Raw genomic sequence first — 130,094 nt, 5'->3', positions numbered from 1 at the left:
TGGGGGCAAAAGGTCCGTTTTGGGGAAAAACAACTGAGGAACGGGGACAGCGTGGTGGAGCAGCTCCTGCTTCTGGTGGCCGTGGGTCCAGCCGGTGTGGGACCAGCACCAGGAGCCCAAGCCGGCATCACCCCTGTCCCCGCACCCTGCTGAGCATCTCGACAGAGGGGTGGGAGCGAGCCTTGGGGTGGGACCTGGGGCGAGCCCCCAGCCCCACAGATGATGACTGGCAGCGTGCAGACACCGCAACTGCCTGGGCAGCTTCTGAGAGCCGGCGGACGCCCTGCATGCTGCGCTCCCGACCATCCCATCCCGGGCATCAATTCAGAAATAAAGCAGACGCGGCCAAGGCCCATAAAATTAATTAGCTCTCACTTGAAATTAAGCATCTCCAATGGCTGTTTCATGGAGATTTAATTAAAAGTCTGAAAGTTGTGCTGTAAGCAGGAGCTGCAGCTGAGCCGGAGGGGATGGGGCGGAGGCACAGGGCTGGAAGCCGGCACCACGTCCCCAGCCGTGGCTGCGTGTGCCACTGCGTAATGGGAGGGCACGAGCTGCTGTCTCCTGTCCCCGACTGCGTGGCCCTGGCCACCCTCTCTCAGCTCCAGAGGATGTGAGCTGGCGGCTCCCCCAGCTCACAGGAGGCTCCTTCTGCCCCCTGGGATTTGCCCCTGAGACAAAACCCAGCAAAGGGATGTGGGTTGGGGGCAGAAATCCCCTTGAAGTCTGCTTGGGGGCTCCAGGCAAAGCCCAAACCACTGCCAGGCTCCCCCTGTATGACACAGGCTTGATGCTGAAGCCATCGCTCCTAACAGTCCTCCCAGGAGAGTGCCCATGCTGGCGTCTTGTTTTTCCCTGACACACTAATTTCTGGAGAAGGACAAGGAGCTCGAATCTGAATAAGGAGGCTTTGATGGAAAAGCATCCAGCCTCGCTTGCTGCCTCCTGATGCTCCAGCCTGCTCCACGGGCGAGCTCCCCGTTGCTCCCCACCTTTCTACACCCCTCTGTGCTGCCTCTGCGGTCCCATCCCGGCTGCACGCATCGGACAGACCCAATGGGTGTCGTTAAGTGTGAGTTACATAATGGCTAATTTATCTTAATTATATAAAGCCTATATCCACTATATCCACGCAGTATTTTATCTCATTCATAAACAATTTATGCCACTTTTTTTTTTTCCTTTTTTTTTTTTTTTCTTTTTCCCTGCCATGCCCCGGCCTTGTGAACCCTCTCCATGCCCCCCCCTCCCCGCAGCATGGCCCCAGCTTATTTTTGCAAGGGAAAAAAATAATTAGCATCGTGCTAGTGACACGCTGGTGTCCCTGCTTCTCCATCAGCGTTTCAGGGGCGATCGTCAATCTGGGGGGACGGGGGGGTGCGAAACGCCCGGCATGGGGCCAAGGCGCTTTGCTGTCCCCCCGCGCAAAGGCACGGAAGCCGTTTTGCTGCGGATCCCTACAAATTCACCAGGTTTTCGGTGCAGGGGCTTGGTGGGAGGGGGGTGACACCGCTGTCTCAGCGCTGGGGACTTGCTGCCACCCGGTGGCTGCCGCGGGCAGAGCTGGAGCCCGGCACCGGGGCCCCCGCGCGTGGGCGAGCGGGTGGGCGACCACGGGGACGCGTGTGCACGAGGGTCCTCCCGTGTCCCCCGTGTCCCCTCATCACTTCGAGGTGTCATCTGGAGCCACACGTCCCCGCTGGGTGCTCTGCGTGCCTTAGCCCACTCCCGGGGTGCCCACAGTTTGGGCAGCCTCCGTCTCCATCCTCTGACCACGAGCAAGCTCGGCAAGAAGGAGGCTTTGTCAGGTTTTTGGTAAATTAAAGTATCTCCCATAAATCAGCAAGGGGAGGGAAGAAGCTGTCCCGTAACTGTGGGAGCTTCCCGGGGAAGGGAAGCACTTTGCAGGGATTTAATCACTCGAGGGTTCTCAGGGGGCTGGGTGTGGGGTGGGTCTTCCCCAGGACCCGTGGCCCAAGGGTCTGGTGCTGGGATGGCCCAGGCAGGGTGGGCAGGACCTCACCTGGACCCCCCACAAGCGGCCTCCACCCAGCCCAGGCTCAGAGCAGCAGGAAAGGCAGGTGTAAGACACAAGAAGGTACCTGGGTAGGGTGGAACACCCAAAAGCCATCCAGGTGAGGCTCAGAAAATGAGGACCTGCTTGGGACCCTGCCAGGTTTAAACGGGACAGCCCCAGGGTGCATGTGGGCCACCCCAGGGATAACGCCTCCGTGGCCCTCCATGCTCCCACCTCGTGATGTGCAAGAGACAAGCCAGCAGCACCAGGGTTGTGGTGGCACCAGCAAGGGGACTCGTTTGGAGCTGGCACCTCCTGGGGTGGCACCTGGCTCACAGGGCACCGGGCGTGACAGCCTCCAGCCCTGGAGGGCCTGGGGTGATTTCCCCGTGCAGAGGAGCACATCCTGCCCCGAGGAGCCAAGGTGAGGGCAAGTGGCTGCTGCACCAGGTTCCCCTGGTGGCCCCAAGAGATCCACCAGCAGCCACAGGGGTGTCCGGACCCACACCTTGCCTGCATCGTTCATGTCAGGGCTGTGCAATCCCTGTTGGGGTGCTGGGACTGCAAACGAGGGGGTGCTTGCAGGGCAAGGGTGTGCAACGAAGAGTCTTGCACCATCTCCTGCTTTGCATCGAGATGTTGGGTTATGCTACGAGAGAGGATGGGCCTTGGTCGTCCTCCAGCAGCAGATATGAGGAAAAGCGACAGCGTTTTGGGGGCCATCCCTTAGGTCATTGCAGAGCCATACGTTACAAACCCACTTCGGTCCTTCTATCTAGACGGGATCTTTCCCTCTGAAAGGGCTGGAAAGACGGATTTCCAGCCAAAAGCATCGCTCACGATTCAAAATGCTCAAAGCTGGAGCTTATTGCCATGGGGAAGCAGCCTGCGGATCCCCGAGGAGAGGAGTGAATGTCTTGGTGACTGCGCGTACGCTCTCCCAAATGCCACCAGGAATAAGACGTCCTGCTACCTGCCGCCAGTGCCAAAACCGACCGCAGAGCTGAGGAGCCCTGCAGAGAGGAGGGGACGAGGAGGGGAAGCGCTCGCCCACGTGCAAGGGAGCAGGGTGGGCGCCCACGTTCCCCTCCCACCCCACAGCACGTGTGACGAGGCATCGCCCGCACCCCATGCCCTGCTCCCCACCGCCTCCCTGCTGCCCCACGTCCCCTTCCTTCCGCCAGCCAGCTGGAGAGGCTTCCAGAGCCGGCAGCTCAGTGTGCCACCTTGGGTTCGTGCAGTCTGGAGCAGGCGGAGAGGGGGACGCGGTGACACTCCTGACGCACGGGGACATCAGCAGGAGGCAGGGTGGGGGTGGCCTGCCCCCCCGTGCACGGCGCGAGGCAAGAGGCACGGGCTGGAAATTAAGGCAGAGGAGCTAATGAGCGAGAAGAGGGGAGCACGGCAGAGGGGGGCATCTCCTGCAGGGTGGCTTGTCGCCTCCGCTCCTTCTCGGTGGCACCCCGGGAAGTGTTTAGCACTGCAGCATAATGCCTCTAATCGCAGCCACGGCACTCACACCCCCGGCACAGGTGTTTCTTCCTCATCAGAGCAACGTGAAGCCCATTCTGTGCATCAAAACCACCTGAAAACCCCTCAAAACCTGGCCAGCGTGGCTCCATCCCTGCTCAGCCTGCACCTGGAGAGCTGAATGTCAGCGTGCGTCGGAGCCGAACGCGTGCAGCGAGGGGGCCGATGGCCTCCTGAGCCACGAACGCCCTCCTTGAGGGCATCGGAGCGGGACGGATGGCGCGTGGAGACCCACGTGCGCCGAGGAGCTGCTGGGCCGGGGCCTGTCAGGGCATTTTAGGTGGTTTGCTGGAGCGTTACACGCGGAGGAAAACATCCGCGGCTGGCGGCGGGCTGCGTGACTCACCGCCGCCCGGTTATGCAAGCAGAGCAGCTGCGGGGCGAGCGGGTGCCCCGGAAAAAAGCCACCCGGTTTTGGGGCAGCACACAGGGCCTTGGGGGGAGCACAGATTCCCTCTGCCTTGGGGGGGGGGGGGGGGCAGGGGAGGTGAGCCGGGCTGGGAACGGCTGAGAAAGCTCCCCAAAAGCTTGGCAAAGGGGAAGGTTTTGTAGGGGTGGGGGAGGAGTGTTCTCTTTTTCTCCTTCCCCTGGGAAGCCCCGGTGCCTGCTGCCTTCAGGGGAACTCCACAGGAGCCCCCAGGCCAGCGGGGGACACCCACAGCCCCTCTCCTCTCCCAGCAGCGAGAGCTCCCCACGGCCCCGTGCGAGGGGAAAGGGCCGAGCTGGCTTGGAGAGCACCGGGGGGGCGCACGGAGCCACCTCCCCTCCGTGCCCGGTGCTCGGTGCCAACCCCTCCGTGTCTCTCTCCCGTGCCCGGAGCCCCGCCGCCGGGCGATGCCCTTCTCCCTGCGCCCACGGGATGGCAGCAGCCGCCCGCGGCTCCTGCTGGGCACCCACGGCCACGCGTGGGGCTTCCCCGAGCCTTTTTTTCGGAGCCGGGGGCGTGGGGAGAAGAAAGCCGGGGCCTCGGCGGCCGCTCGCAGGGCTGCGTAGCCGCGGTAGCCGCGCGCCTTCCCCGCTTACGGATGGGCTGGGAAGTGCTTCACCCTCATGTGATGCGAGCGCGTCTTCCTCCTCGCCAAATAGGGAACAGAAATGTTTATCCAACACTTCTGCCTCCCTCCCCTCCAGCCGCAGCAGCGGCCCCGTTAGCATCCCGTGCTCTGCCGCCGGGGCCGCCGCTTGCCCCGCTGCTGCTCCGGGTGCTGGTGCCCCGCCGGCCGGATTTTGACCTGCGCTATCTCGCCTTATCGCTCCCGTGCACTTCAGCCCCTCTGCTTGTTCCCTCGATCGATCCCGTCGCAATGCCTACGTGCGGGCATCCTCCCCGCTGCCCTCCCTTCCCCTCCTGCCTGCTGCGGGCTCCTTGGCCCAAAGCTGCTCCAGCAGCGCCCGGAGCCCTCTCCGGATGCGTGCGGGGAGGGTGACAGCAGCCAGCCCTGGGCGTGTGATCCCCAACTGGGACCTCAGTGCCCCCCCTACCCCTCCCAGCATCCCAGGGCAGCCGTCCCCACATCTCCACCGGTCTTGTCCCCTGTCCCATCACCATCAGGACAGCATGCCATGCTCCAGCCTGCAGCTCGCCGTGGGAGATGCTCCCACCGGGGTGCCAGAGCACCAGGGAAGTCACTTCTCCTCCCCTCTGCTGAAATTTCCTTTTCCCATTGCCTGCCCCTGGTGCCCCACAGGCAAACGAACCCTTCTGCCCACCTCCCTCGCGCACTGTCCTCCCGTGCCTCTTTCTGCCTCTGGAGCCGAGGGTTTCCAGCTGCAGCAGTGCTGCTGGGTCACTCCAGGCTTTCCTGTCACCCGGGGGCTTTCCTTCTCCATTTTCTTCTCCAGAGCCACATGGGGCTTTGCCCAAAGCCTCGGGGGCTGATGGCCACACTGGCCGCACTCCACCCCATGAGACGCAGAGCGGGGGTGGCAGGGCCATGGGTGCCTGTGGGGTGGTGCCCCAGGGGGTGACAGGGCGGTGGGTGCCCGGGGGGGGCAGCGGGCTGCGTCCTGAGGGTGGGGGGCCAGTGGGCAAGCAGGTGCCGGGGGGTGCCAGCAGGGTGGTGCCCCACGGGGCGCAGCAGCAGCGGGTCCCCGCGCCATATCACGTCCCCAGTGAGTCAGCGGGTGCCAGTGGGGTGGCGTCCCGTGGGGTGGAGTGGCACGGGGCGGGGGGGGGGGGGGACGACACCGGCTTCCTAGTGCCACCGCGGGTCCCCAGCGGGTCACCCAGTGGGTGCCGGCGGGGAGGTGCCCCACGGGGCGCAGCGGCAGCGGGGTGCCAGCGGCTCCGGGTGTCACCGCGTGTCCCCAGCGCCTACCGGCGGGGCTCCCCCCCCCAGGGGAGGGCTGGCAGCGGCCTCGGGCGGGGCGGTGCCGGGGCTGGCAGCGGCGGGTGCCGGCGGGGCGGGCTCCCGCGGGGCGGCCCGGGGTGGGGCGGCGGCGGCGGCGGCGGCGGCTGCGGGGCGGGGAGCGGAGGCGGCGGCGGCCGGGCGCTCGGGGCCGCCGTTACCAATCAGCACCGGGAGGAGCGGAGCGGGACCGGGAGCCGGGAGCCGGGAGCCGGGAGCGGGGCCGGGGCCGTGGCCGGGGCCGGGCGGGCGGCTGGCTGTGCGCGGCGCTCGGTACCGGGCGCGTCCTGCCGCCGCTCGCCCTCCGCGCGGCCCCGGGAGCGGCCCGGTGGCGGCGGCGTTGGAGGCGGCGTTGGAGGCGCGCAGGGGCGCGGGATGTCCTCGTCGCCCGGCGAGGAGTGCCGGTCGCCCGTGGGGCTGGACTGCTGCAGCTGCTGCCTGGACTTGGCCAACCGGAGCGGGCCGGAGGAGGGGGCCGGGGGCGAGAACAACAACCCGGGCAGCCCCACCGTCAGCAGCTTCCGGCAGCTGCAGGAGCAGCTGGTCCGCAAGAACCTCAACACCGACAAGCTGAGCTCCATCATGCGCCAGGACTCGCTGGAGCCCGTGGTGCGGGACCCCTGCTACCTCTTCAACCAGGGCATCTGCAACAGGAACATCGACCAGACCCTGCTCTCCATCCTGCTGCTCTTCCACAGGTGGGTGCCGCCGGCGGGGACGCGTTGGGGTGGCAGGGTGCAGGTGTGTCCCGCGGCTGGTGGTGCCCGGCGTGTGGCCCCTGGCTGCGTGCCTCGGTCCCCAGCCCTGTGGTCGTCCCCCTGGCTCCGTCATTCCCGTGCAGACGCTGCCAGCAGGGCCGTGGGCAGCCCTCCTGCGAGGACAGGGGCAGCTGCTGCTCAGAGGCTGTGCCACCTCCGGAGCCACCTCTGGAGTTAGTGAGAAGATGTTTGGGGGGGAGCCCAGGAGCCCCGCTGCCAGGTCCTGCTCCTTCAGCAGCTTCCCTCGCAGTAAACACAGCGGGGACAGGTTTGGCCTGGATGGCATTTCCCATCGCCCAAGCCGTGGGGCTGGTGCCATCCCCGTGGGCTGGGGATTTACACCCCCAAAGGCTGGGCAAGGGGCACCCAGAGCTACTTCAGGCATCTCCCCAAAATGCTGGTGGCCCCCTGCGTCTGGTGCTGCACCCGTGGCACCTGTGTGACCAGCGGGGCACACGCACTGCCTCACCCCACGTAGGGTCCCTGCTCCTTCTGAGCCACCCTCGGCTCCTCTGGCACTTGCATAACACGGGGCCCATGCTCAGGTGGGAAAGGAGGGGCTGGGCTGCCCGCCAAAGCACCCGGCTGCACAGCGAAGCAGCCTGGGCGGGAGGGAAATTGGGGCGAGAAGCAGAGATTTCCCTCGGCGGCGTGATGCTGCAGCCAGCTGGCACCACGGGCAGGGGAGGGAGGCGAGACCATCCCCAGCGCACGCTGCGAGGGCTGGGGATCGGAGCCAAGCGGCCGGGTGCTCCCCCGGGGAAGGCAGAGGCAGTGCCCGTGGGCACGGTCTGCCCGCTTTGGGGCCGGTCCCTGCTGGGGCAGGACCCTGGTGAGCACCAGTTTGCTCTGCCGAGGTGGAGAGCGAGTGCAGGTGCTTGGGGAGCAGGGTTCCTCCCCACTGGTGTACATCGGTGCCCCACACTGCCTGACCCCGTCCCCTGGTGCCATGTCCCGGGGGCTGCGCTTGGTGCCGTTCGCAGGCAGTTGTGTGCCCACACCTCCGCTCGCTGCTGTTTTGCTCCAGCCTGAACTTTCTCCTCCTGGGGAATGCGCCAAGATACCCAAGAGGTGATAGCACACGGGGCGGGGGATTGTGGGTGCCGGAGGAACACCCCGATAACATGCCCGATAAGGGCACCCTCGCTGCTGGCACCAGGGAACTCGAACAGGTTGGTGGCCCTTGTTGTGACCGATGTGCTCCTGCGCTGGCACGGGAGGAGGAGGAGGAGGTCGCGTGGGTGCTCGCGCTCACGTGGGGCCAAAGCCCGTGCTGGAGTCAAAACCATGCTGGGGGTTTGGCCAACCTGCATTCAGCATTCCCAGCCTGTTTTGGGGGTTTTCCCCCAGGTTGCGTGGTCCTTGCGGGGCTCTCCGTGCTCTTTGCTCACCGCCGGGATGCAGGAGGCAGGGATGCTCCAGCCCTCTGCTCCCGCACGCAGAGGCTCCTGCAAGAACCCCGGAGGGCACACGTTCAGAAAGGGCTTCCCCGTCCCGTGCCACCTTCCCCTGGTCCCGGGCAAGAAAATCAGAAAGAGCCAGGGCCGGGCAGGCGGCAGAGACTCAGGCAGGAACCTCTCAGCCCCCGCTTTCCAAGCACGGGGTCAGGCTGGCGAGCAGGAGGCGCGCGGGGTGGCATCTGCGGCACGGCACCGCTTGTTCCCGTCCGTCTGGCGTCCCTTGGCAGCAGCGATGCCACGGCCCAAAGGGCAGCCCCGGGGAGCGCATTCCTGCCCGGCGAGTGGGTTGGAGCAACAAGGAGGCATTGAGGCAGCGGGAGCGGGCACGGGCGTGAGAGAGGGGTGGGCGTGGGACGGCGCTGCCCGGAGAGGTGGCCACGGGAGCATCCCCAGCCCACCAGGACAAAGCTGCCTGCGCCTTTCCTACGAGGCTGTGGCCGAAGGGGGTCACCGGGGTCTCAGCATCACAGCCTCACACGAGTGGGAAGCAAATAGACCCCGTCTGCGGTGCCCCGCTGGTTTTGGGGTGCACGACCAGGTGCACGTGGGCGAGGGCCACGGAGGCGTGGAGGCTGCAGCCAGCCCCGAAGCCATGCTCCGCCGATGAGCACCGAGTTATATTTATCCGGGCACTGCACATCGCTGGCTTCGGGACAGGAGTTTGTCACCCTCCGTCTGCGTTTATATCTGTCAGGAGGGGGGGCTGCAGAATGGCTCTGGGGGCAGGTGGGGAGCACAGGGTCCTGAAGATCAAGTCCAGCCTGGCGGCTCCTGTGGGGATGGCAGCGCTATGGGACAGGTTGGGATTAGGGTTGGGGTTGGGTTAGGGTTGGGTTTAGGGTCAGGGTCAGGGTTAGGAATGGGTTTAAGGTTTGGGTGAGGGTTAGGGTTAGGATTGGGGTTAGCACTGGGGTTAAGGTTTGTTTTAGGGTGTGTGTTACGGTTGTTGTTGGGGTTGGGATTAAGGGTGGGGTTGGATTTAGGGTTGGGTTTAAGAGCTAGGGTTAGGATTGGGTTTGCGGCTAGGGTTAGGGTGTAGGGCTAGGGTTAGGTTTAGGTTTAGGATTAAGGTTAGGATTAGGATTAAGGTTAGGATTAGGGTTACGGTCAGGATTAGGGTTAAGGTTAGGGTTAAGGTTAAGGGTTAGGGTTAATGTTAGGGTTAGGTTTAAAGTGAGTGTTAGGACGAGGGTTAGGGTTGGGGTTAGGGCTGGAGCTGGGTTTACGATTGGGTTTAGGGTTAGGGTCAGGGTATGGCCTCGGGCTGTCCCCAGGTGGTGGCACGTGCCCGCGCACAGCTGGTGGCCAAGGCTGGGCCCGTGGGGGACGGCAGCAGTCGCAGCTACAGGTCCTGCTCGTGGCCCCTTTGCGTTCGCCCTGTTATTGTTTGGAAATGTCAGCGAGGGCAGGGTTTCAGCGACGCGGCCTGGCTCCGAAATGCCCGGGATGCTTCGCAAAGGCCAGGCGGGGTATTAATAACAGGCTCTGCCGAAGCTGCGCAGCTCCAGCACCCGTCCTTGCCTGACCTCCTCGGGGGCGGCTGGTGGCGCTCGGCTCCTCTCCTGCTCCCGACCCCACCACCCGCCGTCTGTCCGGGCTTCTCGCGTCCGTCTGTCCTGCTCTGGGGGCTGCCAAAGCTCCCCCAGCGCCCAGCGTCCCCCACAGCGAGCGCCAAGCCCGGGTGGCACCCCTGAGAGGAGAAGCTGAAGGACTCCGGGGTTTCCTTGGGCGCTGGGAAGAGGTTGCCCCGGGTGCTGCTGTGCGGCTTCCCAGCTCCCGTCCGCTCATTATTATAATGAGCTGCCTCCCAATTAGCAAGCTGGGCACTCCTCTAACGGGCCCTGCAGCCTCACGGCCACGTCCTCTCCGTCCCTGCTTCCCCCAAACCGGACGGGATGCTACCGGGGTGCGCTGGGGGGGTGGGCTCCGGGAGGAAGAAAGGGGGCCCGGTGACAAAGTTGGAGAAAGAAAGGAAAATTGCAGCTCTCAGCAGGCCGGCGCTGGGGTGTGCGCTCGCACGCCAGCGCGCAGAGAACTGGGAGTACGGCCAAGTACCTTTATCAGAGGAAGCAGGCCGCCCAACAGCTGGACGGGGGAGCCTGCCAGGGCCCCCCCCGCGCCCTCCCCAGCCTCCCCCAGCCCCACGGGTCCGGGGAGACCCCCCAGTGCCACCGTCCTCATAGGGTGGTGGGCGGGAGAGGTTCTCCTCCAGCCGTCCACACCACAAACCTTCGCCTGGTGTTTGTAAGGACTGCGATCGCCGTCCCACGGCTCCAGGGTGCCGTGGGTTGGGGTCTAGCAAAGCCCCCAGCAGCACCTCAGAGCTTGCACGCCTACAGGTGCACCCCGGGGGGGTTGTTCTCTGCTCTGTGGCCACTCCTGCCCTGCCTGGGGACATCTGTGAGCCCTCCGAGGTCCTCAGGATGAGGAAACCAGAGGTGGCCGACTGGCTCAGCACGACACTGGGGATTTGGGGCTGTGAAAGGCAGGGTTTTCTTCGCTGCGTGTTTGCAAGCAGTGGCTTTTCCTCTCCCCCCTGCCCCCCCCTTCTCCGCTCTGACCCTTTGAGCCGGAGGTCTGGCTGTGCTGGGCAGCTCTGGCTCGGTGCCTTTCCCATATTGCTGCTCTCCAGCCTCTCCGAGGCCCGGCTATAAACATTTCCCACGCCTCAGCCCCTCGGAAGGGCCTTCCTCCCATTGAACCGAGTCCTTGGAAGAGGGCAAGCCAGCCAGGAGCGCTGCCACGGAGCAGCGGGAAGGGCCTGGGGGCCGGGGGAGAGCGCAGGCTGAGGCCGGAGGGCTGCTGCGAGCAGCACTCGCCGTGCAACGTGCCTGCAGGACGGGGTAGCGTGCGCGCAGCAGGGGCGTGCTCGCGGGGCATGCGCGCACAAGCGTGTGCATGCATGTGCGTGCGTGCAACTCTGTGCAAGGTGCACGCACGTGGGCTGCCAAGCGCACACGTGTGCGTGCCACAGATGCATGTGCTAGGCTTGCGTGCGTGTGCGTGTGTGTGTACACGGCACGCAGGTGTGTGGGGGGGGACGCGTGGGCTGCAAGCTGTGCCTGTGCCCGTGTGCGTGTTGCGTCCTTCCCAGATGGGAGCCATCCGGAGCGATCCGTGGGGGCTTCCCTCGGCGCTGCGGTGCTGGGGGCAGCCCAGATTTTCCCGATTCACCTGGGAGGGGTGCCTCAAAGCAGCCAAGCACCCACGGCACCGGGGCTGGGTGGGCACCCACCACGGGAGGGCCCCGGCACGGTGCCACCAAGCGCGTCCTGCCCCGCGCAGCAGCGTCCCCGGGGCTGTCACACAGAGCGCCTTTCACCCGCCCGCTCCCCAGCTCGGGGTGGCACGCTGCCCCTGAAAGGGACAATTGAGCACGGCTGAGGTCACCCCCACCCCCCCCAGCGTCTGTACCCCGTGCCCGCGTCCCCTCCCCGCAGCCTGAGGACGCTGCCAGCATCCCTCGGACATCGCTGCCAGCGCCGGGGCGCAGAGGGGCCGGAGAGGGGCATGGCCATCCCCCCGCCGTACTCCCCCAGCCTCTTCAGGAGGAGGGACCGGTGAGTGGGGTGCTGGGGGGGGGTGCACAGTGCCTTCCTGGGGGCTTTGCGTGGGTCAGGGTGCTGCCGTCACGGGGCAGTGCGTGTCACCTCCCTGGAGAGACATGGGGGGGGCCTGCGTGTGTCCCCTCCTGCGTGTGTCCCCTCCATCAGGCCGGGGCACGGTTTGCGTCCGTCCTTGGGGCACCGACCCCAGATGCGGGTTTTTGGGGTCCTCCACAGCATCAAGACTCAGCTCCGGGAGGGGGGGGTCTCTTGCAGCAGGGGGAACGCGGTGGGAACGGGGCTTGCACACGCGTGTGCGCACGCAGGATGCTGCCGGCTGCATCCACACACGCACCCCGAGGACCCCCCCAACCTCCCCTCTAGGACGCAGCTCCGGGGGTCCCGCAGCCCGGGACACGGGGGGGGCACCGATACGGGGCCAGGGCCGGCTCCGGCCCCGCTGCAGCCCCGGTCCCGGCCGCGGGGGGGCGGCTCCCCCCCCCCCCAGGCGCGGCCCCGCCGTGCCGGGTTATGCAAGGCCGGGGCGGGGCCGCTGCTGGCCCCGGGCTTGTTTTGCGCCCCGGGGTTTGTTTTGCACTCGGGGGTTGTTTTGCACTCCCGTTTCTGTTGTGTTTGTGGTGGTGGATTCATTTTTTTTTTTTTTAATGGTGTTTTGATTTTTTTTTTTCTCCCCAGTCCGGTTTTGTTTTGCTCGCCGTTTTTGTTTGGGGTTTGCCCTCCCGTTTTGGGTTTGCCCTCCCGTTTTGGGTTTGCTCTCCATTTAGCTTTGCCCCCTTTCCCCCTGCGCGCCCCCTTTCCCTCTGCGCACCCCCTTTCCTCTTTGCGCACCCCCTTTCCTCTTTGCGCCCCCCTTTTTCTCTTGGCGCACCCATCGCAGCCCCTTTTTCTTCCGCACCACGACCCCCCCCGTGCCCTGACCCCCCAATAAGGGTCGCTCCCCCCCCTCACCCCTCCACCCACCCCCCCCGCAGGTCGCGGGGTGCAGCACCGGGTGGGGAGGGGACGCGGTGTACCGGGGGGGGGGACGCGTTGTACCGGGGCAGCCCCGCGCGTTACCGGGCGTTACCGGGAGCGGCGCTGCGGGGCTGGGGGCGGCCCCCCCCGCCGACCCCGCCCGCCGCCCATATAACCGGGGGGGCGGCGGCAGGAGCCCGCAGTGCGCCCCGGCCCCTCGGTTCGTTGCGTTCGCTCCTCGCCGCCGCCGTTCCCCGCAGCCATGAGCACCGGCGTGTACCAGTCCCCCATGGAGGTGGCTGTGTACCAGCTCCACAACTTCTCCATCTCCTTCTTCTCCTCTCTGCTGGGGGGGGACGTGGTCTCCGTGAAGCTGGACAACAGGTAGGGGCAGGCCTGGGGAACGGGAATGGGAATGGGAACGGGGGTGGGGGGGGGGGAGCCCGTGCGTTGCCCCCCTCCGCCCCCTTCCATCCTCAAGCGTTGCCCCTCCGGTGAAGGGGGAGCCTGGGGCACTGCCCCCCGTGAAATGTGGGGGCTCTGATGGATGCCCAGTGAAGGGGGGGTGCACCCTGGTGTTTGGATCCGTGGGGGCTCGCTGCTAACGCCCTCCCTCTCCGCTCTCTTCCAGCGCCTCCGGAGCCAGCGTGGTGGCCATCGACAACAAGATTGAGCAGGCAATGGTGAGCCGCAGCCCCCTGTCACCACCGGGAGGGGTGCAGGGGGGGGGTCCCCGTTCTGTGGGTGGGTGTCTCCCCCTGGAGCTGGGGGTCCCCCCCGCTCCCCAGCCTGTTGCTGGGCAGAGCAGCTCCTTTGTCTGCCTGCTGCAGCTGGCAGAGCTCATTGGCTCCGGCTGCGCCGCAGTGCGCAGGGAAAAAAGGGGGGGGGGGGGGATGGATGGGGGACATGGGAAGGACCCTCCGGGGGTGTGTGGGGGACAAGCCGCGTCCCCCGGCTGCTGGGGACTTGCAGCCTGCCGGCCTCCCCCTGGGGAGGGGGGTGATGGGTGCGGGTGCCTCTGGAGGTGGGGACATGGGGACCCTGGGCTGGGGGGCACCGGGGTGCAGGGGATGAGGTGGGGGGGATGTGGGGTGGGGAAAAGTCCTGGGAAGCCACCCCCCTCCCCAGGGCACGGCCGTGACGGGTCCCGCTCCTTCCCCCTTGCAGGACCTTGTGAAAAACCATCTGATGTATGCGGTGCGGGAGGAGGTGGAGGTGCTGAAGGAGCAAATCAAGGAACTGTTGGAGAAAAACTCCCAGCTGGAGCGCGAGAACAGCCTCCTGAAGACCCTGGCCAGCCCCGAGCAGCTGGAGAAGTTCCAGTCGCGGCTCCCCGCCGAGGTGCTGTGCCCGCAGGAGCAGAGCCCTGGGGCGGCCCCCCCGGCCCCGCAGGCGGGGGGCTCTGCGGTGTAAGGTGGCTCTGTCCTCGGGGTGGGCAGAGCCACGGAACTCTTTCTACTTCCATCTCCTGCAAAAAAAAACCAAACAAACAACCAAGAACCTAAAAACCACAAAGCCGTTTTTCCGCCTCGCGCGGAGGACTGCCGGAGCCCGGCGCTGAGCCGTGCCCCCTGGGCAGAGCCAGCGGCCGCCTCCCCCGTGAGGATGCTCGACCGCCGGGGAGGTGCTGGCAGCAGCTGACCTCGCCGAAATCTGGGTGCCCCGCGGCCCCAGGGTGGGACCCCGCCGTTGGAAGGAGCGCGCCCCGAGCCCCGTGCCTTTGCTGCGCTGATTTTGTTTTTCTTTTGTTGTTGTTGTTTTTTTGGGGGGTTTTGGGGAGGGAGGCAGCCGAAACCTGACTCTCGAGCAGCACGGGCAGTTGTGGTTGCACGCACGTCGGCGTGGGGATTACGAGGAAAAAAGGAGGAGAAAGAAGAAGAAGAAAAAAGCTTGTTTTACTAGTTCAGAGTCTTCTGTAGCCGTATCTATGTGCAAACATGAGCAGCACCCGCGATGCTGCGGGTGCTCGGGGCCAGCCGTGCCCTTCTCTGTACAGCTGGGGGATGTGAGTGGAGACTGGAACGACAAGCGGCTGTAACTGGGTGAACTGGGCGGCCCAAAGGAGGGAACGGCAGCGATGGGGGGGCTGCGCTCCTGCCTGCGCCCCCCGGGGCTCGCCGGCTTCCCAGGTGACGGGACGTCCCTGCGGATGTCAGACAGTTGGAGCGGTGACACGGTTGTGTAAATTTTATTAGAAAAGGCAATAAACTCTACTTTTTTACAGAAATGCCTCCCCCACCTCTGTGTATGTAGCTGGGGAGGGGGGTGCTGGGTGGGATGGGGCTGGAGTTCCCTGGGTGCTGCCAACCTGCTGGGCTTTGTGGTGCTGCTCCTCTGCTGGGGAGCCAGCAAGAACCGGGTCTTGTTCCCTTCATTTGGGGTCTTGTTGCCTTCATTTGGGGATCAGCCTCCCTGGCTGGGCTGAAACGGGATTTTGGAGAGGAGAGCATCCTATGGAAAGGGAAGGCCTGATCCTGTGGGTCTTGCCTGGGCTGTGTGCAGGGTGGGGGCAGGCAGAGCGCTGTGCTCTCCCTCCCCAGCTTTTCCCATGGCTTCTTGCAGCCCCAATGCAATTTTTTAGCCATCCCGAAGCACCTTATGAGGGTTGGAGCAGGGCTGGGTGCGTGCGGTGATCCTGGAGTCGGGCTTTTGGCTGGGGCCAGACGCAGCTCCATGATGGGTTTTGCACCCTGGGCCAGCAAAGGGACTGCAGCGGTGCCCTTGGGGAGCCCACATCCTGCAGCCTCCCCTGCTGAGGGTGGCGTGAGGCAGGGCAGGGCAGTGCCGGGGCGCTGGGTGCCCTGGAAACGCCGCGCAAACACCAAAACAGCAGCCCACGCAGCCGCCGGGGTGCCCGGCCCCATAGCCCGGGGCTGGGACTCCCCCCCCGCCGCAACCCTTTCGGGCACCCCCGGGGACATCGTGCGGCTTGCACACGCGTGTGCAAACGCGCTCCCCCCGCCGGGTGCGCGCACGGTTGCACGCGCGCTGCAGCGAGCTTGGAAAGGGCCGGGGGGGGTGCGCGCGTATGGGGCGATCCCTTAACACACACACACCCCAAAACCGCTCTCTCCAGCTACTCCTTCCCCCCCCCCCGGGGGTGGGCAGAGCCCTCTGCAGCGTGGTGTGACACGGGGACAGCCAATGGCACCGCCAGCGCGGCCGCAAACCCCTCCCTGCGGCTGGCACCGGCCCCCCCGCGCCCCCTCCCTGCGCCCCCCCCCCCAGCTCCTTAGGGCTGCGGTGTCCCCTCTATGGGACGGGGGCTGTGTGTCCCGCACCCCACACCCCTCAGCGGGGTCAGGCGTGGCTGCGGCAGCCCGGGCAGCAGAGGGTTAACGCGCCGCCTCAGGGAGTTTCCAAGAAACGGGCGATTTGTTAAAAATGTTTAAAATAACCAGAAGCGGCCGCCCCGGGCCAAACGGGGCTTTCCCGGTGGGATGGGATGCGGGGCGCACGGCTCCGGGTCCCCCTGCTCCTGAGGATGCTCTAGCCCCAAATGGGGAGCGGGACCCCCGCCTGGGTGTGGGGTGGGATGGGGATGGGAGGAGGTAGGGAATGGGCCAGAAACTTCCCCAGGAGATAGAGATTGGGATGGGATGGGATGGGATGGGATGGGATGGGATGGGATGGGATGGGATGGGATGGGATGGGATGGGATGGGATTCTGGCTCAATATGAGGGGGCACTTCTTTACTGGGAGGGTGCCAGAGCACTACAAGAGGTTGCCCAGCGAGGATGTGTGGTCTCCTCCAGAGATATTCATGACCCTGTCTGGACGCCGCCCGATGATCTCCAGAGGTCCTCTTTCTGTGACTCTGTGGGATGTGATGGGGGAAAAGGGGCTCGCAGCCTCGCCAGCAGCTGCTCCAGCCACCTCCACCTCCCGGAAGCCGCTGCCTGCCTCGGGAAGTATTTTCCTGCATTTAAACAAAAAAATCTCCCCGTTTCCTCAGGTGCCCCCCTGCTTCCAGCAGCACGGCCCCATGCAGGCAGAGGAAGCGGAGCCTTGCCACGGAAAGCCAGCCCGGGGAAGCCCAGCAGTGGGGAAATGAAGCCAAAGGGGATCCAGCGGGAGCTAAGGGAGGTGCGGAGGGGCCCGAGGGCGACCTGAGTGCCCGAGCAACCCGAGCTTCTTCTGCCTGGCTGTGCCAGAGCCAGCGTGACTGCTCCGCGGGGTTAATGGGCCCTATTAGAGGAGATAAGGAGTCTGCCCAGCAGTAAAACCTTCTGAGGAACGCCAGCTTCCTCATTCCTCACCAGAAAGGGAGATGTGTTTAGAGGAAAACAGCAGCAGAACAAATCAATTGGTGACAAACAGGGCCGGGCAAGCACCTCGGGGGACCCGCAGGGCTTCGGTGTGGGCTGGGAGCAAACGCTTCCACCCCGGGGAGCGCAGTGTAATGAATGAGCGACGCGAGTGCCAGGGATTAGCCGGGATTTAGGGGCCTGGGGGACCTGGCCAATTTGGTTTAATTGATCGTTAGAAGCAGCATTAATCCCCAGGAAAATCAGTGTGGGAAAGCCGGGCACCGGGGAGGACTTTGCTGGGGTTTGCAGGCAGGCAGAAGGCAGCTCCTGCCCTGGTTCCCCCCGCCACCCCCCCAAACATTTTGCTGACACAGCTGGCGGCCTGGTGCCACCCCCTCCGCCGCCACCCAAAATCAGGAGACACCCCCGGCTCCCTGCCCGTGAGGAGCTGAAACCTGATTGCAGCTCCGGGGCTCGCCGGCACCCGGTTATTCATTCTCCCGGAGGGAGACCTTTGGACCATGCAAAGCACGGGGAGAGTCCAGGCTGGCATCCTGCCCTCCGGCAGCCCGCTTGGGGCTTTTTGGGATGGCAGGACGCGAGCCAAGGGTTCTGCCCCAGGAGGATCCACGCTGCGGTGCCTTCTGCTTGTGCCGTGGTCCCTAGTGTCCTCCAGCAGCTCGCTGAGACCTCGCCATGCGTGTCCCCGGAGCATCTCCACCTCTATCCCCACGCTGACCCCGCACCGGTGCCGCCGGAGCAGCGTGGAGGAGCGGCCGGCGCGCCGGCTCCCAGCTTCCTCCCAATTAAACTGATTTCTCGGACGGCTCCAGCCATGCAGCAGCTTTGTAGCTGCCACCGCCGGGGTCTCCCTGCCCTCCCCGTCCACCTGCTCGCTTGTGTAATGCGTGGCCCCCAGCCCCGCCGCGGGGACATGGCCCGGCAGGGGACCGTCCCGCCCGGCCGGCCGAGAACAAGGCAGCGCCGTGCTGGGCTGCGAGCAGCGGGCGCCTCTGAAGCTGCCGCCCCGGGGCCAGCCGGTGCCAGCCCGCTGTGCCCAGGAGCCGTGGCGGCGAGCGAAGTGGCACATCAAAGCCCTCCCAGCTCAGCTCCCTGCGGCCCCCAACCAGGCGCACGGAGAGGATTTGGCCGGGGAGGGCGGCGGGTCTGGGGACAGGGCTCGGGGGCCGTGCCAGCATCCTCCTGCTCCAAGCGTCCTGGCTGCAGGCTGGGTGCCCCCCTCGCACCTCCGAGCCGTGTGGCATCGGCAGGTGACAGGGCGAGGCTCGCTGATGCAGGGGCACGAGGAGCAGCACCCCAGGGCACGGGAGCTGTGCTCTGCTACACCCTGGATGCACAGGCAGCGTGGCTGCACGGACCTGTGCTAATAGGAGGAGGTGCCGAGATCCCAGAGCAGCAAAACCCCCTGCTCAGCACCCCCAGGCAGTCCCGTGCCAAAGGTTTCAGAGGTGCGAGAGATGTGAAGCAAGGGTGCAGATCAGGCAGCGTTTGGGGGTTTTGGAGAGGCAGCACTGGGCACGGGCTAGAAAGTTGTCTCTGATGCTGCTATCGCAGGATGGAGGAAGGAGGGGTCAGGACGCACGAACAGCCTGGATGGCAAAACACCAAGCCACCAGCTCTGGGAGATGAGGTAATTATTGTTATTGTTGTTCGTGCAGTCACAATAACAGCCGCTGCTTGTTGCAACTGCATCGCCACCAGCAAGCAGCGCCAGCGCCGCGGAGCCGTGCCGGTGACACCTTGCTTCTGTGTCCCCAGCACCCTCCTGATGGTGGTCTCCTCCGGGGAAGTGTCCAGAGATGCGTGCCCAGCCCTTCATCCTATCTGGATGTTTGGCTGGGGGGCGTTTGGGACGAGGGGAAGGTGATGCTGGGGCAGCAGAGGCTGGGTGAAGCACCAGCCGTGCTCAGCTGCCCACCCCCGGGCTCTCAGTAGGACTCCAAGGCCCTGGGGGTGTCCTTAGACCCCAACCCCTGCTGTCGGGCAGCTCCACGGGGTGGCACGGCGCATCTCCCCGAGCCTGGCAGCCCACGCGGCCCCACAGCCGTGCCCTCAGCGTCTCCACAGCTTCCCCTCCCCACGCCGTGCCACCTCCCCGCACAGGGGCTTTCCAGCCCAAACCACGTCCAAGGGGAAGCAGCTCCCAGGCACATCCAAAACCGGAACGCTTTCTTCCTGCTTCTGCCTTTTATTTATTTATTTGTTTATTTATTTATTTATTTATTTATTTATCTATTTGTGTACTTGTTCGTTTGTTTATTTATTTAAAGAAGCCATCAGCCCGGAGAGCTGAAGTCCACACGTCTGGCTCAGGTGGCCTCGTGGCACCCGACAAAGCGCCGCCACGCCGCTGCTGCGCAAAGCCACGGCGGAACGACATTTGTTTTTGTTTTTGCTTTAAGCTAGGGCTGGTCTCGTCGGGTCTTGCAGATAACGCTCCCCACGTGCCATGCGCCCTGTCCTGGAGGAGGAGCGTTTCTGGAAGCTGCCGCTCGCCTCGCCAGGAGGGGCTGGTGCCTCCCCCCCGCCGCAAAGCCCCAGCTGCGCACCGAGCCCCGGCTGCAGCCGCTCCCAGCCCCGCCGGAGCTGCCGCTTGCCCCGCTACCATCTTTGGGTGTTTTTGGAGCCAGATGATGACTCAGGCAGCCGTTCCTGGGCAGTGTTTACACAGCCGTGACGGGAGCAGGGCTGGAAGCCGTGCCATGCCCATCCTGGCCGGTTGTGCCCGGCTCCTGCGCTCGTGCCGGTGACAGCGCCAAAGTGGGTCATTTGGGACCGCTTCACCCCCTCCCGGCAGGATCTGCCCGGCAACTTTGCTTCCTTACCCAATGCCCGTGCTATGCAGGCCCTCACCCTGTGCTGTGCCCGTGGCAGGGCTACGTCCCCGTCATGCTGCAGGCATCCGCGGCCCCTGCTGGAGCTCATGCCATCGGGGTTTCTTGGAAACTTCTTGGCCAGCACAGTCAGCAGAAAAAGCATCCCAGTCCCACGGGGAGCCAAGGGCAGTGTGACCCACCTGGGGCTCTTCGCAGCCACAGGCATAGATAGATTTGGAGGTTTGGGGCGAAAGCAGCTGGGATGGAGCCCCTGGGAGTGAAAATCCTCCAAGCAGGCTTTCCACCTCTTTCTTTCCTTCCTGTGCGATGGGAAGCCCGGCCCTCGTGATCCCCATCCTGCATCCAGCCCTGCTGCGACAGCAGAACTGAAGCCCTTCCCTGCCCTGCCCACAGAGCCTCGTAGCCACTGCCCAAAATAGCTGGAAAAGCCCTAAAATAACCCAGCTCTGCCCACTCACTCCACTCCATGCCCCGAGGAAGGCGGAGGAGTGCGTGTAAAGCCCGGGGGAGCACCAGCCTCGAAATAGACCCCTGTGGGTGCTGCTGCCACGGCTCCTAAACCGCAGGGTGCAGCAGCCGCCGGTGGGTGCCGGGGGGCCCCTTGCCACGCTCCGTGCGGCCGCACAACCCTCCGTCTGCTGACGCACGGCCTCCCCGTGGCGTGCTCGGGCTGTTTGTGTGCCCGCTGCCCCGGCTACCAGCCGCTGAGTCACCGCGCATCCTCCCCGCGTGGGAAGCACCCGGCCTCGTCTTTGCCACAGGCGCCCCACGCCTTTCGGGGTGGGGGGAGATGTCGGCGTGGGGCAGGCAGGGGGACAGCCTGGGGACCAGGGCTGCCTGGCAGTGCGGGGAGCATCCGAGGGTGTCGGGGAGCAGGGATGCTGGGGTGGGGGCTGCTGATGGCGTGCGCACGAGGGTGGCTGCGGGTTTGCTCCATCAGCTGCCACCTCACTCCTGCGCCACCCCGTGCCCCACGCGGGGGTCCCGCCAGCCCCGTCACTTCCCGGAGCGCAGCCTTTTGGGGAAGTGAGCGTGGATGCCAGTGAGATGAGGCAGAGCTTGGGCAACGGGGGGGGGTGGGCAGAGCCCGTCCCTTCGTCACTTCGCGCCTCCAGCCTTACGCCAGCCCCGCTGTGGGGAAGGCAGGAGGGGTGAGGTGCCCGGCAGCGTGCCCACCCTGCTCCCCAAACCCCAGCAGGGGCAGAGCAGGAGCTGCGGTGCCAGCCCCAGCCCAGGGCCTCTCCATCCCCGGGGTGATTTGGGGGCGCAAAATGAAGCCAGAGCCCCAGCCCCGCGGCCGCGAGCCACCCCGAGGTGCCAGCAGCATGCCCAGGGGACCAGCCCAGGGGACCCCGCTCCCTCGGGGTGGGATGTGGGGACAGCCCCCCCTGCACCAGGGCAGGGGGGTGAGCGGGTTGGGCACCAGCAGACTTCCTGCAGGCGTCACCGTCACCGCCAGCCCTTCCTCTCCCCCAGACGGACGGACGGACGGACGGATGGACGTGGGACAGGCAGCATCCTCCACGCAAGCAGGTGCCGGCGCTGTGACCGCTCCCCGGCACCCCCAGCCCCACCGCCCAGCCCTGCCCCACGGCCCCCCAGCGCGGTGCAGGCTCCAGCATCTGGAAGGGATCAGCGGGGAAAGGGGAGGGCTATAAATAGCAGCCAGTTCCCAAATCAGAGATTAAAAACAACAACAACAAATCAAGACCAGAGCACGAAGTGCTGGCGCTGCTGCCCGCCGTGTTTATACACATATATAGTTTTTTCTTTTTTTTTTTTTTCCCGGTTCCTCGCTTGTTTTCCATCTTCCCTCCTCGCTGTGATGTTCCGGGGCTGTCCTCTCGCCCACTGGGCAGGCTCCCAGGGACGCATTTCTTGGAAGGTTGCAACCTCCTCCGTAGCTTGAAAACAAAGTGCGGGCAGGAACATCCCTGGACCCTTTTTCTGCTGGTTTAAGCCCAAGCATGGGATTGTTCCGCGGAGCCAGGCTGAGGGATAGGGAGGTGGCCCCACGTCCCACCGAGGTCATGGAGGGGAGGTGGAAACATGGGTGAGAGGAGAAACAACCCCGTGGCCCCGGAGCCGGTGTGGCGGTGTTTATCCTTGTTTTATTGCCCTTTGAAGCCATTTCAGTGGAAGGGCTGAGGTTTGGCAACGCCGCGATACAGCCTGGGCCAGGCCGGCGTGACACACGCCGCCTTCGTTGGAGAAATAACCTCGTAAATCTGCTTAATGCGGGCACTGAATCATTCCCGCTCCTCTCCCATTGAGCTGAGCCTTCCCTGCTTTAAAAAAAATAAAAACAAGGATGGTGAAAACAAGGAGCAGGGAGGATCCCTGGAGAAACAGCCTGGCTGGGGGCAGGGTCCCTGCCCGTGGCAGGAGGTGGCACTGGGGGACCTTCGAGGTCTCTTCCAACCCAAACCATCCCGTGGCTCTAACGCCTGGCCCTGGAGGCACCGAGCAGCGTGGGGCTCGTGCTGCCCCGTGGTTTCTGGTTCAACATCACGTCTCCAAGAGCGGCCAGCAGCAGGGTGGCACATCCCTCCCCGTCCTGGTGGCCCCCAGGGACTCCCCCCGTCGATGCCCTTCTGCAGGGCTGCGAAGTGCCCCCAGCCCCACGGGCAGCGCAAATCCTCCGGAGAACGATCTCACCCAGCACGGACCATGGGCCTTCAGGGCTTTCTTCAAGGCTTCAGGACCACACGGCCGCCCCAGTTTTCCTTTTAGAGGCAGCGACGCAGAAACTGCGAGTTTCCTGCGTTCCCAAGCGGGGTGGGGAAAAAAAAAAAAAAGAAAAAAGAAAACAAAACAACAAAACTTGGAAACTTTTCTAAATATACGCTATGAACGTCCGCAAAGGAAGCGTCGCTAGAAAATACGTGACTTAAAAGGACAAAAAGGAAAAAAAAAACCATGACGTCCTCGGGATTACGCACGGTGCCTGCGTGGTGCATCTCAGCCCCTCTACGTGCCCGGCTCGCAGCATCCCGAGGCTCTCGCAGCCGAGGCAAGGAAAGCCCGGGCTGCGCCCTGGCTCTGCTGACACAGCACGAAGCGGGGAGAGCTGCGCTGGGCTGAGTTCAAGGTCGAGGGCTGTAAATTCCTGGTTATTTTTAGCTGCGGGACAGCAGCTGGCAGAAAACAAGAGGAAGAACAGCTGGGATGCAGGGAGGGAGAGGGGGGTGCGAGGAAGGTGGCTGGTTTGTCGCCTGAGATGAGGGTGAGACCTTCGGGGATGGAGGGGAGAGATGCTGGGGGCGGTGGCCGGGGGCTCCCACCTACCGTGCAGACGCAGGTGTGAGGGCACCGTGGTGGGGCAGGAGGACCAGGGAGCATCCTCGGCCAGCATCCCACAGCAGCGGTGTCCCCTGCGCCCAGCCAAGGCTGGCTGCGGAGCTGGGAGGCACCCGGGCTGCCCAGAGCATGACCGTGCCACGGGACGTGTCCCCGAGCACCACGGCCCCGTCACGGGCTGGGGACACGGGTGTCCCTCCCCGCCTAGCGGTGCCAGCCCTGGCAGCAGGATGCAGGCACGTGAGCAGCTCCTCTGTGCCCTGGCTGCCTCCAGTGCGAAAAATGCAGCGCGAGACCCCGTGTCGGGAGCCAGCCACCGCCGGCGGCGCACAAAGAGCCCCTTCACCGGCCCAGGAATGAGAAAACTGGGACGAAAACTGGGACGGGGGACAGCCGGGGTGCCGCAGACAGAAAGGCCTTTGTGCAACGGCCACCACCCAGCAGCATCGCCACGGCCCCCACGGCCACGCCACCTCAGCTCCCCCTCCGCGATGAGGTCTGCAGCTGCTGCGGCACCCTTGGGGGTGAGGCTGCGGGGTGCTGGGGTGGCTGGCACCCGCTGAGAGCTGGGATGCTGGAGGAGAAAACCTCCAGAGGCTCGCCCTCACCACCGCGGGAAGGCGTTGCCTGACCTTCCCTGAAGAAGACTGGAAACCGTGTTGGCATCTGCGAGGTCTCCACAAGTGAGACGCTCCCAAAGGGCCTCGTGGCACCCCCAAAGGGTTTGGAAGCTGCTCCATGCCCCGAGGGCACTGCAGGGTGGACGTGCTCTCCTGCCAGCAGCCAGCGCTGTTGTTGCAAACCCCTTGTTTTCGATTTTATGTAAGCAGGGAACCCAACCCTGCTCCGGGACATGGTGAAATTGCAGCCGTACGGAAACAATTAGAAAGGGGAGGGATAAGGAAGAAGCTCGGCTTTATTGGCACACAGAAGAAAACAGAGCCCGTCAACCAGCCCAGATCCGTCTGTGCTGGGAGAAAGTAGCCCACGAGTGCGAGAAGGACGCGGGGATGGGACTCACACCCAGGGGGGCTGGGGCTGAGGGCTTTGCTCGGGGCAGGTCCTGCTGCACTGGCAGGAGAAGGCTCTCGAGGAGATGCTGCCTCACTGAGGATGCCTCCCTCGCCAAGCTGGAGACCTTAAGAAAGGCCGAGGCAATGGCACGCCGACCCCAAAAGACCTGCTGGGATCTCCTCCACCGAGCTCACCTATGGGTCCCCGCTCTGTCCCATCATCTGCCCTGGGGAGCGTGTCCTCTCCGTGGGATGGAGGACAGGGCCAGCGCCTTGTGCCTGGGGTCATCACCCCTCCAGCAGCTCTGGGTACCAGCAAACACCCCTCCAGGCACGGTCCTGGCTCGGGACCAGCCTCGCAGCTCAGCCTGGCACCCAGCAGAGCAGCCTCGCCAAGCTGCAGGGCTCGTTGACAGGGGAAGCTCGCCACCAAAACTGCTGGAGAAAGGCACCCCGTGGGCATGGCGCGCTCCGAAGGCAAAGTGATTTTATCCCCCGTCCCCGTGGCGAGTCAGCTTTTACAACACCGCATCGGGAGAGCTTCACCCTCTCCTTTTAGGACAGGGGGGACGCCGGAGACAGCTGGGAGCTTCGCAGCAGGGTGCTGGCCGTGCTGCTCAGCCGGGGAAAGTCTGATGCAAGCACGCAGGGAACTTGCTCCGCTGGCAACTTCCACCACGTCTTTCATCAGCAGCCCTCTGGGGCGGGAGTCCCACGGAGTAAATACCTGGGATGTGCTGGGGAACAGCTAATCCTGGGTTTGCCCTGCCCGGCAGGGGAGGAGGAGCAGGGCAGGTGAGATGGGGCTCGGGGCGCTGGCTGCTTCCCTGCGCGCCTGCTCGGGCTGAAACCCCTGCCAGATTAAAAAAAAAAAGCCAGCTCTTGAGGCCAGGAAACTGCAGGGCTTGGAAAAATCCAACGCCAGGGTGGCCAGAGCCCACTCGAAGCTCCAGCACGAAGCATTGCCTCCTACCCCAAGGTGTGCCCGTGCCAGACCCAGCTCACATCCCCATGGCCAGCACCATGCTGGAGACGCAGCCCGGCACCTCCTACACCCACCGCTGCCGACCCTGTGCCCAGGTCTTCAACAGCTCTGGCCTGGCTGCTTGCTCCAGAGTGCCCTAAAATACCCCAAAACATCCCCCTGGGGTCAGCAGACCGGCCCGTGGGCCTCATGGGGTGACCAGACCGACCTCCCGGCCCAACCACCCCTTTGGCTTATCCAGGTGGCTGTTTCCATTCCCTATCCCCTCCCCTGTCCTTGGGTTTAGGGTCGGAAATGATGGATGCTTTCCTTAGTTCCAAATCTGAACATTGTTTTCTTTTGCGCCTCTTTTGGTTTTGTTTCCTTTTTTGTGGAAAATTCCCAGCGCTCGCCTGTCTTGGGGGCCAGGCAGGGAAGTGAAAGCGAACGCTGCGCTCAGCTGAGCCCGGGGAGGCTGGAGGAGCTGGAAATTTGAAGCACAGGCTGACCCCGAGCGCTTTCCACATCCTACAGCCAACCCCTGGCTGAGCCTTTTGCAGCAGCCAGGTGTCTTTGTACCATCTCCCAGTTCCTCCTTCCCAGCTCGCTGTTTCCTACGAGCTGCAGGAGTCCTAGAGCGACCTGACCCGGCACAGCTGGGTGCCTCAGGGAACCACTTTGTCCTTTGAAACACCCAACACTCCGGGCCCCCTCAGTGCGATGGGGAAAGCATCCTGCAAGAAAGTCCGGGAGGAGCTGGGGTGGGCACAGCTGGTGGCATGAAGCCACGGGTTGGGTTGTTTGGGGCGTTGGGGCACCCTGTCCCCCACGGTGTCCCCAACATCGGCCCCTCTGTGGCCAGCCAGAAGTCACCTCCTGCTTTCGCTCTGGCTGCCCGAGGGGCTCGTGCTCTTGCCCCCAAGGTCTGGAGAGGAATCACTCCCAATCCAGCTCGTGAGGGGGCACGGGGACGTTTGGTGCTCCCCACCCTTGGGGGCCATCTTCCGCGTGCCCTCTCCGGGCTCCCCGCAGCCCCGTTACTGCTGTTGCGGAGGCAGCGGGCTGGGGCCATGCCCAGGAGCTCGGGCTGGCTGCTCCCCAGATAATTATAGCTCGGCTGTTTATATACCCCGTCCCGCGGCCGCAGGAAGGAAGGCTGCAGGGCTACGTAACCGGGCTCCCCACCCCTTTCCCACTTCCCCCTCCCACCCGCACCCCCGCGTGTGAACCCGGCACTTGTGACGCCGCGGCGCAGCCCGGTGCTTCCGAGCCCCGTTTCCCCTTTCTCCTAAGGCTCCCCGTGGCACCGTGCACCGGGACGTCTCCAGGCTGTATGGGTCGTGGTGGGGCACGGGCAGGTGCAGCCCCACCAGGCTCCTGCATCCCCCAAGCTGGGAGCTCCTCAGCTCATTTGGGGACGCCAAACCTTGTCCCGGTCCCCGTGGCTCAGCCTCGTGGGTGCTCCCCGCGCTGCAGGCGCTGTGCTGGTTCTCCACAATGATGCCAGTCCTTGGCGAGCCCAAACAGGAGGGCTCGAGGCCACGCTCAGCCCACCAGCACCCCAGGGGCTGTGTCCCACCACCACAGGGTGCTGCAGGCTGCCCACAGCATCTCCATGCAGGTCCCTCCACCCTCCATCCCCAAATGTAGGATCAGCTCGGCCATCCCAGCTTGTTTTGGGCAGGAGCAAGCAGAGCACGGTGCTCCTGCACAGCCTGCTTGGCTGCAGGAATGGGAACGGGAACGGGAACGGGGACGGGAACGGGAATGGGGACGGGGATGGGGACGGGGACAGGAACAGAACAGGCCGTGCCTGCACCACACCACAAGCCAGCTGTGACCAAGCCAGCGCTTTCTGTGTTTGTTTGGGCTGTTAGATAACTTCGAAAGCAGAAGCTGGAAGGGCTGGCGGCTGAACAGTTTGTTCTTTCTGACTTCTGCGTGCCGGTTTCTTCAAACCACAACGCCTCAGCGATGAGATGCTGAAGCCGCAGCCCATCTGTGCCCGCTCAGGGAGCCACAGGGTGCAGAGCCCCTCCGTGTCCCCCGGTCCCCTCCTGCAGAACCTGCCCTTGCTCCGTGCCCAGCCCCTCGCTGCCCGGGCACTGCACCTTTTTGGCACCGTGGTGAGGGGCTCTCACCCCTTCTGGCCACGCTCCCAGCCCCAGGGCAAGCTTGTGCAGGCTCCGTGCCCTCTCCACCTGGTGCCCAGCGACGTGGGGAAGCACCCTCCAGCTCCAGGGCTGGCACAAGACCTGCTCTCGGTGCTCAGGGCACGGACCACCATGGTCCAGCAATGTGCTGTCCCCGTGGGGGCCGAGCAAGGAAGCCCCACAGCTTGCTTGAGCGCTGGAGGGAGGGGTGAAAACTCTTCCCAGCAGGGCTTTAAAGCTCCCAGCAAGCACAGGAAGACAAGGGCTCGCCGTCACCGAGGCCAGGGCATCCTGGGGAGCTGCGCAACCTCAACGGCTCGCCACCAAGCGTGCTGGGGAAGAGGCAAGATCAGAAGCAGGAGGAAAGCTACAGGCTCATGCGCTTTCCTGTGGTGTCAGGGCAGGCTTGTTTTTGAGCTGCCGAAGAGGAAGCTCAAGCTCAGGCTCCAGCTCTGCTTTTGCACCCTCCCGTGCCAGGAGCGTCCCCGCTGCTCCGTCCCCGCTGCTGGCCCAGCCGCTGGCGATGCTCTCTGCTCGCTCCTGGCTTCCACCTCGGGAGCCCCAGGCAGGGAGACGAGAGGAGTGGACCCAACGTGGAATTGGCGAAAGCCAGGGGTGAAAACCCAGCCCATCGGACTTAAAAGCAGGGAGATCTCCCCGGGGAGGTTCTTCAGCCTCCAGTCCCCTCTTGCTCCCAGCCGTGAGGTCCAAAGGACGCGGCCGTCCTTGCGCAGGGGACAAGGAGCACAGCCCAGGCTGTTTATTCACCACTTTGCTCCTCGCAGGGAGGAGCGAGGCGATGGCACGCCGGGCGAGATAAGGCATGGCTGCTGCAGCTGCGCTCGCCGGGAGCCTCGTCCTCCGCTCCGGGCCCGCAGGTGCATTTGAGGTCAGGCAGAGGAGAGGCTGCCAACTGCAGCACAGCCCGGACTCGCCGCTCTCTGCAGCGGGGAGGGCACGCCGAAGCTCCCAGCCACCTCCAGCAGGCTGCTGGTGGCCCAGGAATCCACCTTTGCACGGCAGCAGGGGGTCGGGACGTGCCAGGGGGGCCGCCCTCTGTCAATGGGAGCACTGGGACGCGGGGGTGGGTGTCCTCGTCCCCGCGCTGCCCCGGATGGGTGCGCAGCGGGACGCGCGGCTCCGGCACAGCACGGGACCACGGTTCTCACGAGTGCAGCCAGCCACATGAGCAGGCAGCTGGGAACTCGGTGGCCGGGGCTGGCTCCCTGCAAGGAACGTTATTTATAACTCTCAGTTCCTCTCTTCTTTCTGCCGGGTGGCAACTGGTTCTGCTGTTGGCCGAGCAATATATATTATACACTTTTTTTTTTACCTCCACTATTTCTAGGCTATTTTTGGCCTCCTTGCTGTGGGTGCTTTCAAAGGGCTGGAGCAGGTAGCTTGCTTCGTGTGCCCAGAGGAAGAGGAGGGATGTATGGGGAAGGCTTCCCAGACCGGGTGGGGGAAGCAGGCACCTGTAGCATCAGCTGCGTGCCAAGGAGCTGGGGCGCAGGAGGGGCAGCCTTTTCCTGAGGGAGCCACGATGGCCACGTCCTCCCAAGCATGCCAGCAGCACCAGACCCTGCGCATGCCGCAAGAGCACATCTGCACCCTCATCATGAGGAAGTGCAGAGTGGGGAGGAGGAGAGAGAAGCAGCCCAGGGGTACTGTGGCTGCGACCCCTAAAAAAGCCACCTCGTCCCAACGGGCCTGAGTCAGAGCTCCGTAACGGGGCAGGGAGGCCGGGCCCTGAGCCACACAGAAAGCCTTGAGAAGCTCAGAAAGAGCCAGAAGCTGCTGCAGGACAGACGCCCACCTCGGATCTCGGCCAGCTCGAACCTTCCAGGCTGTTCTGCCGAGCTGGAGCCCTGTCCCTGGAGCTCTGCAAGGACTTGGCTTGCACAAGCACGAACCTTTTCCCTTCCCGGGGTCACGAGACCCAAACAGCCCCGACCAGGAGCTGTTTTTCTTTTACTTGTTTTTTTTTTTTTTTTTTTTTTTGTTTTATCAGGATCTTGCTGAGACAGGCGGTGTTCCCAGCGAGCGGGTCATGTTTGCGCAGCGGTTTGTAAACGCAAACCCTTATGTAAGAGCGCGGGGTGGCCGCGGGGGCTCGGCCGCGCGCATGTGCAGGGCGCCTCGCCTGCGCCGCTGCCGCTGCCGCCACCGGCTCCCCGGCTCCCGAGGTGCACGGCGTGCGCACGAGGTGTCCCCTGCGGCAGCCTCTGCTCGGGGTGTGAAGGGCTGCACGCCCGCCGCACGCTCCCCCGGGCGCTTCCAGCAGCAGCGCTCCCCCTCCGCCGCCCGGCCCCGCTGCCAAGAACGCCTGTGCTTGCTCCAGTAACCCAGCTCCTGAAGGTCGCTGGCTCGAGGCCGGGCTCGCGTCCCGGCTGCCTGTTTTTATTATTGATTGTCCTTATCGTCGCTCGGCGAGTACACCCTGTCCCCTGCACGCCTGCTGCCTCTCCTGCTGCTTTTTGCCCGGGCTCTGTCTCTCCCCGCTGGGCAACCTGCGAGGACCGCGCTGCCTGCCCCGGGTGGTGCCAGCGGTCAGCGCGGTGTCACCAGTGTCACCGCTGGGAGAAACCTGTGAATCAGCACTTGCTGATCCAGTGGGAAAACCTGCCTTTGGGGGACCATCAGGCTTTTTTTCTCCTCCATCCTCCTGCCTCCTCTCTGGGAGAAGGGCTTCTCCAGCCTCGGCAGACACCCCTGCCACAAGCCAGGTCTGGCTGTCCGTGCCATCCCCCTGCCACCGTGTGTGGCACACCACCAGTGCCACCAAACCGTGCCCGCTCCCTGCCCGTCGTGCCCACGCCTGATGCTGCCAGGGCATCTCCAGAGCGAGACGATGCAAGGATGTCCACAGCACCTGATGGCAGGGGAGGGCGCAGGGATGCCAGGGTGGCAACGTCCCTCTGCCAGGCAGGGGCAAGCCCAGGAAGCAGCAAAAGAGAGGAAGAAAAAGAGGAAAGGGAGAAACAGAAAGAGAAAGAGAAACAGAAACAGAAAGGGAAACAGAAAGAAGTGAAAAAGGAGAGAGAGAGAGCAAGAGGGAGAGCAAATGGAAGGGAGGGAGGGAGAAAAGGAGGAAGGGAGGGAGGAGGATGGAGGAAAGATGGGAGGGAGGCTGGAAGGTTGTCACTCCCTGCACCACATCCGCAGCAAGCCACGTGCTGATGGAGCCCACCAGCAAACCCAGCGGCTGGACACCAAGCTCTGAAACGCCTTCCCAAGGGAACGGCCAGGGTCTCTGCCACTCAGGTCCCTTGAAACCAAGCTGGAAAATGCATTGCAGGAACATCCCAAAAGCAGTGTAGGGGACATGGGGAGGAGAACCCCATGCTACGCCGGGGCTGGCTGTCATCGGGAGCATGGGGCACCCCAGCCGTCCCCATGTGCGTCCTGGTGCCAGCTGCTTTCCCCACACTGCTGAGCGCCTCATGCCAGGGCTCAGCAGCTGCCGACTTACAAATGCTGCCCCAGATAATCCCATTTCCTTGCTGCCCAGCAGCTGTGGGTGCCCCGCTTGCCCCTGACTCTCTGCAGGGGCCGGCAGGCTTCCCAAATGTCCCGTGCGCTCCTCCTTGACGAGCCCAGCCAGCCTCCCTGCAGCAGAGCCTCGCTGTTAGGAGCACGTTCAGGCTGCACGGCAGACGACGTGACCTGCAGCTCCAGGACGTGAGCTGGTCAAATTAAATTGGGGTTTAGCACGCTAATTGCCATGTAGCAGCCAGCACGTGATGCAGCACACCCCTTTCATCCCGCAAACCCGCTGCTCTTTGAGAGGTTTCCAACGTGCCAGAAGACACAGCAGAAGGAGAAGGCAGAGCTGACCCAGGCGGCACCCGGCACCCCTGGGGCACAGCAACAAAGCAAATTCTTGGGGGACACATCCTTGGAAAGGGGAAGCGAAGGACACCAGGGCCCCAAGGGGATGCTTGGCTCACCTTGGGCACGGTGGCATCCCAACCCAGCCCTCTGGGGGTGCCACCGTGCCCAAGGCAATGCAGCCACCCCTTGCCTTGCCCCGTGCGTGGGGCCGCATGGCAGGGCTTATAGGGCCAGACAGGGACACCAGTAAACAGGTCTGCACCTTGCTGGGGACAATCCCCAGCGGGGTGAGATGCACTTTCTGGAGAAGAGTGGAAAATTCCTCTCGCTGTGCCGGGCACTCCCTCAGCCCAGCACATCAGCTGTTGTCTCGCAGGACTTGGCATGCCCCGCAGTGTTTATCAACACCGTTGCGCAAGGGCCGTGGCACACAGCTTGGCAGGGCCGCGTGGGCCGCTTGGGCAACCGGCTCTGCCGAAAGCCAGAGCACTTGGGAAAGAGTCCTGCAGCCTGCACGGGCGGCGAGACACGCCTGGCAGTCCGGCACGGTGTCGTCAACATGACGGCCATCGGCACCGGATGACTGTCAGCGTTGTCTGCGCTCAGACACTGGCCCCTGGGGTTCGCTCCATCTCGTGTGACTCTTCCAGCACGCCCTCAGCACGTCCACAAGCACGAGGTGGTGCCATTCTCTTCGGCTCTGGGGCCCACAGAGCAGGCACCAGCCCCAGAACCCATCCATCCCCAAGCCACATCGGTGTCCAGAGGGCTCCGTATGCCTCCAAACACCTCTCTGTGGGGCTGGTTTCATCTGGCAGGGCTGTGAAGGACCTCAGTGTGTTGGTGCCCCCTTACCCAAGGTGTGTGGCTCCCTTCTCACCGAGGGAAACCCCTCTGAGGGGCTGGGGGCACCAGGAGGAGCATGGACACCACAACGGCACATCTGGATGAGGGCTGCTGCGCGGGTGCAGCTGAGCACCAGCACTTTTTCACTTCAGGTGTGCAGAGCTGGCACGGTCCCCTGGGGCAGAGGAGGAGGATGGTGGCTGGGGGGCAGAGGGGACATGAGGCTGAGATGGGGGGGCAGCAAGCGGGCAGCCCCAGGACGCAGTGGCAGTGGCAGGCAGGGCGGTGGGAGCTGGAGGTGTTGGCCAGGAGGCTGCTGAGAAGGAGCAGCACCACGAGCAGCGTTCCGCACTGCCAGAGACACCCTGGAGCCCAGGAAATTCCTCGGCTGTTTCTCAAATCCCAAGGTGCGCCCCAAAGCCCGGCTGGAGCCAGAAAGGGCTGGCAGGTTCGTGGGGGGTGGGTGCCAACCCCCACGGGGCAAGGAAGCAAAGCGTGGTCCCTCTGCAGCCCCTCCAAGGGGCCGGCAGCTCCTCCGGGCACTAAAGGCACAGGGACCGAGGAGGGGGCTGCCCGGAGAGGGGTCACATCAGGAGGAAGGGCAGCAGCCCCCTAAATTCAGCACCACGCAGACCCTTCCCCAAGCCTCCGGGCAGTTGGAGCCGCGGCGGAGAAGCAGGCTTCGTGCAAGCCAGCCAAGAAGTTAGTCGGAGCAGAGGCATGCGTAAACATTTGGTTTCACCGAGGGCTCCGGGCGAACACAGTGTACCCTGGCTCCACGCAGCGGGAACAGCTGTGGCCCTGCGGGGCCCGGAGGCACCAAACCACAGTGGCAGAGCGACCTCCTGCGGCACGGCCACGGCCGGGGGCACCCCAAAACATCCTCGGTCCCTGGGAGCACCCCAAAACATCCTCGGTCCCCGGGGACAGGGCGCGACGCCGGTGCCAGGCAGATCCGCGCCCCTGCGGAGCCCCAGCCAAACTCTGGCTGAAGGGGGCTGGCAGCTGGGGTGCCTCTGCCCGAGAGCTGTTAGCAGTGGTTAAGCAAACGATGCGGCAAACAACCCAAAAATTGCCTCGCCTCGCTTGTGGCCGGCTGCAGTTTGGATTTCCAAGAACGGAAGCAGCCCGGGGCATGCTGCCGCGCCAGCGAGCGCAGCCCCTCATAGGGGAGAGAGAGCTGAAATCCAGTCCTTGCTCCCTCAGGTGGGGAATCTGGCAAAATAAAAATAAAAATTAAAAAAAAAAAAAAGCCACTCGCTGCACCTCCAGATGCTCCAGAGCACAGCACCAGCCCAGCCCTGGGCTTCCCTCTCTGCACCAACAGCGGGACCACTGCCAGCTGGGGATGCACAACCCCACACAGACACCAAAACGCGACAGCCACAGCCCAAAACCACTCCCAGCATGGCCACAGAGCACAAGGTGCTGACAGGAAAACTCCTCCAGCTTGGGCGAACTGCGGGGCTCGTGCCCATGCTGCCAGCAAAGGGGGTTCCCAGACCATTCCAGGGACTGCATGGACCAAGGGATGTCCCTGAGGTTTACCCGTGCTCCTTGCCCAATCACTCCTAGCAGCGCTAGAGGCACAGCATCATCACCAAACACAGCCCTGGGTGGCAGCGCATGGAAGGGGAGCCCCAGCGATGGCACAGCCTGTGCCAGGGGCACCCCAGAGCTCACAGAGCTGGTGGAGGAGCCAAGCGCCCTGCCTGGACTGGAGATTTTAGACCTCAGGCCAGTCCCAGTCTTCCCCAGCAGCTGTTCAATGGAGAGATTTGAGCTCGGGCACAAGGAACAGGTCCACAGTGTTTCCAGAGGCTTTGTCCCCATGGTGGGTGTAGGCAAAATAATTCAGCTTCCCTCCACGCTGCCAGCCCGACCAGGCAGGGGCTCACAGCACCCTGGGTCTTGCCCCAAAACGTCGGGGCCCTGAGGCTGCTGGAAGGAACCACGTCTTCACCCTGCCTTCCCAAGGGAAGCCGGGGCCGTTTGGAGGCAGCGGGTGCTCCCATCGCACGGAACAACAAATGCCCAAACGCAGGAGGAGGCAGAAGAGAAGAAATGAAACAACCCACCCCAAAACCCAGGGGTGGAGGGGCCAGGGGCTGGTGGGGGGCACCCCACAGCCCCCAGCTGTCTCCGCTGAAGCTAAGGACAGCCTGCACTGCAGGTCAGCTGCGGGACGGTGACTTTGGACAGGTACCCGCGTGCTCTCCAGCTGGTATTTTGGAAAGCTTTCCCGGGTTCCTGCACCCGTTTCTCAGCAGGCCCTCCCCCCTGACACCAGGCAGAAGTTCCTGCGAAGCCTGCTCAGCTCGGGTGCGAGGTTCCTGGAGCGATTTCGGAGAATTTCTCTCAAACCCCTGCGTGCTGCACCGTGGTTATTCAACAGCCACACAGCACAGCAGGCGGGCTGGCTCCTGGCAAGCTCTCAAGAAGACAGATAATGGAAACGCAGAGCACAGCATCGCTCAGCGGTGGATCTGATTAATGGCAGGCTCAGAGGAACCTCAAACTTGGTGGGTTGGGTTTTTGTATCATTATTACTATTTGGTTTTGTTTTCTGGGAAATAAAGTGTCTGAGGTGTTGTGTTTCAGGCTGAGCATTTAAATGTCCCTCCTCTCTTCCCCCACCCCAGCAATGTTCTGCACAAACCAGTTTTCTCCTGAAGCTTTACATATATGTTTTGAATGACTCATTTTCCCAAGGAAAGAATTGTACTCCCAGGATTATTTTTTTTTTTTCTTATTTTAATTTCCTGCAAGCCTTTTCTTTTTCTGCACTGGAGAAAAGACCCGGAGCGGCTCGGTGAGCTCGGTGAAGGTCACCAGAACACAGCACCATCCATCAGCACACGCCTCCCTGCTCCCCACCAGCCTCGAGCTCTGCTGCTGAGCTTACTGCATGGTTTCTTGGCCAATTAGTGTTACAACATATATACATGCAACAAGCAGAACCACGCCAGCTTTCCACATGTTCTTGCCAATCGCTCTTGTCTTTTTAAGCCTTTGTTAATACTGAAATGTCTGGTGATAATGACAGGCCTAAGTCCCAGGGATGCAAGACCCTGAATCATGCTTTTCTTCTCCCTAGCTGGGGGACAGCTTTGGATGTGTGAGCTTCACTGCTTATTTCCAACCTCCTTGCTCTCGGCTGCTTGTTTTTTAATCAGCTTGGAATTAACTGGCTTATGGGGTGTTGCTTGCTTGTTGGGTTGATTATGGCCATTGAAAAGCAGTCTTAATTTTGATCGTAGGCGTCCTGGTACTTTATTTCTACAGCACCTTCTATCTCATCTTTCCATTTTTCATGGAAATGAAGTTCCTCTGGGATACCATGAATTATGGTAGCTGTTCTTTTGGCTTTGCTCCCAGAAAGCTCGTCCTAGTGAGAAGCAGCGCTAGCTGCGATCTGGGGCAGCACTGGCACACAGCGTGATTAGCGGGGACGCGGGGCACTGGTGCCAAGTGACTGGGTATGAATTTCAAAGCTGTTCTTGAAGATGACGAAGATGAAGGGAGACACTTTGCACAGCAAACAACACGAAAGCTGGGCTGCCTAAGGAAGAGCAGCAGAGGGAGCGGAGACCTTAGGCAGAAGAGATTTTGCTCATACCCCTCTCTGCCAACATTTGGCTAGGACTTGAGGGGGAACGGCAAATTTGCCAGAAAAATGACAAGAGCAGCACTGGGAAGGTGATTAGGAGGGGCATTCTCTCCGTCTCCTTCCTGGGGATGGATGCACGTCAGTGCTCTCGCTCTGGCAGAAGCCTGTGGGGCTGACCCAGGCTCCCCCAAGCTCCAAAGTTGCCTTCTCATTGCTAGCTCCACATCAGCAACACGAAGGTGCCAGATTTCACGGGCCAAGTGTTAACAAGTCCTGGCTTACTGTTTCTTCTAAGCAGGTGACTTTGGGGCTTTGCTAAACCACGATTACACAGAGACGCAGACACGAGGAAACCTTTCTAATCCGCCCCTGTCGTAATCTGAGGGCGTGTAGGTGCTTAGATATTGCAGGGGAAAGTGCAAAGACTACATGAGGACCTAGATAAGGCCACCTGTGCGGGTGTTTCAGCAATGTCAGGGCACACGGAGTGGTTCCCTGCTGCTGCGCTGCCGGAGGCACACACGGGGACACGGAGCGCGGCGGGGGACCCGTGCCAGCGCGCGGTCAGGGCAGACCTACCAGGGGAAAAAAAATAAAGAGATTGGGTTATTAAAATCACCAGGGGACAAAAAAATGTCCCATCTCCATGCAGGACAAAGAGACTCCCCCGCCTTTTACAGGGAAAGCAATCTCTTTGATAACAGCTGTATATATATATATATAAAAAAACTCTATCGAGATGACTTGGCTTTGATGCTAGGCTTGTTTTCACAGGGCAGAGGTTGCTCTGGCATCCTCGTGGAGCATGCACACCCCAAGTGACTCCCACAAACAGCCTGGCTTCACAGGCACAAAAAAAAAAAACCTTCAAAACAGCCAAAAAGCCGGGATTTTGGGTCAGCATTTTTGTCCGGGGGGCGGCGGGGGTCTCCAAAACCCTTTCGCCTCAACTTATTTATTCCTTCCCCGCACCGCCAGCTCCCGCAGCGCTCTCCCTGCAGGCGATGACCCCGAGGGAGCCCTCAGAGCGCTGCCTCGTTCCCCGGGACCGCCCCGCTCCCCGGCGGCCATTTTGCCGCGGCGCTGCGAGCCCGGCGCCCTACGCCGGCTGCGCACCCTACGCCGTTACCACGGCAACCGCGCCCTCCTCGGGGCGGCGGCGCCGTTGCTTACGTCGCTTCCCCGCCCGCCCCCAGCCGCGCTATGCGCACTAGGGGCACTAGGGGCACTAGGAGCACTAGGTGCACTAGGGGCAGTAGGGGCACTAGGGGCGCTGGGAGCGGCCATGGCGCTGTCTCGCGCCGAGCGCTGCCTGGCGCTGCTGCTGCGGCTGCTGTCCCGAGCCTGCCTGGCGCTGCTGGGGCTGGCCGCCCCCTCGCCGCCCCGCGCCGTGCCCCCCCCGCGCCGCTCGCTGCTGCTGCTGCCAGCCCGGCAGCTGGCCAAGAGGCTCCGGCAGAGGGAGGTGGGCACCCCGGGGTGCTGGGTTCGGGGATTAATTTGGGGATTTATTTGGGGGGTTGGGAGGGGGTAGGGTGAGTTTTGGGGCAGCCCCGTCGCTCAGCGCCTTCCTCCCCCTTCCCCAAGGTGACGTGCGTGGAGGTGGTGGAAGCCTACATCGAGAGGATCAAGGAGGTGAACCCGCTGATCAACGCCGTCGTCAAGGACAGGTAGCGCGGGGGCTACCTTATCCCCTTTATCTCATCCCTTATCCCTTATCCCTTATCCCCAGCACCTGAGCTGCCTCTCCCCTGGGTGCCGTGCAGGTTTGAGGAGGCTCTGCAGGAAGCCCGGCAGGTGGACAAGCTGCTGGCAGAAGGTCCCGGTGATGACTACCTGGAGGAGAAGTTCCCCTTCCTGGGGGTGCCCATCACCGTCAAGGAGGCCTTCTCGTTGCATGGTGGGTTCCCCCCTTCCCCTGCCTCTTGCACGCAGCGCCTTGGGTGTTGGGTGGCCGCTGCAGGGGACTCGGGGGGGGAAGCAGTGTCCTGCTCCCCATCTGCCTTTTCTTTGCTGACCCTTCCCTCGCAGGGATGCCCAACACCTCTGGCCTGGTCAACCGCCGCGATGTCATCGCCACCTGCGATGCCACCGTGGTGTCACGGCTGAAGCAAGCCGGCGCCATCCCGCTGGGGGTGACCAACTGCAGCGAGCTGTGCATGTGGTACGAGTCCAGCAACAGGGTCTACGGCCGGACCAACAACCCCTACGACCTGCAGAGGATCGTGGGGGGCAGCTCAGGTGAGCACGCTGCTCCGGGGGGGAAGGGGTCAAAATGCACAAAGGAAATTGCTCCCGCTGAACGCTGCTTTCACTCGCTGCTGGGTTCCTGCAGAGCTTGCAGGCATTGTCCGGGGCGGTACAGGAGGTGATTTGTAGGCCCAGCGTCTTCACACCTCCTAGGTGTTACACTTGGCACTGCTTCATCTTGTTATGGGTACAAAGAACAATGCAGATGTGGCATTTAAGCAAGCAAAAATCCGCTTGGCCTGTTTTCCCAGACATTGCAAAAGTGGCTCCCACTTTGCGTGCACACAAAGGGAAGTGCCTACCGCGGGATGCTTCTGCTTGTTCTGTACTATCGACCACCGTTTTTGCTTTATTTTCTCCTGTGCAGGCGGGGAGGGTGGCGTCCTTGCAGCCGCCTGCTCGGTGATAGGTGTGGGCTCCGACATCGGCGGCAGCATCCGGATGCCGGCTTTCTTCAACGGTGTCTTTGGCCATAAACCCACCACAGGTGAAGCTCTGCAGGTGAAATGCACGGAGGAGGAGGGCGGTGGGAGGAAGCTCTGCTGGTTGCCTCCAGTGGGTTTTGCCACCGTGGGGCTGCCGCGCAGCGACAAGCAGATTCTTGCACGGGGCAAGCCCACGGTGTGAGCGCCGTAATGAGAAACCATCTGATGGCAGGACGTCAAGTGCATGGGAGGCAGGAGGTGTCTTGTGACAGGTATTGCATCCCCAGCGTGGGATGTTTTCCCAGCACCGGTATATGCTGCTTGGGTGTTTCCCTGACAGCAAGAACACAGGGTGCTTTCAGGTGGCGTCAAGGGTGGTTTTCAGCCTGGAAGGGTGCTTGGCTGTGCCAGCCGGCTGCTTTTGCCCCTTGTGCACGTTGCCCCGGGGCTGCAAACGCTCTGAGGAACACCACTGGAAATTCCTGGAGCACCAGTGCAATCCCCAGGGTACCTCTGCAAATGCCTGGAGCAGGAACACAATCTCCAGGGCACCGTCACAAATTCCTGGAGCAGAAATGCAGTGCCCATGGCACCGCTGCGAGTTCCCAGGGCAGCAATGCAAACCCGTAACCTGCAACCCCTGAGCTGCAGCGGGAGACCGTGGTGCTGCAGGGCTCGCCCCATCTGGCACTGGTGGTGCTGGGGACGTGGCTCGTGGCGAGTGACACCTCTCCTTGCTTGCAGGAGTGGTCCCCAACGACGGGCAGTTCCCCATCGCACAGGGGGCACGCACCAGCTTCCTCTGCACCGGGCCCATGTGCCGCTACGCCGAGGACCTGGAGCCGATGCTGCGGGTCATGGCTGGCCCCGGAGTCCACAAGTAGGTTGCTCTTGGTGCTTCCCTGGTGGAGCTGGCCTTTTCTGTGTTCCGCCTGCTTTTTCCTGCCGCTGCAGAACTGGTTTTCCATCCCTACTGCCACCGGGTTGCTGCTCTCGCACCCGAGCAGCGTTCAGTATGCACGCACCAGCACGGTGCAGGCAGGGCAGGTCCTGCTGCTTGCTGCAGCCCCTGCAGGCTCACGGTGCTTCACGTGACCACGCGCTCCATTACTGCTTTCATTTCTGCTTTGGCCCTTGCAGTGCAAAGCTGCAGTCCTGACCTCAGCCTCAGGCAGGATCTGTCCCTACAGGGTGCACCTCGAGGGACAAAGTTTCTTCCGACTGCTAGAGCAGCAATAAACATGCAAAGCTAGCAGAGCACGGGGCCAGTGGGATGAGCAAGCGGATGGGGAATGGGCAGTTTCGGGGTGTCTGTGTGTCTTGAGGGACCATCCTTCCCCCACTGGCCAAGAGAAGGGTGTCCTGAGGATGTTTCCAAGCCTGTGAGCAGCTCCGGAGCAGGGAAGGAGCCAGGCACGGATTTGCGAGCAGCCTCGTTCCCTTTGCAGGCTGAAGCTGAACGAAAAGGTGTCTCTGGAGAAAATCAGGTTTCTCTGCATGGATCATGACGGCGGGTCCGTTTTTGTGTCGCCTGTGGACAAGGAGATCCTGCAGGCCCAGAAGAAGGTAGGAAGGAAGGGGGAGAAGATACTTCTCTTGTTCCTCTTTACAGCGGAAACGGTGGAAATGTGAGTGGCTGCAGGCGGCCTTGTGCTGGTGTTTGACTGTCCCGGGGTATCCAGGGCTTTTGGTGTTTTGGGTTTACGGCAGTATATTGTGTCCTGGCGGAATCAAACCCTTCCCCCTGTCCCCACCAGGTGGTGGAGTACCTCGAACGCGATCTGGGGGTGCAGGTGCAGCGCGTGTCCGTCCACAAGATGAAGTACTCCTTCCAGATCTGGTCGGCTATGATGTCTTCCAAGGACAGTGACGGGCAGGTGGGTGAGGTGGCACAGGCAAAGGCAGGCGTTCTGTGGGAGGAGAGGAGGATCAGCCCTCTGGGGCCAACTGTGGAGAGTTACAGAGTTCCCAGACCTGCCCAGAAGTTTTCTGTGCTCCTTTGCACGAACAGGAATGGGAATCGCATGCCTCGTGGCGCGCTGTTGCTGCAGTAGGGGGGTGTGTGTGTGTGTGTGCTTGCAGGATGCGCAGCTCTTCACGGACCTGCTCGGGGATCACGGGAAGCCGGTGTGGCCGCTGTGGGAGCTGATGAAGTGGCTGGTGGGGATGTCTTCTCACACCCTCCCGGCCATCGGTAAGCGCAAGCTCCGTGTGGAGGTGCTGCTGGCTTGGCAGCAGGTAACGGGGGGGATAATGGGGAGCCCTCGTTAGCAGTGCTAGCATCGCCTCCTGATGAGTGCCGAGGTTGCTCTGCTCAACCCTTGGAGCAGTGGGCGTGCTGAAAGACGTTCCCCCACCAAATCTGGGGAGTGTCTCCTCCACCTCTACGCGGTGGACAGCGCTGCGTGTGGCTTCACAACGTGCCTCCGGGCCTGCTGTAACCCACGGTCCTGTTGGCCCCGCTGTAACGCCGTGCTCCTCTTTGTGTCCTTGCCCTGCAGCCCTGGGGCTGACGGAGAAGCTGGTGAAGCTCAACCGTGGTGCTAACGCCAAGCTGGTGAGCATGGGGAAGAGCCTGCAGGCTGAGATGGAGACCTTGCTGGGGCCAGACGGAGTGCTCCTCTACCCTTCCCACCCCACCGTAGCTCCACGACACCACTCCCCGCTCTGCATGCCCTTCAACTTCGCCTACACAGGTGAGCAGCTGCAGCTTCCCCTCTGGGACCTCCAGCGCTAACAGCAGGCTTACCAGAGGGTTCAGAACGCCACATCATCGCTTGGCCTTCGTGCAGCCTGCCCCAGAGGGCTGTGCTCGACGTGGTACAGCTGGCAGCGTGCTTCAGCAGCTGCCCCAGAGCTGCTGCACGTCTTGGGGGGCAGCTTGGAGCTCCCCGTGGGGCTCGCCTGCATCTTGAGCTCCTTGTTACCATCTCCATGGTGCGATGCTGCCTGGCTTCGGAGCAGTGTAGGGATGGTGCCTGGAGCAGATCTTGGCACCTCACAGCAAGGGTGGCATCGCTTGTGGGTCATCCCCGTGATGCTGGCAGCCTCTGGCCGGTGCTGTCCCTTTGTGCTCTGCCCGGTGGTCACCTAGCTTGGCGGACCTGATCCGGGCGAGATATCGGCCTCCAAGTCAGCTGGGGGGGAGCTCTGATGTGATCTTCTCTCTTCCAGCCATCTTCAACGTCCTGGGCTTGCCCGTCACGCAGTGCCCGCTGGGTTTGAGCAGCGAGGGCTTGCCGCTGGGCATCCAGCTGGTGGCTGCCTCCTACAACGACCACCTGACGCTGGCGGTGGCCCGCTACCTGGAGGAGGCCTTTGGAGGATGGGTGCTGCCTGGCAAAGCTTAGCCCGGCCTCCAGGAGGCAGGGACAGAGGTGGCCACGCTGGGAAAGGCGGCGGCGGGTGCTGATGTCCTGCCACTGCCTTCTGCCTCCGTGCTTGGAGCATCCTGCCCGCGTCCAGCCCGTGTCCTCCTGGGTGTGGGGGTGCCCGTCCCTCCATAGCGCCTGCTGCTTTGAAGACGCTGCGTGAAGGCGAGGGAGAGGAGGCTGGATAGGGCACGGGTGCTGCAGAACTGTCTTCATTCTCCTTGGCCTCTCCCTACCCATGGCTTGGGCCGCTCGTGGGCTCCCCAGAGGCGTCCTGGTCCCCGCAGCCTCCGTGATGTGCTGCGGGGCGTCCCCCCCCAGAGCCGGCAAGCAACGCAGGAGGTGATGCTGGAGGTGATGCTGGCGGTGGCTGCGCACAGAAGGGACGAGCGTTTGCTCTCGTGAGCCTTTGACAGCACTGAAGAGCTTTTTGGCTGCAGCTCTCTGCGTGCTGGGATGGCTGACGCGTCTCCTGCCCGCAGCTTCTTGGCATCACCCAGCCTGATCGGCGTCCCGTGCTCCTGCCCTCCGAGGTGCCCGCTGCCTTGCCGTCCCCCATGAGTGACATGGGCAGAAATTTGGGCCGGGGGGGGGCTATGGGGCAATAAGTGCGACGTGTTCTCAGTGAGGATAACATTAAAGAGTTTGTCTGCCCGGTGCCTGCGTGTCCTTGTCCCTGCAGCCCTGCTGGTGTGGTGTCGGTGACAGCCTCGTCCCCAAGGAGCCCACCTCAGGCTGCAGCTGCTGCTTACTTTGCAGGGGTTGCACAGTGTGGTCCTCGGGCAGAGCATCAGCCTGGTGCTCGTCCTCCTGCTCCCTTGGGGTCCTGCTGTTTGGAGGGTGTCCTGTGGGTGCCAACCAGCAGCATCTGCACTGGGTGATGCCCGAAGGCTTAAAACCCAGGGAGGCGCTGATTTGGGGAACAGCTTGCAGAGGGCACTGCTGAGCCAGCTGAGAGCCTGGTGGGGCCTGCAGCAAGGTAACCGAGTCAAGGAGGAAGGAAGAGAGAAGAAACCTGACCCAGGGGTAAAAAAAAAAACCACCCACGAACCACCAAAGCAACATCACGTGTTGTGCCCTGGAACGTCTCTGTCGGCTTCCAAGTGCAGCTGGGTCGGGCACGGAGGACGCAACCGGTGGCTTGTCCCCTGCGAGCAGGTGGCCAAAACGGTGGGCAAACGTCTGGAGATCCTTCCAGTGGGAGCTCAGAGCATCTCAAAGGCTAACGGGGGGTTTTGGAGCCGGACTAGACCTGGGCTTGGACTCCAAAGCTGTTTGCTGCCAGGCATTCCCACCACAGCAGGGCGCAAATGGGCAGCTGCACGGCTGAAGGTAGGGAGAACCCGTGTGGCGATGGGGGAAGCTGGGGGAAGAGGGCTGCGGGGAGCTACCTCCACGTGGGACGGCTGAAAAAAACAGGAGCAAGCGCTGCTGGGCATAAATGCTGCTCTGCTGGGTGGGTTTTGGAGCTTTCTGATGGCTGGGGGCGCCTTGTTTTGCCCAGCCAGGGTGCAGGCATGCATGGCATCCTCCTCGTCCCGTCCCCGGGGTCACAGCACCGGTGCCACCGGTCGTGCCGGTCTGAGTGCTGTCCCAAACACACCCAGATCCTGGCAGCGCCAGTGCTTGCCTTCTGTGGGCTTCCCCCGAGCACCCGGGCGTGCTGCGTGAGCAGACCAAGGCAGCTGCAGCAGGAGGTGGCTGCAGCACGGTGGGGCAAGGGGTGGCAAGCTGTCCCCGTGCACCCCCTGGCCACCGCAGCCCCTGTCGTGGGGGGACAGTGGGGACAGTGCAGGGTCCCCAGCAGGCTGCGGAGGTGGCACCCCGTGCCACGATGCGTGCAGCCTCTGTGGGCGAGGTGTGCTTGCAGCAGCTTTGAGGGAGTGGAAAAAACAACTCCTGTTTTTTATAATCCCAGGTCCTGGCTGCCCGGCGTGGCCACGGGTGGCCAAAGTGCTCGAGCACACGGCGGGATGCGGCACGGCGATGTAGAGCAGATGGCCGAGGGATGAGCCCGGCGCTGAGCCTGCTGCTGTCCCTGGCTGGCTGCACCCTGCTCCAGGGTGAGTCCTGCACCGAGCAGTGGCACCACGAAGTGGCCTCAGGGCTGGGAAAAACCACGGGGACAGCTCTTTGAGCAACAAAACACACCCACAGGGAGGTTGGGTGCAGGGGGCGCTCGGTCAAAGCGGGGGGACCCCCGCGACGTGGCCAAGGAGGACGGGATACGCTGGGATATGCAAAGCAGGGTGCAGAGCCTCACGTCCCCCGCTCCCTCCAGGCGTGCCGTTCCCACCCCAGGACGTGAGGCTGGAGGCCCAAAACTTCCACGTGCAGCTGCGGTGGGAGCAGGACCCGCGCACCCCTGGCGAGGCCGCGTACCAGGTGGAGTGGAAGCGGCGGTAGGTGCTCTGCACGGGCTCGGCACCCCAGCAGTTAGAAACAGTTCCTTGGCTTGGGGTTGTTTGCTGGTCGTTATTTCCCCGTGCTCAAACAATGAGTTTTGTATTTCAATCCCTGCCCCTCGCCTCCTGTCCTTTCGCTGGGCAGCACCAAGAGGCTCCCAGCTCCAGCAGCGTCGCTCCACCGGGTGCCTGCCCGCGTTGGTAAGGTCTCCTTGCCCCAAAGACCTTATCTCCTCGCTCCTTTTGAGGCTGAGCCTTCCCAGGTCATCTTTTCGGCTCTCTGCTGGGCTCGCTCCTGCACTTCAGCCCCCTGCCTCGACCTGCCCTTAGTGCAGCCCGCGCCTGGATCTCGCTCTCCAGCCCCTCTTGCTTGGATGTTTGCTGGCCAGGGAAGGGTTTTTTCCTTCTGGCACCTTCTCCCTGCATTTTCTCCGTGGGCAGAACCTCCAAGTGGACCAGGGCAGACGCCTCCTGGGGGAACCACACGGGCTCGTCCTGGGTGTGCCAGCTGTATTTCGGCGAGATCTACGACATCTACTGGGCGAGAGTGAGAGCCGCCGAGGGCGGCCAGCTGTCCCCGTGGGTCTATTCCAACGAGCTGCAGCCATACAGAGACAGTAAGGACCAGGGAGCCCCTTCAACCACATCCCTGCTCCTCCTGGGGGGGCTGATGGGCAGAGAGGTCCTTGGAGAGGTGGGAAAAGTGCCCGGGCAGAGGAACGGGGAGGGGGGGGCAAGGAGAAGGGCTCGGTGTAGAGAGAGGGGATGGAGGAGGAGACGCAGTTGAGATGAAAACCCTCGATGGGACACCTCAGGCCATCAGGAATGTGGGTTTTTGGAGAAGGCTTTGAGATGGGGAAGCAAAAGGGGATGGGATGTCCCTTCACATCTAAAAGCATCCCTTGTTCATCCCAGCCAGGGGTGCAGGAGGCGCTGGCTGGGGGCAGTTTTGTCGCAGCAGGCTGGTGAGGGCAGGAGGATCAGAACAGCACAATTTCTAGAGAGACAATTCTAGAGAAACGAGATATTTTGAAGGCTTGTTCTGCTTCCTCCTTATTTTTTTTTTCTCTCCCTACAGCCATTGTGGGCCCCCCCACGTTGTCCTGGCTGTTCCAGGGCCACAGCCTCAGCGTCAACGTCAGCGTGCCGCTCACTCCGTTCCGGAGCAAGAAGGGCTCCTACAAACCGGTCAACAAAGTGCTGCTCAAGCTGTGGTACTGGCTGCACCTCTACGACGGGGAGGTGCTCACCCAGCAAGTGCGTGGCAGGGGGGGGACACGGGGGGGGGGACAAGGGCAAGAAGGGCACGGGGCATGCAGAAGCTTCCCTGGTGCAACGGGGATGCTCTGGAGCCCGCACCCCATTGCGCAGGGGTGGTGGCAGATACGAGGGGGCTGATGGTTTGCACCCCCCCCAAAATCAGGGCTCGCAGCCTGATGCTGGAAGGGGACCCCCTTTCCTCTTCTGGCTCGCAGGCGTACTGAAAAACGAACAATTTGGGGATGGAAACACGGGGGGGGGGGGGGGTCTGTTACACAGGCAACGACGCTCGGTGCCTCGGCCACGCGTCCCCTCTGCTTGCAGGTGCCCTGCAGGCGGAGCGGGAGGGGAGCACCCTGCACCTTCAGGCACCTGAAGCAGAGCACGCGGTACTGCGTCCGCACGGTGGCCGTGGGCACGACCCCCGAGCGCAGCCGGGAGGCTGAGCAATGCCTGGTGACCCCGGCAGCTCCTGCAGGTGAGAGCTCGCCGCGTCCTCACAGCCCGCCTGCGTCGCGGGCACGCGGGTCGCACGCCCTGGGCTGATCTGCTCAGGGCTGAACCCGTTTCGGGGGGATGCTGCCTGGCGTGGGAGCTCCCTCCACCCCTCAACCCGTGGGGACCGTCCCAGCAGGCTTCCCCTGGGTCCTCCTCGCCGCGCTGAACGCCACCTTCCTGCTGCTGAGCGTGGCCGGGCTCTGCCTGCTCCATCTGTACGTCTTCCCCAGGCCCTCGGAGATGCGCCTCCCGAAAATGCTGGTGAGTGAGGGCCACGGGGATCCCAGCACCTCCTTCCCTCCGCCCCTCCGGGCGTCCCAGTGCTCCCAAGCCTTGCTGCATGGGAGGAGATGCTGGCGGGTCACGCTGCAGCAGGGTCCTGAGCAGGCTGGGAGCAGGAGCCCTCCGGCCCTTGGGGTCCCTGGGGGTGGGTGCCCGGCTGCACCAGCTCGAAGAGGGGAAGAGAAGAGCCAGGGTGCTGTCCTCGGGATGTCTTTGCAATTTCTGCAATTTTCTGAAATTTTTTTGCAATTTTCTGCAAATTTCTGAAATTTTTCTGCAGCCCCAGAATTTTTTCTGGGGCTGCAGTGCTGCTGGGCTCACCCAGGTATTCTCAGCCAGCAGAACGGAGCCATAAATCTCCATTTCCTATAGGAAAAGCCCCATGGAAACACTCACCGGGGCAGCCCATCTCCCCAGATCCTATTTCCCCTCTTTAATCCCATTTCCCAGGACTGTGGGTGGCACCTCTGGGCACACAACTGACCTGCCAGGCTACGAAGCCCCCCGTACCTCGTGCAGAGGCGGTGGCCAGCTGCTCCCCCTGGATTTCAGCAGCTGGCTTCTGCTCGGGGGTCGGGATTTTGGCAAGCCGGGACCGACTTCTTTTGCTGCTTGCTTCCCTCCAGGCCCCTCTGGACAGGAACAGCGGGGTGCCCACCCTCGTGCCGCGGGAGGACGCGCTCGCCCTGCTGCTGCCGGCCGGCGAGGAGCCGCCAGCGCCTGGAGCCCCACCGCAGCCCAGGGCGAGGCGTCCCCAGGAGCCGAGTGGTTACTGCCCCAATGGGTTTGGGATGTCCCGTCCCGAGGGCTGGGACACGTCCTGCACCCACAGCCAGCCCGGGCAGGCGCTGGGCACCTGGGCTTCGCTGCGGCTGGAGGAGGAGGAGGAGGAGGAGGAGGAAGAGGAGGAGGAGCGTGATGGGGACGCTGCAACAGCTTCCACTGACAGCAGCACGAGAGATGGGGACTATGGGACATCCGAGACGTGGCTCCCCCTGCGCCTCCAGCTTTATTCCCAGTGCCCGTGGCCAGCTCCAGCAGCGGCTGTCAGCCTTCGTCCCTCCCTGCAAACCATCAGCTTCAGCCCCGGGGAGCCGCAGGAGAGCGGGGCAGGGTGCTGGGTGCCGCTCAGCTCCGTCAAGCTGCTGGCCAGCAAAGAGGAGGACGAGGAGCAGCTCCCCTGTGCTGCCCACCCCCCGAGGACCGAGCTGCGGCCGGGGGACAGTGGCATGCAGCAGGGTGACACGGGGCGGGCAGCACCAGCCTGCCCCTGCCCGGTGCCCCTCGGCACGTCCCACATGGGCACACTCCGTGGACAGGCGGCAGCAGCATCCTCAGAGCATCCCTCCGTGGTTTTGGGGGCTTCTGAGGCAAAATGTGAGGAATAGGTGCCCCAGCTGAGCCCCCCCACACCTTTATTTATCCACCTACAGAAGTGTGTGTGCACTGATGCCTCTCTCTGTATCCACACGCACAAACGTCTCTTTCATTAGAGGAGATTAATTTTATTTTTTTTTAATCTTGTCTGGATAGACTGATTGCGCCCGGTTATTTTTAAATAACACTAATTTATTACGGGAGCTCGCTTATTGCCTCTGTGCCACAGGACGAGTGCTGCCCGGCCTGGGGAAGCTGCTGGGAAATTTGGGTTTCCCTGGGGGAAATTACAGCACGCCAAAAAGGCCAGTTCCTCAGCAGGATGGATTTATTATCCCTCCCCTCCGGGCTCCTGGACCCGTGACGCTCAGCCTGGATTTGGGAAAGGTCCCCGCGGTGGCACGAGGGGCTGCCCCTCTCTGGGGCTGTCCCCAGAGGGGTGTCCTGGGGTTTTCGTCTGTCCCTGGGGCAGGTGTGTTGGGTGGTGCCTCGCCAGGGCTCATCTCAGGCTCAGCTGGAACAAGAGAGTCTGATTTTCCTTCACTGGTTTCACTTTCTTTTTTCACTACCACAAAAAAAAAATTAAAAAAATTGGGGGGGTGGGAGAAGCACCTGCTGTCACGCCGCGCCATGTGAAATGGCCTTTTTCGTTTTCAGGTGTTTAGAAAGCAAACCCAAAAGCCAAGTCAGAAGAATTTCCCCCATCTTCACATCAGGCAGACTTCAGAGGGGGTTGAGGTTTTGAGGCAAACGCGGGAGGCAAAAGCGGCGCAATCTGTAAATCCTCGGCAAAACGTTCCACGCTGACCTTCCCTCCCACGCAGCACCCTCTTTTTTTCCTTTCTTTCTTTTTTTTTTTTTTTTAAACAAAATCTTTCTTTGGAGCCTTTTGATGCCTTTGATCTGCCCAAGCTCCCCGTACCCAAGCCCCAGGGCTGCTTTTGCTGCTCTGCAGCCCCCTGGTGACCGGCAGCTCCGCAGTGCTTATCTCCTTAGGGAGCTCCGCAGATGCACGCCCTGCTTCTGCTTGGAAACCTCCAGGAGTGGAGACCCTGCCCTGCTTGCAGCTGCCCAGCATCAAAAAAATCCAGCCCGAAAACTCAGGTCATGTCCACACTCCGGTGACCCGGAGGTGGCACTCGGCGCCGAGCACCGTGCCAGCCGGGCTCCTCTGCTGGGAGGTGCTGGGACCACGCTGGGCTGGCGGGTGCTGGGCTGGCTCTGGGATGCAGCGGGTGCTTTTCGAGCAGCCTGCCAGCTCTCAGGGTGCGGAAGACAGGCGGCCCTTTTCCGAGCCCGCGGGTGACTCAGGCGAGGCGCTCGCCGCAGCAGGAGCCACCCAAGCCCAGGGGGTTGGAGCAGCAGCGGAGTCTCTCTGCGAAACAGAAACGGCGAGAGTGGAAAAAGGCAGAGCGCCGGTGACATTTCGCTCTGGCATTTCAGCAGCACGAGTTTCTGATTGTTTGGGGGGTGGGGGGGTGTGGGGTAGATCGCACCGCCTGGCGGGCGCGGGGCTGCGCAGAGCCACCGTGAGAAAGCGCAGGGCCGCGCGCCCACGTGCACCGCTGGAGACCCGGTGCCACCGCGCACGGCTTGGTCTGCCCGCCCAGAGCCTCTGCTCCGTCTCTGCAGGCGTTAAAATGTTTCGTGGGATGGGGCCGTGCAGGGGCAGCCCCCCACCCGAGCGGCATCGCGCCCCCTCCATCCTCGCTGCGGGCACCAGCTGAGCCTGGCTCCTGCCCCACGCTGCAGCCCAGAACCCGGAGAGGTGGGGATGGGTCCCGAGACACCCAGGGCTCCCCTCGGCATCGTGCCTGCGGGTATTTGCCACTGAAGTCTCCGAAATTCTCTGACTCACCCCCTCTTCAGGCCTGCTCCCCGTGCTGTTGGTGTTGTGAGCGTCTGCTGGTGCCAGATCAAAGCGGCGAGGGGGGTGCAGCCGGGAACGGCTCTTTATGAGAAGCAGCCCATCAGGGACCATCAAGAGGGTATTTCTCATTACTAATTCTCGGAGAGCTGAGCTGCCAGCCACCGAAATATTGGAGAGGGGAATTTTTCAGTGCGGGGGCTCGCGGGGCTTTTGCAGCTGCCGCATGGGAAATCCGGCACTTAACAAACCCGAGGGAGATGGCAGCTCCTGAAATGACAGAGAAAAACTCAGCTCTAGCATTTTGCCAGCAGCCAGGGCCCAGGGAGAGCCCTGCTTGGTGTCGGATGAGGCAGGAGGCAGAGATGCAAGGGGCTGAGGCTGGAGACCACACGGCGTGGGCTGCCCGAGGTGGTTTTGGGGCACTCCTCGTCCTGGCCCGTGCGGTTTCTCCATGGGCAGCTCTGCGGTAGGACACGAGGGAGGGTGCCCAAACCACGCTGGGGCCAAGCCCTGGGCTGGGAGGTGGCCCCAGGGGTGGCTTCGCTGCAGAGCATTTCCCAGCGCGTGCCCTGGGCTGGGAGTGCCCTCATCTGGGGACGCGTGGCAAATGTCTGCAGGGTGCTGGGCTGGTGTCCTGGGCGTGCTGTCACCCCTCCACCTCTGCTCCCCACGGCTCCCCGTGCCCCCCATCCTCAGGGGCAGGCTGAGGAGTGGTCCAAGCAGCCAGCTTGGTGCCTTGGTGCCTTCTCACCCCGCTCCAGAGACCCGTGAAACTCTCCCTGGCTGCTCACGGGAAGGGCACCACCAGGACTGCGCTGTCCCAGCAGAGGCGGCCGGTCTGAGGCCCCCCAAGGGACCTCTGCCAGCCGGATTTCTCTGAGCTGAGCCTCCCAGGCGAAGCAGTTTAAAGGGAAGCCATCCCAGCTGGCTGATGCTGTGGTTGCTATTTTCCCAGGAAAACCCCTTTTCGTGACCCTGCCGCTGGAGCGCTGGCTGCCGGTCCTCCATCCGCCGGCTTTCCAGAGAAAAACGGTGGGTGTTGGAGCCAAAAAACATCCGGGCCCCAGCACTGGCCATGCCTTGCGTGATGTTCAACCAGAATCCCTTTGGCTTGTAGGGATCTAACAGCCGGGACGTGTGGATCTGTGTGCTTTGTCCAGGCGCTGGCCCCGTGTTCCCTTCTCCCAACCCGCTCCGGGCACGGGGTCACCTCTCCGCCTTCCCTCCCTCTCCCTTCCCCAGCACAGCCCCGGCACGCAGCAGAGCCCCTGGAAACCCAGCCGTGCGTCCATCAGGTGTCCTCACAGAGGAGGGACACGGCTGTGGAGGGTGCAGTGACAGTCCCCTCCTGTCACCGGGATGGGTGGCCGAGGCAGGAGAAGCGCCGACGCACCCGATGCACGCGTCCAGCTTGCAGGGCACCGGGGGAGGCTGGGGGCCATAAAAAAAGGACCTCTGCATGCCCCAAAACTCACAGGCTCCTGGTACAACCTGCTCAAGGCTTGCAGCAGGAGGCAGGACAACCTCCAGAGGTCCCTTCCAACCTCTGCCAAAAAGCCTCCCAGGGTCGGGCCACCACCTCGCTGCCTGGCACTGCTGGGAAGGGAGCGGGCGCGCGGCTCCTCTTTGCCCCTTGGCTGACTCACGGGGACTTCCAGAGCTTTAGCAACTCCACCACGTGCCTGAGGCCAGGAAAATACCTCCAGAGCCTAGTGCTGGGGCTGGCTGAGCTCCTGGCACCCTGCCCCTGGGGTTGTGCAAGGACACAGGGGCTGGGGGCCATCCCCGTCGCCACCTCCCCGTTGAACCCAGACGTTTGTGCCGACGGCTGGACCCAAGGATGGGGCTGCTGCGGGGTCACAGGCAGAGGGAGCTGAAGGGGATGCACTTGTCCAGGCAGAGCAGGGCCCCAAAAAAGAGGGGTGAGTGCCTGGCAGGTCCTGGGACCCTCTGGGACCTGCCAAGGGGACAGGGACACCAAGGGGTTGGCCTTGGGGTGGGGGTGATCATGGCGCTGACGGGGCGAGCGAGGCGTATTAAAATAGAGTTTATTGCTGTTCTTAGTTACAAAATAGAAAAAAAAAAAAAAATAACACCCAACAAACAACCCGAAACCCATCAGTTACAAAAGCAGTCCCCAAACCCGGTGCTGTGGGAGCAGGCTGGCGAGGACACACCTTTTAGTGCAAAGAGGGAGGTGGCAGTGAGAGCTGGCGGGTGGCTCTGCCGGGGGGGGGTCCCCGCGGGGCCCTGGCGCTCACTGTACAGTATTTTTTTGGTGGCCACGGGGGGCTCGAGGGGGCTGGTGGAATTGGCAGGCGTGGGCAGGAGCCCTTGGAGGAGGTGGAGGTGTGGGGTGGGGAGGCTAGGGGGCTTTGGCACCGGGTGGGAAGGCAGAGAAACGGAGCCGGGCTGGCACCAAAGCTGCCCGGGTGTCCCCCTGGGTGCTTTGCCCGTGCCTCTCCCAGACCAGGTGGGAGCAGGGAAGGGGCCTCAGGGTCTCGTATCTGGCAGGGGCCAGGTGGGAGCTCACAGCCGGCACCTCCTGGCCCCTGCAGGGTGCCCCCGATGGGCTGCAGGTCTGCGAGGAGCCCCCCGCAGCCAAACGGCAGGGGAAGAGCTTTTCGGGGTCTCCAGCTGGAGCCCGGGTGCCTCGTGGGACGGGCGGTGGGGGGACCTTCGGGAAGGTCTCGTCTCCACCACGGCAGTCCAGTGCTTGGCTTTTCCCGTGCCGTGTCACGAGAGCAGGGCGTTGGGTTTGTGTTTTTGTGTTTTTTTGGGGGAGGGCAAGGAGGGGAGGCACGGTGACACGGTCGCCACTGCGGCCACGCAGCCACCGGTCCGTAGGTGGTGGCACGCACGGGAGGGGGTGCAAAGCAAGGTGCTGTTTCCACAGCTCGGGGTCTCGGGGTGCCAAACCCCCCCTCCAGCCCCTCTCTCAGCCAGGCTGTGGTGGGAGGCGGAGGGCCCGGCGGGCCTGCAGCGGGGCTAGGTCATCTTCCTGGCCACGCTGGCGTAGGTGTGGATGATCTCCTCGTCCGCCGGGCACGTGTGGCTGAACTCATCGCAGGCGTAGGCGTTGTTGAGGTAGCGCCAGACGCCCGTCATGTCGGCCGGGATCTCGAAGTCGCGGTACTTTTTGGCCGCGATCTGGAGAGGAAGAGAAGGAGGAGGAAGAGGAGGAGGAAGAGGAGGAGGAGGAGGAGGCTGAGACCCTGCTCGCGGGGTGCCCCCCAGCCCGGCCCTGGCTGCTCTTACCTTGATGATGTGCAGCTTGGGCAGGAGGTTGCAGTCGGCCAGCGTCAGGTGGTCCCCGTCCAGGAATTTCCTCTTGGAGACGGCGATGTCCTCCACGCTGTCCTGGTCGATCTCCTCGGGCAGCGGGTTGTTGAGGTACTGATCCAGCCGGTGGAACTCCCGCAGCAGCGCCTTCTCCAGGTCTGGGAGGGCAGGGGGGGGGGTCGACACGTGCTGCCTTCAGCCAAACACCCTCTCCACACCACCTCCCTCACCCTCGGCAGGCTTTGCCCTCCCCGTCCGCCCCCTGCCCGTTTTTCTTACTGCTGTTCGCTTCCTTGCGTGGGTTCTTGATGTAAGCCGAGAACTTGGCGAAGATGTCGCTGCCCACGTCGAAGGACTCCTTGTACTTGGGGCTCAGGTGCGGGTACCTTCAGAGAGAGCAGCCATCAGTCACCGCTGCCGGCTGCAAAACCACCAAAAATCCACGGGGAAACCTGCACCGCCTGCCCACCCCCTCCCCAGCTCCATCCCCAGCCCCGCTGCCTTTCCTCCCATTGTTTTCTGTCACCGTCCCCCCCGCCCCGGCCCCTCTCCTGCCTCGGTTTCCCCACCCGCCCGGCCCGAGGCGGGTCTGCAATTACGTGGGGGGGCCCAGGGTCTGCTCCAGGAACTCCTCGATCTTGATGAAGTCAGTTTTCAGCTCCCTGTTGAACAGCAGGAAGGGTGGGTTGGTGCCCGGCGCTAAATCCTTCAGCTCTTCGGGTTTCCTGGAGCAGAGAAAATAAAAGGGCCAAGCTGGAGAGGGCACCCAGGGCCGGGTGCAGCCCCATTAGTATTCTAGACCGGGTTTGGGGGAGGCTCTGAGGTGCCCCCCAACTTTTGGCTCTGCCCTCGGAGCTGGGTGCCGAGGATGCCCGCACATCATTGCGCAGGGCTGGAGCGCGGGGCGCTGCGTGGTGGTGGCACCTCACCTGGTCATGTCCACCGTGGTGACGTTGAACTTCACCCCCTTGAGCCACAGCACCATGAAGAGGCGCTGGCAGAAGGGGCAGTTCCCGATGTTCTCTCCATCCAGACCAGCCTGCGGGGAGAGCAGGGAGCACCCTCAGGATGGCCGGGGGTCGGACCCTTCCCGGAGATCCAAGATAAAGCCGGGAGGAGGAGGAAGAGGAGGAGGAAGAGGAGGAGGAGGAGGAGGAGGGAGGATTGATAGTGGATGGGACAGGAAGGGAGGGTCAGCTTGGCCGGGAGGCCAGGCCGGAGAGGGGAAATGTTCTCATGTTTGCCAGGAAAAGCGCAGCTTGTTTTCGCCTGCTGCCTCCTGCGCTCTGCGCGCTTCCAGAGGCCGAGCACGGCTCCCCCAGCAGGAGGCACAACCATCGTCCACGTCCCAGGGGCTGGGGGAGCACCACCGGGGGGCTTCCAGCCCCATCCCTGCCCACGCCGACGTGGATGTAAGCAGGGAGGAAGAGGATGCTTCAGGAGCTGAAGACGCAGGGACCCCTGTGCCTGGTTCCCCTGGGCTGGAGGCGATGCTCTGCCTTTCCACCAGCTTCCAGTCTTTCCAGAACGAAACTAAGCTGTAACCAGTTTCCTATCCCCAGCTGTCACGAAGGGATTGGTTTCTCAGGCGCTGTTTCTCGTGGGAATCTGCTTCCTTCTTCCCGTGGGTGCTCCCGAGCAGTGGAAGCTCAGGAGCCACCTGTCAGCCCCTAGAGGACTGCTTGGGAATGGGTAAAATTTGGGTCTAGGTGTCCTGAGAGGGGCTGGAGGGTTAGGAGACACCTTCCAGGGCTGCCCTGCTCTTGTGCCGTTGAGCATCTCCACTCCCTTCCCGACTCCATCCCAAGCCAACACCGATGCCAGCCCTTGGGGCACCTCCAGCACCGGCGGCTCGGTGCAGCCACCCTGAAAGGAAAACGGGGATGGCCTCTGCAGGAAAAAACAGAACGCAAACCTAAGCCGGAGCCCGTCCTCGGATGCTCAGAGACAAATCTTTGTCAAGAGGAAGCTCCCCCAGTGCTCGTGGGCAGCAGGGAGCGCGGGGGAAGGTTTGGGGAGGCCACGTGCCCTCCCTCCGCAGCGAAAGCCGAGCAGCGAGGAGGGGAAGTCATCGCTCTCCGCTTCCTTCTCCAGCAACAGCCTCTTCCTCTGCTCAGGGCAGGCTTCAGCAGCCCCCGGCCCCACCCTGGCTGACTTTGCTCCCCGTTTCCCCATCCAGAGGATGCAGGAACCCATCAGGATGAGGGATGAAGCCCTGCAGGTGACGGCTGAACTCTTCCCGATGATGGATGAGCCCCTCCAGATGCCAGAGAAACCCCTCCAGATGATGGAGAAACCCTTCCAGATGACGGAGAAACCCTTCCAGCTGATGGATAAAGCTCTCCAGATGACGAATAAATGAATAAACCCCTCCAGATGATGAATAACCCCCCTCCAAGACGATGGGCAAGGCCAGCCCGGGAGGCGCAGCCTCTCAGCCCCAACCCCGAGGCCCCACGGTTGCACGAGGCATCGAAACCCCAACGTTGCTCAGAAGTTCCTGTGGTTTTGCTCTCGGTGAAGCAGCGCGAGGAGGAAGGAGCGCCCCGACCTGCATCACCTCAACGTCCCCCAGGCCTGCCCAAAATTCCTCCCCCCAAAAAAAAGCTCAGGAGCACCTTGGGGTGAGCTACAGGCAGGCGCCGTTTCCTGAGGGCTCAGGGGGTGATGCGCAGCATCGGGTTGCTGACAGACACCCGAGAAGGGTTTTTTGGTGCTAAATTAAGATTTAGGGGAAGTCCTACAGCCGCTGCTTTGTTTTCTGTTTCCCTTCCCTCCAAAAACCCCCCTCAAACGTGGTGCCGCCATCGCAGCCGCCTCGCTAGGCGCCGTCCTCCTCTCCCCACCCATCCTGGGGTGAAAAATGGTGCAGGAGGGGAAATTGGAGACCTACTGAAGGTCTCAAATCCTAAATTGAAGGGTTTTCTCCCAGCAAATACCCCGCACGGGGCTCAGCCCGAGCTCGGCGCCCAGTGAGCAGCTCCTTGGCAAGGGGATGGGGCAGAGCCCCGGGTGACCCTTCCCGGCACTGATTTCCAAGGAGGGGAGCAGAGACCGCGCGGCTGCAGCTGTTTGGAACGGGAGTGTTTCGAAACGTTCCCGAGGAAAGCGCTTGAGAAATTGCTCAATGGAAGGGAAAAAAAAAAAAAAAAAGAGAGAGAGAGGGAGGGAGAAAGAGCAAAACCCATTTCCAGTGAATAATCCTCAGGGCTGACCTAAGAAGCCGCCCCATCCCGCCCACGCGTGGGCACCCGCTCCGTTTCCCAACGCCAGCTCCTAGCAGCCGCTCGAGGAGCTGCCCTGCTGCGTTCCCACCCTCCTGGTGCTTTCCCCACCTGTGGCTCGTCTTATTGGGGTCCCCGAGCAGGCTCGCCCCTCTCCCTGGCTGCCTTTGTGGCTCTCAGGGCTGCAGGGCCACCGCTGGACCGCAGCATCCCCCGGGGCCGCCTGCTCCCCGCGCCACCCCGCCGGGTCCCCCGAAGCGCGACGAGGGCCAGCGGCACCTCCTGCCCCCCACCCGCAGCACCCGTTGGCCTCGCCGAGCCCACCTTGACAAAGAGCTCGATCTCGGGCTCCTTCGAGGGCCGGCTCTCCATCCCGATGGCGTGGCGAGCTGCTGGGGAGGGGAGGCTGAGCCGCTCAGCGCTGCGCTGAGTTTCGCCCGTCCTCTGCGGCGCGCAGCTGCAGCACCTCGCGCCGGGCTGGGGCCGGGGCTGGGGCTCGCCCTTTCCTTCCCTTTTTGAAGCGGGGAGGAGCGATGGGGTGCAGGCGAGGAGGGGGAAGCTGCGGGGCCTCCCAGCTGTGACTCAGCACGGGTCTATCTGGATGCGCTGTCGGGTCCCCAGCCGGGCTATCGCACCCGCCCAGGCGCCTCCAAGCAGCCCGCTGGCCGCTGCCGGCAGCTCCCCGATGGGAGACGGGGCTTGGTGGGGTTTTGTTTTGGTTGTTTTTTGTGTTTTTTGTTTTTTTTTGTGTGTGTTTTTTGTTTTTTTTATTGCACAGGAAGTGTCTGCATCTACCCCTTCGCCACCCTCCCAGCCCCTTTCCCTGTTGCTCCCCTCTGCCCTCTGAGCATCTCGCGCCGCTGCCCCGCGGGACCCCACGGGTTTGGGATGCGGGCAGGGTGCCCACCCCGCTGCGAGGACAAGGAGAGGCTCTGGGGGAGCCCGGAGGGCGAGCGGCACAGCCTGGCTGCTTGCCACCGCCTCCTCGCAGCCAGCCCCTGGCAGGAAGGCATTGCAAAACGCCCGAGGAGGGAAAGCGAAAAGGGGACGGAGCGCATCGGGGCGCGGTGATGGGAAGGAGGGGAAGGGGGGGGGGGGGTTGTCTGGCGTCCAGGGCCCCGTTCCTGGAATTTGGGCTGTTTCACAGGAAAGATGACTGCCCTGCTTTCCTCCCCAGGATGGGAGGGAAGCGCTCGCTGTCGGATGGGGCTGGCGGCTGGCCCGGAGCAGGCAGGCTTCCCGGCACCCCTGGGCTCCCCTCCTCTCCCAGCCTGGGCGAGCCCCGGCTTGTGCAGCGGTACCACAGCGTCAGTGCCGAGCGTCGAGTTAAAAAGTCGTATTTTTTCTTCATTTTGGTCACTTTGCGTAAAATGATTGGTGGTTTGTTTGTGTTTGTGTTTTTTTTTAATTACTTTTTTTTTTAATTTTATTTTTTATTGCACCCCGGTTGCTTGAACCAGCCCCGCTCCAGCTTGGGTAGGCTCAGACCTCGCTGCAATTCATCTGAGGCTGGCGAACGAGGCGAGGGCTCTGCTGCCACAGGGCTCGGTGCCCGTGGGTACGGGCAGACACGGGAGGCAGTGCAGCCAGCCCTTCCCTTCCTCCCCCGGCGCTGAATGACCGGACGCGTGCCGAGATGGAGATTAGGGCACACGTGCATCCGGGTGGTCGCCCGCATCCCCCCCCCCGGGGACAGGTTTGGGACCCGGCTGAGCCCCCTCGATCTGCTCAGCTGCCGAGCACCTGCTCGGCCCTACAGAGCCTTCAAAACCCCGTCCCCCTCCTCCCGGTCCCCATGCAGCCACAGCTGTCCGAAGCGGCCCCGGTGTCCCTCCGCGGGGCACAGAAGGAGCCATTGTCACCGCCGTGCCAGCCCCCGCCCCGGCGCCAGCTGCCGCGGGGACCAGTGGGCAGCGGCGCAGCAGGGCGGTGGCACCATGGTGGCCACGGTCGTGGTGGCCCTGGTCCTCCTCTGCTTGCCCGCAGGGACGGAGGCCAGCCCGGAGCTCGGCGGTGAGTGGCACACGGGGGACCACGAGGGCTGGGGCACAAGAGAGGTTTGGGGGTGAGTGGGAGTTGTGGGGTGCACGGTTTTGGGGCACGCCAAGGGCGAGATCCCCTGGGAGATGTGCTGGGAACGGCCCCGCGCCCACCCAGCCTGCCCCAGCACCCTGAAAGGTGCCCCAGAGCGCGGCGGGGAGGATGTGATTTCATCTGGGCAGAGCCAACTGCACGACCGCAGCGACGGCGACTGAGTCAGCGGCAGGCGAGGATAATCACTCGCAAAATCTGACAGCAGCCTCCTCGCTGCTATTTTTTTTTTTGCCCCCCAAAACAGTGCCTGAGCAATCGTGTGGCAGCGCTGGGTGGAGGCAGCGCAGTGCCTCCGTCACCGGGGCTTTGAAGCACAAAGCCCGGCCACGTCCCCACTGTCCCCCTTTGGCCGGGGGTGGCTCCGTGGACCTGAGGCCACAGGGGAGGTGAAAGGGGCTCTTTGTGCCAAGCCCGGCCCTGGTTTGCAGACAGACGGGCAGAGGGACAAGTGCAGGGCTGGGAGCTGAGGCTCGCAGCTGTTTGTGTGGGTTTGGGGGCTGCCAGGCTGCTGGCTGTGCCCTGTGAACCCAGCATCTTGTGTCCTGCATCGCTCAGCATCCTGCATCCTCCCTGGCACGTGGCGTCCCGCCCTGTCCCCACTTCCAAACCTCCAAATAACAGAGGGAAAAGAACAGGGTAAGAGGTTTGGGACACAGAGGCGGTAGGATTAAGACAGAGAAAAAACCCATGCTGGGAATCTGGTGAGAGAAGTACTCCGAAAGGATGCGGGCAAGGAAAGGCCCTCTGTTAGTGATCATCTCCTCCTGGTGGTCACCTCTGGGTGCTCATTTCTGGGCATCACCTCTGGGTGGCCACCTCTGGTGATCGCTTCTGGTGATCATCTCTTGGTGATCATCTCCAGGTGATCAGCTCTTGGTGGTCACCTCTTGGTGGTCACCTCTTGGTGGCCACCCCTGCTCACCGTCTCTGGGTGACCATCTCCGGGTGACCTCCTCGCTCCCCACACCCAGGGTACCTACGCAAGGTGCTGAGGAACCACACCACCCACACGTGTGACGGGGAGCAGCTCCTCATCCTCTGCCCTCGCAAGACCACCATCAGCATCCTGGGCGCCTTCTACGGGCGCCGCGTGCCCAGCCCCAACCTCTGCCCCAGCCCGGGCGATGCGTCCCAGGAGAACACCGAGTGCACGTCCCCCACGGCCCACCTGGTAAGGGCAGCGTCCCGCTGCTGGTGGCAGCGCGGGGAACCCTTGGGGACCTTTTCCTGGGGGCATTTTGGGGAGATCGGGGCGGGGGGGTGGCACCTCCTGTGCTGGGTCCCGGTGAGAGCAGCCTGAGGGGAGGCTCTGCTGCAGCACAGCCAGCAGCAAAAGCTGATGGATGTCCCCAGGATGTCCCCAGGATGTCCCCAGGATGTCCCCTTCCTCCGGACCAGAGGGGACCCCAGCGGGACAGTGTGCTGCGTGCAGCCTCGTCCCCACCTCGTGGCCGTGAGCGCGCATTGCATGGGGCCACCAAAGCCACCCACGAGGCCGAGTGACCGTGGCGGGGGTGCCAGCAGCCACGGGACACCTCCCGTGGGGTGAGGGCTTGGCCCCGAGCCCAGTGACAGCGCCGAGGTGAGATCAGCCTTGGGGGCTCCCTGCTGCTGCTGCTCACCTCTGCCCCGCTGTGCCCTGCAGAAGCTGCTGGCCGAGTGTCAGGACCAGCAGTGGTGCCAGTTCTCGGTGCACAGCCAAGTCTTCGGGCCAGACCCATGCCCCGGGACACACAAGTACCTCATCGCGTCCTACAAGTGCCGGCCAGGTGGGCAAGCGCCACGGGGGCACCTCTGGAACCCTGTGGCTGGGTAAGAGGAGGGGGGTTTGGGGTCACTGGGGCTGTGTCGGGACACCCTGCGGCGTCACCCCACCCCCAGACAACCATCGGGTGAAGACGGTGTGCGAGAACAACGTGCTGAGGCTGCAGTGCCGGCCGAAATCCGTCCTGGCCATTTACTCCGCGCATTACGGACGATTCCTGCGGGGCAAGCCTGAGTGTGATGCCCCAAACGCCGGGGGACCCCATATCGGTACGGGGTGGGGGACACACGGTTCGAGCCCAAATTACATCTGGGAAGAGCGCAGGAGCTCTGTGCTGATGGCCAGAGGCCCCCACCACGTGTGTCTCTGCAGAGTGCCTGGCTCCGGATGCCTTGAGGAGGGTCTCCAAGAAGTGTCACCGCAAGGGGAACTGCACCGTGGCCGCCGACTGGGCCACCTTCGGGGACCCGTGCCTGCCTGGCACGAAGAAGCAGCTGCGGGTCTCCTACACCTGCGGTGAGAGCAGGACCAGGAGCTGGCCGTGGGGATGAGCGGGGTGGTGATGCTCAGAGCGGTGTGTGTGTGTGTGTGTGTGTCCTGTGTCTCGTTGCAGTGCCCAAGCAGCTGCTGGAGGAGGCAGGTCCCGACACCTCGGATCCCTTCGTGCTCTCGGACTACATGCACGGTAATTCGGGTTGGGGGGGGGTAGGGGGAGAGACCAGCTCACGCTCCCCCATGGGTGAAGGACCCCACGGGTCCCCATCTCCAAGCAGAGAGGCTGGGGAGATGCTTTCGGATGGGGGGAGGAGGAGGTCTCAGAGAGGAGCACCCCAAGGGCAGAGAGGAGGAGGCCGGGGGCTGGCCCCTCACATCCCCCTTGTTCACTGCAGGTGGCTGGTACAAAGGGCCCAGGTTCTCCAGGCTCCGGGAAGACAGGATGATTTTTACTAGCTCCCTGACAGCTTTTGCCCAGCTTTGGGGTACGTGGCCCCCACGTGCCAGGGTTGGGGGGGTGCGGGGGGTGAGAGGGGGGTCTCCAGGCCCAGGTACCCCTCGTGCCGCGGCGGCGGTTTGCAGCGCAGTGCCTCTCTTTGCTCTTCTCTCCCTCCAGACGTCCCTGAAAAAGTCGGCCTCTATTTCCTCTGCGGGGTGTCGGCGGGGCTGGCGCTGCTGCTGTGCATCATCAGCCCCAAAGCAGCCTTCCTGCGGGAGGCCAGGGAGGCTCTGCAGGGCCCCGGCAGCGGCTCGGAGCCCAGCCGCAGCAAGCTGAGGGACGAGCAGGACGAGGACCTGCCCGACGACAGCTCCTCCGACTCCTCCTTCCGCCGCCTCACCCGCACCTACCGCGCCACCGACAGCATCTTCGGCCCCGAGCTGACGGCGGCCATGGAGGGGGCGGCCGAGCAGCAGGGCTGCGGCGGGGAGGAGATCTGGATGCCCAAGGAGTCCAGCCCCTACGCCATCCAGAAGATCAAATCGGCCACCAAGTGAGGAGGGATGAAGGGCCACCATCATTTGGAGAAGCTGCCGCTCCTCGGCTTCCTCTCGCGCCTCCCTTCGTGCTTCGCGTGCCAGCGGGCGAGCTGTGCTTTCCAGGGAATGAATGGGCTTGCTCTTTCCAGGGAATAAAAGCCAAAGCTCGTGGTTCAGGGAATGAAGCTGCCAGCCCCGGCTCCTGCCAGCCCTGTCCCCAAGGGACTCCAGCCCACAGGCTGGTTCCCACATCCCCCAAAGGGACCGCACGGGGATCCAGGCGTGGTGGTGCCTCCGAGCACCTGCGTTGTGTCACCACCGACTTCCAGCCCCCTTTAGCCACAGTTGTCCCTCCCCTGCAATTAACGGTGAAAAGAGAGGAGAAATTAAATGCCGAAACTCAGCCCTGCCTCTGCGCTGCTCAGCTCCCTGCCTCCCGCCGCTGCTTCTGGCGCTGGGCCACGAGGAGCAACGAGTCGGGTCTGGGAAAAGGAAAGCTTTAACCTGGGAAGGGGGAAAAGCCATCCGTGTAGCTCCCACAAACGCTTCCCTGCCCTCACTCCTTCTCTCAAGACTTGTCTCTTCCCGGGAAGCCATCCCGGAGCAAACCTCCCGCATTGCACCTCACAGGGGATCTTTGTCCCCCAATCCTTCCCCCATCCCTCGCTCTCGGCGCACCCACGAGCCTCCCGACGGCGGCGGCACCGCGGGGACTGGAAGAGCCGGCTGTGCCACGCCGAGCCCGGGCAGACACCGACCCGTCCCGGCACGGGCAGCTCGCCCCCGCGCCGCCGCGGGCGCACCGTCAGGGGGATTTTTGGCCGGGGATCACACCCCCTCCGGGGCCGCTGCTCCGCCAAGTTTCCAGCAGCGGCGGGACGCGTCCCAGATTCCCAGGCGGTGGGTGTGGGGCCGCCCTGGAGGGTTTCCGAAGGATAAACAGAGCGGCGTTGGGGTTTCTGAGGGATAAACTGGGAGCTGGGACTTCCACATGATAAACTGGAATCTGGGATTTCCTCTTGATAAACTAGGATCTGGAGTTTCCGAGGGATAAACTGGGATCTGAGATTTCCATGTGATAAACCATTTCCAAAGGATAAACTAGGATCTGGAGTTTCCGAGGGATAAACTGGGATCTGAGATTTCATGTGATAAACCAGGATCTGGGGTTTCTGAAGGATAAACTGGGATCTGGGATTTCCAAGTGATAAATTGGGATCTTGGATTTCCAAAGGATAAACTGGGATCTGGGATTTCCACATGATAAACTCGTTTCTGGGGTATCTGAAGGATAAACTGGGATCTGAAATTTCCAAATGATAAATTGGGATCTGGGATTTCCAAAGGATAAACTGGGATCTAGGATTTCCACAAGATAAACCGGGATTTGGTTTTTCTGAAGCATAAACCGGGATCTGGGATTTCCACATGAAAACTGGGATCTGGTGTTTCTGAAGGACAAATTGGGATCTGGGATTTCCACATGATAAATTGGGATCTGGGATTTCCAAAGGATAAACTGGTATCTGAGATTTCCACAGGATAAACTGGGATTTTGTGGTTTCCGAAGGACAAACTGGGATCTGGGATTTCCCCACAATAAACTGGGATCCGGGATTTCCACATGATAAACTGGGATCGGGAAGCTCAGCAGGGAAGCTGTGCTCCCGTAGCCAGCGGCACGGCTCAGGGGGCGACAGCGAGAAAGCCGGCTGCTGTTCAGCCGACAAAAACACGCCGTAACGACCCCAAAAGAGCACAGAGGGCGGCGCCGCCATAACACCTCGCGGCCGCCATGACACCGCCCCCGGCCGCCATGACACCGCCCCCGCCGCCATGACACCGCCCCCGGCCGCCATGACACCGCCCCCGGCCGCCATGACACCGCCCCCCGCGGCCCGCCATTGGGCGGCGCGGCCGAATTTTAAACTTCTGCCCCCTCCCCCTAGCAACCGCATCCCGGCCGGCGCTCCCATTGGCCGCCGCCCCGCGCACGCCGCCCGCTGATTGGTCGAGAGGCTCGGCCAGTGCCGGCCGCCGCCGCCGCGCTGCTACTTTCAAAAGAGCCGGGGCCGGCGGCGGCGGCGGCGGCTGCGCAGGTGAGGGGGGGACGGGGCCCTATAGGGCCATGTGGGGTCCCCCCGGACCCAAGGGAACCCCTATTTCATCACGGGAACCCCCTCTGGGGTCCCCCCTACCCGTGCCAGGGGGTTTCTGGGCCCTGCGGTCCCTTCCCATGTGGGTAGAGGGGGTGTTGGGGGGGGTTATGGGGTGGCTGGGGCCTTGGTTCCCTTCCCTGGAGGGGGTTTTGGGGTTTGGGGTCCCCCCAGACGTGCGTTCCCCCTGTGTGTGGGGTCGCTGAGCCGTGCATCCCTTTCCCTGGGTGGTGGTGGGGTTTGGGGCACGTCCGTACATGTGCCTGCCCCTCCCCATATATAGGGGATGTGGGGTCACCGAGCCCTGTGTCCCCTTCCCTAGGGGGGGTGTTGGGATTTGGGGTCACCCCCCCACGTGTACCCTCACCATACATGGTGTCTATGGGGTCATTGAGCCCTGCATCCTCTTCCCTGGGTGTATGTGTTGAGATTTTGGGTCACCCCATACACGTGCCCCCCCCCCCCCCCCCCCCCCATAATTGGGTCTGTGGGGTCACTGAGCCCTGCATCCTCTTCCCTGAGGGGGTGTGCTGGGCTCTGGGGCACGTCCATACATACACCCCCCCATACATGGGACTGTGGGGTCACCGAGCCCTTTGTCTCCTTCCCTGGGGGGTGCGTTGGGATTTGGGATCCCCCTAGACGTGTGCCCTCCTTCCAATGCTTGGGGTCTATGGGGCCATTGAGCCCTGCATCCTCTTTGCTGGGGGCGTGCATTGGGATTTTCAGCCCCCCCATACACATGTCCTCCCCGTACATAGGGGCTATGGGATCACTGAGCCCTGCATCCCCATCCCGGAGGGGGGGATACATTGGGATTTGGGCCTCCCCACATTCTTGGGGTCTATGGGTTCACCCTCAGCAGGGGGGTGCATTGGGATTTGGGTTCCCTAACATACTCTTAAACCCCTGTTTTACTCGCAGAGGCCGAGAAAGAGGATGCCGGTGGCACGCAACACCAAGACGCTGAGCACGAAGCAGCCCCGAGCAGGCAAGGGGGCCCCCATCACCGAGAATGTTGCCCCCGAGAAGGTGAGGCCAGGCTGGGAGAACGGGGGGGGGGGACCCCTCACAACGGGGTGCCCCCTGCGTCCCCTCACCCTACTGTGTTGCAGGAGGAGAGCTGCCAGGCCAAGCGGTCCCCGTCCTCGCCCCAGGGGGGGCCCAAGAAGCGCTCGGCGTTCGGGGACCTCACCAACGTGAGTGCTGCTTTGTGGGGTTATTCTGCCCTCCTGAGAGCACCCCGAGGCTCACTTCCCCGTTTTTTTTCTTCCCCCTGCCTTCCTCGCTCTCCCACCCCAAAAGCAGGCTCACAAGAACCAGGCGGTGGTGGGGAAGAAGGATGGGGTGAAATCCGCCTCCCGCAAGGCGCCCAGGGCCCCCGCTGCCAAGAACAACGAAGCCAACCTGAAAAAGTGAGTACCCAGGTGAGATGGGGCTGGGGTGGGAGGCCGCTGCGGCCGTGGGGTGGGGGATTTCTTGGGGTGACAGGGGCAGGCAGTGGCTGGATGGGGTTTCTCAGCCAGATGTGCCCCCTACTTATGTCCTTGTCCCCTCCAGGTCCCTGAGAAAAACGCCCCCGACAGAAGAATCTGAGGAGTCTGAGAAAGATCCCATGCCTGAGGAGGCTGTGCAGGTACCGAGCTGCTGGGGGGGTTAAACCCCATCCCTCCTCCTCCAAACACCTCCAGTGGGGGCTGTGGGGCAGGTGGGGAGGGGCTGCCACCCCGCAGAGCTCTGCCAGCCCCCCCCCAGCCTCCCCCTCACCGCAGCCTCCTCCACCCCACAGGCCCCCGTGTTGGAGGACATCGACAAGGAGCAGCTGGGCGACCCCTACGCCAACGCCCAATACGCCAAGGACATCTTTGACTACATGCGGGAGAGGGAGGTGGGTGAGGCCCGTGTGGGGTGCTCGGGGGGGCTTTTTTTTTTCTTTTTGGGGTGTTGGGGGTGTCGGCGAGTCGCTGACGCCTGCTGCTTTGGCAGGAGAAGTTCCTGCTCCCTGACTACATGGAGAAGCAGGTGGACATCAGCAGGGACATGCGCGCCATCCTGGTGGACTGGATGGTGGAGGTGCAGGTAAGGTGGGCGCGGGGAGGGGGCTCGGAGCTCTGCGGGGCAGCTCCCACCCCACCGAGTGTACGGGACCCACGAGCAGCCCCAGGGTGCTTCGGGATTTGGGGGAGGAGAGGACTTGGCTTGTTCCTAACCCCTCCTGCCTCTCCCAACCCCGTGTCCTTGCAGGAGAACTTTGAGCTGAACCACGAGACGCTGTACCTGGCGGTGAAGCTGGTGGACCACTACCTGGTGGAGGTGGTGAGCATGAAGGACAAGCTGCAGCTCATCGGCTCCACCGCCGTCCTCATCGCCTCCAAATTCGAGGTGACTCCCGGGCTGGGTGCGGTGTTGAGGTGGGGGGGGGGTTGTTTGGGAGAATTTTGGGACCCCGAGGAACTGATTGAAGGTGGCGCGTCCACCCTGGTGCTCCTCCTCCCTATCCCAGGGGCTGCAGATCTGCTTTTTTTTTCCCCGCTGCGCAGAAGCAACGGGGACACCGGGGTTCATCCCAGGTGGACGTTGGGGTGGTCCCAGTAGGAAAAATGCCCCTAGAGGGCCCGCAAACCCTGTGGGGGACCTCTGTGGGGTCAGGGTGGGGGCGCTGAGCGGGTCCCCCCGTTCCAGGAGCAGTGCCCGCCGTGCGTGGACGACTTCCTCTACATCTGCGACGATGCCTACAAGCGGGAGGAGCTGGTTGCCATGGAGAAGAGCATCCTCCGCACCCTCAACTTCGACATCAACATCCCCATCCCCTACCGCTTCCTGCGGCGCTTCGCCAAGGTGGGGGCGCCTCTCCCCTCCTGCCACCCCCCCCCGGGGGGCCACCAGCAGCACTTGGAGGTGGAGGGGGGTGGCAAAATCCCGCAGTAGGGTTCTAGGAGTATGGGGTTGTTGTCCTGTGCCCCCAAAAAATAAAACGGGGAAGGGAGGGGGGTCTGAGGTGGTGCCACAGAAAAAAAATACGATATTTCTGGCCGCAGTGTGCCCGTGTCAACATGGAGACGCTGACGCTGGCGCGCTTCCTCTGCGAGATGACCCTGCAGGAGTACGACTACGCCCGGGAGCGCCCCTCCAAGCTGGCCGCCAGCTGCCTGCTGCTGGCGCTCACCATGAAGAACCTGGGTGGCTGGGTGAGCCCCGGGGAGGGTGAGGAGGAGGGGGGGGATGCTGCCCTTCGAGGAGCCCCCCCCTCCCCAGCTCACCCCGCGTCGTTTTGGCAGACCCCCACGTTGGAGTACTACAGCGGGTACCGCGCGCAGGACCTGCACCCCCTGGTGAAGAGGCTGAACTTCCTGCTCACCTACCAGCCCTGCGACAAGCTGAAGGCCGTGCGCACCAAATATTCGCACAGGTGAGCCTCCCCCCATCCCCCTTTGAGCTGGGGGGGGGGGGCTCTGCTGAGCTCTAAGGCCCTGCTTTTCCTTCCAGGCTCTTCTTTGAGGTGGCCAAAATGCCCCCCCTGGACATGCTGAAGTTGGAGGAGAAGCTGAAGAGCTAACCCTGCCCTCTGTACATAGCCTGTAAATAGTTGGGTGTCCTGCTCTGGGAGCACGGTGTACATAGGAAAAAAAAAGAAAATAATAAGATAACGGGGTTGTTTTTACTTGAAGGGGGAGGGGGGGGGGAAAAAAGAAGCGATGTAGAAATGTCAATAAAATATTGTGTATTTCTTATAAAACGGTGTGTGTGGCTCCTGGGGGCGCGGCGGGGGCTGCTGGAAGGGTCCCGCTCCCCCCCCCTCCTTCCCTGAAGCAATGACACCACGCCAGCAGCAGCAATAAATATCTCTTCTCCAAATATTTACACAGCTTAAATACCCACTGGGGGAAAGGGAATTTTTTTTCTGGGGGGGGGGGAAATCTTTGCTTTGGCCCCACACTGCAGCCCAGCTCCCTGGCTCCTGTAGTGACCCCGCCACCCCGGGTTGCTGGCAGGGACCAAATCTCTGCTCCGGTGCCTCCAGCCCCGAGGGCTCAGCGAGAAGCAGCGGCTCCAGGGGCGCTGGGGGACGAACAGACAAAGCAAGGCAAGCGGGGGGGCTCCACACACACACACACAGGAGGCAGCGGGGTCCCAGGCGGCCCCCCCGGTGCTGCCGCCAGCCTAGGGCGGGTTGCTGAGCTCCTTGATGGCCTGCAGGATCCTCTTCATGTGGCCGACTTTGGTGATGCCCAGGTCCTGGGGGTGGGGGGGATAAAAAAAAAAGGAGCTGAGGGGCTCGAGGGATGCTCCCCGGAGCCGGGTGGGGGGAGAGGAGCGGTACCTTCAGGTCTCTCCTCTCCAGCAGGATCAGCTCGGAGCCCTGGATGTCGTGCCGGATGAAAATGTCTCTGTACTCCCCCAAACCCAGCGCTTCCAGCCACGCAGCCACCTCCTCGGCGCCCCACTTGTCCGCTGGCGGGGAGGAAACCCAGAGAGGTAGAACAGGGGGGCAGGCAGCACCCCCCCGTTCCCCAGGTTGGAGGGGGTTTGGCGCACCCAAACGCCTCCCCTTCGCCAAAACCCCCCAGGGGCTGAGCCTCGCCACAGAGCGAGGTGGCTCTGCAGGGCTACCAGGAGAAAAATCGCCCCCAAAGGGTGCGTTGGTGATGGAAATACAAAAGGGATGCGCCCCAACCCCTTGTGGGGCTGCTGGGGGGGGGTCAGCAGGTAGCCACGGCCCCTCCTCACCCGGCAGCGCGCTGTTGGCCTTCTGCTTCTGCGCCTTGTCCCTCCTGGGCTTGGGGATGTTGAGGCGAAGCTTGAAGCTGCCCTTGTTGGCGCTGCCGCCGCTCTCCTGCAAGAGCTGGGGCTGAGCGCGCTCCTGCAGCCCCCCCGTTATCGCCCACCGCCCCCCCCAGCCCCAATTTCTCAAACCTCCTCCGCAGGGTGGGCGATGGGCACCAGCCAGTGCACGTCCAGCAGCCGCTGCAGCTCCTGGCCCAGCGCGCTCAGGGGGCCCTGCAGCGCCTCCTCCTCCTGGGGCGAGTCCAGCTGCGGGGGACAGGGACCGTCCCCAGCCCCGCTGCCACCAGCCGGGGGGCTCGGGGGGGTCCCCGGCCCCTCACTCACCGCCTTCCCTTCCAGGAACGCCCTGGTCTCGGCGTAGAGCGCCTTGATGCTCAGCACCACCTCCACCGCCGCGTTCCTGCTGAGAAACTGGGACGGAGAGAGGGGCAGCGGGGGGGTGGAAGGTTACAGGGGTGGTGGGCATCGAGTTGGGGGGCGCAACACCCCCCCAGCCCCCTCCTGCTCACCTCGGCGGCGCCGGCAGCCTTGTTGGAGAGCGCCTCGCTCAGCGCCAGGGCGCTGGTGTTGACGGCGTGGGCCAGCTCCTGCTCCACCGCCTTGTGCGCCTTGGCCGCCTCGTGGATCCTGCGGGGAGGGGTCGGGATGGAGCAGGGCTGCCCCCCACCCCAAAAACCACCACCACCACCCCCTCGGCCCCCAGGCTGACCTGGCGATGAGGCTCTCGGCCGCCCGCGAGAGCTGCTGCAGGAGGCTGCTCTCCTCCTCCGTCAGGTACTCCATGGACTGCTGCGAGCTGAGCCGCGGCCGCGCCGCTGCGCGGTAGCTCTCCCCCTTCTGCTTGTCCTCCCAGGACTTGAGGGTGCTCTCAAACGCCTGAAAGTGGAGGCCAGGAGGTTGTCACCGTCCCCACAGAGCCCCGGAGCCCCCCCCCATCAGCGTCCCGGCACGTGAGGCTCACCCGGTCCCTGGTCAGCATCTGGGCTCGGTTCTTGTGCTGGATTTTGATGACGCCGGGGGGCTGGATCCAGGCTTCCCCATCCACCTGCACGGGGACGCCCTCGTCCCCGCGGATGGTGATCTTCACCACGCGGCACTGCGGGGGCGCACGGTGTGGGGCTGGCACGGTGGCAGCGCCGGGCTCGGCGCCCCCAAAAAACCATCATCACCCCTCCAACAGCCCCCCCCTGGCCCTACCTGGGCGATGCGGTGGTGCTGCAGGTTGATGACCCGCGACACGGCCATCTGGATGCTGCCAAAAACGGCCACCACCTCCAGCTTCTTGTCATCGAACGAGGGGGCTCCGAAGTTCTGCGGGGGGGCAGCACAACCAGGTTGGGCTCAGCCTTCCCCCCCCCAGGGCTGACAGAAAGGCACGGCGCACCCCCCCTCTCTCGCACTCACGTTGTCCTCCTTGGTGCCTCCCCAAAAATTGATGCCCCCGGCGTAGCTGGGGATGTTGAGCACGGCGATGCCCTGCAGGCTGGGCAGCGAGATGGGCACCCCGTCGCACTGCCAAGAGAGGGCTGAGCCTATGGGGGGGGCACCACGACACCCCCCATGCCCTCCCCACATCCCCGCGCCACCCCTGGCCCCCCTACCTCCAGCTGCACCCGCTGCTCCAGGTTCTTGTAGGTGCGCTGCAGCAGCTCCTTGGTGCCCAGCACCCCATACCACATCATGTTCTTGGTGCGGCTGCTGCGGGGTGCAGGGGGGGGGCTGAGCGGGGCCGCCAGGCTCCCCCCGCTGCCAACAGCCCCCCCCCTTGACCCACCACCAGCCCCTCCTGGCATCCCCGTGGCCCCTTCCAGCATCCTGGTGCTCCCCCTCTGGCATCCCAGCGGTGCCCTCCAGCATCCCAGTATCCCAGTGGTCCCTCCCGGTGGTTTTTTCCCCGGGGGGTGTGGGGGGGTCGCAGCCAACCTGCACTTCTTGGGGTGCTCGTCCCGCTTGTTGTTGAACTCCAGGGAGATCTTGGCATCCAGCCCGATGCCGAAGTAGTTGTTCATGACGCATTTCTCCGAGAAGTGGCTGAAAGCAGCAGGCACAGCGGGGCTGGCACCGGGACCCGGGGCACAAAACCCGTGGGGAGTCGGCGGGGAGGGGGCCGGCGGGACCCCCCCAGACTCACAGCACGCTGGGCTCCTCGGGGAACTGCAGGCTGCCGAAGGTGTCCGGCCGCTCCAGGAGGATGGACGAGGTGGCGGAGGTCACCGTCTCCCGCCGGGAGCCTGGCCGTGGGGGGGTTGCTGCTGAATGAGCCCATCCCACGGCTCTCCCCGTTGCCCCCCCCCAAAAAAAAAGGCGTGTTGTGTGCCACAGCGGCGCCTTACAGAGCCTCTCCTCCTTGTTGAGCTCCTCCGAGCTGTCCTTCTTGCTGGGGACTGCGCTGGCACGGTAGGCTTGGGTCTGCTTGTTCTGCTCGTCCACAGCTGGGTGCAAACACGGAGCCTGGCAGCGAGCCCAGGGCACCCGCCCCACATCCCAAAAGCTGCTCCCCCATCCCACTGCGTTTGGGACCTCCCCCAGCACCAGAAAAATGCCCCAGAGAAGGAGCAATGCTCCTCCGGGACCCCGCAGCGCTGCTGCCAGGCTGAGGATGCGGTCGGGGAAACTGAGGCACGGACCCCGCGCCGCCCCCACGCCGCCCCCTCACCTTTCTCCGCCTGCTCGATGATCTGCCGCAGGGCCTTCTTCAGGCTGTTGGCCCGCAGCATCAGCTGCTCCTTGGATTTGAAGATGCGGGGCACGGGGCTGGGGTTGAAGCCACTTTTCTCCAGCTCCTTGGCGTCGGCCGGGCCGGCCTGCGGCATCCCCTCGGGGACCACGGCGGCCTGAGCCTCCTCGCTCAGCTCCCGCACCAGCGAGTCCAGCTTCTCGTTCAGCATGGCGCACTGCGGGGCGCCCACAGGCTCACCCCAAATGCTCGGGCACCCCAAATGCCCCCGGGTCACCATACGCTGGTTGGGGCACCCCAAGTGCCTGGGCACCTCGAGAGCTCGGGCACCCCAAGTGTCCGTGCACCCCCGTGGCACGCACGTCTCCGCCAGGTCCCCAGCCCTCCTGGGGCTGTACCCCCAGACACGCACCCCAAATAATTCCCCCCTCCCTCACCTTCCTCGCCATCAGCTCGGCCTCCTGCTTGTTCTCGGTCGCTCTCTTGTACGCCCGGCCGACCTCAGCCACGAAATCATTGACGGTGCCGCAGAGGAACCTGCCCAGAGAAGCAGCATTTGGGAGGGGGAATGGGACCGGCCAGGGCACGGCCTGGTCCTCAGGGGGTGCTCAGCAGCGCTGGGGGGCTCGGCTCCCCCGGCCCCATCACCCCCGTCACCCCCAGCTCCCCCTTACTTGGCCGAGGAGATCACCACCGAGTGCTTGTCCGACTCCAGGATTTTAGCCAGGTGGAAGGCGACGGAGTCAGCGTAGTGGGAGATCTGGGCCTGGCAGGGGACAGCGCGGGCTGGGACACCTGGGGGGGGTGTCCCCGAGCCAGGACACGGCCTCGTCTGAGCACCGTGCCCCCCCCCCTTTTGGCACCGGGACGAGGACACGTTGCCAGGCTGAGCCCCGCCACGCTCACCTCGTGCCGCTGCCTCATTCCCCACATCCCCCCAAGAGCCCCCCGTCCCCAAAGGTGCCCACCTGGATGTTGGAGTCCCCGTCCTCCTCCTCCTTCAGGGCCGCTGGGGACTGCTTGGGGGCCTCGTAGGTCATCACACTCCACCTGCCGAGCAGGGAGACCGCGGATGCCTGCGTCACCCCAGGGCGAAACCCCATCCCGGGGGGGCGAGCCGAGCTCCCCCTACCCTGCACCCCATCCCTCACCGGTCCAGCATCTTGGTGGTGGCCCTCTCCAGCTTCTCCAGGATCTGCAGCAGCTGGGTGTCATCGTCACAGAGGCTGCCCCAGCCCAGCACCCGCGCCAGGTCGTTGCCGGTGCCCAGGGGCAGGACGCCCAGCTGGCACTGCGGGACGGGGACGGGGACGGGGGGCTCAGCCCCTGCGCCCACCCCGAGCACCCTTGGGTGCTGCGGGTGGCGGTCCCCCTGGGGGAAATGAGGACGGGAGCGGTGGTGGTGGGAGGGTGGGAGGGTGGGGGGGGGGGGGGGGGGGCTCACTTGCTTGTGCAGCCCCAGGGCGTCGATTTCGGAGAGCACCCAGCCCACGCTGCCGTCGCCGCCGCACACCAGGATGCGGAAGGTGGAGAACTTCTGGAAGAGGCGCAGCCTGCGGGGAGCAGGAGGGCAGGAGGAGGAGGAGGGAGGGCGCTGGGGGTTGGGGGTCCCGCCGGGCTCCCCGCGGTGCCACCCCCCGCGCCGGCGCTCACCCCAGGTGCGGGCCCCCGTTCATGAGGTCGAAGACCTGGGCCGGGTTGAGGAACTGCTTGAACTTGCGCAGGAATTTGACGCCTTGGTTGTCGCCGCTCTTGGAGTTGACGAAGGCCAGGAGAGGGCTGGAGCAGGTGGAGGGGCAGGTGGCCTTCCAGAAACCTGCAGGGAGCCCGCGGGAGTGAGCCCTGTCCCTGTCCCCAAGGAAGGAGGCACTTCTGGAGCCCCCGACCCCGTGCCTGGCCTGGAGGGTGGCCGGGGGTGGCAGGGGACGGAGGGGAAGAGATGGGGATGGGGGCAAGGATGTGGGAGGGGTAAGGAAGGAGAAGTGGAAGGGGAGGGGGTGGAGATGGGGAAGGGCATGGAGGTGGGAGGAAAATGGGATGGGATGGGGATGGAGAGGGGATGGAGATGGGAAAAGGAACGGGATGGGACACGGATGGGGAAGGGATGGAGATGGAAACGGGGATGGAGATGGGGAACGGGAAGGAATGAGGTTGTGGATGGGAATGGAGACACTGAAGGGGAAGAGGATGTGACAGGGACAGGGACAGGGACAGGCAAGGCTGTGCCAGGCCAGCACAAAGGGCAGAGCCGAGCCTGGTTCCCTCCCCAGCGCTGCCCCCGCGGGCACCCAGTGAGCCACGGAGCCGGCTCCTGTGCCCAGCCCGCCCCTCCGCGGGGGGCAGCAGGGGTGGCACGTGGGGGGCTGCTTTTGGGGGACCACGGGGGGATCCCCATTCCGCCCTGGTGGCACCCGGAGCCCCCCAGGGACCCGCCGCCCCCGGAGGCTGCAGGATCTCGCCCAGCTCTGCCAACCTGGCAGGCGGGTGGGTGCAGATGACGCAGCCGCCCGGGGAGGCTTGGCAGGCAGCATAGTGCTTTTAGAGGAATGAGACAGGGAATGAAATGTGCCCGAGGCGGGAGGATCGATAAAAGCTGGCCCGCAGCCGGCTCGGGGACACCTCGGCCACCCCGGTCCCCGGGCTGGATGGAGGGAACGGGCACGGCTCTGGAGAGGGAGGAGAAGCCGCGTGATGGTTGCCCTGACAGCATCCCGATGAGTAACGAGCAGCAGATGAGCCACCGGCTGAGCGGAGCGGTGGAAATCATTAAAGAACAAGAGAAGAAATATCCGGAGGAGAGGAACAGATTTCGCTCGGCGGAGGCCAGCTGGGCCCCTCCGGAGAAGGGTGCGGGGAGCGGGGAGGGAACGTCTGCGGGTGACGTTCACTCTGGAACCTACTGATGCTGCCCCCCCCCAGCGTGCCGGGAGGCGACGGGCACAGTGCCACCACAGCCCCGTCCCCTGCCCCGCTCACCATCCGAATCGATGCTGTTCAGGGCGGTCGGCGGGATGATGGACACCTTGTACTGGCCCAGGGGGCACCTCTTGCCGAAGAGCTCCTTGCAGGCGCTGTGGACCTGGGGGGCATGGGGACGCTCGCGCTGGGGAACACGACGCCAACGCCGCCAGCCTCAGCTGAGCCCCAGGGGAAGGTTTTTTTTGGGGGGGAGGGACACGGATCCTTACGATGGCTTTGCACCAGAGGCACCTCCAGTCCTGCAGCCTCCGGACGCTGCCGCAGGCGCGGTCGCAGACGGCGCAGCGCGCGCTGACCGGCAGGTTGCCCTCCAGCCACTGGTGGGGCATGGCCACCTGCGGAGAGGGTGCGGGTGTCACCCGCGTGCCACCACGGCGCAGGGGTGTCCCCCCACCTCGGGACAGCCGGCGTCACCTCCCGGCACCCTCACCACCCGGGGGAGGTGGCCGTGCCGCCAGGGCCCCCCCGCGGGCTCACCCCGTCCTCGTCCTCGATGATTTCCGTGCCGATGGAGGCCAGCGTGGTCCACTTGCAGTTGTTGGTGGCCCGGACGGCGCAGCGCTTGTGGGCCTTGAACTTGCACACTTGGGAGGAAGAGGAGGAAGAGTGAGGACGGTCCCCAGCCCCACGGCCGCGGGCATCGCCCCACATCAACCCCCCCCCCGGGTGCTGACCTTCGCAGGAGAGGCCGTGGGAGGTGACCCCCGAGAGGGCTTCACGGCAGACGTTGCAGAAGGTGGGCCTGGCGTGGGAGCAGGCGTACCAGTTGTGCATGCCCGAGAAGTGCTCCATGTTGAACTGCGTGGCCTGCGGGGCACAGCCGGCTCCGTCAGCACCCTCAGGACCCCCCCCTTTGAGCCCCCGGCCTGCCCCCGAGGGACCCCAGCCTCGGGGCTCTCCACCCCACGTGCCCACGGCTGTCCCACCTCGTGGATCTCCCACTTCTGGACGGATTTGAGGGCACCGATCCAGTCCTCCATCTCCTTGCGGTTCTCGGCGCACAGGATGAGCTTCCGGAAAGGCGTGATCACCTGCAGCGAGCCACGGACCCCACACACCCCACCACCCCTTGTAGGGCCACCCCACGGCGAGCCAGCCCCTAGGAACCCCCCCCCCCGATACAGCACATCGGTGCCACCTCCAGCACCAGCAGCGCGGGGAGGGGGGCCCCGCGGAGAGCCCCCGGCCCTCACCGTGAAGCTGTTGTTGATGTTCTTGGTGCTGCTCTCGGCCACGCTGGCGTCGGACAGGTCCACCTCGTCGAAAATCAGGGACTGCAGGGGCAAAGCGCCGCTCGCTGCTGAGCTTGCAGGCTCCAGCCCCCCCCGGGGAGAGCTCGGCGGGGGGCTCGGGAGGCCCCCCCACCGCCTACCTTAGCATCCTTGGCGTAATAAAGCGTCCTGCCCCGCAGCTTGAAGTACCTCCTCTTCCACCTCTGGAAGGAGCTCGTCTGTTTCAGCAGCAGCCCCTCCTTCACGCTCTTCTGCAGGGACCGCAGGGACATCAGCACCCAGGACCCCCCTAGGGGCGCAGGGCGGCCACCGTGGTGATGCCCAAGGGGATGGGGGGGGCATGAGGATGAGCTGGGGGAGCTGGGGGGGCTCCCGATGGCGAGGAGCAGGAGCTCCCGGTGCCAAGGAGCCAGGGGACACCGGGTGGGTGCCAGCGGCCCAGTGCTGGCGCAGCGGGGTCGGCAGCCAGCGCCGCAGCCCGGCTCTGCCTGGCTGGGGGCCAGGCGGGCGGCACGATCCGAACAGGCAGGTGCCAGCGCCGCAGCCTGGAGGCCCCCCGGCCCCCTCCCTGGGCACCAAAAATTCTGGCGACGCAAGGGTTGTGCAGGACGCAAGCAAGCAAGCGCTTTCTCCCCCAAAAAAACCTCCCCGCTCGGAGCAAGAAGCGCCAAGAGGAGGAGGAGGAGGAGGAGGAGGCGGAGAGGGGGGGCTGGGACCCACCAACCTGCATCTCGCGGGCATCGTCCCCGCTCCGGCCCATGGGGCAGGCACCGGCCTCGTTCCCCCCAGAGGCAGCAGGGTCGGGGTGCGAGCCGCGGGCTGCGGTCGGCTGCAAGCCGTTATCGGGCTCTGCAGCGTGCCGGGGCTCTTCCGGGCTCGGCTGCAGCCGCGTGCCCCCCAGGACGGGTCCTGCTGCAAGGGCAGGAGCTCGCCCCTTCCCTCCCCAAACCCCGTGCCGCGGGGACCTTTGCGAGGTTGCGGCCCCAACGCCGGCGCGCAGGAACACGAGGTGGGGGTGGAGGGGCTGCAGGATTGCCGGGGGGTCGGGGCTGCAGCGCGTGCACAACGGAAAGTGTGAGCGAGGCGAGGGCAGCGCGGCTGAGAAACCTCACAAACATCCGGCCGGTGCCACCGGGGCTATCTCCGCCGCCCAGGCGCTGCGCCCTCCCCGCCCGTGCCACCAGGCAGGGCCCGGTCCCCTCGCCACGGCCCCGCTTTGGGGCTTTGGTGGCACCGTGCGGGGGTCTGGGGTGACGGCCGTGCCGGCTGGCCGGTGGGCACGTGGGCTTGGGAGACCCCCGGGGGGGTCCCAAAGCACGCAGGGGCCTCAGGGTATGCAGGGATCTCGGGGCACGCAGGGGGACCCCAAAGCACACATGGGGATCCCGAAGCACAGAGGGGGACCTTGAGTGATGAAGGAGACCTTGCAGCCTGGGAGAGGACCCCGAAGCACAGCGGGGGACCCCAAAGTGTGCCGGGGACAGCTGAGCACGCAGCAGGGACCTCAGAGCATGAAGGAGGACCCCAAGGCCTGCAGAAGACCCCAAGGCATGCAGGGGGTCCCCAAACCATACAGGGGACCTAAGAGCACACAAGGGGTCCCCAATGCGTGCAGTGGACCCCAAAACGTACAGGGGACCTCAGAGCACGCAGGCTGGGCTGGCCCCACGGGTCCTTCCTCACCGCCCTCTTCCAGCGGCCGGGATCTCACCCTCCCTATCGCCCGACACCAGCACCCGACCCCCAGAGGCTGGGGCCCTGCTGGGCACACTCGGGTCCTGCAGGACACCTCCGGCCAGGAACGGGACCACTCGCTGTCGGGGTGCCCCACGGGGGGATGCTGCACACAGGGGGACCCCCCCGGCCCCACCGAGCACCTGCGGCGCACCCCAGCAGCAGGAATTTGGGGCTGGAGGAACGCAACCCCCAAAACCACGGGGGTGCTCACCCCACAGGGACGCTCCCACCCCATGGTCCCCACCGCTGCCCGCAGCCCCCTTTCAGCTCCGGCGCTTGGAACCGGCAGTCCCCGGCCACAGCGAGGAGGAGGAGGAAGAGGAGGAAGAGGAGGAAGAGGGGGCGGCAGCGAGGCCCCCCACCCGTCCTGGGGCCATTCAGCCCGGCAGGGGCACCTGCGCCTGGCAGCTGTCATTGTCACCGAGCACAATGGCCTCGCCGCCTCCGCACCGGGGCTGGCACAAAGCGCCCCGCGGGGCGCCCCGGCAATTACAGCCCGCAGAACGGTGAGCGGGAGGTGTGGGGGTACGGGGGGGGGCGTGACGGATGGAGAGGGACTGGGGTGCTCGGGGGTGGGGGGCAGGATGGCTTTTGGGGCGCACGCTGAGAGAGGAGGACGCAGCGGAGGTGGGGACGGGGTGCGCGCCCTGCCCTGTCCCCGCACCGTGATATGGGGGGGGGTTGGGGAGGGGGGCACGCTCGCCCCCCCAGACAGTGGGGTGGGGGCCCCAAAACTCAGCAGGTGGCTGCAGACCCCAATTGCCAGCAGCGGCCAGGAGCAGAGCTGAGGACACCCCAAAAATAGGTCCCCCCTCTTCGTGACCGAGCCGGGCATCTCTCGGGAACCCTACCACCGGGCTCCCCCTTCTTCATTAACCTCCTGCTTAATTAAGCACCAGCCCCGTGTCTCCGGGGTGCTGCCCCCCCCCCATACGGGTGCACAGAGGCCGCCTCGGCCGGCACACGTGCATCCCGCCCGCTGTCTGCCCCCAGCATCGCCTCCTGCACGGCTCATCGCCGCGCCGGGCAGGATGTGGCCGAGAGGACAGGCGCCGACACCCGGCCTGGGGGACGCGGGGACATTGCCCGGCCCCTCTGGCTTTGGGGCGAGCCCCCCCCCGGCACCCCCAGGCACGGCACAGCGAGGGGCCGGCGGTCCCCGAACGGCACCGAGGGCTCTGAGCCCCCCCCCCCCAAAGCCTGAACCCACGGGTTTGGGCATCCCAAATGTCCCCGCGCCCACGGCAGCGCCCCGTATTTTTGTAGGGCCCTACCCACACGCACGCGCCGCCAACCCCGAGCAAAAGGCTGGGAGGGGAAGGAATAAAAAAAAAATACAAAAATACAAAAAAAAGAAAAGCAAAACCACGAAGCCTGGGGGGTTGTGGCGAGGAAGGGGCAGCGGCTGGGGGGGGGGTCCCCGCGCCCCTCACCTTGCTGCGCATCTGCCCGGAGGTAGACACCTTGCGGATCAGTTTGTGGGTGCTGCCCTCCTGCTCGCCCTCGCTGTCCGACGACTCCTCGCCGCCCGCCTCGGGGGACACGGGGGACAGCTTGTCCGAGTCCAGGGACGACACCGATTCCCGCGCCTGCCGCAGGAACAGGTCCCCGGCCACCACCTTCTCGGCCATCTTCTCTCGCCCCGGGGGGGTTTCAGCCCTGCCGGGGCAAGGAGAACCCAGAAATTGGGGGCGCGGAGCCTCCCCCCCACACACCCCGCCGCGCACACGCCGTGAGCTTTGCCTTTTTTTTTTCTTGCTGTCCCAACTCTTTCTCGCCCTACCTGGCTCCCCCACCGCCCCCCCCCGCTTACCATGGGCCACGGCCACCCCCTGCCCGCGCTGCCCCCACCCATGGGTGCCCTGCCCCAGGGTGCTGCTGGGGACCAGGGGGGGGGCTTTGGGAAGGGATGGGAGCATCCCCAGGGCGCTGTAGGGTGGGACAGGGCGGGGGGCCCCGCATGCAGGGGGTGGGGGGGCACCTACCTGGCAGCACTGCGGGCCGAAGGGAGCGCAGCAGGGCCGGGGAGGGGAGGGGGGCACCCATTTGGGAGCCCCCCCACCTTTCCCCAACCCCCAGCACCGGCGCTGCCTCCTCCCCATGCAGCAACAAGCGTGGGTTGCTCATTTTTTTATTGGGGGGGGGGGGCTGGGGGCGAGCAACCCGGCGGCACCGCATTGCCGTCTCCCCCCCACACACACCCCATGCACAACCCCCCCACGCCACCACCACCCCTTCCCCGAGCGTGTGGCCGCGCATCCCACCCCCCCGCACCCCCCCAAAAAAAAAAAAAAAACCAAAAATAATTAAAAATACCCCTGGGCACGCACCTTTGCAGCCCCGCGCCGCCGCCGCCGCTGCCGGTGCAAGGTCGCTGCGCGCCCCCCCCCCCAGCCCCGTGCGCCCCCCCCCACCCCCTCCCGCCCCCCCCCCCCGGCCTCTGCAAAGCAGCCCCGGCCCTGCCCCTGCGCCGCAAGCCCCAGCCTGCTCCGGCTGCTGCTGCTGCTGCTGCGGCACGGGCGGCCCACGCACGGCCCCGAGCACGCGTGCACGGGGCCGGGTGGTGGTGGTGGAGGTGGTGGTGATGTTGGGGGGGGGGGGGTGGCGGCGGAGAGGGGGGGGGGGGGAGGCGAGCACACGCGCCGCCGCCGTGCACATGCGTGTGCGCGCCGCCCACGTGCGCGCGGGAGCCCCCGCGCGTGTCCGCGGGCGCGCAACCCACGCGTGCGCGGGCACGCCGGGCGCTCCCCCGGCACAGGTGAGCGCACGCACCGCCCCCCCTCCCCTCTTTACCCAACCACCCCCCCCCAGCCCCTTTTTTTTTTTTTTTTTTTTTTTTTTTTTTTTTTTTTTTGGCATCCGCCCACGCGTGCACGGGCGTGCACGGGCACGGGGCGAGCGCGCGCGGCGGCGCCGGGGGCGCGGGCGCGTGCACGCGCGGGGCTGTGCCCACGGACGCGCGCGCGGCGTGGTGGTGGTGGTGGCTGGGGGGGGGGGCGCAAGGAAAGGGGCTTGGCGTGGAGAGCCGCGGGTGGCGAGGTCCCCGCGGTGGGGACGGACGGACAGACGGGCAGACAGACGGACAGGCAGCAGACCCCCCCCCCCGCCCCACGCCTCCCGGGTCCCCGTGACACGCGTGTGCCCCCTCCCCGTGGGAATGCTCGCCGCCACGCGTGTGCGCGCACCCACGCGGGTCCCCCCGTGCGCATCCACGCGTCTCCGCGCTCCCACGCGTGTGCACGGACCCACGCCGGGGGCTCCCCCGCGCACCCCCACGCGTGCACATCCCCTCCCCGTGTCCCCCCCCCCCCCCCCACGCCCCCACCCGCGGGTGCCACCCAGCGGCCGGCCCTGCCCTCGCAGCGCAGGTCCCAGCCCCCTGTGGCTGTGCTGGTGGCACCGGGACCCCCCCACCCCCCCGCCGTGGGGACATTTGGGGACACCAAGTGACAAAGCAGGCGGACACGGCCGGGCCAGTTGTGCAGCTGCTGCTGCTCCTTTAGTGTGTGAAAGGCACGAGGTCACCGTGTGTGTGTCCCCCCTGTGCCCCCCCCTTCCCCGGAGGGCACCCACTCTTTGGTCCTAGCGGTGGCCCCGCGCTCGGGTCCCCAAAATGTCCTTGTCATCCCCCAACCCCCCCCCAAAAAAAAAACAAAAAACACACAAAAAAGGCACCTGCTGCTGCCAGACCCCTGTGCAAAATCAGCGTGGAGGCAGCCGTCTGTCCGGCCGGCAGGGACAGAGGGACGGACGGCGGCGGGGCGGGGGGGGCTAAGTGCTACCTTGGGGACACTGCAGCACTGACGGATTTGGGGACAGGCGCCCCGGTTTGGCCTTGGGGTGGTTTTGTCCCCCCCTCCCCAGCACGGGAAGACGAGGGCTGGGTGCCCCCAGTGCCACCCCCGGTGTCCCCACGGGCCACGGGGACGCGGCGGCGGGGAGCGGGGTCAAGGACGGAGGGAGCGGGGCCATTGTTCCCGACACAATGGGGAGGAAGAGGAGGCTGGGGGCCTGCACATTCCTCTGCCTCTGGACAGACGGACACGGACACGGACAGACGGATGGGGCGTTGGGGGGGGGGGGGGGGGCGTGCGGAGGGTTTAACCCTTTAGGCACCGCGGCATCCATTGGGTTCTAAGGCACGTGGTGGCACGGGCAGAGAGGGGCGACACCCGCGGGCACCCCCCTGCTTCGATAGACCTGCAAAATAAATTAAAAAAAAAAAAAGAAAAAAGAAAAAGAAAAAAAAAACCACAAAAGGCAGCCTGGGAGGGCTGGGCTAGTGCCCCGTGGGTGCCTGGCCGAGGCTCTCGCGCAGGCAGCGCAGCTGCTCCTGGCCCAGCTTGATCTTCTCCTCCAGCTCGCGCTGCTCGGCCGTGAGCGCCGACTTCATCTTGACGAAGTGCCGGTAGTCCTGCAGCTGCTCGGGGGGCAGGTAGCGCGCCACCATGGCGCCCACCGCCTCCTCGCGCCGCCCCACGTGCTCCCGCAGCTCCTTGGCGTCCTCCAGCTGCGCCGCCAGCAGCCGCTGCTTCTCCCGCAGGGCCAGCTGCGAGCAGACAGGGGGTTCGCCGAGCCCCGCCGTGCGCCCGTTCCCCCCTCCCCAAAATTTTTTCCCCTCCCCGGCTGCCCACCTCGTCCTCGGCGGCGGCGTGGGGCCCCAGCCCGCTCAGCGCGTTCTCCACCCGAGCCAGGCGGCCGGAGAGGGACAGCAGCAGGTTGACCACCTTGTCCAGGTCGCCCACGAAGAGCCGGTACTTGTCGAACTCGCCCGGCGTGCAGAGGGCCTGCAGCTGGGCGGCCACCTCCTCGCCCAGCGCCCCGTTGGCGCTGATGTCCTCCTGCAGCCCCCGCTGCGCCTCCCGCAGCACCGCCAGCTTGCGGCTCAGGCTCTCCACCAGCTGCAGCTGCGGGAGGGACGGGGGAGATGCTTTTGGGGGGGGGGACCTGGGGTGCAGTCGCAGCCACCACCCTGGCACGGATGAGCAGCGCAGTCGCCGTCCCCGCGCAGGCAGCCCGCGCTCTCCGCTTGGCACCCCCATCCCCTTCTTCTTACCTTCTTCTCCACCAGCTCGCGATCCACCTCCTCCTCCTCCTCCTCCTCCTCCGAGCTCCCCTCCACCACCTCCGGCAGCTCCTTCCTCTTGCCGAGCAGCTCGGCTTTGCCGTAATACGCCGCGTAGGAGGGGGGGCTGCCGGTGGCCCCGGGGGGCGGCGAGATGGGCTCGAAGCCCTGCCTGCGGGGAGCAAAGTGCTGGGGACACCGCGGTCCCCACGCGATGACCCTCCCCGGGGGGAAGGGGACACGGTGCCACGGTGCCAGCCCTACCTGTCCTGTGGCTCCGGGTGCCAATCCTGCTGGACCCGCTCCCTCCACGCCTGCCGGTCCCCCGCCGCCAGCAGCTCGCCCATGACGGTGGCGGTGGTGACCGGGGGGGCCACCAAGATGCCAGCCAAGGAGCGGTCCCTGCCCACCACGTCCCACAGCAGCTCCTCCGAATTCATGCGGCGGGGCTGGGGGCGGCCCCCCCGGGTGCTCGGCCCCTCAGGGCTGCGGGGACAGGGCCCCCCCTGGGTGGCCGCGGGGCTGGGGACGCGCAGGGGGCACTCGCTGGACCAGCCCCGCTCCCGGCTGCGGGCGAGCCTTTGGGGGGGCTCCTCCTGCTCCCAGGGGTCCTTCGCCATCGGGTGCTCTTCCCTGCTCCTGTGAACGCCCGCAGCATTGGGTGGGGGGCGTCACCTCCACGGGACACGCAGGGAGGGGACGGAGAGAGCTTGGGGACCCCCTTTCCTCCCAGAGACCCGCCGCGTCCCACCCCAGCCAGGCGACGGAGGTGCCAGCCCCCAAAGGAGACGAGACCAAAGCCACCCAAGCCACCCGAGGTCACCAACCTGCAAAGCTCGGCCTCTGGCTCCGGGGTCCCGCGGGGGCGGCCGGGGGGCTCGGCGGCGAGGCTGCGGGAGCGCTGCCGCACGGCTTCGGCGATGCTGCGGGACGGCGCCGTGGCCGCGCCGGGTCCTGAGCCCTCCTTGGGGTGCTGCGACGCCCGGCGCAAGCGGTACTGCTCCCAGTTGGGGGGGGGCGGGCGGGGAGGCGGGGGCCCCTTTTTTTTGGGCAAACCCGGCGGCTCCGCTTTGGCCCGCAGGAGGTCCCTGCGGCCCCGGGGGCTGGCGGGCTCCAGGTTGAGGTGGCTCTCGGAGAAGGCTCGGCCCCGCAGCGGGCGGTGCAGGGGCTCCGGGGGGAGCTCGGGGGAGCGAGGCGGCCGCTCGGCGTCCCACGAGAGGTCGTGCGTGGACGCGGTGCGGTAGCAGGGCGGCCACTCGGGCTCGGCGCTCTCGAAGCACGGGCGGAAGGGGCCGAGCCTCGGGAAGCCCGGCTTGTAGTGGGAGAGCTCGCTGGGGAGAAAAGGGGGCACCCGGCCCCCCCCGGGAAGTCACCCCCTGATCGTGCCCACCCCTCAGCACCCAGCCCGCTTTGCAGGGCGGCAGACGGGGACGCTTGGCACGTCCCCAGAACCACAGCAGCCCGCCCTCCCTCCCTCCTGCTGCTACGGGGCAGGGGTTCCCGTGGGCAGCGTGCACCCCCCGGCCCCAATTTGGGCTCACCCCATGGGCTGGCTGGCCTTCCTGCTGATCGCCGGCGGCTCCCACTCCTCCGGAGCGAATTCCTGCGTGGGGATGCAGAGGCAGCGTGAAGGCAGGATCCAGGCCCCCTGGCCCGGGGCGTGAGTGAGCCGTGACCCCCGAGCGCTCCCCCAAAATCCCAAAAGCGCGGCTCGCTCACCGGCACGAAGGCTTTTCGGGGCGCCCAGCTGTCGCTCTCCTCCCGCGGGGGCCGCGGGGCCGGGCAGCAGCAGTCGGGGCAGCGCGCCCAGGGGTGGCAGCGGTAGGCATGGCCGCGGGGCAGCAGCGCCGGGCACATTTCTCCAGCGCAGTAGTGGCAAGGTTCGTGCAAGCCGGGGCCGCCGTAGGGGTAGGTGCAGCCCCGCAGGTATTCCAGCTCGCCGTGCCTCGGTAGCACCTTGTAGTAGGGCGGCTGCTCCCGGCAGCACTCGCCGTAGGGTCCCGAGACGCGGCGAGCGTCGCGGTGCTCGGCAGCTTGGAAAGCGTCGGGCTCGGGCGGTTTTTGGGGCTTGCCGTGCCGGGTGGGCGCAGGGCGGCTGCTTTCCTCGAAGAAACGGCGCCGGTCGGCGAAGGGCAGGAGGACGGCTTCCTCGCCGCCCTTGTGCTCGCGGGGACTGGGCGAGCGCTGCGGCTGCAGCTTGCGTTCCGGGGACCAGCGCCAGCGGCCTCGGCTCGGCGCCACCCGCTCGGCTTCGGGGACCGGCAGCGACTCCCCCGAGCAGCTCCTGCCGTCCTCGCTGGGCGCGGGGCTCGGCGAGCCCTCGGCCGGCTCCTCCGCCTCCTCCACCGGCTCCTCGCCCCGGGCTTGGGCGCCGGGCCCCCGGCTCTTCTGCAGCTGCGCCTTGCGCCGCTGGATCTCGTTGCGCAGGTTGGTGGCGAAGCGCTCGCTGCGGCGCCGAAAGTGAGACGAGCGATTCGGGGGGCCCCCGGCGCGCCGGCCCCCCGCCCGGCTCTCCTCCGCCAGCCCCTCCGTGCTGGGCGCCGGGCTCAGCCCGCCCTGCCCGCGGTGCTCGGCGTGCAGCGGGGACGTGGTCCAGCGGTGCCCCTCGGGCGCGGGGGACGCCGGGGACGCTCGCCCGCTGCCGGCACTCACTTGGAGAGCCCGGAGCTGGGAGGCCAGGAGCTGCTCGGGCGCGCTGTGCCGGTGGCCTTGGAGGGGGGACAGCAGCGCCGTGTCACCCGCCACCTCCATCCCCGCGTCCGCTCCCCGCTGCATCGCGTTTTCCGGGTAGGGCCGGTCCCCGCCGTCCCCCAGGCAGCGGTCGGGGTGGGAGCTCAGCATGTAATACTGGTCGGCAGAGAGGTGCTCCTTGGGGGGGCACGCCGCCGGCATCCTCCCGCTGGTCGCCTCAGCGTCCTTGTCCCGCTGGCACAGGAAGGTGTCGGAGATCCACCTCCCCTGGGCGTGCAAGGAGGAGGTGGGCACCGATGCGCGGCGCCGATCCGCCCCGCTGCCGGCCGGGGATGCCCGCAGGCTGTCCCTGCGCACGGGGGGCTGGGGGGGCACGGGGTGGCGCGCGGGGTGGCGAGGCTCCGTCCCCTCGGCGCCCGTCTGCAGGTAGCGCCCCTCGGGGGGCTTGCAGGGCCCCTCGGGGCCGGCGTTTTCCTCGGGGCGGAGGGAGAGGGCGCAGTCGGAGGTGTTGGAGCTGGCGGAGAAGGAGCTGTAGGCCGAGTCCCGCTTGCTGTGGTGCTCGACGGGCGAGGGGGTGCCTTCGTAGTACGCCTGCCCAGGCTGATCCAGGCTTTCCATGCTCCCGATGGAGCTGCTGCGGTCCGTGCTGCAGTGCCGGGACAGCGGGTTCCACTGCAGGGACAGCTCGCTGCTGGCAGCGCCACGGTGCCATCAGTGTCCCCGAGGGGGAGCGAGCACCCCCCGACACCCCCCCCCCCCCCTCGGGTTCAGGGCAGCTGAAGGGCTGCCCGGGGGACATAGGGACGTGGGGAATGCGTGGCACCGGGACTCGTCACCTCCTGGCTGGCTCCAGCAGAGCCACCACCCCTTCCTGCCGGCAGCGAGCAGGGCAGCGGCGAACCCGTGGGCGGCTCGGGGCAGACAGGGGACCCCCCCCACACCCCCTAACCCCCAACCACCACCACCACCACCACCCCCCAGCCCCGATTTTCTCACCTGACATCACAGCCCGAGGGCCAGGAGAGGCTGAAGGTGTCGGGGGGGCAGTGCATGGCCGGGGCGTCGGGGCGGATTTCGGCGAGCTTGGCCACGTGCCAGGAATGGGGCCGGAGAACGGGCACGCTCCTCCTTGCCAAGAGCAACAGCGGGAGAGGACAAGAATGGGGAGGAAGCTGGGCCGAGGAACCGGGGCTGAAGTCACTTCCTACGGGGCTTCCTGGCCCCCCCACCCCAGGCCAGAGCCCGCCCGAGGGGGACAGCAATGAAGTCGGGAGGGGTCGGGGGGGGGGCTGCAGGGGGTCCCGGGTGCAGCATATGGGGTCCCCGTCCCCGGGCACGGCCACCGCCTGCTCCCCCGGGGCCCAGCTCAAGTTCAGCCCCCCAGGAGCTTCAGCCACCGGACCCTTCGAAGGGACCCTGGGGACACCTCTGTGCCCCCCTCCCCATGCCCCCAGCCCCTCACAGTGACACCACGCAGAGCCATGGGGCGATGCCACCCCCGGGTGCCCCCAAAATGCCACCCACCGCCCCCAGCATCCCCGGGGCAGGCAGAGCGCGCCCACTCCCCGCTGCTCCCCGGGGCTTGGCGTGAGAGCCGAGGCGCTGGGGAGGGGGGCACGAGGGTCCTTTCCCCCCCCAGCACCCCCAAACTCACCATGGATGAGGCTGCGCCCGGGCAGCGGCGCGGCCCGGGACCCCCCCCTTGCCCCCGGGCGCGGCGGGAGCTGGAGCCCGGCCGCGAGGCAGCCGCCGGAGTGGCTGCAAGGGGGGGGCTCAGGGGGGGCCGGCGCTGCCTCCCCTTCCTTCCCCAGGCGGGCAGGAAGGCAGAGCTCGGCAATACCGCCCAGGGAGGGGGGTGGCGAGCCGGCGGCACCGGGATGGGGACCTCCCCACCCCACCGCGGGGACCAGGAGGGATGCCGGGGCGCGTCCCCACACTACCCGTCAGCCATCCCTGGGGCTGCGGGGGGCAGTTTCCGACCCCCCCCCCTACACACCCGTCTCCCCCCCAGCCCCCCCGGCGGTGCCAACCTGCGGACGATCATCTTGAGGGTGCGGTAGGAGCCCTTGATGAGGATGAGGGCTTCCTGGCGGGACCCGTACAGGGGGGTCCCGCTGATGTTCACCAGCTCGTCGCCCGGCTGCAGCCTCCGGGACAGGGCGGCCTTCCCGCCGTCCTCCACCTGGCAGCGAGACGGGCGTCAGGGGGGCAGCACCCCAAAAGTGTCCCCCAACCCCCCCCCCCAACCCTTCTCCATACCCCAACGGGGCACTGGGGGTGCCTTCACCCCGGGCACCCCGCTGCGGACGCGAGGGATCTGCGGTGTCCGCCCCAGTCACATGAGTTTCTGAGCAAAGAAAGGGCACGGGGAGAGGAGGGGAGAGGAGGGGGGGGGGGGAAAGAAAAATGTCCCGTCCCAGCAGATTCCCCCGCGGGCGCGGGCAGCACAAGGGCTCTTTGTGCCCGGCACCCATGGGGGCTTCCCTGCCAGCCCCGTAAGGATGCTGCCCCAGCTCCCACCCCAGAGTCTGGGGGCAAAACACCCGGCGCAGGGCTTTGCCCCCCCCCAGCTCCGGGAGCTTTCAGCGCGGACCCCAAAGCCACCCGCGGGGTGACACGCCGCCGAGAGGCGCCCACCCTGCCCGTGGGCTCCCCGCCCTGCCCGGCGGAGGAACGAGCTCTGCCCGCAGCACCCGCCTGGGCGGCAGCCAGCCCCACAGCCGGGGGGGCCCCCGCCGCTCCCCGACACCCCCGAGGGCAGGGCTCGGGGCCCCACGGGCGACGCAGCCACCGGGCTGTGGGGTGGGGGTGCCGGCTGTTGGCCGAACCCCGGCGTTCACTCTGGGCCCTAATGGTGGCACCGCAGCCGTACCTGCCCGCAGAGGGTCCGGGACCCTCCGCCAAGCCCACGGCAGGATGGGACCCCAGGCGGAGGCTCGCAGCGGGACCCCCCCTCCCCATCCTTTTTCCGGCATGGGGCCGGGGGCCCCCCTGCGCCGCCAGCACGCACGCACCTCGGCCGGCCGCGGGCGCCCCGGGGGACCCTCGGTGAATGCACAGAGCGCTGGAACAAGCCCCCTTTGTCTGCACAGCACACGAGGCGGCGGCGGCGGGGGCCGGCACCGCAAGGACCCCCCTCCCCTCTCTTTATTCCCAGCAGCGGCAGGACGCATCCCCAGGGCCCCCCCCGGCTCCCCAAGCTCGGGGCCGAGCCGGGCGCGGTGGCAGCTCGCAGCCCCGCGGTGACACCCCCGGGGCGCAGGGCAGGGACCGGAGCCACTTTTCCAGCTCCCCCGGCCAGACCACGCTGCCCGCGTCCCGGAGCAGGGTGGGGAGGGCCCCGGGCGCGCGCTCGGTGCGGGGGGGGGGGGGACACGCGACAAAGTTTTAGGGGGGGGACACTGGGGGCTCGCCCCACGGCTCCCACCGGGGAGATGCTGGTGGCGGGGGGGACATCGCAGCGCCCCGCGCCCTGATGCGAAAGGGACGCGGGGAGAGGGGGGGGACAAGCCCCGTGTTCCCCCCACCCCGGGACGCATCGGGGATGGGGAGGGGGAGGTCCCGCAGCGGGTCGGGGCCCCCCCAGTTCCCATCCCGAGGATGAGATGGGGGCGGCACCGCGGGGACACGGGGGTCGCCCCCCTCCCGGCATCGCCATTCCCGGGGCCGGGCCGGGGGAGGGGGGGGCCGGGGGTGGCCGCCCCCCCGCCAGCCCAACGGATGTGCCGGAGGAATTTCCTCCCGCTCCCGGCGCTCCGCCCCGGGACCCCCCCGCCGCCGCCCCCGGCCCCTTCCTTGCCCCGGGGGGAGCCCCAGGGAAAGGAGGGGGGCAGAAGGGACACGACGCGGACCCCCCCCCCCCCCCCATAAACACACCGCCCCCTCCTCGCTCGCCCCTTACCTTGGAGACGATGAGGGGCTCGCCGTGCTCCAGCCCCCCCCGCAGCGTGAAGCCCCAGGGCGCGCCGCCCTGCAGCTGCACATGCACCAACTGCACGGCCCCGGGCCGGCCCTCGGCCCGCTCCATGGCCGCTACCGCCCCATCCCGGCACGGCTCGGCACGGCTCGGCACGGCGGAGGAAATGACACCCCCCCAACCTCCCCCCGGACCCCCCTTCCCACCGCCCGCCCGCCCGCCCGGCCGGGGCGGAGCGCAGCGCAGCGCAGCCCCGCCCGGCTCGGCTCGGCTCGGCACGGCTCCGACCCGCCCGCAGCCGCTTGGCTCGGCTCGGCACAGCACAGCACGGCTCGGTCCAGCTCAGCCCTGCCCGGTGGCGCAAGGAGCGCTGGCACGGCTCGGCACAGTTTGGCACAGCTCGGGGGTCGGCCCGGCGCGGCTTGGCTTGGCGCGCCGCGAGGGGCGCAGGCTTTTTGGCACGGTTCGGCTCGGCGCGGCGTGGGCTGGCACGGCTCGGCTCGGAGCCCGCGAGGGGCCCACTCGTGGGCCAGCCGTCACCACGCCCGGGAGGGGAGCGGGTGACGCGAGGCCGCCGTCTGGTCCCCACCCTGTCCCTCAGGACGTCCCCCCGCGTCCCCCCGGCAGCCCTGACTCATCGCCTCCTGCCCAAAACTGCGGCGCCGGGAGCTCTGCGCTGTCCCCACGCCACCAGGACGTGGGAGTCCCCCCTGCACAGACCCCCCTGCCACCCTTCCAGCTGTCCCCAGTGTCCCTGTGCCACCGCTGGTGGTCCCCATGCAGTGTCCCCCCCCCCAAACCCAAGATCTCTCCGTCCCGCCACCGGCACGGTGACAACAGGCACAGCACAGGTGCCACCAGCCTGCGTTGTCCTGCTGGGATCTGGGTCACCGTGTCCGTGTGTGCCACCACCCCTGAACTTGGTGCCACCACCCCCAGGCTCAGTGCCACCACCCCCCAGGCTCGGTGTCCCCCATCCCACGTCCCGGCAGGGGAAACGTGATGGGCACGATGCTCCCTCCCCCCCAGCGTGACCCCAGGAGGAGCCTCCCCAGCCAGCAGCCGGCCCTGGGGAGCTCCTGCCCCTTTAAGCCCTAATTGGGACCATGCCTTTAAAATGCCCCATGGGCCCCCAGTCCTCTCACCCTGCTGGACCAGGCTGGTGAGGAGCAGGTGGGCTGAGCAAGCTGGTCCTCCCCACCCACCCCGCCTCACCCCTCTCCCTTTTGCCCCCTCCCCGGCACTTTTAAACCCCCTCCTTCTTTAGCCAGGCTCCTGTCCAGCTGGCTTTGCCCCCCCTGTTTTGGGGGACTGGGTTTTAGTCCTGATCTTGCACTCCTTTTTGCAGAGCCCCCCCTTCTTTTTTTCTCTTTGTGCCCAGCCGAAGCAGTCGGCATGGGCGCCGCGGTGTGACAGCACCCTGGGACCTCCTTCTGCTGGTGCCCGTGCCCAGCTTTGCCCTTTTTTCTTTCTTTTTTTTTCTGGGGGGACACACAAAGCATGACCGCAGGCCTCCCTTAATCCTGCTGCCGCCTCACCCCCTGTTGCCCACCATGGCTTCGCTCCGTCCCTTCACCACCGCCCTCCTCCTCCTCCTCCTCCTCCTCGCCGTGCCGCTCTCCCAGGCTGCCAGCCAGCCCCCTCCGTTGCCCCTCTTGCAAGCGCTGCGGGCGCAAGCACCGGGCAGCTGGAGCTGGCGGGGGGGCCCTGCGAGCGGGCCCCCCCTGCGGTACATGCTGGAGCTGTACCGGCGTGCCGCCAACCGCGAGGGCCGGCCACGGCGCGGCCGCAGCCCAGGCACCAACACCGTCCGCTTGGTGCGGGCAGCTTCCCACGGGGGACAGCCCTGGGCAGGTAAGGTGACGTCCCCGGGGGAGGTTCTGGGGTGGTTTTGAGCCTGGGGGGCTCTGCTTGGGGTCCTCAGCGTGCCGGCATCTGGCCACGGGGTCCCCATGGGTTTGGGGGCGCTGCGTTTTGTTGGGGTCCTCGTTGTGTGCTGGGGAGCGCTCGGCTGTGGGGTTGGTGTGGGGCTGAGGGCAATATGGGGTTGGTGTTGGTTTGGGGGGGCGATGTGGGGTTGGCGTTGGTTTGGGGATGTTTTGGGCAAGAGCATTGCTTGGAACTCAACCTGTGGGTGCTCCCCATCCTCCTGTCACCACACCAGGGCGTGGTGACGCTGGTACCAGGGTTGGGACCCATCCAGGTGGGACCCATCCCCGATGACCTCTTCTGAGGGTCCCGATGTGAACGCAGACCCCACCCCGGCTGCGGTGGGGTGGGAGGCGGCGATGCCACGAGCGCGGCCACCCCGTCCAGGCGGTCCCTGATGGCTTCATCCTGCAGGTCGCTGGTACGTGCAGCCCCTCACCTACCGCCTGGGCGGCCAACCCCAAGCCGAGCACCTTCTCCGCGCCACCGTGGTCTACCCGCAGAGCCTGCCGCTGCCCCGTGGCCGGCTCCTGTGCGCCCTGGAGCTGGTGGCCACCGCTGAAGCCCCCCCGGTGCTGCTCAGCCCCACCACCGCCCCACCGCGTCGCGGCTGGACCGAAGCGGACGTCACCCCCTACTTGTCCCCGGGGAACGGCAGCGCCGAGGGGACGCTGACCTTGCGGCACGTCTGCGTGCGAGCCGGCCGCGCCGCCGCCCCGCCAGCCCCACCGTCCCCCGCGGACCCCTTCCTCCTCCTCTTCCTCAACGACACTCGCAGCGGGACGCTGCCGGAGCCGCGACGGAGCCGGCGCGAGGCGGGGATGTTGCTCCACGACCTGCCCGGCTACCTGCGGGAAGCCGGAGGAGAGAAAAATGACTGCTCCCTGCGCTCCTTCCCCGTCAGCTTCGCCCAGCTGGGTTGGGACCACTGGATCATCGCGCCCCACCGCTACAACCCGCGCTACTGCAAGGGCGCCTGCCCGCGGCTCCTCCGCGACGGCTACCACGCGCCCAACCACGCCGTGGTGCAGAACTTGGTCCACCAGCTGGTGGACGCCACCGTCCCCCGGCCCTCCTGCGTCCCCTACCGCTACAGCCCCATCAGCGTCCTGATGATCCAGCACGACGGGGGCATCCTCTACAAGGAGTACGAGAACATGATCGCAGAGTCCTGCACCTGCCGGTAACCCACACGCCCGGAGCTGGATTTTTTTTTTGGTGGTGTTTTTCTTTTTTTTTTCTTTATTTTCCTTGGGAGGGGTTCGTCTCCGCCCTGGCGCGATGCTTTGCGGGAAAAGTTTTACAAGTTTTATGGAAGAGAGAAAAAAAAAAAAAAGGAAACACAAAACGTAGGTTTTTAAAGGCGGGAACCTGCCCCACAGCATCCCTCCGTCCCGCAGCCGCTGCCTGTTTTGGGGACTGGAGCACGAAGCTGGTGGAGAGGGGTGTCCCCGTGCTGCCACCCCACGCCGGCAGCACCCACGGGACTCCGTCCTGCGCACCCCAAGCCGTCTTGTCCCAGCTCTGGGAATTTTGGGGGGCTCCCCCCCCTCGCAGCCCCCCTGGCTTTGCTCGGGGTGGCTATGGAAACTGGTGGGACACGGACACGGCGGTGCCACCTCTGTCGCGGTCTCCCTTTGCTGTCCCGCGTGGGCTGGGCTCTGCTCCGGGTCTGTCCCTGTCTCTGGAGGTGCCGGTGCCCCCACCCCCCCAGGCCCACTCAGCCTGGCTTTCCTCTATTTATTGCTGACTGTAATTAAATAAACTGCTGGATTTTGCTAAAGACCATCTTGGTGCCTTCTTTGCTCCGTGCCTGGTGTGCTGCTGCTCTCTGGAGGGGTGCTCCAAGCCCCCCCGACCCCCTGATGTGGGTGGTGTGTCCCTTGTCCCCATGTCTGGGTGGCAGCAGGGGGTTGGGGGGAAACATCCCTGAGCCTGTTGTCCTTCAGGGGACATTTGGGGCTCCTGGGGGGGTCTCCAGAGGGACATCCCTGAACCTGGGGGACATCTGCAGCTCCTGGGGGGGGTCTCTGGGGGGACATCCCTGATCCTGGGGGACCTCAGGGGACATTTGGGGCTCCTGGGGGAACATCCCTGATCCTGGGGGGTCCCGGGGGGACATCAGTGGCTCTTGGGGGGGTCTTCAGGGGGACATCCTTGAAGCTGGGGGACCCTGCAGGGGCATCTGCAGCTCCTGGGGGACCTCAGGTGACATCTGTGGCCCCTGTGGGGGGGGGTCCCGTGGGGACATCCCTGATCCCGGTGGGGGGGGGTGGATCAAGGGGGACCCCGGTTTCTGGGGGCTCCCTGCGGGCGCTACTTCGGGTGCCCGTGTGCCCCTTCTGCCCTCGGGGAGGGGTCAAAGGGACAGCGCCGCCCCCTCCCCGATGTCCCCGCGTGCCCCCCCCGTGTCCCCGCTCTCCCCCCAGCAGAGGGCGCCGCCTCCCCCTCCCGCGATGCCTTCGGAGGGGGGGGGTGAGGGGGGGGCAGGTCCTGCCCGCTCCATAGCGAGCTCCCCTCTGCGACCCCCCCCGCACCCCCCAATTTTCCCGGAGGCCCTGCAGACACCGCAACCCCCCCGGGACCCCCCCACACCCCCAGGAACCCCGAATTGCGCCGGGGCTCGCTGCGGCGCGGAGCCTCGGGGCTCGGCGGCGGCGCTGCCAGGACCCCGGTGCCGCTGCCCTGGGCCCCCCCCCCGCGGGGGTTTGTTTTTTTTTTTTTTCGCCGTCCCCCCCCCCCCGGTGCTCCCGGTGTCGCCATGCGGGGCCGCAGCAACTCGGGCGTGCGCCTGGACGGCTACGGCCGGCTGGTGCAGCAAACCATCCTCCGGCACCAGGTGCGCACCGGCTTTAAAGGGTTTTACAATTTGGGGAGGGGGGTTAATAAAGGGTGAGGGGCTCGCTGCGTGTTACCGAAGGGTTTTTCTGGGTGTGTGACCCCCCCCCCCCAGGACGCGGTGACCGGGTTGCTGCCCGCCAGCGCCGACCACCGCGACGCGTGGGTGCGCGACAATGTGTACAGCGTGCTGGCCGTCTGGGGGCTCGGGCTCGCCTACCGCAAAAACGCCGACCGAGACGAGGATAAGGCCAAGGCGTACGAGCTGGAGCAGGTAGGGACGGGGACAACAACGGGGACAACGAGTTGGGACCCCCCCCTGCGCCGTGCGGGGCTGCGCGCCCCCGGGGTTGGAGCTGGAGCCCGCCCGGAGCAGCCCCCGGGGCGCTGTGGGGATGCACACTGGGATTTTCGGGGATCTTGAGGTCTCTCCAAGCTGTGATTCGGTGATATGGGGCCGTGAGGGTGTGGGGACGCAGCCCCTTTTCCCATCTAGGGGCTGCCGTGTCCCCCCCCAAACCCCGGCACGGCCCCGCTGCCAGCCGTGGGGTTCTCCTTCTGCCTCCCCCCCGTGGCGTGGGGGCCGGGGGGGGGCTCTGGTTACGGGCAGCGGGTGGCCGAGTGCCGCAGAGGTCAGGCACCAGCTGCTCCTGAGTCAGGGCTTTCTCCTCGCCGGCCCCGCGGGGATGACGGGGTTGTTTTCCCTTCGCCCTGCAGAGCGTGGTGAAGCTGATGCGGGGGCTGCTGCAGTGCATGATGAGACAGGTAAGGGGGCTCTTTAGGGCCGTCAGCCCCGGCTGTGCTCCCCTCCACGAGGGCAGGGGTGGCCTCCTGGCAGAAAGGCTTAAAAGAAGCCCTCATGGGGTGTCTGCCCCCCCAGAGAGTGGTCCCAGCGCTGCGGGAGCTTTTTACTCTCCAAGCTGCTCTCTGCCTCGTGGCGCTGTGGTTCTTCTCCCCAAGAACGTTTTGGGGTGATCCTCTCCTTTCCCTGTGGTCCAAACGTGGCCGTGTCGTCCAGCGGGGTGGCACACGGAGAGCCCAGCCCCGTGGGCAGAACGGAGCTGCCCTGGGGACACTTCTCCTCTCCAGGTGGACAAGGTGGAGGCCTTCAAGTACAGCCAGAGCACCCGGGACTGCCTCCACGCCAAGTACAACACCCACACCTGTGCCACCGTGGTGGGGGACCACGAGTGGGGGCACCTGCAGCTGGACGCCACCTCCCTCTACCTGCTGATGCTGGCGCAGATGACGGCCTCAGGTGATGCTGCTGGGGCACCAGCTGGAGCCCTGCGTCTCGGGGGAGCGCAAAAAATGACGTGGAGAGGGCCTGAGGGCTCTGGGGTTTTGGGGGCAGATCTGTGGTGCTGTTTTTGGGTGTCCCCCGGTGCAAGGACACAGCCTGCGGGGTGGATTTGGGTCCCTCGGTGCTTGGAGAGCCCCAGAGCTGCTGTGTGGGGTGGGAGAGGGGATGGGGACACCACGGGGCGGGTGAGGAGGAGGCAGCTGGCTTCTGCGGCCCCTTCCTGGTGATGCCTGAGGAATAATTTGAATTCTCCCCCCCGTGGTTCAGGCCTCCACATAATTCACAGCCTGGATGAGGTCAACTTCATCCAGAACCTTGTCTTCTACATCGAAGCGGCCTACAAGACGGCGGTGGGTAGCCCGTGGGGACTTTGTATGGGAAGGGGATGGTGCCCGGGGGGGGAAAGGTGGGGAGCAGAACCCCGCAGGAGCCTGCTGGGAGCACTGCCACTGGGTGAGATTCACAGGATTTTGGGGCACACCACGAACCCGCTGCCTCCCTGCAGGACTTTGGGATTTGGGAGCGCGGGGACAAGACCAACCAGGGCATCACCGAGCTGAACGCCAGCTCCGTCGGCATGGCCAAGGTGAGCCGGGGAGATGGGAGATAGGATTCGGTCCCTCTTGCCAGCGGTGCCCTGCAGAGCCTCGGCAGATGCAGGGGGGTATTTGCATCTCGTCCTTGCTCCAAATTGGGCAGCGGGGCTGGCGCGGGGCGGGAGCTCTTACAGACGGGCAGCATGGTGGAGCGCACGCTGCTCCGGGTGTCGCCCTGCTTGCAGGCTGCCCTGGAGGCCCTGGACGAGCTGGATCTCTTCGGAGCAAAGGGAGGCCCGCAGTCGGTGATACGGGTGCTGTCGGACGAGGTGCAGCACTGCCAGGTGAGGTCCCTGCCCGTGTCCCACCGTCGGGGGGCTCACGGCGATCCGCTGGGTTTGTGGCACGAGCGGCGGCGACTTAATCCCTCTCCTTCCCCTTCGCCCAGTCCATCCTCCACTCCATGCTGCCAAGGGCCTCCACGTCCAAGGAGGTGGACGCCAGCGTGCTCTCCGTCATCTCCTACCCGGCCTTCGCCGTGGAGGACAGCGAGCTGGTGGAAATCACCAAGCAGGAGATCATCACCAAGCTGCAGGTGAGCGGCTCGGCCCTCCTCACCCTGCCGGGAGACAGCAGTCCAAGCCTTGCAGCCTTTTCCTTCCCCAAAATGTTCTTGGGGATGGGGTGCCAGGATCTGTCCTCTCCCAATCTCTGTCACCTGTGATGATGGCCCCGGGCTGTGATCGTGGGGCACCGGGTGACCAAGCGAGGGGTGTTTGGCCAGAGGAGCAGAAGGTGTCTCCCGCTGTGCCTCCTGCTCACCACCTCTCTCCCTCTCCTCCCAGGGGCGCTACGGCTGCTGCCGCTTCCTCCGCGACGGGTACAGGACCCCCAAAGAGGTGAGGGTCCCCGTGCCGAGGAGAGGCCGCCCTGGCTTGCGTTTTTGGCACCCTGGCTTTCCCCAGCGCTCGTGAACTTTGCCAGCGTGTTGGCAGCCGGCGCGCACAGAGCGGGGGCATTTGGGGCTGGGGGCTTGGCGGGGAGGGGCTGGAACCCCACGGTTTTGCAGGGAGCCTGTAACCCTTTGCCTTGTGGTCGTGGGATGCTCTGCAGGATCCCAACCGGCCCTACTACGAACCCGCGGAGCTGAAGCTCTTCGAGAACATCGAGTGCGAGTGGCCTCTGTTTTGGACCTACCTGATCATCGACGGGCTTTTCAGCGGAAACATGGAGCAGGTAAAGGGGGACAGGAGCCGGCGGGGCAGGGAAAGGATTCCCTGGCGAGGGAGCCGTGCCCTTGGCTCATCCCCTCCGCTCTCTCCCCAGGTGCAGGAGTACCGGGAAGCCCTGGAGGGGGTCCTCATCAAGGGGAAGAACGGGGTGCGCCTGCTGCCGGAGCTCTACAGTGTGCCGCCGGACAAGGTGGGGGCCTGCAAAAAAAAATAATAAAAAAAAAAACAACCAAAAAAACCCACAAAACAGCGACTTATTGGATAAATAACTTTCTTTTTTTTTTTTTTTTTTTTTGCCAAAGTGTACCTTGGCCCCATCCACAAGGGCGCTTTGCTGACCCTGCGGGTGGGTTGGCAGGGTCTGAAACGCGACGGTGATGTTTCCTTCGGCATCCCTTGTTTGGGGGTCCCCCGTTCACCTCCTGGCTTCTCTTGCAGGTGGATGAGGAGTACAGGAACCCCCACACCGTGGACAGGATACCCATGGGCAAGCTGCCGCTCATGTGGGGCCAGTCCCTCTACATCCTGGGCTGCCTGATGGCCGAGGTATGGTCACCGAGGACAAACGCTGCCACCCTGCGCCACCGGCTGCGGGGAAGCTGTCACCTCCATCCCTGCACACCCCACGAAATGTTTGTTCATCCCCTCACGCCTCTTTTTTTTTATTATTTTTATTTTTTCCCCCTCCAGGGGTTTCTGGCTCCGGGTGAAATCGATCCCCTCAACCGCCGCTTTGCGACCGTCCCCAAGCCTGACGTGGTGGTGCAAGGTGAGCGGAAGGGACCGGTCCCAAACCCCTGCACGGGGACTCTGCCCGTGCGGAATTTGGGGGGCTGGCTGTGGGGTGGTGGCTCTGGTCGCTGGTGGAGCCAGATCTCGGCTCTGGTAGCGGGGTGTCTTCTGCTGGCCCCTGTGGCACCCTGGTGGCCCTGAGCGTGAGCTCTGAGCCTGCTCTCCTCCCTCTGCAGTGTGCATCCTGGCGGAGACCGAGGGCATCAAAGCTGTGCTGAGGAAGGAAGGCATCGACGTGGAGACCGTGGCCGACGTCTACCCCATCAGGGTGCAGCCTGCTCGCATCCTCAGCCACATCTACGCGCGCCTGGGTGAGCCGCAGGCTTCGGCAGGAGAGGGGGTGCAGAGGGGTCGTTGATGCTGATGTCCTGCCCGTCTCTTTAGGACGTTGCCATCCTTTCCAGGGCCTGGTAACGCTGCTTCTCTGCCTGAGAAGACTGTTTGGGGAGGTTTTGGAAGGGGTAAAGCTGTGGGGTTACGGTTCCACAGCAGCCCAGGGGACAGGCACAGGCTCTGATCAGTGCCACTGAGGTGGACCTGGTGTGGGCAGGAGCTGGTTTTTTGTTCCCGTAGCCAAATTTTGGTGAGGGAAGCCAGGCAGACCCCAGGGAAGGGTCTCCCTGCTGAGTCAGGACGGCTGTTGCTGGAGGGAAGGCAGGCGGTGAGGGGAGGGAGCGTTGAAATCCGCGCGCTCCTTCCCTGATGCCGCAGCTCCTCGGGCGCAGGGCTTGTTGTGCAGGAGCTGGAGATCCAGCCCGGGGCCAAAGGAGAAACCTGACCTGCCCCAGGCTGCGAGCGCTGGCTAATTTAAGCCACCGAAAGGCCAAGTGTGACATGGGCAAAAGGGGCAGGGGAGCAGCCTGGCAGCTGCTGGGGTGCCTCTGCGTGGGGCTGACGTGCCCGAGGGTGATGTGGCTGCTGTGTCACCCAGCACAAATCGCCCTTTTCCTCCTGGCTGCTAGCACAGGAGCCCGTCTCTGCTTGCCACAGCATCCCCTTTAGTCAGAGGGCTCGGGGAAGATGCCATAAAACCTCCTTTTCCCCCAGGTCGCAACAAGCAGATGTGCCTGACGGGGCGGCCCTACCGGCACATGGGCGTCCTGGGCACCTCCAAGCTCTACAACATCAGGAAGAACATCTTTACCTTCACCCCCCAGGTGGGTGGCATTGCAGGGGCATCTGCCACACCATATAACCGGTCAGGAAGCTTCCCTGCTGGCCGAGTGCCTCGGTTGCTCTCGGGGGTGGCCGGTGGCAGGGCGCGGGTGGCACCAGAGGGACCCGGTGGCTGCGGGGAGGGCGGCTCTCAGCTCCTGCTCGCCCCGCAGTTCATCGACCAGCAGCAGTTCTACCTGGCTCTCGACAACAAGATGATCGTGGAGATGCTGAGGACGGACCTCTCGTACCTCTGCAGCCGCTGGAGGATGACCGGGCGGCCCACCATCACCTTCCCCATCTCGCAAACCATGCTCGGTACGGAGCCTCCAGCCTCCTCGGCTGGGGGGGGGTGGTGGATGGGGACAGGCTGGGTAATGGGGACACGGCAGGGCCGGACCAGCCAGGGGCGTCTCGTGGAGAGCTCAAAGGAGTCACGCTGGGTTGGCAGCTGGCCTGGTTGCCAGCAGGGCTACCTGCCAAGCAGCAGCGCCTGGAGCTCGAGGCAGGTTTGCTGGCATGGGAGCATTTCGTCTCCAGGCAGCCAGGCCTGTTTGGGAAGCCTTTCGGGAGCAAGACCAAGAAAATAATTCCCCTGTAAAAGCGTTCTTGGGGCTCTTCCTGCATCTTAACCCTTCATCACAGCTAACTGCCCCTTAAAGGCTTTCCTAAATGGCGAGGAGGGGAAAACAGAAAACCAGGAGGAGCAGAAAGCTGTGCAGTGGCTCAGAGCCAGGGTGGCTTCTCTGGAGCAGCTCTCGCTTCTTCCCCATGAGCCGGCACCGGGAAGTGACTCCACGGTGCCTCCAGGCCTTTTCATTTACCCGAAATCCCCTCGGGTGTTCAGTGGTGTCTCCCTTTGCTGTGGTGCCCCACCAGCAGTACCCCGACACCTCGACAGCTCCCTGACGGCAGCAGGGGGCTGTTTGCATTTGCTGCCGCCTGGTGCTGACGATTTCAGCCCAAGGTGAAATCCCAGGGGCCTGGAGTGCGTCCTGGCCTGGCTTTGCTGGTTCGCCAGCCCAGCCAGTCCTGAATTTCTCTTCTTGGGTGGTGCCGTTGGTGCCGCGCACCCCAGAGCAAGGGTCTGGCTGCTGCCGCGGTGCTTTGCATGTCTGAATGCCCACCCGGCCCCGCGTTACCGGGTGCCTGTTGGGGCAGGAGAGCCTGACTGCCCGTCTCTCTTGTCCCCACCAGACGAAACGGGCAGCAGCGTGCACCCGGCGGTGCTGGCGACGCTGCGGAAGCTGCAGGATGGGTATTTCGGGGGCGCAAGGTGAGCGCAGCTGCTCGGGGCGCAGCAGGGAATTGGGGCAGCCCCGGCCTTGGCAAACGGCTCAAGCAGGCTGCGGGATTCGTGCACACCCCATTGTCTGTCCCTGCTGAAGGCCAGGAGGCGAGCCGAGGGCACCGCCTCGCTTTTCCTCTGTGTGACCTCCCCTCCTCTTGCCCAGGATCCAGACGGGTAAGCTGTCAGAGTTCCTGACAACGTCGTGCCGAACGCACCTCAGCTTCATGGACCCTGGGCCGGAGGGTAAGGTCTTTGCCAACGGTTACGAGCTCGGCATTGGCAGCTTTGAGGAGCTAGACCCTGAGGAGTGGCTGCATGGCTTGCAGTTGGCAGAGGATGGTAAGGGGGAACAGGCCAGACGCTGCTGTGGCACGGAAAACGCCCAACTCTCCTGTGAAACCCGTAGCTCCCGACCTCCCTGACAGCGCCTGCCACCAAATTCTTCACCCTTTTGGGTTCCCACCATCAGTTAGCCCCTTCTGGGTGATGCTCGCGGGGTGCTGGGGCTGGGTGAGCGGAGGTGGCTGTCGCAGCCCCTCGCCGGAGGGATGTCCCGGCCGGATGGGGGCTGAGGATGGGGAACGGGGCTGAAACGAGTAGGGGGGCTGCTCCTGAGCGAGCCACCCCAAAACCTTCATAGGCTGTTGCGTGGGGAAGAGACGAAGGCTCGGCCACCTGCCTCTGCCCGGGAGATTTGGCTGAAGATCTCGGGTGCGCTCAGCACGAGTGGCGGTGCAGAAGGTGATGGTGCAGTGCCCGAGGTGGTGGGGAAGAGCCACCACGACCCCCAGCAGTCTCTGGGTGCTGTTGTCACAAGGCCTTTGGGTGTCCCCGGACAGGGCAGCTCCAGCGTGAGCCTCGCTGCCGCGGACGGGGTGCCCGTAGGGGCTGTGGCCCCGTCGCAGCCTGCAGGACCCCCGTGTCCTGAGAGCGCAGCAGGGCGCAGGTTTTGCTGCTCCCCTTGCAAGCAGCCCTGGGCACCTCCTCCTGCGTGCCCCGGTGTCGGTCAGGTCATCTTCCCGGCCTTCCCATCGATCTGCTCTGCCTCTGCTGCTCCTGGAGCCGTCGTCTGCACCGCTGCGACTCTGAGTGCTTGTTTCTCTCGCATGACTGCCGTTCTCTCGCTTCATCCACGCTCCACGGTTGGCCTGCCTGGGGCTGCAGCTTTGCGGGCTGCGGCCGAGCTCCTCCGGGGTGTCTTTTTTTTTTTTTTTTCCCTTTACCCCAGCAGAAGATGGGGCCTGCCTGGCCAGTGCGTCCACCCTAAAAGACGCTCGGTTTAAAGTTTTTTTTCTGTGGCCGGATGGACAGGATGATGCTCTCTGATGCGCTGTCTGTCTTGGGGGACTTCTCTAACGGAGCCTCCAGGTGCTGGTTCGGGGCATCCCTGCCAGATGTGGGAAGGGGATAATCGTGCTGCCAGCCTCGGATGCCATCCCTAACTCTCCTCCTGGAGCAGAAAAGCTTCTGGACAGCAGCAAGGCTGGAAATTCACCAACAGCTCCGTGTTGCGTGGCATCACCTGGCGTGGGGCAGCTCCCACCTGGGGCATCGCCCGCGTTGCTCCACGGCGCCCTTACCTCCTGGGCAGCAGAGACGTGGCCTCTGAGCCCCTTCTCCGTGCTGTGGGTAGCGAGCAGCCGCCCTGGTGCCTCCGAAGTGGAGCTGCGAGCTGCTGGAGGCAGGGCAAAGAGCCACGCAGGAGGTGGCCATTTATAAAGGAGAGCCAGCTGCCCTCCTGCAACTCCTCGTTAGAAATAACATGATTTCCAATCACAAATAGCAGTCACAAAACCCTCCCTGTCTTGCTCTCGTGCCGGAGCCCTGCCGGGACGAGGCTTTTGCCGTGCTGGGGCACCCTCAGCGCTCTGTGCTGGGACAGACGGTGCCTCCCCTGGCAGTGCCACCGCCGTCTGTCCGTCTGTCTGTCCGCCCTGCCGGCTGTCGCTTGGTGCAGCCAGCCAAGCTCTGTCCCCGCCGGGGGCACGGCTGGGGAGCTCTGCCCTCGGGGCGCTAGGTGGGCGGCGGGTGGCTGAAGCTTTCTCCTCTTCCTCCCGTTGCAGCGGACACGTTCGACGAGGTGGCGCAGTACCTGGACCACCTGCTGCAGCGCACGGTTCCCCAGGCCAACCTCCCTCCCACCGCCCAGCGCGGGGGGCTGAGCCGCTTCCGTGCCGCCGTGCACACCACCCGCGACCTCATGTCCCTGGCGTCCAAGGCCAAGGATCTTCACGTCCAGAGTGAGTCAGGCTGGCACCCTCTCCTCCTCGTGGTGGGGCTGAGGCGCTTTTGGGAGCGTCCCCATCCCTGTGGGATCCGGCACGACCCGGGGGATGCGCTGCAGGGGCGGCTGGTGGAGCAGAAAGTGGGGTGGGAGCTGGCTTGGGGCACTGTGGTGGTGGTTGGAGGTGAGAAACGCCTGCACCAGCCCCATCTGCCTTTCAGATGTGGGGATGTACGTCCCCAGCAAGATCTTCCAGGCATCCCAGCAGTCGGTCAAGTTGCTGAGCTCGCCCCACCAGCATGAGCAGGAGGGCAAGGTGAGCCCCTTCCCGTCCCAGCTGGGCAGGCAGCACCGCCAGGCTTTTTGCCATAGGACCCTTCTGGGGCCGTGTGGGGACAGCTGGGCCCTTTGTGGCTGGGGATGCTCGTGGGTGCTAACCAGGAGCACGGGCTTCTCTTCCCCCAGAGCCACGCACTCCATGCAGAGATGAACCTGCCCCGCGATGAGGCTGGCAACGTGGACTGCAAGGCACTGGTGGAGCAGCTGCGCATCTGCCCCACGCTGCAGGAGCAGGCGGACATCCTCTACATGCTCCACATCCTCAAGTACGGCGAGCTGGGAGTCCTGCCCGCTCGCTGAGCAGGCACAGCCGTGCTCCTGCCTCCACCTGCAGAGCCTGGGAGCTGCCCCAGGGCGAGCTGGGGGCACTCACCCAGCATCTCCTTCGCCGCAGGGGACCTGAGTGGCACACGGGGCTGGAGAGCGAGCCTGGCCCTACTGTTAAGGAGCTCCTCACCGAGCTGTACGTGAGGGTGGGAGCCACGCGCCAGTGGGCTCTGATCCGCTACATCTCCGGCATCCTGAAGAAGAAAGTGGAAGCTCTGGATGAGGTGAGAGCCCCGCTGGCGAGCTCTGGTGGGGCTGAGGGCATCGGGGGGGAGGCGGCTGGGAGGGCAAGAGAGCTGTGGCTACATCTGCCTGGTGCTGAAGCCCCGAGCCCAGGGCTGGTGGCGATGCCTGGGGTGACCTCGCTGTCCCCAGGCCTGCACGGACCTGCTGTCCCACCAGAAGCACCTGACGGTGGGGCTGCCCCCCGAGCCACGCGAGAAGACCATCTCTGCGTGAGTGCAGCACCTCTCCCTCACCTCACCACATGTGCTGGGCTGGGGCTGCCCGCGGGGCTGCATCTCCTCCCAGGAGCAGGGGGGGACGCGGGGCTGTCCCTTACCCCTTGCTGCCGTTCCCTCCCCAGCCCGATCCCCTACGAGGAGCTCGTCCACCTCATCGACGAGGCCAGCGAGAAGAACCTCAGCGTCTCCATCCTCACCCAGGTGAAGGGCTGGGGGCAGGGGGGGACCTCGTGGCTGGGTGTGGGCAGCGGGGAGCAGCCGTGGGGTGACGTGCCTCTCTCCCTGCAGGAGATCATGGTGTACCTGGCCATGTACATGCGCACCCAGCCCGCGCTCTTCGCGGAGATGTTCCGGATCCGCATCGGGCTCATCATCCAGGTGATGGCCACAGAGCTGGCGCACTCCCTGCGCTGCTCGGGTACGTGCGGCGGGGTCAGCGGGACGGGGGGATGTGGTGCCGGGGAGGAGAAGTGCCATTAAAAATGGGCAGCACTCAGTGCCAGGGTGAGACCCTGCCTGGCAGCGGCAGGGTTTGTGGCTGGGACTGCTCTGGGGTAGCACAATACAATAAAAACACACAAAAAGCTACAAAACAGTAGGTAATTTCGTGGAGATGTTTATCCGGGCATGCATTGGGTGGGCGTGGGGAAGAATCCCTGCTGTAGGCGACACCTGGAGTTAATGTTTGTCCTTGGGGGACGAGGTGTAGCCCCCGCTAACAGGCTGGGGCGCAGGCTCGAAATCTCCCAGGAGGGTTGTGCAGGGGGTGCGACGTCCCCACTCTGTTCTCCCCAGCTGGAGAAGCCACTGAGAACCTGATGAACCTCAGCCCGTCCGATATGAAGAGCCTCCTCTTCCACATCCTCTCTGGCAAGGAGTTTGGGGTGGAGAAGAGCGGTGAGTCCCTTGGCAGGGCCGGCTCTTGGAGTGGAGCGTGGCCAGCTCTGGTGTCCCCTGCTGTGGAGAATGTCCCCGTTCTCCTGCCCGTTCAGCGCAGCTTCTGCACCGCAGCGGTCCAGGGGTGGTGCTGAGCAGGTTTCTCAGGATGAAGCCCAAATCCTGTGGCCATCCTCGGCTCAGTTTTGGTCTGGTCCAGCCCGAATGGCAGCAGCTCTGCGCTGTGGTGCTGGCTGGGGTGGAGGGGAAGGCTGCGTGAGCAGACGGCTACGCCCCGAGCTGTGGGACCCACTCTGGCCCTCTCCTCTCCCCCAGTGCGATCGGTGGACTCGTCGGTCACCACCGCCATCTCCATCTGCGAGGTGGGCGCTGTCGGGGCCACCAAGCCCGAGCGTGCTGGCATCGTCAGGCTGAAGAGCGAGATCAAACAGGTGAGGGCGGGCGGCGCAGGCTGCTCCTGTGCAGTTTTGTGGGGACGAGCGGCTCCGGGACAAGCAGGATTGATGGGAGAGTCGACAGAGCCCGCTCCTGGGCTTCAGAGGGAGCTTAGAGCAGTCTCCAGGAGCCCTTTTGGTTCAGTTCTGCCCTGAAGGGGATGTGGGATAAATCTAACGCGGGGGTGACCCCAGCAGTGCAGTACAGGGGGAGCACAGGGGTGCTCGAGAAGGTGCAGGGGTGGGCAGGACCGTGAGGTTCCCCCATGGGGCTGGGGTCCTGGTGGGCCTCTTGCAGCAGCAGCCACTTCATTTCCTTCTTCTCTTTTCAGCAACTGGATAAACGTAGGCAGTCTCTGACCGGGAGTAAGGTGAAGCCACCTTGGTCCTCCTACAGCCTCAGCTTTTATCCCTCATGCTGCATCCTAGGGCAGCTTCCGAGCATGCATGAGTTAATGAGCTTTCCTAAACGAACCCGCTGAGCGAGCTGTTGCAGCAATGAGCTGGCTTCCCCTCTCGGCAGGCTGGGGGTTGCTCCGTTTAGGGCTGGGGGGAGGCGCCCCGGGAAGAGGTCGGTGTGGCTGGGTGGCCCCACAGCATTCAGGCGGCTGAGCCCCTTTGGGACCTGCTCTCTTGAGGCCATCAGGGAGGAAGGTTTCTCAAAGCCACGGGTGCGATGGCGCTGCAGCCAGCTAGGAGCTGTGCTGCGTAGCTGCCACGGCTGAACAGATCCCGAAATACCAACAAAGAAGCGCTGAGCAAGGTGGCACAGTGTCTCCGCTGCCATGCCCAGCAGTGGTCCTGCTGGGACAGTGACTGGTGATCACTGGATCCCACCTCTACCCCCATTCTACCTCCTCCTGGGCTCGTGCTGGACTAGCCTGGCTTGTGTCCTGGCAAGGTCCCGTCCTCACGGATCCTGTGGGGCCCAGGTTGATGCAGCAGGTTTATGGCCGCCTTGCTGCAGCGTGAAGCCTGGCAGCGGGACCATGCACATGGCGAGGACAGGTACTGGGTGGCGACCTGCTGCTGGCCCTCCACTCCTCCTGGGACTAAATCCCTGCCCGTGCCAGCAGCCAACAACAGCCCTGCTCCTACTCCAGTGCGGTCTTCCCCCTCTGATGCTAACGTGAGACTTTCCACAGCTCGCCTCTCAAAACTACCTCTCAGTCTCCAGCTAACCGCAGCCCTTGGGATAACTGAGCTTGGTCTGTGCTGCTGCTGCTCCGCTCGCCGCACCGGCTGCCCAAAGCCCCGGCACGGTTTGATTTCTGCCTCTCCTTTTCTCCTCCAGCCCATCAGTTTGCAGTCCGGGGATGGTGACCTGATGTCCTCTCTGGTAACCTCCGTTTGTTGGCCGTCCTGTTGTGTGGCTGCAGGATGGAGCTGTGCTCCGGCAGGGGCTGCTGCCCTCCGGGCTGAAGGGAGCTGGGGCTGTGGGTCGGGCTTTGCTGGGGACAGGGGGGTGGCAGCTCTGCCCTGGGAACCAGGCTGGGTGAGCACAAGCCCTCGGGTGGCAGCGGGCTGCGCTCCTGTGGGCTGTTTAACCCTGCAGAGGTTTCCATGGTCCTTGTTTTGTCTGCCCAGTCCACCAGGCACTCGGAGCTGCTGGGCAAGGGCTCCTTTTCGAGCATGCTGGAAGACCAGAGCGGGAAGGACAGCCGCCAGGGCCAGTGGAAGCGGAGACGGCGGCTGGATGGGGCCCTCAACCGTGTCCCCATGGGCTTCTACCAGAAGGTCTGGAAGATCCTGCAGAAGGTGAGCTGGGCGTCCAGCTGCATCCTTTCTGCACGCACGGCACAGACCTTTCTAGGGTGAATTTGACACCCAGGGCTGGTCCCCAAGGTTGTGGTGACACACGCATCATGGACAAGGCCTTCTGCTGGCCCTGGAAAGCCGGGGGAAGAGCTGGAGCTGCCTTGTAGGCATGCAGGACCTCCTTCACCCTGCTCTGACCCATGCAGAGAGGTGCTGGGTCTGCTGAGGAGCTTTTTGTGCTGGGCAGGGCTGTGAGCTGTGGGAGCCCAGTGCTGGAGCCCCAGCTGAGGCAGCTCCAGGCACTGCTCATCATCGGCATGGTAAAGCAGGGAGCAGAGCCCCGTGCTGGGTGTGGGAGCGCTCCGGGTGATGCCGAACCGATGTTTAAGGAGCGATGGGGTGTTGCAAGGAGTCGGGAGGTGGAGCTGGAGCGTGTGGGCAGCACATTGCTGATGCTCAGCTGGGAACGAGTGAGTGCACAGTGCTGCTGCAGGCTGTAACCATGGTCTCCACATCTTGTTCTGCAGTGCCATGGTCTTTCCGTGGAGGGCTTTGTTCTCCCCTCTTCAACAACCAGAGAGGTAGGAGGTTTATGAGGCAGGGAACAGGGCAAGGGGGTTGGTGTTGGGTACGGAGCTGCCCTGGCGAAGTGCCCAGTGTGGCTCAGGACTTGTGCTGGTGATAACAAGACCCTAGGTGCATTTCCTCCTCCCTCCACGCAGATGACCCCGGGGGAAATAAAGTTTGCCGTGCACGTGGAGGCAGTGCTCAACCGCGTGCCCCAGCCGGAGTACCGGCAGCTGCTGGTGGAGGCCATCCTGGTGCTCACCATGCTGGTGGACATGGAGGTGCACACCATCGGGGGCATCATAGCCGTGGAGAAGATCGTGCACACTGCCAACGACCTCTTCTACGAGGAGCAGGTAGGGGCTGCGGTCAGCCCCCAGGCTACCTAAGGGTCAGTCGCCCACGCTGAGGGTCCCGCCTGTTGTCCCCGCTGCGGCACGGCGACGATGCGGTGTCCTCCTCCCGTGTGCGGGGTGCCAGCTGGCGGGTGGCAGCGCGTTCCTAACGCTGCCTTTCCCATTTCCCTCGTCCCAAATCCAGAAAGCCCTGGGCGCTGACGACGACATGCTGGAGAGGGATCCCACGACGGGCATCTGCAGCCTGCTGTACGACAGCGCGCCGAGCGGCCGCTTCGGCACCATGACCTACCTCTCCAAATCGGTGGCCCTCTACGTCTACGAGTTCCTGCCCGGCGACGGCTGCGCCATGCAGTAGATCTCACCGCTCTTGTCCCCGGCCTGCGGGCTCGGCGGGAGGGTTTTTGGGGGACGACGGACCTTCGGGCTGGGTTTGCAGGCAGACGGCCTCGTGCCGGGAGAGCAGCACCAGCAGGGAAGGGCTGAGCTCCTGCCAGCACCTGCCTGCCTTTCGGTACTCTCCTCAGGGCTGGCTGTGTCCGAGGGGGCTTGGAAGGACCCCCCCCCCCCTTCTTCCTGCAGCAGTTTGGAGGTTTTTAACCCGTTCTGTGCTGCTTTGTCCTCCAAATCTGCGGGGTGTAGCCTAGCTAGAGCTGGTGCTCTTCCAGCTGCTGATAGGGATAGCGCTGTTGGACTGATGGGGAGCGGGCAGCCCGTGCCCTCCCCTCACCCCTTTCCGCCCCCAAAATGCTGGGGGAAGTGTTTTCCACGTGTGTTCGCTGACCTCCGGGTCTGGTTTGCCTTAAAGCTGCTGGGGGGCCGTGCAAGCAGCCCCCTGCCCCTCAGGGCCTGCCTGGCTGTGAGCCGGCTTGGGGCCCCCCCGTGGGCCTTTTTTAACAAATGTTTTAAAAACAAACTCAAAAAAAAAAAAAAAAAAGAGCAAAAACAAACAAACAAACAAACAAACAAAAAATGCTTGTACTGTGTGGGAACCCGCAATAAAACGTCTCCAGCACACGTGTGCAGAGTGCGATCCTCATGGGGGGGGGGTTGGAAATGACTGAATAATTAGGGGGAGGGAAATGATTGAATAATTAGGTGTGGGGGGAGAGAAGCAGCCATGTTCCCGTCCCAGGGCAGGGGACTACAGCTCCCAGCCTGCCTCAGGACGCGGACGGCGGCTCCGTCACCCTGCGCGGGGCCGTGGTGGCGGCGCTGATGGCGGCTGTGCCGCCGGTGGCCTACGTCTACAGCCCCGAGTACACGGCCCGCTGCGATGCCCTCTGCAAGGCGCCCCGCCGGGTCAGCGCCAGGACGGGGGGCTTGGGGCTGCCCGCCAGCCTCGTGCTCACCCTCTCCCTCCTTTTGTTTTTTTTATTTTTCTGTTTTTTTAACTCCCCTTCCCCCTGGTTTTGCAGGCCAGCATGGTGCACTCGCTGATCGAGGCGTACTCGCTGCTGGAGCACATGATGTGAGTGTCGCCGTGCCGCGGCCGTGGGGCACGCCGAGCGTGGCCGGGGCCTGCGGGGAGCCACATGGCTTGTGGCGGTGCCGGGCTGCCACCGAGGGGATCTGCGGGGGTCTTGGGGCTCTTGGGGGAGCAGTCGGGGTATGGGGCCTGGGGCAGAGCGGCGAGAAGCCCTCTGCCGTCCTCTGGGCCCTTGGGGTTGGGTGTGGAGGGAGAGGAGAGGCTCCTGCTGCACAGCACCTCAGGATGTCCTCACGCCCCTGTTGAGGGACCTCCAGGAGGTCCCTGCAGGACTTTTCCTTTGCTCCGTTTACAAATCTTTGTGTTGGTTTAGCTGGGGGTGTTTTGGTAGGGTGCCGCACAAACCATCGTGGAGGTGAACTCGAAGGGTGTGGGGATAGAAATGCCCGGCCTGTGGGCGAGCCTGCGGCGATCTTCCACTAGCCACAACCTGCACTGCATCGCCTGATTGCAGAGGGCTTCGGCACAGCCTCAGCTTTAATTGTGCAGGTTTCAAAGCACCCAGACCCAGGGACGATGCACACGGGTTGCTGAGGACAGGCTTGGTCTCTGCTTGGGTTGCAGGCAGGGTGTGTAGGAACCGCTGCTCAGCTCCTGCCCCAGCAGCCGGCTGTCCTGCCACAGCCACTGCAACTAGCCCTTGCCAGGAGTTGCTCAAAGGGGAATAACAAACCTAACGGGGAAAAAAATAATCTCAGAGTGATGTGGAGAGGTTAATGCAGGCAGCTCCTGCAGCTGGTCCTCATCGGGGTGGGCACAGCCGGCAGCACCAGGCATGGGGAGCAGCGTGCTGCGGCTCAGCGGGGCGGCTTTCTCTCTCCAGGTGACAGTGTGGGAGGAGGAGGAGGGATTTTGTGGGTTATTTTTCAACAGCGAGCGCCGAACTGTCCGAGAAGGTTCCAGCTGGGTGATGGTTTGACTTGCTCCCTCTCCCCTCCCTCCTAGGATAGTCAAGCCGAAGGTGGCTACCATGGAGGAGATGGCGAGCTTCCACACAGACGCTTACCTGCAGCACCTGCAGAAAGTCAGCGAGGAGGGGGATGACGACCATCCGGAGTCCGTGGAGTATGGACTGGGTGAGGACATGAGCTTTCTGGGGGAGGGTGACCAGCTATCAGGTCCAGGTGCTCTTTGCTGATGCCTAGGTGAAGCTGAGCTCCAGGGGCTTGCTGTGGCTTTGGTGTGGTGCTGGTCATGCTGATGCTTTCTGTGTTGCCAGCAGAGGGTACTGTCAGCCCCGTGCTGCTGCTCCATCTGGCCCCAGCTGCCAGCTTTTCCTGCTCATTTGGGGATCCTGAGGGGGGCGGCAGGCCCTGGCATGGTGCTCTTGGTGGAGAGCTGAGGAATGGTTACCCCAGCCTGCTGTGGTGGACGGCACGTGCGAACAGCAGCCTGAAGCTGCAGCCAGGAACCAGGTTTGCACTGTTTGCACACCAGCTTGGCTTACGGCTTCAGCAGTGGGCTCCTGCCTGCTGGACTTTAAGAACCTCCAGCTAGCAAGGCGGCTGTGGGTACTCCTCTGACTGGGGAACCCGTGGAGTGACCCAGCACTGAGGCAGCGGTGCAAATTCTGGGCAGACCTCATGAGGCTGCCCTGCACCTGCCCTTCGTGCCTCTGAAGCCGCTCTGCTTGCACTTAAAACCCTTCTGTGAACGATCCAAGCACAAGGAAGATTTTTTTTTTGCTTTTTTTCCTACTTACACCCCCGAAATCCTCTGTGCGAGTCCAGCCGTGATACCCGCCGAGCGGGTGCTGCGCTTCGGTTCATTTCTTTCTCTTTTAGCAGAAAGTTAGGGCTGCGCTTGAGGAGCGACAGCTCGGGGCGTGCTTTGCACAGAGGAAACGCCCGACGCTGGCTCTCACCCGCAGGTTACGACTGTCCGGCTACCGAGGGCATCTTTGACTATGCTGCAGCTGTGGGGGGAGCCACCATCACCGCGGCCCAGTGCCTGCTGGATGGCAAGTGCAAGGTAGCGATTAACTGGCCTGGAGGGTGGCATCACGCGAAGAAGTAAGAAAACCATCTCTCTTCCCTTGCGTTTTCTCAACTGGGTGTCTGTCCCCAGCCTCCTCATCCCTGGCTTCCCCGGGAGCCCTCGGGGGAGGCCGCCCGGCGGCGGCTGTGCGGGCGGGGGGCCGAGAGGAGGCAGGGGGGAAGGAAGCGGGGCTCAGGGCAGAGGCTGCAGCGTGGCTCCGGGGCTCAAACCCACCGCCAGGGATGGTTTCCTCTCCCCTGGGAGTCAAGCAAGAATTAAGAGTCAAGCACAGCACGTTGTGGTCCACAGAGCAGGGCTGTGGAGAGGCAAGTGGTTGGTGTTGCTTCAAATTCGGGAGAGTGTGGCAAGACATCGTCCACATTGTTTGGTGTGGCTTTCTTGGCTCATTAATAAGAGGAGTGAAACGGCGCAGGCCCAAGCTCTGGTTTTTGTTTTGCTCTGCTGGCCCTGAGCTGTGCTGTCAGTGGCAGCCCTCCAGAACAGCAGGAGAGGAAGCGTCAATGTTGTCCCCAAATCCTGGGATTTTTGTAGTGCTAGAACAACTTATTTCTGTGGCTTCCTTGTTTCCCGAGGATAAATGTGTTATGTTAACTTCAATCTCCCACCTTCCAAAACATCACATCAGCAAATGCAGACGAGGGGAGTCCCAAAAGCTTGCATAACCCGCATCCCTAACCCTAACTCCTTCTGCACAAGTGCACAGGTTTCCTTTCTTGCAGCAGCGTGGTGTTTTTTTTATTTATTTTATTTTTTTTTCTGACAGAGGAGCTCCGGTAGTTGTAACAGTGGCATGCACACTCACGCGATGGCGAGGGCTGCCCGTGGCCCTGCTGACCAGGTTCAGCTGCTGCTTCCTGGGACAGGAAGGGGTTTGGCTTGGCTGAGCTGAGCGCTCTGGCTCTTTGTGACATGGATGGTTTCCTAAAATTCCTCTGCCTTCTTTTCCTTTGACGGCTTAGTTCAGAAAACACCTGTAACAGCAAAGAAGTTTTTTCCTTGCTGCTGCCGCTGGGCTGAGCGGGTAGTTTTCTGCTGGCTTGTTAAATCCCTTCTGGAGCTTGTATGAAATTGGTGCCCTCGTGGCACTTTGTGGTGTCACCAAGGGTTGGGTTCCCCTTTGTGCAGTTGCATCCTGCCAGCTGCTAGCTTTGCTACTTGCTTCTCACTGCTTGGTGAGAGCGAATGGTGCTGAAGGGCAGCTCTGCTCTGCAGGCACCAGGACGTTCACCAGGAATGATTCCAGGTTTCTTCCCCTTGCCCCTGCTTAACAGAGGCTGTTCTGAATCTAAAAATATTTTGGGGTGGTGGAGGGGAAGGAATTTGGCTGGGTTGTTTCAGGCTCCCAGTCACAGCCTTAAACAGCTCCATGCCCCGCCTGGAGCTTGCTGTCTTCGTGCTCGCTCTCAGGGCATGGCGTTTGTTGGAAAGGGAGAACTCCTCAGAGTTCCTTGTGAGCTCTGAACCTGTGAAGTTTGATTCTTTGCATTGCTTCAAGTTTCTGGCTCCAGTTGCCATGGGCTTCTCCCTTCTTCCTGGTGTTCCAGCTGTGGTTGGCTGGGTGACCCTCCGGAGGGACGTCGTTTCCTCCTTTTATTTCGGTGTTGGCACCGCATTTGCTCCTCAGGCTGCAGGGTTTGGTTCCTCCTGGTCCCTGTCAGAAGGAACCAGCAGCCTGGGAGCTCACTGAAGTCCTGCCAAGCTGGAATTGTGTCCACGCTGCGTTTATTCCCAGCAGCGTGAGAGCAACAAGCAAGTAATGACCCAAGCTGTGCCCTTCCTGCGCGAGAGATGGAAAGGGAGAGAGCTCACCCAGCAGGTGGGCACTGGAGCTGTGCCATTATGCCTCTGTGCTGCTGGAGGACGAAGATTTTCACCTGTGGTCTTTCTCATTCAAGCCCCAGAGCTGGTCCTGGTGTGCATGCATGCAGAATAGGTGTCCTTTTGTCAAAACACCGGCTTCTGGTGGCTCTGAGGCCACCGACTGAGGAGGGAGTGGAGCAGTGCTGCTTCCTAAGAGGCACACCTGAGGTCGTGGAGCCATTTGAGCCCGGGGAAGAGGGATCTGGGCCCACACAGAGCTTGGTGGCAGCTGGCAAAGCTGCAGGGAGCTGACATCTTTTCGCTGCGTCCCCAAACCAGGTAAATGGACCAGTCAAGTGGTGACCGGGGACTTGACTTTGAAGCAAGTCAATCCGGGACAAGTGTCCCCACCACACCTCTGTCCTCTGTTTGGCTGCTGGCTTCTTGCTGCAGAGGAAGAGGAGGGTACAGCGGAGAGCAGTTTTGATCTCAGTGACCCTGAATTTCTTTAAAACATCTTTCTTTGCTAATATTTTATTTGCTAACATCTTATTTGCACAACAGCGAAATGGGCAGAGCTCCTGCTGAGGGGTCAGAGCCTCCCCTCAGCAGGGCCTGCTGCTGGCAAACCCAGGTGTGAGAAGGAATCAGTGTGAGCCATCGTGAGCTGTGCTCCCTGTGCTCCCCAGCCGTGCTTTGGGCTGCTCCTGACCCACCTCTTGATCACTGCTGGCCCTTGGCCGGGCTCCTCTTCCTGGAGGTGAAGGTGGAGGCTTGCAAAGTGCAGGTGGCGAAGCCGAGCTCGGTGGCGATTGCAGTGGTGCTGTTCAACCTCACGGGTGTTTTTTTCACAGAGATGAAGCCTCAGGCTTTTGTTACCTGAACGACGCTGTCTTGGGGATCCTGCGGCTGCGCCAGAAATTTGACCGAGTCCTTTATATTGACTTGGATTTGCATCACGGGGATGGTAAGGCCCTGCAGACTTGAGGGAAGGGATGGGGCAGTGAGGCTTTCCCTGCTGTAGCAGCCGTGGCTGTGTCCCCTTCCAGTGTGAATTCCCTCGATCCAGTTCTGCCGTGTCCTGCTCTGTGGGTTTGCCCCGTGCTGCTCATTATTTTGGTGTTATTCGAGCGTGTTGCCCTCCTGTGAGGCTCTGGGCAGCACTCTCGTGCCTAAAGCAATGAGCTGCATGAAGGGCCAGCTCCCGCTGCAGTTATCCCCTCTGCCAGGGGCTCTCTGGCGAGGACTTCCCCGGGTTTGCGTGCCTGGCCCCGCAGAGTTCACGGTGCTTGATTCTCTGATGTCACCAGAGCAAAGCAGAAGCAGTCAGCAGTGCACGATGCCTTTAAAAGGACTGACTTTATAAAGCTCAAGTCGGAGAGGGCCTTGCTGAGAGTGCGCCCTGCTTCAGGGCCGTTATTGCAACACCACTTAGCATTTCCTGCTCTCCCAACTTGCGTGGGGTGTTTCGCTTTGCTCCGTTCCACCCCTGCCCCACCATTTGGTTTCTGTTAAGTTTCCTGTAACTACTCTTTTCCTGCACACCCCCGCTATTTTAATCCATATTTAAGGGAAAGAAGCGGCGTGTGGGATTGCAGAAGTGCTGGGGAAAAAGCAAGAGAGCCCAGTAGCTCTGGTTCTCATCAGAGCCACGCTCCAGCCAAAGCATCCTTGCTAGGCTCCCTCCCCAGCCTGGCAGGGCACCGACCCGTTCAGCTTTGATGAGCATGAGACCAGCCAAATTCATCTCAGTTGTGAACACTGCTGCGTTTGAATTCGTATCCCTGTTGCTGAAGGATGGATTTACCAAGCCACGTCTGGGTTTCTGGGTCATTCATTCCTGCTCTGCTCACTGGCCCACGTTTATCGGGTGTGCGTTCAGACTCTGTTGCTTACGCAAATGAAAATGCTTGAAAGTTTTTTTTTCTTTTCCCTCTTCTGACAGGGGTTGAAGATGCCTTTAGCTTCACCTCAAAAGTTATGACTGTTTCTCTGCACAAGTTTTCGCCAGGATTTTTCCCAGGCAAGTTGATCTGGCGAGGTTTGTACTGATTTGTACTCATTGATGAGGTCCCTGCAAAGGCACACCCTGTCCTCACCGGCAGAGGTGTCTCTCTAAATGTTCCCCCCTTCTGACCCAGAAGAAGGAAAGAGGGGGAAACTCTGCATTTGACACATCTCCCCCTTTCTGTTTGTGGCAGAGCCACTGCTGGGCTGCCCTTGAAAGCTTAATTGCAGGGTAGGGCAGACAGCTAGAAGCAGGCCCATCAAAACCTTCCTGTGTTCGTGGTGGTAAGGGAGCTTCCCCATGGACACGCCTGGTGCTTTGCCCTCACCTGAGACATGCCACACGTTTCTCTTGCTGCTGAGCCTCTTTTCCCTTTTGTTAACCCCTGGGTGTTTCTGATTTTCAGGCACAGGCGATGTGACGGATGTCGGCCTGGGGAAAGGTCGCTATTACAGCGTGAACGTGCCTATTCAGGATGGCATTCAGGATGAGAAGTATTACCAGATCTGTGAAACGTGAGTCCTCTTGCTCTGATACAGTTTGCTTGGATGGGATTTTGGAGAACAGACTGCACAGATTTTGCTTATTTACTATTTTTAATTACTGTTCTTCCTTGGATAAGGCTCACCCCTTCCCCTGTTGCTGTTTTTGATTACAACAAACACAGATCTCAAGAGGTCTCAGAGGTTTTCTTCAAATCTTTGGGCAAGATGAATAAACAAAGGTGTGAGTGCGAGGGTCTCTTGGCCACCGGTCAGCCTGGTGTGTTTAAGGCGAAGATGAGAAGGGAGAAGTACTTTTTAGCTGTGGAGCTAGGGCTACATGCTTTTTCTTCAAATAAATGCTCTGAACCCTGGCCATCCATCAGATATCTGCTTGGGGCTGAACTAGGAGTATTTTCAAAGCTCCTTTTGTCTGTGATGGAGAAATGAAAGGCTGAATGTCTGCCTCCCCACGGGCCCTTCTCTCTCTTGATTTGTGACAAACCCCACGAGCTATTAGCCACATTGAAAGTGGACTGCCGGGCTTGTTCACTTTTAGGCGAGGTGAGCCTGAGTGCAGGGCTGCAGGACACGGTCTCACATCTGGCTCTCAGCTGTAACAGCTGAGGGCTGAAACCATTCAGGGCTTGGAGCCCCTTCGGGTGGTCACGCTGTGTGCCTCCTGCTGCTTGTGGCTGCTTGTGCCTCGTCTTGCTGGGGGCTACGCTTCCAAAAAGCAGCACAGCTTTAGGAGCAGAAAGAGGGGTTAGGAGCCCAGTCAGGATCAGCCCATCACACATGTAACGAGTTGAAGGACATCAAAAGCTGCCCTAGGTTCCAAGCTACGTATAAATACAAGATCTGCCAAGAGATTTTGAGGTTTCGTGAGCAAAGAGGAAGAGTCCTGGCCTGGCCAGCAGGTAGGGTGGCTGACCATGCCTCCTGGAGCCGCATCTCCTCCTGACAGGGGTTTCTGCAGACTGCCCAGAGCATTTCCTTGTGTTCTGCCTCCCCTGCTGGCAAGAGGAGCCGTGCTCCTTGTGCTCAGCTTGCTGATGTGCTGCCAGCACAGGCATTCCCAGAGCAATTCCCAGGGAGACGCTGTTAATAATTTGTCAATAACTACCGCGTGGAAGTGGGGGGCCAAAATCTGATTTTACTTTTTTTTTTTCTTCTGGAAAATCTGACAGGTCTTTAAAATTTTGGAGACAAAGACAGCTAGGAATGAAAAGTTTCAGAGCTGCAGTGAGGTTGGCAGCACCAGAGCTGGATGCTGAGTTTCTGTGATGTACAAGAGTTGTAACTCATGTAGGGATGTGTCGAAGGCACATTTCCACCCAGAGTAACCTTCTGTAAACCTGGCTGCTCATGTAGTGTTTCCATTAAAAGAGGAAATGATGAAGGGTCTGTCTAATCATAAGAGTAGCTGATTTGCTTGATTGCCTTCCAAAACTGCCTGACGTAATGAATCAAACTGGTTCTGACAAGATGTGGGTGACTTTACCTGGAGATTAAATGCTAACCTTTTGAAGATTAAAAAAAGCACAACGTGTGAGAAACACGACGAGTGCAGCAAAGGAAAGTAAGGAATAATCTAGAGGAATTCAGTGACGTTAGCTTTGCTCCAAAGACAAAGAAAAATCTGAATTACATTAAACGGTTGTGGCAGTTTGCATAATAAAGCCACTCTTAATTATAGCTGAAAGAGGTAATTAATCAGCTAGTTTCAGCTATTAATCAGCCCACGCATGTGGTCTCAGCAGGGTCGAGTTTTCCCCAGAGGCGCCTGTGTTTCAGCAGTGAGGGCAGCCCTCAGCTCGCCGTGCTTGCTGACCTGATGGCTTCAGCCCTGCAGGCACCTTGGTGGGGTTTCAAGCGGCTGGTGAAGTTTCTGGGGTGAGTGCTGGGTAAGGGCGAGCTCTTTGTCCCAGGGATGCATCTCCCTGGACATCAAACCATCCAGGAGATGCTTAGGAAGACCCCTGGGGTTGGATTCCTGCCCTGTCCTCAGGGCAGCTGATGTCAGACGCCTGCTTTGATGCCCACCCCCCCAATTTCTCCCCGCAGTGTGCTGAAGGAGGTGTACGCCGCCTTCAACCCGGAGGCGGTGGTGCTGCAGCTGGGAGCTGACACCATCGCCGGGGACCCCATGTGCTCCTTCAACATGACCCCCGAGGGAGTGGGCAAGTGCCTGAAGTACGTCCTGCAGTGGCAGCTGGCGACCCTCGTGCTGGGAGGAGGTGAGTGGAAATCCCGAAGGAGTGTCCCAGCACCACAGCGTGCGGAAGCATTCGGGGTGGAAACTGGAGGAAGAGAGGAGAAATGGTATTTGGCAAAAAAAAAAAAAAACGAGGGGAAGGAAGCTTTGGAAAATACAGCCTTCCTCTCTTGTCAAAGTGTTTTTCTCTCCTTATTTCGGTCTGCTGGGAAATTCTTTCAGAGTCTCTGGCAGGGTTGCCTTCAGCCAGGGTTTTTCCTTGTGAGGTTGTACACAGTCACGATGGACGTGACTACTCCCATACTGCCTGTGAAACGTCATTTACTTGTAAAGCTGTCACTCGTCGTACTAATTAGCTTCGTGTTTGTCCTCTCAAGCATGACAGTGCTGAAGAGCTCACCAGCAAACGGCTGGACATGTGGATCATGCTTTATGGGCCCAAGGCTGGCATTTAAAAGCAATAGTTCCTTGTCTCTGCTGCCTCCCTTGCACTTCTACCCCTGTTACCCATGAAAACCCCTCTGTGCTGTCAAGAGACAGATGGGCTTGTGCTGGGTCTGCAGTGGTGGCTGGAGGAGCTTCCGTGGCTTGTTCCTGCTAGTAAAATCTGCTCTTTCCCTTCTCCCCCATCTTTCCCCTTCCAAAATCGTAATTCTTGCTGGAGACAGGAGGCTATAACCTTGCCAACACGGCCCGCTGCTGGACATACTTGACTGGGGTTATCCTTGGGAGAACGCTGTCCTCGGAGATCCCTGATCACGAGGTAAGGTTTGCCAAACCCTCCCTGCTCCTTGCCCAGGAGCGGAGTCACTCCACCTAACGCGAGCGGCACCCTGGCTGCTCAGTGCTGTTTTGTTGAGAGAGGCTCCTGCAACAATAACGCACTGTCCGAGCAGCACAGTGGGTGCTTGTTCCCCAAACCTAGGGCTGTCCACAGCTTTTTGGAAGGGATCTGAGAAGCCAGTAAAGTCAACCCTCAGGTAATTACACAGGGGGTGGGGAGGTGGAGTCACCTGCGGGCTCAAAGAGTCCTTCAGGATGTGCCAGGAAGGAGCCAGAGCTTTCTCAAGGCTCTACGTTTTAGTCTGCAGTGACTGCGGAGGAGAATTACGTTCTGATTTGTCTGAGGATCTCACAGACCAGTATGCACGAGGAACTAAAGCGTATGAGTGGGTTTAAGCTGAAAATACGTCGTCATGGACATTGGTGCTTGCAGATACGAGACGCTTTTTGGGAGTCGTCCCGCTTAGATGCGATCCTTTAACCAGAAACAGGTTTTAAAACTGAGCAATGAGTTGCGTGCGGGATGTCACAAGGTGCACAATGGGCTCCTGTGTGCTCTGGCTGCTCCTTCTCAAAGGAATATTTATCCTCTTTTGGGACAGCCGACGCTTGGGCTACAGAGCTGAGCTGGCTGCGACTTCTGGCGCCACTGCTGGCCAGCCAAGTTGGGCTCCCCTTGCAGTGTAATGGTGCTTGTGATTTTTCGTTTCCGGAGACGAGATGAGCTGCTCAGGAATCACCCTCCTGGAGGAACACTCTCCTGGAGAGCAGCCCAGTCGGCCTCGTGGAGCTGTGCTGCAGCTCCTGAAGAGGAACGAGCTGGAGCCAGGGAAAACATGGGCTGCCTGGAGTGAAGCAGTCACTTGGTGTCACTGGTGCCACCGGGAGGAGAATGTGTGTGATCAAACCAAGTCCCTGCCATGCACAAGTGCATCTCGACTCTATATTTCCAAGAAGATTTACTAAGAATCCTATCCGGGTGGTGATGTTAGCCCCAAGGCTGCTGGTGGGGATCAGGAGCGTAACTGCAGCACTTACTGGGTGCCAGGTGAAGTGGCTCAGCACGGCCAGAAAGGTCCTGGGAAAACAGAGCTGGGTGGAGCTGAGACAGGAGCAATTTAGAAATCCTCTCTGATCTGCTTCGGGTTCAGAAAGAATACGCAGAGACGCAGGAGCATGATAGGTTGTCTGATTGTTCAGAGCCTGTGGCCACGTCCTTCATCAGAGGTAATAAAGTAATCTTGGTAATAAGAAACAGCTTCGGTACGTGAATTGAACGGTTCTGGATCTAAAACTGGCCGGAAGATGGTGGCATTCATCTCATTAAGTGTGGGGCAGCAGCCTGCCTTCGGGGAACCTGCATTTCTCTCCTGTGGCATGGAGAAAGTGGCCAAGCAATTCAGGGGGGTGCAGAGCCCCAAGGACGAGGCTGCTCTTCGACCAAACAGAAGCAGTGAAGTGTTCAAACAGCACCAGGTGAAGGACCTCCAGGCATGGCCCTTAGGTTGGCGTACGCCTCCAAATGAGCATGACTTTTCCCCAAAACCATGGTGGGAACTTGTAGGCTACAGAGCCTGCAGGGGGCTGGGACTGGCTTGCAGCTGAAGGTGAAATTTTGGGCTGTCATGTTGCCCCTGGATGTGCCCCCTGCAGCCTCGCAGCTCGCACTGGAGCAAGGCACAAGCTGCCTGCCCTGCCTGTGTGTGCCCGTGGGTGCTTCGCAGCCAGGAAGGCCGGGTGTGATGCTTGTGCCTCTCCCAGAAGGGTGGGAGCCCCTGTCCTCTGGCAGGAGATCAAGAGCTCCGTTCCTAGCCTCGTTAGTGGCTCCAGCTGCTATTTTTCATTGAAGCTTGTAATCCTGTTTTGAAATGCATTAAGCAGTTTGTGTCCACAAATACCCTTAAGCCCAGATACACGGGCTGATGCTTGCAGTTTTTTTCAGAGGATTTCCCTTATTGGTTTTAAATTTTTTTTCTTGCATCTTCCCATCAGCGCTGGTCTGTGTTTGGAGCTCTTGAACCAGAACCAAGATCAACAACTTCCGAAACCGGCTGTCTTGACAAGAACATCGAAGGATCGCTTTTGTTTTCCTTCAGCTGATGCAGTTATCTGTCCCCTCCCTCCTCCTCCATCGCATTATTTCATGATGTGCTGCAGAAGGAGCCTCTGAACGCCTGCTGGCCGAGGCAGATGGAGCATGTTGGCTTTGGACGGCTTTACTGGTCCATGGTGCTCGTGCGTGGTCGTGCTCCATCTTCTTGGGCGTGCTCAGGGAGACAGTTGAGGGATTATAAAGTCTCGTTAGCTTTATTTAGCTCCCCCAGAAAGCTCACATTAACAGGGTTAAATGTGCTCCCTGGAAGGAGAGGATAAGTTTTGCCTTGTTACAGACAGGTGCCCCTGGGAGCCCTCCTCCAGCCTCAGCCATCCCGGGACCCCTCTGGTGACTCTCCTCTCTTCTTCCTGCAGTTCTTCACGGAGTACGGTCCTGACTACGTGCTGGAGATCACGCCCAGCTGCCGGCCAGACCGCAATGAGCCACAGAGAATTCAAGAAATTCTCAACTTGATCAAAGGTGAGTCGTCCAGCTCAAGCTGACCCTCCTGCTTCGGGCTTAGGGGTCCTTTTAGGGAGGACTTTGGGCTCGCTGGAGTCTTCCTTGCTGACTGGAAAGGTAAACTCCATTTATTTTATTGCCTTTCATAGACAATTAGGCATGTCATGTCTAATAAAAACATCACTGGATGCTCCCCACGGGAAGGCAGGCTCAGGAGGTGCCTCTGTGAACATACAGTAAATGAGTCCTTAAATTTCCATTTCTATCAGAAGCATGGCTGCTGCTTTTCTGCTGCCTTTTCCTGGTGTCCTTCCCAGCTTTTTGGGTTCAGTGGTTTTGGGGCTTCCTAAGCTCTCGGCGCTGTTGCTGGTTGCACGTTACAGATCCAGCGAGGAGCCTGTCCTCCATCCATTCCTCCATTTGTTTCCCAGGTTTATCCAGACTTTGGGTGCCAGCACACAGCGTAACAGCAAGTGTCGTGGTTGGCACGTGGAAGAAGCACTTTCTTTTGCATAAAACTTGGTGTTGGGGATTTTCGCTGAGCGCTGACTTGTTGTAGGATGAGAAGCAGCCAGTAACCAGCGCCTAGGCGCCTTCCCAGTGCCCATCTGTGGTTTCACAGACCTGTGTCACTGCCACCATTTCTTTTCCAAGACAAAGCTTGCTCCATCTCTGCAAGCAGCACATCTTCACCTGGGGGTGCCCACCAGCAGTTTGATAAACCCTCAGAGCTTGCTGCAGTTCCCAAGGGTGAAACGAGAGAGATGTCTTTTAGGTGAAAGCTTCCTTTAGGTGAAAAAATAAGAGATTTTCACTGCAGGAGTTACCCGGCAATGCAAAAACATCCATGGCACGCTCAGCCCTGCAGCAAGTTTTTTCTCCGAGGCAGTGCTCAGAGTGGAGTTCCCATCCTTTGATGCCAGGGCAGCTCTGTTGCTCCGAGCAGATGGAAGCAGCTCGCAAACGAGCAGCGTCTTTTCTTGGTTTACGGGCTCCTGAGGCAATCACAGCTTAACTAGGACCCCTCTCTCTTGCTGTCAGACCTCGTCAGGCTGTCACAGCAGCAGGAAGGCATCAGCTGACGGACGCGAGGGGTACAACTTGTCTGCAACCAACGTTTTGGGGAATTCATGCCCTCCTGCCTCCCTGTCAGTGTCAGACAGGGAGAGCCGTGGCTGCGTGGCACGCCCTGGCACCCCTTCTGCATTCTCCTGCCCCCCAAAAAAAACCCACCCAGGGCAGGCAGTGCTGATCAGATGAGCCCAAAGAACAGAAAATAAAGCAGTGCCACGCAGCGAGTGGGATCGGGGACAGTCGGGCTCACCCTTCTGTGCATCTTTCTCTGCAGGGAATCTGAAGCACGTGGTGTAGGAAGGCGCGGGTTTCCCCCAGAGCATTTCCCCACGGGAGGGGACACGTTTACGGGAGCGGCTGCCGGCGTTAGCGGCTGCAGAGGGGATTTGGAAGAAACTACTGTTGGTTCATTGGTGGATTCGTTTCTCTTTTTCAAGAAAAAAAAAGAAAAGCCTGCTGCGTACCAGGGCTCGCCGTGGGCAGGAGCACGAGCCCTCTGGCCCCAGGTTTCCCGTGCCAGCAGCGCCTTCCTTGCTCCTTTCTCTTCCCTTTTTTAACACGACAGAGTTTATTCTCACTACTGGTTCTAATGTTTTTTAAAAGAGGGGCCACTGCAAGCTGTGTTTTTAACTGGTGGGCATTTTTTTCCCCTAAATAAAGTATTTGAAATACTCCAGCCCTTTTCCTTTCGTCCTGTGTCCACCCTACCGTGCCAGCACCCAAAAACCCGTGGGGGGGGGGGATCACCTGGCCCGGGAAGTTTTTATTTTTGCGGATTCTTTTTATTTTATTTTTAAGCAACATCCGCTTGTTGTGGGAAAGCAGATTTCCTGTTTGCTTTAATTAGCTTGTGCTGGAATAAATAGCACAGATGAAGGGGTCCTAGGCGGCCGGGCTTTTGTTTCGGTCTCTTGTTTTTCCCAGCTACAAAGAGCAGGAACTGCGGCAGGGATGGGGGGCTGGATGCTGACACCCCCTTGGAGCTGGCCCTGTTGGCAAATCTCTGTGAGATTTGCTCCTTTTCATAGAAAAAAAAAAAATGGGTCGAGGCAGGAGCTGTTGTCGCCTGGCTCCCCCTCGCTGGCTGCAGGGATGGAAAAAAAAAATCAGGAAAAAGGATCTGAGCAGGGTCCCAGCTTTTATGCGGGAGGATGCTTGGGGGGGTCCCAGCAGAGATGGGGGGGACAGGGGGGGTCCCAGCCGGGATGGGGAGGGGATGTGGGGGATCCCAGCCTGGATGAGGAGGGACATAGAGGGTCTCAGCTATTTTGGGGAGGGCACGGGGCGGGGTGGGGGGATTCAAGCATGGATGGGGAAGGGACATGGGGGGCTCCCAGCCTGGATGGGGAGGTACATAGGGTGGTCCCAGCCTGGATGGGGGGGGGCATGTGGGATACCAGCCTGGATGGGGGGCACATAGGGGGGTCCCAGCCTCCATGGGGGGGAACATGGGGAGCTCCCAGCCTTGATGGGAGGGGGAATGGGGGGCTCCCAGCCTGCATGGGGGGCACATGGGGAGTTCTCAGCCTAGATGGGGGACACATAGGGGGGTCCCAGCCTGGATGGGGGACACATGGGGGGCTCCAAGAGTGGATGGGGGGGCACATGGGGAGGTCTCAGCCTAAATAGGGGGCACATGGGGGGCTCCCAGCCTAGATGGGGGGCACATGAGGTGCTCCAAGAGTGGATGGGGGGGGGACATGGGGGCGTCCCAGCCTGGATGGGGGGCACATGGGGGGCTCCAAGACTGGATGGGGGGGCACATGAGGGGCTCCCAGTCTGGATGGGGGTGGATATGGGGAGGTCTCAGCCTGGATGGGGGACACATGAGGGGGACAAGGGGGGCTCCCAGCCTGGATGGGGGGCACATGAGGGGCTCCCAGCCTGGATGGGGGACACATGAGGGGCTCCCAGCCTGGTTGGGGGACACATGGGGGGGTCTCAGCCTTCATGGGGGGAACATGAGGGGATTCCAGCTTGGATGGGGGGGAGATGGGGGGCTCCCAGCCTGGATGGGGGGCACATGGGGGGCTCCAAGAGTGGATGGGGGGGCACATGGGGAGGTCTCAGCCTGGATGGGGGGCACATGGGGGGCGTCCCAGCCTGGATGGGGTCACCCAGAGACCCCCCCTTGAGGTGGGCCGCGGGCGCTGCTCGGGGTCCTCCCGGCCGCCAGGGGGCGCCCCTCAGCGAGGCGGCCGCGCCCCCCTCCCCCCCTCCCACATCCTCCCCCCGCCGCCTTCCCCGCCCCTTTCCCGCCCGAGCGCAGCCATGGTGAGTCCGCGGCGCCGCCGCTCCCCGCCGCCATCCGCCGCCATCCGCGGCCCGGGGCCGCCCCCGCCGGCACGGGAGACCCCGGGAGGGAGGGCGGGAGCCTGGGGAACGCTCGGGAGGGGGAATGGCGGCGGCGGGAGGCGGGATGAGGCGGCCCCGGGGGTGCGGGATGAGGAGGCCCCGAGCTGAGGCGGCCCCGGCGCGTCCCGCCCGCAGGCCCGCGGCCCCAAGAAGCACCTGAAGCGTGTGGCGGCGCCCAAGCACTGGATGCTGGACAAGCTGACCGGCGTCTTCGTGAGTAATGGGCCGGGGAGGGGTCGGGGGAGGCCGGGGGGAGGTTTCCCTGTCCCTGGGAGGGAGGTGGGGGTTGTGTGGGGGGGTTCAGGTTGCTCAGGATGGGAATTGAGGAGGTGTTTCTGCTCGGAAGGAGCATTCAGGTAGTGGGACGGGCTGCTCAGGGAGGTGGGGGGGTCACCGTCCCCGGGGGTGTGCGAGGAGAGGGTGGGCGTGCTTGGGGACACGGCTCGGTGGTGGTAGCGGTGGTTGGGCCGGTATCTTGGAGGGTTTTTCCTTCCCTGATGGGTTTGGGGTGGGTTTGTGGTGAGGGGAGCGCCCTGTGAGGCTGTACAAGCCAGGAAAACCTCCTGCAGCTGCCCTAGGGTGTCGCTGTGAGAGTTATTGGGGTCCTGGGGCTCCCCTCTTGGGGCTCCCCTGCCCAAGGCTCGTCTCCTGCAGGCGCCCCGTCCGTCGACGGGCCCTCACAAGCTGCGGGAGTGCCTCCCGCTCATCATCTTCCTGAGGAACAGGCTGAAGTACGCCCTGACCGGCGATGAGGTGAAGAAGATTTGCATGCAGAGGTTCATCAAGATCGACGGCAAAGTTCGCACGGACATCACCTACCCTGCGGGCTTCATGGGTGAGCGGGGAGGGTCGGGGCAGGCGCCTCGGGCCATGGTGGGGGGAATGTCCTGTGGGGCCAGAGGGATTTGGGGGCGAGGTGCTTTTTTGGTGATAACGAGTGTCATTCAGCTGTCTTCAGGTCTATTAAATGGTGAGTTTTGTGCTGAGCAAGTGAGTGTTGGATAACGTAGGCACTAACAGCTGCTGGTTTTCTCACTCTCTCTCTGAAATCAGATGTCATCAGCATCGAGAAGACGGGCGAGCACTTCCGCTTGGTGTACGACACCAAGGGCCGGTTTGCCGTTCACCGCATCACAGCTGAAGAGGCCAAGGTGAGGGGCTAAAGCTTGGTGCCCGCGCGGGCCCAGCCGGGTGTTCCTGGGGGCACTGCTTCCTCCCTGGCATCTCCTGAACAGGAGCTGGCGGCTCTGAGCGCCGAGTCCTTGCCACCCCTGAGAGGATCGGGGCCTTCTGGGTTGGGGCACGAAGCCTTTGAGGGGGGAAAACCTGCTGGTGTGCCGCGAGGGCAGCTCCCAGACGGGTCTGCAGGTGCGTGCTCTGCTGCTTGCTGTGCTCGCTGTCAGCATGGGCGACGTTACCTTCACCGGGAGCTTCGCTTGTGGTGTAGGGGCAGAGCACAGGGGGCTTGGGGCTGCCTGGAGCTGAGGTTAAAGGCAGCCAGAAAGCTCTGGAGGAGGGATATGGGTCTGGGAGAAGGCAGCCTCTGCTGTATGGCCACAGGCTGCAGGGCAAAATGAGGCAAAATGCCTGGGTGTAAGATTTTGTAGGGAAACGCAGCGTTTGTAGGGAGGCTGAAGGCTGGGGTGCCTCGTCTGAGCAGCGCTGGGTTTTGTTTGCAGTACAAGCTGTGCAAGGTGAGGAAGATCTTCGTGGGCACCAAAGGAATCCCTCACCTGGTGACCCACGATGCCCGCACCATCCGCTACCCGGACCCCCTCATCAAGGTGAACGACACGATCCAGATTGACCTGGAGACTGGCAAGATCACGGATTTCATCAAGTTTGACACAGGTGGGTCTCGAATTCCCTGCGAAAACACTGGGCTCTTGGAGAGCGAAGAGCACTGTGAGGGTAAAACACAACCATCAGGGATCTTTGACCTGAAGCAGGTGCTCGAGGCTGGCTCCGTGTTGTGCGGGGAATGTGTTGGGGAATATTTTGGGACCGCAGAGCTGTTGGGCTCCTCGAGCTGTGCCGGGATTCTTGGGGGATGTTGGCGGGGGATGTCGTGAGGTGCCCGGCTGCTCTGCGGGCTGCCCCGTGGGCTGTGCGGCTCTGTCCCTGCCCTCCTCCTCCCGGCAGAAGGGCTTCAGCTCAGCAGCCGGCACGAGCTCTTGTCACAGCCGCCTCCCCCCCACCCTAGGTAACCTGTGCATGGTGACTGGTGGCGCCAACTTGGGCCGTATTGGGGTGATCACCAACCGGGAGAGGCACCCCGGCTCGTTCGACGTGGTTCACGTGAAGGACGCCAACGGCAACAGCTTTGCCACCAGGCTCTCGAACATTTTTGTGATTGGCAAGGTAAGCGAGCACGGGCTGGAGGTGGGTGGGCCCTCTCCTGGTTTTGGGGGGCTGTGGGCTGAAGCCGGGAGTCGTGGGCACACGGAGCAAAGCTCCAGCTCTGCTCCCGTGGTTCTGACAGCTTCAGGCTGACCGCTCTGGGATGGGAAAGCGCAAATAAACTCGGAAGGGGTGGGTGGGGATGTTTTCAGGAGGGAGCCCCATGAGATGTGGAAGAAAGAGGCCTGACCGTACGCCACGGCTTCCTCGGGGTCTCCTGCTGGGTGAATTCCATCCCCGCGGGGGCTGGCTCGTGCTGCGGTCTGTGCTTCTCGGTGTGACGTGACTTCTGCTTCGCTGCAGGGCAACAAGCCGTGGATCTCCCTGCCCCGTGGAAAGGGCATCCGGCTGACCATCGCCGAGGAGAGAGACAAGAGACTGGCGGCCAAGCAGAGCAGCGGGTAACCTGCTGCTTGGCCAGCTGCGGTCCTACCCGGATGTCCAATTAAACGTTTAATTACCAAGCTGGCTGCTGCTGGTGTGGCCCCGACCACGGCTGGGGGACGAGAGCGTGCGCTCAGCCGGGATGGGGATGTCGTGAGGCTGGGCAGCGCTGGCTGCAGGAGCATCCTTGTGGCTGCAGGGCCAGAGCACAGCGGTGTGTGGGGGGACCAGGACAGCCTCGAGCCCCTCCTGTTGCCTCTGGGCTCTTCCACCTTCCCCATGCGCAGCCCCTCCGGGCTCAAAAGCTCCTGTTTTGGGCTTACAGTCCAGGGGCTGCCTCTTTATCAGCTGTAGCTGAGCTCCTGGGTTCTGCCAGCTCGCTTCCCCTCTCCTGGAGGACTTGGGGAGCTCCCAGCTCATCCTTTTAAGGTTTTTGTCAGACAACCATTCCTCCTCGTTTCCTCCAACTGATTCATTCAGCCCCAGTTCTCCCTGAACTGGTAGCAGGTGCCCTGCTGTGGCTCCTGCGCTTGTTTCTTCCCTTTTTTTTCCAGATTCAGCCCTGAGGGAGTGGGAAAGAGTAGGTGAGGGTGAGAGGTTCCTGCCTGACCCCTCAAGCCCCCTCTACGCACTGCTTCCACCCCCATGTCCTTGCATCCCTATTGTGGGTTGGGGCAGTGGGAAAACACTCGATCCTGGGGGCGTTCAGTGCTGCGTGCTACAAAATTTGCAGTGGGGCTCTCCTTTTGGAGCTCTCTCTGTATTTCTGCATCACCTGAGAGCCCTGCCCCTGTCCTTCTGTGCCTCCCCCAGGGCTCTGCCCTGCCTCACCTGCCCTGGGGGGGGCTGGATGCTCGGCATGGGGTGGACCCTGCTCTCCCTGCACCCCCCAATGCTGGGGGCGCGAGAAATGGAGATGGAAAAAACACCGAGTGGTGGTCCCACAGCCCGGAGTGGTGAAGGTTTCTCTTGAACTCCTAACTGCTTTCACCTTTGCCCGGTTGGCAGCAGGTTACACGTGGTTATTGGTGTAGCTCTGATTTCCCACGAGGGGTTTAGCAGGGGGAAAATGTGCCAGGAGAATCTGGTGTGCTGGGAGAAACTGGTGCATCTTTTGGGGGAATTGAGCTCTTGGGGGGCCACAGTGACTTAAGACATCGCAGCTCTTCACATGTGGAGCTTCAGCCTGGGCAGCAGGGCTGGAGGAGGAGACGTGGCTTCACCTCCAGATGTTAAATAACGGTAAGACAGATCTCTAAGGCACACGACGTTATATCCAGCCTGGGCTGCTTTTGCAGCCGCAGAGCTCCCCGAGCCTGCTGCAACCACAGCTCCCGGTGCGAGTCGTGCCCGGCGTCCTGGTGCCCCGTGCCGAGCCCAGCCGCGTGTCGGGGCCTGAGTGACGGTGACAGGAGGCGGTGGCACCCGGTGCCGATCCCGGTCCCAGCCCCAGCCCTGCTGCAGGCCGCGCTGCGCCCCAGGTCTGCCATGCTCGCCCTTCCCCTCCTCGTCCTCCTGGCCTCCGCCGGGACAGGCCCAGCGGCCGGCCTGGCTGTCATAGGCAAGTCCTGGGGCTGGGGGCGGTGGCGGTGGTGGTGGTGCTGGGCAGGGTGGTGCAGGCTCCCCCCTCCACCAGGGAGCTTCTCCCGGCTGCTTTTCCCACCCCAAAGCCCCTGCTGCATGCTCGCAGCCTCAGGAGCACCTCAACAAACATTTTGGGGAGCAAATGGGTGGTTGGGAGGGGGCTGCCCTGGCTCCAGGTGCGACTCCCTGGGGCTCCTTTGCTTCCAAGCCCCCCCCATAGAGCAGGGCCAGGAGCAGGCGGCTCTCGCAGCCGTACCCACGCTTGGAAACTCCTCAGGCAGAAGCCGGCTGCGAAGCGAAGCAGTGCAGGCATTCAGGGAGATGAAGGCAGCGCCTTCCCAGCCTCCTGCTTCTCCGTGGTGCTGCTTAAAGCCCCACCGAGAGCCCCCCCAAAAAATAATCCCGTCCCCAGCACCGCCGCTTGCGCGGGAGCCGAGCCAGGGCGGCTCTCCCTGCCCAGCTGCCTGCTGGATGCCGGTGCGTCCCGCTAGCCCCGCGCTGCGTTCCTCCCTTCCAGCCCGCACGCTCTTCCCGTGCTACTCTGCCGACCTGAAGCCGGTGTCCGAGGTCCTGGTCTCGGCCAGGGGCTGCACTGTGCTCTTCAGCGTCGAGCCGAGGGCAGCCGGCACCACGGCGTCCTGGGAGTACGAGTCCGGCGCGCGCAAGGAGCTCATCGCCACGTTCGTTCCCAACAAGTCGGCCGAGATCTCCCGCGCCTACGTGGGCCACGCCAGGCTCAGCGAGATGGACTTCTCGCTGCAGCTGGTGCTGCGCTGGTGGGACGGGGGGTTCTACCGCTTCCGCTCCGAGTCGGAGGCCACGGGCTGGTTGGAGCTGCGCGTGGTCGGTGAGTGCCAAACCCTGCGCCGCAGCCGGGGAGCTGGAGCTGCTGCCCGGGTGCTGGCACCCTCGAGGCGGGGGTGTCAGTGCCGACGGGTGCTCCATCTGCGCAGAGCCGCTCTCCGAGCCAGAAATCCTGGGCAACTCGTTCGTGGAGGTGGGAGGCGACACCAAGCTGTACTGCAACGTGCTGGAGGGGCAGGTGGACATGTACTGGTGGAAGAGGAACGGGAAGCTGCTGATGGAGAGCAACGGCCTCCAGTTCATCCACAACAACACGCTGGAGATCCACCGAGCCCTGATGAACGACACCGGCTACTACACGTGCATAATCAGCAACGCGGTCAGCCACAACGAAACCTCCTTCCTGCTGCGCGTCCACAGTAAGTGGGGTTTTCTTCCCTGGGCACAGGAATGGAAAGCTGGGGATGGCCCCAAAATGTTCGCTCTGGTGCTGTTCCCGGAGGTCTTGTGGCTTCCCAGCACAGTCTGAGATGAGGAGTGGGAACAGCAGAGCTCCACTGAGGACTTGTGTCCTCATGTCCTTGTGCCACACTACCTGTTAGCAGGAGTTTTTTTTCTCTGTGGGGGCAAAATTCTGGGATTTGATTCTTTTTCAGGCAACAACAAGGCATTTTTACCCATCATCCTGGTGTTCATTAGCATCGGCTTGCTGGCAGGTGAGTGCTGGGACCAGCTTCCCCTGGCATTTTGGGCTCTGCTGCACCACCGATGGGCACCGTGGCAGGCACCGTGCACTGCCTCGCCCCCCTGCCCCAGCCTCGGGAGCAGAGTTTGCTCTGAGCAGGCTTCCCACACCCAGAGCTGGATGCAGATCCTCTCGCTGTCCCTGCCCGGGTCAGTCCCACGGATGCTTCTGGACCCCTCATATCCCTGCTGGGGTGGGAGCAGTTTTGCCCCCCAGTGCAGCCCGCTGGGGTTTTCTGCCTGCAGAAGGCAAGCGCGTGTCCTTGCCTTGTGGCCTTGCTTCTCTTCCTTGTTTGGAGCGCTTTTTCCAAGCTAATCTATCTCCAGGATGACAGCAGTTTGACTGCGCAGATTGCTGGCTACAAATTGGGAGGGGAAAAAAAAAAAAAAAAAAAAAAGCAGGGATGCACCCAAGTTGGGGCCCAAGGAGAGAGTCTGGTGGCTTAAAATAGGAAGCTCTGTGCGGGTGGTGAAAAAGCCTCCAGGCTTGAGGCTCCTTGCCACGCGTTGAGCATCTTCATCCCTGGGGTGTTTAACAGAGGCAATGTTTGTCCTCAGGGATCTTCGTCTGGTGCAGGTTGAGGAGCAGCCGAGACGATAGCTCCAGGTAAGAAGCCTTCATCCCCGTGTGCTGTGCTCGGGTGCTGAGGGATGCTGGAGCTTTTCTGGGCTGGCCTGGAGTCATTCCTGGTGTCTCCT

The 130,094-nt window shown here is 63.5% G+C and overlaps 11 protein-coding genes across 17 annotated transcripts; 8 read left to right on the top strand and 3 right to left on the bottom strand.

The window, feature by feature from the left end:
• The first annotated feature begins 6,144 nt into the window (after positions 1 to 6,144).
• On the top strand, positions 6,145 to 14,860 carry TSC22D3 (TSC22 domain family member 3). Of its 3 annotated transcripts, none has more exons than XM_032196519.1 (3): positions 6,145 to 6,593; positions 13,265 to 13,316; positions 13,801 to 14,860. In XM_032196519.1, exons 1-3 carry the CDS (start codon positions 6,271 to 6,273, stop codon positions 14,044 to 14,046), a joined length of 621 nt encoding a protein of 206 aa, XP_032052410.1. In that variant the 5' UTR covers positions 6,145 to 6,270; the 3' UTR covers positions 14,047 to 14,860. The 3 variants fall into 3 exon arrangements, with proteins under 3 accessions (XP_032052410.1, XP_032052409.1, XP_032052408.1); XM_032196518.1 differs by lacking the exon at positions 6,145 to 6,593 and adding an exon at positions 11,560 to 11,673; XM_032196517.1 differs by lacking the exon at positions 6,145 to 6,593 and adding an exon at positions 12,827 to 13,017.
• A 21,832-nt stretch (positions 14,861 to 36,692) lies between these two features.
• Positions 36,693 to 42,164, top strand: FAAH2 (fatty acid amide hydrolase 2). Its single transcript, XM_032196228.1, has 11 exons — positions 36,693 to 36,924; positions 37,047 to 37,129; positions 37,226 to 37,359; positions 37,491 to 37,700; positions 38,077 to 38,196; positions 38,879 to 39,014; positions 39,583 to 39,700; positions 39,892 to 40,011; positions 40,217 to 40,328; positions 40,636 to 40,830; positions 41,309 to 42,164. Exons 1-11 carry the CDS (start codon positions 36,748 to 36,750, stop codon positions 41,482 to 41,484), a joined length of 1,581 nt encoding a protein of 526 aa, XP_032052119.1. The 5' UTR covers positions 36,693 to 36,747; the 3' UTR covers positions 41,485 to 42,164.
• A 9,132-nt stretch (positions 42,165 to 51,296) lies between these two features.
• On the bottom strand, positions 51,297 to 56,126 carry LOC116494397 (chloride intracellular channel protein 2-like). Its single transcript, XM_032196276.1, has 6 exons — positions 56,028 to 56,126; positions 53,409 to 53,518; positions 53,079 to 53,204; positions 52,759 to 52,865; positions 52,456 to 52,637; positions 51,297 to 52,347 (listed from the first exon to the last, which is right to left on the bottom strand). The coding sequence occupies exons 1-6, from the start codon at positions 56,073 to 56,075 to the stop codon at positions 52,186 to 52,188; spliced, it is 735 nt and encodes a 244-aa protein (XP_032052167.1). The 5' UTR covers positions 56,076 to 56,126; the 3' UTR covers positions 51,297 to 52,185.
• Positions 56,127 to 57,615: 1,489 nt separating this feature from the next.
• Positions 57,616 to 61,433, top strand: LOC116494364 (protein eva-1 homolog C-like). Of its 2 annotated transcripts, XM_032196226.1 has the most exons (8): positions 57,616 to 57,716; positions 58,769 to 58,968; positions 59,443 to 59,566; positions 59,679 to 59,831; positions 59,935 to 60,078; positions 60,176 to 60,247; positions 60,453 to 60,542; positions 60,674 to 61,433. In XM_032196226.1, exons 1-8 carry the CDS (start codon positions 57,641 to 57,643, stop codon positions 61,051 to 61,053), a joined length of 1,239 nt encoding a protein of 412 aa, XP_032052117.1. In that variant the 5' UTR covers positions 57,616 to 57,640; the 3' UTR covers positions 61,054 to 61,433. The 2 variants fall into 2 exon arrangements, with proteins under 2 accessions (XP_032052117.1, XP_032052118.1); XM_032196227.1 differs by lacking the exon at positions 60,453 to 60,542.
• A 2,695-nt stretch (positions 61,434 to 64,128) lies between these two features.
• CCNB3 (cyclin B3) lies at positions 64,129 to 66,873 on the top strand. Of its 2 annotated transcripts, none has more exons than XM_032196562.1 (11): positions 64,129 to 64,223; positions 64,307 to 64,390; positions 64,500 to 64,606; positions 64,752 to 64,827; positions 64,981 to 65,079; positions 65,178 to 65,270; positions 65,436 to 65,573; positions 65,874 to 66,029; positions 66,230 to 66,379; positions 66,470 to 66,600; positions 66,678 to 66,873. In XM_032196562.1, exons 1-11 carry the CDS (start codon positions 64,131 to 64,133, stop codon positions 66,745 to 66,747), a joined length of 1,197 nt encoding a protein of 398 aa, XP_032052453.1. In that variant the 5' UTR covers positions 64,129 to 64,130; the 3' UTR covers positions 66,748 to 66,873. The 2 variants fall into 2 exon arrangements, with proteins under 2 accessions (XP_032052453.1, XP_032052452.1); XM_032196561.1 differs by having other exon boundaries at positions 64,497 to 64,606.
• Positions 66,874 to 67,022: 149 nt separating this feature from the next.
• On the bottom strand, positions 67,023 to 78,253 carry DGKK (diacylglycerol kinase kappa). Its single transcript, XM_032196560.1, has 28 exons — positions 78,035 to 78,253; positions 75,005 to 75,115; positions 74,826 to 74,906; positions 74,559 to 74,663; positions 74,307 to 74,439; positions 74,110 to 74,216; positions 73,842 to 73,967; positions 73,630 to 73,732; positions 72,307 to 72,469; positions 72,098 to 72,206; positions 71,805 to 71,944; positions 71,622 to 71,703; positions 71,328 to 71,419; positions 71,091 to 71,190; positions 70,633 to 70,870; positions 70,310 to 70,408; positions 70,108 to 70,207; positions 69,900 to 70,007; positions 69,578 to 69,674; positions 69,381 to 69,488; positions 69,174 to 69,287; positions 68,938 to 69,072; positions 68,686 to 68,852; positions 68,486 to 68,603; positions 68,106 to 68,387; positions 67,920 to 68,025; positions 67,513 to 67,643; positions 67,023 to 67,427 (listed from the first exon to the last, which is right to left on the bottom strand). The coding sequence occupies exons 1-28, from the start codon at positions 78,230 to 78,232 to the stop codon at positions 67,353 to 67,355; spliced, it is 3,528 nt and encodes a 1,175-aa protein (XP_032052451.1). The 5' UTR covers positions 78,233 to 78,253; the 3' UTR covers positions 67,023 to 67,352.
• A 2,613-nt stretch (positions 78,254 to 80,866) lies between these two features.
• On the bottom strand, positions 80,867 to 88,394 carry SHROOM4 (shroom family member 4). 2 transcript variants are annotated; one of them, XM_032195993.1, is made up of 10 exons: positions 88,259 to 88,394; positions 86,388 to 86,539; positions 85,354 to 85,485; positions 83,386 to 85,048; positions 83,208 to 83,269; positions 82,494 to 82,997; positions 81,931 to 82,305; positions 81,658 to 81,838; positions 81,236 to 81,508; positions 80,867 to 81,150 (listed from the first exon to the last, which is right to left on the bottom strand). In XM_032195993.1, the coding sequence occupies exons 1-10, from the start codon at positions 88,382 to 88,384 to the stop codon at positions 80,881 to 80,883; spliced, it is 3,738 nt and encodes a 1,245-aa protein (XP_032051884.1). In that variant the 5' UTR covers positions 88,385 to 88,394; the 3' UTR covers positions 80,867 to 80,880. The 2 variants fall into 2 exon arrangements, with proteins under 2 accessions (XP_032051884.1, XP_032051885.1); XM_032195994.1 differs by having other exon boundaries at positions 83,386 to 85,045.
• A 1,146-nt stretch (positions 88,395 to 89,540) lies between these two features.
• Positions 89,541 to 91,389, top strand: BMP15 (bone morphogenetic protein 15). The gene is made up of 2 exons (XM_032196566.1): positions 89,541 to 90,127; positions 90,617 to 91,389. The coding sequence occupies exons 1-2, from the start codon at positions 89,827 to 89,829 to the stop codon at positions 91,387 to 91,389; spliced, it is 1,074 nt and encodes a 357-aa protein (XP_032052457.1). The 5' UTR covers positions 89,541 to 89,826.
• Positions 91,390 to 92,963: 1,574 nt separating this feature from the next.
• Positions 92,964 to 107,643, top strand: PHKA1 (phosphorylase kinase regulatory subunit alpha 1). Of its 2 annotated transcripts, XM_032196526.1 has the most exons (33): positions 92,964 to 93,041; positions 93,156 to 93,314; positions 93,758 to 93,805; positions 94,130 to 94,298; positions 94,611 to 94,693; positions 94,849 to 94,929; positions 95,125 to 95,223; positions 95,328 to 95,474; positions 95,725 to 95,778; positions 95,993 to 96,115; positions 96,206 to 96,301; positions 96,550 to 96,657; positions 96,802 to 96,880; positions 97,080 to 97,214; positions 97,951 to 98,060; positions 98,232 to 98,376; positions 99,256 to 99,334; positions 99,513 to 99,688; positions 101,413 to 101,589; positions 101,795 to 101,889; positions 102,039 to 102,178; positions 102,307 to 102,463; positions 102,615 to 102,694; positions 102,826 to 102,904; positions 102,992 to 103,121; positions 103,499 to 103,600; positions 103,916 to 104,031; positions 104,367 to 104,405; positions 105,329 to 105,373; positions 105,622 to 105,792; positions 106,320 to 106,373; positions 106,515 to 106,715; positions 106,900 to 107,643. In XM_032196526.1, the coding sequence occupies exons 1-33, from the start codon at positions 92,964 to 92,966 to the stop codon at positions 107,071 to 107,073; spliced, it is 3,729 nt and encodes a 1,242-aa protein (XP_032052417.1). In that variant the 3' UTR covers positions 107,074 to 107,643. The 2 variants fall into 2 exon arrangements, with proteins under 2 accessions (XP_032052417.1, XP_032052418.1); XM_032196527.1 differs by lacking the exon at positions 104,367 to 104,405.
• Positions 107,644 to 107,928: 285 nt separating this feature from the next.
• HDAC8 (histone deacetylase 8) lies at positions 107,929 to 121,800 on the top strand. Its single transcript, XM_032196582.1, has 11 exons — positions 107,929 to 108,017; positions 108,134 to 108,186; positions 109,150 to 109,280; positions 110,075 to 110,216; positions 112,857 to 112,969; positions 113,948 to 114,025; positions 114,417 to 114,525; positions 116,560 to 116,732; positions 117,379 to 117,473; positions 119,963 to 120,068; positions 121,399 to 121,800. The coding sequence occupies exons 1-11, from the start codon at positions 107,934 to 107,936 to the stop codon at positions 121,419 to 121,421; spliced, it is 1,107 nt and encodes a 368-aa protein (XP_032052473.1). The 5' UTR covers positions 107,929 to 107,933; the 3' UTR covers positions 121,422 to 121,800.
• A 1,568-nt stretch (positions 121,801 to 123,368) lies between these two features.
• Positions 123,369 to 126,343, top strand: RPS4X (ribosomal protein S4 X-linked). Its single transcript, XM_032196168.1, has 7 exons — positions 123,369 to 123,398; positions 123,615 to 123,692; positions 124,134 to 124,314; positions 124,533 to 124,630; positions 125,159 to 125,330; positions 125,683 to 125,840; positions 126,183 to 126,343. Exons 1-7 carry the CDS (start codon positions 123,396 to 123,398, stop codon positions 126,282 to 126,284), a joined length of 792 nt encoding a protein of 263 aa, XP_032052059.1. The 5' UTR covers positions 123,369 to 123,395; the 3' UTR covers positions 126,285 to 126,343.
• The last annotated feature ends 3,751 nt before the right edge of the window (positions 126,344 to 130,094 follow it).

Source organism: Aythya fuligula, chromosome 13 (assembly GCF_009819795.1).
Source record: "Aythya fuligula isolate bAytFul2 chromosome 13, bAytFul2.pri, whole genome shotgun sequence".
NCBI lineage: Eukaryota > Metazoa > Chordata > Aves > Anseriformes > Anatidae > Aythya > Aythya fuligula.
The sequence above is the reverse complement of the archived record's forward strand: the minus strand, read 5'-3'. Positions and strand labels throughout refer to the sequence as shown.

Bases quoted from the DNA above. Each gene is read 5' to 3' on its own strand.
- TSC22D3 (XM_032196519.1), top strand. From the start codon at position 6,271: ATGTCCTCGTCGCCCGGCGAGGAGTGCCGGTCGCCCGTGGGGCTGGAC. The intron at 6,594-13,264 runs GTGGGTGCCGCC...GCTCTCTTCCAG, and splicing joins ATCCTGCTGCTCTTCCACAG to CGCCTCCGGAGCCAGCGTGG. The intron at 13,317-13,800 runs GTGAGCCGCAGC...TCCCCCTTGCAG, and splicing joins ACAAGATTGAGCAGGCAATG to GACCTTGTGAAAAACCATCT.
- FAAH2 (XM_032196228.1), top strand. From the start codon at position 36,748: ATGGCGCTGTCTCGCGCCGAGCGCTGCCTGGCGCTGCTGCTGCGGCTG. The intron at 38,197-38,878 runs GTGAAGCTCTGC...CCTTGCTTGCAG, and splicing joins TGGCCATAAACCCACCACAG to GAGTGGTCCCCAACGACGGG. The intron at 39,701-39,891 runs GTAGGAAGGAAG...TGTCCCCACCAG, and splicing joins TCCTGCAGGCCCAGAAGAAG to GTGGTGGAGTACCTCGAACG.
- LOC116494397 (XM_032196276.1), bottom strand. From the start codon at position 56,075: ATGGAGAGCCGGCCCTCGAAGGAGCCCGAGATCGAGCTCTTTGTCAAG. The intron at 52,866-53,078 runs GTAATTGCAGAC...CTCTCTCTGAAG, and splicing joins CAGACCCTGGGCCCCCCCAC to GTACCCGCACCTGAGCCCCA. The intron at 52,638-52,758 runs GTAAGAAAAACG...CTGCCCTCCCAG, and splicing joins ACGCAAGGAAGCGAACAGCA to ACCTGGAGAAGGCGCTGCTG.
- LOC116494364 (XM_032196226.1), top strand. From the start codon at position 57,641: ATGGTGGCCACGGTCGTGGTGGCCCTGGTCCTCCTCTGCTTGCCCGCA. The intron at 58,969-59,442 runs GTAAGGGCAGCG...TGTGCCCTGCAG, and splicing joins CGTCCCCCACGGCCCACCTG to AAGCTGCTGGCCGAGTGTCA. The intron at 60,543-60,673 runs GTACGTGGCCCC...CTCTCCCTCCAG, and splicing joins AGCTTTTGCCCAGCTTTGGG to ACGTCCCTGAAAAAGTCGGC.
- CCNB3 (XM_032196561.1), top strand. From the start codon at position 64,131: ATGCCGGTGGCACGCAACACCAAGACGCTGAGCACGAAGCAGCCCCGA. The intron at 65,080-65,177 runs GTGGGTGAGGCC...CTGCTTTGGCAG, and splicing joins ACTACATGCGGGAGAGGGAG to GAGAAGTTCCTGCTCCCTGA. The intron at 66,601-66,677 runs GTGAGCCTCCCC...TTTTCCTTCCAG, and splicing joins CGCACCAAATATTCGCACAG to GCTCTTCTTTGAGGTGGCCA.
- DGKK (XM_032196560.1), bottom strand. From the start codon at position 78,232: ATGGCCGAGAAGGTGGTGGCCGGGGACCTGTTCCTGCGGCAGGCGCGG. The intron at 70,008-70,107 runs GTGAGTCTGGGG...TGCTGCTTTCAG, and splicing joins CCCGAGGAGCCCAGCGTGCT to CCACTTCTCGGAGAAATGCG. The intron at 67,644-67,919 runs GTGAGGAGGGGC...CCTCCCCGCCAG, and splicing joins GGCCAACAGCGCGCTGCCGG to CGGACAAGTGGGGCGCCGAG.
- SHROOM4 (XM_032195993.1), bottom strand. From the start codon at position 88,384: ATGGAGCGGGCCGAGGGCCGGCCCGGGGCCGTGCAGTTGGTGCATGTG. The intron at 82,998-83,207 runs GTGAGCCCAAAT...TTTTCTCCCCAG, and splicing joins AAGGCCAGCCAGCCCATGGG to CGAGCTCTCCCACTACAAGC. The intron at 81,151-81,235 runs GTGGGCAGCCGG...GTCTGCTCGCAG, and splicing joins ACGCCGCCGCCGAGGACGAG to CTGGCCCTGCGGGAGAAGCA.
- BMP15 (XM_032196566.1), top strand. From the start codon at position 89,827: ATGGCTTCGCTCCGTCCCTTCACCACCGCCCTCCTCCTCCTCCTCCTC. The intron at 90,128-90,616 runs GTAAGGTGACGT...TTCATCCTGCAG, and splicing joins CGGGGGACAGCCCTGGGCAG to GTCGCTGGTACGTGCAGCCC.
- PHKA1 (XM_032196526.1), top strand. From the start codon at position 92,964: ATGCGGGGCCGCAGCAACTCGGGCGTGCGCCTGGACGGCTACGGCCGG. The intron at 95,475-95,724 runs GTGAGCGGCTCG...CTCTCCTCCCAG, and splicing joins AGATCATCACCAAGCTGCAG to GGGCGCTACGGCTGCTGCCG. The intron at 103,122-103,498 runs GTACGTGCGGCG...TGTTCTCCCCAG, and splicing joins GCACTCCCTGCGCTGCTCGG to CTGGAGAAGCCACTGAGAAC.
- HDAC8 (XM_032196582.1), top strand. From the start codon at position 107,934: ATGGCGGCTGTGCCGCCGGTGGCCTACGTCTACAGCCCCGAGTACACG. The intron at 108,187-109,149 runs GTGAGTGTCGCC...CCTCCCTCCTAG, and splicing joins TCGCTGCTGGAGCACATGAT to GATAGTCAAGCCGAAGGTGG. The intron at 120,069-121,398 runs GTGAGTCGTCCA...CTTTCTCTGCAG, and splicing joins AATTCTCAACTTGATCAAAG to GGAATCTGAAGCACGTGGTG.
- RPS4X (XM_032196168.1), top strand. The intron at 124,315-124,532 runs GTGAGCGGGGAG...CTCTGAAATCAG, and splicing joins CTACCCTGCGGGCTTCATGG to ATGTCATCAGCATCGAGAAG. The intron at 124,631-125,158 runs GTGAGGGGCTAA...TTTTGTTTGCAG, and splicing joins TCACAGCTGAAGAGGCCAAG to TACAAGCTGTGCAAGGTGAG.